The 144,179-nt window shown below is 42.7% G+C and overlaps 1 protein-coding gene and 2 long non-coding RNA genes across 15 annotated transcripts; 1 reads left to right on the forward strand and 2 right to left on the reverse strand.

Moving 5' to 3' along the window:
- Positions 1-1,561: 1,561 nt before the first annotated feature.
- Positions 1,562-3,758, reverse strand: ID2 (inhibitor of DNA binding 2). The gene is made up of 3 exons (XM_075086870.1): positions 3,282-3,758; positions 3,028-3,092; positions 1,562-2,358 (listed from the first exon to the last, which is right to left on the reverse strand). The coding sequence occupies exons 1-2, from the start codon at positions 3,627-3,629 to the stop codon at positions 3,036-3,038; spliced, it is 405 nt and encodes a 134-aa protein (XP_074942971.1). The 5' UTR covers positions 3,630-3,758; the 3' UTR covers positions 1,562-2,358; positions 3,028-3,035.
- On the forward strand, positions 3,030-97,878 carry LOC142054378 (uncharacterized). Of its 13 annotated transcripts, XR_012659506.1 has the most exons (14): positions 6,358-8,382; positions 8,998-9,139; positions 10,903-11,079; positions 24,696-25,373; positions 26,168-26,309; positions 28,471-29,609; positions 29,886-29,971; positions 30,999-31,241; positions 31,905-32,027; positions 32,671-32,780; positions 34,747-34,868; positions 35,744-35,811; positions 92,901-93,044; positions 97,805-97,878. It is a non-coding gene; the product is annotated as an uncharacterized LOC142054378 (long non-coding RNA). The 13 variants fall into 13 exon arrangements; XR_012659509.1 differs by lacking the exon at positions 92,901-93,044 and having other exon boundaries at positions 97,805-97,872; XR_012659503.1 differs by lacking the exons at positions 92,901-93,044; positions 97,805-97,878 and having other exon boundaries at positions 28,471-29,445; positions 29,542-29,609; positions 35,744-39,282.
- On the reverse strand, positions 54,414-58,700 carry LOC142055723 (uncharacterized). Its single transcript, XR_012660007.1, has 3 exons — positions 58,599-58,700; positions 57,806-57,908; positions 54,414-56,521 (listed from the first exon to the last, which is right to left on the reverse strand). It is a non-coding gene; the product is annotated as an uncharacterized LOC142055723 (long non-coding RNA).
- Positions 97,879-144,179: the final 46,301 nt, after the last annotated feature.

Below are 144,179 nucleotides of genomic sequence, written 5' to 3' on the forward strand. Positions count from 1 at the left end.
TTGTTACTGCTTTGGAAGGACGAAGATCCCAAATGCTGTGATTAAATCCCCGAACCTGCTGCTGTTGAGAGTTAAGTAAAATACGCACGAAAAGGAATATTTTAGGCACTGAGGCGTGCTGATTTGCAGCGATGGAATATTTTACTACTGGGCTGTCAGGGTTAAACGTTCACCGCACGAAGTTGGAACAAACCGGGCGCTCTGGGTGCTGAGACAGTAGCGCGGTTTGGCCACAGGAGGCACAGCCAGCATGTGCTGCCTGGAGAGATTTCCTTAATCTCTGCTGGGGTGCGGGGGCACGGTGAGAAGCGCAGATCAGCTCTGTCCTGTGTGTCCGCCCCCTCCCCGTGCCAGCTTTTGCTAACCCTCCTTGTCTTCTGATTGCATTGATCCTCTGAGAGGGTGCGCTTCTGCTCAGGCAGGGCAGCTTCTGTATTAAAGAGATCAGGGCTGGCTTTCTCCCAGCCTACGTGAATGGATTTGGTGTCAAGGGCAAGGCAAGGCAGCTGCTGCTGCCCCAGCACACCACCCACTCCACCTGTGTGCTGGTGAAAGTCTTACTGGCCCCAGGTGAGGCTCCTGCCTTTCACTCCCGGAGGCCCCGGATCGGAGGAGCCCTAAACGTGCTCCCTCAGGCCCAAAGTGTGGTGCCTGCCAGAGCTGGCCTTACCTGGAGCATCAGTGAAGTTTCCTTCGCTCCTAGGGCAAGTGGTTCTCTTCAGTTCATATGCAGGACTCAGAACCGAGCTTCCCATTTCAGGCAAGTTTATAAGGGAGCTTAAATTAGAATGTCATCTGATAAAGCACAGTTCCTGCATCCACTGTCTTATGACAGCTGAACAGAGCTAATGAGGAGTGATAGTTCTAATGGATTCACAGGGTACCGTAAGTGTCCCTTGAGTAAGGAAGGGATATTGCATAGATTCTGAGGGCAAAAGAGAAAAAAGAAATAAACTGTTACTGGCTTTCAGGAATATAGACTCCTATTTCAAACTTAATTTAATTCTTATGGAGAAAGAGTCCCTTTAGGAGCAGCCAAAGTTTAATCAGTAACACAACAGCGATTTAGCTCAATTCTCAGTATCTTAGTCATACAGAGAAGCTGCTGCAACTGATTAGAAACCCCATTTCATTGAAATATTGCATGGAAGCATGAAGATTCCAGTGTGGAAAGGCAACAGGCACTTCATCATTCTAGATACCCTGTTAACGCATCACCAACTCTCACATTCAAAGCCTTTTGCAGAGAAATTTAATAGTTGGGGGACTAATAACCACCCACAACCCTTAATTCTGAGTGATTATTCTAAACACAAATTAACACAGATCAGGGCCGTTACTACTGAGAACTGAATCATCCATAGGGGTGGGAGGGAGAAGAAAAGAGAGAGGCAATACTCCATGGGAACATCTCAGGATTAACTGCTTTTGTATGTTTCCAAACACTTCATCAATAGCATCCCCCCCTTCTGTAATAAATTCCTTCTCCAGTTCCTTTCACACTGTTTACAGGCAGATTACTTAGAGGTTTACAATATACACTTAAATAAGATTTTCCAAGTTACAAGAATTATTCACTTCAGGTAATTTTATTCTTTATGTTCTCTACATATTTGAATTTTTACTTGGTAAAGTCATAACAGAATGCATAAGTATTAAAAAAAAACAAGAACACAACACAAATCAAAGGCAGTGAACAGTTGGTCCCCAAAGAATAAAGCAAGCAATCAGTTCAATAAACACACTTGATTTATTTTGTATAAAAAGGGTTAAGTTTACAACTAAACTTTTATAAAAAGTTTAGCATGATTAAGTATATCATTACACTTTTTGCAGAAATGTAAATTTCTGCCACTATACAAGAAAACTCTAATTAAAGAGTTCACAAGGTTTCACTCATATATATATTTATATATAAATATATACACAGCATTCAGTCCTAGGTTTGTGTCAAAAAGGTAATTTCTGACCACAGACTTTCCTAAAAAACTGAACACTGGATCCTTCTGGTACTCACGCTCCACCTTTGGAAAAAAAGGCAAAGTCTGCTTTAAAATGGGCAACTCCTTGTGAGATTTTTGTTTCGCTCCCCACGTTGGGAATAGTATATAAAGGAAGCCTTCCAACTAGGGAAAGGGTATTTAAGAGTCTCTTCATAAATAACTAAGTTCAGTCCAAGTTGAAGAATGGGGTGGGGATAAAGATCATTCTTGATTTTTCTTCTTTATTAATTTTAAAAGGTCCTTTTTAGTTAGATGTGGATTTTCCCCTCCAGATACAGCTGAAAAATAAATTCAGCACCTCAAAAAAAATCCTGTAGACATTTTCTTGTGCAAAAAAACCTCATCAGTGGAACACCTGCAAGAGATTGAAAAGAGACATATTTAGGAGAATGCTAACAGGGCAGAGATCCGGACAGACTGGCGCCAGAGAGGAAGCCACAGTTTGAACATTTAACCAAACACTCAGAGATTGGGCAAACCCTGGCGTCCAGATGCAACACATACACGCTCACACACTCGCTCTCAAGAGCGCAAATTGAACATTAAAATAACATACACTCAAGGGAAAGGGTAGAAGGAGGACTCTGAGTCCAATCTCGGTTTAGATCTCCGTAACTGCAATGCTCAGAGGCGCCAGCCTGCCTCTTACAGCAATTATTTGATTAAAAGCAGTCACTTAACCGATAGCACAGACAATCCCACATCACAGAATTAAGGAATTGTGCCAAGATTCCCAACTTAATCAGTCACTTTGGCCCAGGAAGTTAAGACTCCCAAGAAGAGATAACGAGAGAATTTGCATTAAGCAGCAAGTACTATCAGACTAGCCTGTGCTGCTTAATGAACCTTAGCAACGAAATACACTTTGGACTGTAGAACTGTTGCCGGTCTAGTTCCCTACTGATCACAAGGGCATCTCCTAACCAACTTTTCGGACGGATGTTCAGAAGCGACCACCACGCCTCCCGCTCCCCACGGGAGGCACTTTTACCTGAAGTTTGCGAACAAGGAGCACCGCACTCACCGTTCGATTCAGCCACAAAGTGCTTTGCTGTCGCTCGACATGAGCTCTGAGGGGAACTCGGACGCCTGCGAGGAGAAAACAGCACAGAGGTGAGGGCGAGGCGCCCGGGACGGGGCGGGGGGGCCGCTGCCCAGGGCCACGCGGGGCTCCACGCGGGGCTTCACGCGTGGGACGCCCGCCCCCAGCACGAAGGACACCCCTAACGCCGCCCTAACCCCCCCTCCACCCGGGTCAGCGGCGAGCTCGGGGATTACCTGTAGCGAGAGGATGCTGATGTCTGTGTTTAGGGTGGTCAGAGGAGTTCTGGAGGAGGGGTTCTGGCCGGGTCTCTGGTGGTGCAGGCTGACGATGCTGGGGTGCGAGTCCAAGGCGATCTGCAGGTCCAGGATGTAGTCGATAACGTGCTGCAGGATTTCCATCTTGCTGACTTTCTTGTTCTGCGGGATGCTGGGCACCAGCTCCTTCAGCTTGGAGTAGCAGTCGTTCATGTTGTATAGCAGGCTCATGGGGTCATCCACGGGGGTTTTGCTCCGGGAGATGCCCAGGTTGTGCTCCGAGAGACCGCTTTTCCTGACGGACCGCACCGGGCTGAAGGCTTTCATGCTGGGAGGCGGGCGGGGAGAGCCGGTTCCAGCGGATGGACGGAACGACGGACGGACGGCGGGGGAGGCCGGGAGCGCTAGCACTGCCCTCCCGCTCTGGGCGCTGCCGGAGCTCGGTCTGAGGCGCGAGGCTGCGCCGTCTCCTCTTATACCGCCGCCGCTGAGCCCAGCCCGCGCTCGCCACCATTGGCCGCCGCCGGCACGTCCATCACCCCGGGGCGCCCTCTCACTGGTGGGGTGGGCAGCGCGGGCCTTCCGCCCGGAGAGCCAATCCCGGGAGGGGGCGTGGCCGCGCCTCACAGCTGAGGGGAGTAAATACCGGCCGTCCCGCTGGCGCCCGTCCCGCCGCTGAGGCGAGGGACCTGCGGTCCTCGGGGGTGGGTAGTGACTGGAGCGCCATTGTTGCCCTCCTTCCTTCCCTCTCCGGCGGTGGGCATCGTCCCCTGCCGCCGTTCCCCTTCTCTGTAAGGGCCCGGAGCGCCGCGTGAGGTGGGGGTGAGCGCGTGACAGCTGTGAGGGCTGGCGGCAGCGGGCGGAGTGGGGCAGCCGGTAACGCCGGAGCCGAGAGGGCTGACGGCGGGGTGGCCCCCACCCCCCCCAAAGTCACCGTGAAATTCGGGGTGTCGAGCGGGTTTTGAAAGCGACCCTCTGAAAATACGGCAGCGTAAATCAGGGGTTGGGTGGGCAGTGGGGGTCTGCCGGCTGCAGATGGAAGCAGGAGATAGAAGCGTCAGGAATAAAGATGACTAAACCTGTAAAACTAAGGGCAGCGCTCTGTCCTGGGGAGAACAGGGCGCCGAGAGCCCTGACGGAGCCCGGCGTTCGCTCGCTGCTCCGGGAGGACAGGGCTGTTTTAGATGATGCTATTAATTGGAAATCATTAAGCAAACGTGCATACTGGAAGTACATTTACATGTATTACCCTTGAAACGCTGCTCGTCTGCACCCCATCAGTGCTTGTGACACGGCACCGTCATTAATTATGCGTAGATTGTTTCTGGTGACAAATGCAAATACTACACGCTGTACTTTTTGCAGCTTTTCGTTGCAGCCAATGAAACATCTTCCAGAAACATTCCAGAGGAAAAAAGCTGGGGAGGTTTTTGTTTTGTTTTGTTTTGTTTAGCGGGAGTAATGACTCTAGATTTTTTTTTTTTTTTTGAAGTTGAGCTCCATTGTATTTTTGTAGATTTTGCTTATAATAACGGCCGTGTAACGTACCGGCGTAGCTTTCACCCCTCCTTTCTCGCACTACCTGAGGAAAGTTAAACTTACAAAAGCGTAGACTTGTGTATATACATATATAAATGATAACGTAGGGAATTCTACACAAAACGCGGCAATTCCGTTAACAAGCACCCAGATGCTTAAAGCGAGTTGTCGCTCTCTGCAAGCACACCCGTAGTAACGGCATACGGCCATAAAATCAGTCATAACTATTAAAAGCCGGCAAAGACTGGCCGTCTCTGCGCTGGTGTGGCAGAGCCCCGCTGAAGGGGTCGGGGCTGGGGGGACCCTCGGGCGCGGGCGTTATGCCCGGGGTGGCCGGGCCGGCGGTGGGGCTGGTCTGCGGCCGGACACTGGCATGCCTGTCACCGCCGGCTGTTCGCCCGGGGCCGTTCTCCGGGGTGGGTGGGCTGTAGGCGGTGCTGGGGCTGACAGGAACAGCGAGTCACTCGCTTTGAAAGGCGGAGGGTGAAAGTGAATCTCGGCGTTCCGTCGGATCGGAAGGCAGAGGCATTGTTCAAGTGCAGTTAGAGTAAATAATAATAAAAAACACCCCGTCGATTAACGACCCGATTAGAATCGCCGCTCAGTCCTTCACATCACTAAAACCTCGATTTCAAGCTTATCCGGCGCTCGATGTGCGGCCACAAGCTTTAGCTCTTCGCTGTGCTTCTGTCTCACGAATGCACCGGGGGAAGGAATTTTGACCCTATTTTTGGTACAACAGTAGCCGCCGTGAAGAGCGCTGTTCGTGCTCTTCCCGTCGCTATTTGTCGCTCCTGGGCGGTAACACCGAGCCGCGGCAGCTCCGCCGGCCGTGGCGGGCCCCCTGCGCAGCCGACCCCGCCTCGCCGCCCCACGGGCTCCGCACGCTCTTGGGGAGCGCGTTGAAACTGGTTCTTTCCTCTGTCCCCTCAGAGGGCCGCCACGGGCCCCTCCTGCGCGGGGAGCGCGCCGTTCCCGACCTTGCGTTCCCTCAGTTCTGCTCTTCGGCCGCCCGGCCCCGCGAGCACCCCAGCCGCTGCCCAGCGCGTCCCACGGGGGCGTCCCCGCAGCTCCCTTAGCCGGCGGGCTACGGGGGGGACACCCCCTGAAATGGCGGCGGCCGCTTCCCGGCCCCTCGCCCCCCTCCTTCCCGTGCGGCGGTGGGTGCCCCGGGGTCCCCCCCCCGGTGCCCCCCCCCGTCCCGGTCCCCGCCCCGCGCGCGGGGCCGGCCCGGACCGCGCGGCGCCAGCCCCGTGACATCAGCCCCCCGCGCCGCCCCCCCGCCCGCGCCGCCCGGGCCCGGCGGCGCCGCTAAGGCGGCTGCCATGGCGACCGGGGCTGCGCCCGCCGCCGCCACGGCGGAGGGAGGGCGCGCGGGAGGGCGGCGGCCCGGCCTCGCTTCCCCCTCCCGGGCGCACCTGCAGCGGGGGCCGCCGCCGGACGCCCCGCCATGCCGCGGGGGGTGGGGTGGGTCAGAAAGGGGAGAGAAAAGAGAGAAACGGGCAAAACCGGGCGGGGCGGGGCGGGGGGGGAGGGAGGTGTCGGCGCAGCTCACCCCCCGCGGGGCCAAGGCACGCTGCTGTGCGGGTGGCAGGAGGGGGGCGTCTCTACCCTGCCGCCCCCCCCCCCCAAAAAATATTTTCCGTGGAGAAGCGGACGCTTTTTCGCACGGCTGCCCGTCCCTCCGAGCCCAGCCCCGGGGCTCCCGGTGCCCCCGGTGCCTGTGACCGGGCGAAGTGGCTGCGCACCCCCCGGCCCCCGCCCCGTCCCATGCCTCTAATGAAATTTATTTATCTAAAACATCTAGTAATAACCTAAATGGTTTTAATTGCCGCGTATTTAAGCCATCAAACCACACTTTTTAAAAAAAAAATCTGTTAAAATTGGCCCGTTTCCAAGTCATTGACACCATCCAACCTATCCAAGCGGGGTGTTCAAATCTGTTTTGGTACTGGAGTTTTCAATGTACCAGGTGAAATATCTCGCTAAACCCGGCTGCTTTTAACTACCCGGTGTCTTTTGTTTGCCTCACGTTTCCCATTCATTCAAAGACAGAACTTTTAAAAGTTTGGGGTTTGGCTTTTTTTTTTTTTTTTCTTTTGAGCGGGAGGGAGAGGGTAATGCATGCAAAATATTTAGTTACAACTTCTGCGAAAGGCACCGATCTGTAACGGCATTTTCTACTTTCACAAAGGATTTTCCTGTTACTTTTGTTCCGGTCACAAAATTAAAAAAAAAAAAAAAAGGCGAAAGAAAAAAAAAACTTGGGGGAGAGATAAGGTCTGGAAAACAATCTGGAATTGCCAGGCTGTTGGTGGGAGCTCTGCGGGGCTGGCGTCAGGAAGTCTGCGCCGCCTTCTATTACTGTTGATCCAGCTTTGTGCAGCTGCACTCAGTACAATTAGCTTGTAGAAACAATCCTGCTGTAGGCAGCCTCTTCCCTTCAAAGTGCTTTTCTATACTGATCCCCTCACATCATGATGCTGGAAATCAAGTCACAAGCCGACCACTGTTTGGCCAACATCATCTGTGGGAATTCATTAACCTCCATCCCAGAGATGCAACAAGAGATTGTTTGTCCAGAACTAAACTTACAGCTTAATATGATGTAGCCCATACAGGAAAAAACCTGTGTCCCCATTTCTTTTTCTTTTTTTCTTTTTTTTTTTTTTTTTTGTCCATAACAAGAAACACATTGTGCAGCTTTTTCTCTCTTTTTTTTTTTTTTTTTTCTTCAGGGGGTGGGGAATGTAGCTGAAACCAGGCATGAGCCGGCTCCTGCTAAAACTTTGCCATCAAACTGTTTTTTGGTTCATCGGGCTGCAGTTTCCATAGAAGCAACTTATCCCCGCGATCATCTTGTTGGGTGCACTTTGCAAGCTCATTTCCCGTCTGAGTTTGCTCTGCTGCTCTCAGATGCTGCAGCTGACACATTTCCTCCCCGTGCACTTTGCACCCACCTCATCCTTGCCCAGATGCTCAGGGCTGATTGTGCCTAAAAGGGGGTTTCATCGCACTCTGCAGCTGCCTTGGGGGAAGGGATTTTGTTTTTTCTTAATTTTATTTCTACTTTCCCCTGCTTCAGTGCTCAGCTCCGTGCCACGCAAGCAGCAGGCCCTCCTTGTTCTTGTTCCCCCACTCCCCAGCGCTTCGGTGCCGGCTCGCTGGGACGCGGCTGTGGCCGCAAGCCCTTCTGCCACGCGCCCGTCGCGTGCTGTTGCGTGTGACCGCTGCCGGTGGCTCGGCTGGCCCTGGCCCGGTCCCGGTGGAGCGGAGCTGCCGGTGGGACGCCGCTGCTGTGTACCACCGGCTGGGAAGCGGGGCCCTGGTGCGCCCCATCTGTGCGGGCAGCGCCGGAGCAGCGGCAGGGTGACAGCGCTCTGCTCCTGCTCCCGGGGCTATTTGTGAACAACCGTGCTGCTGGAAGCGTGAGTCCTGCTTCCCGGCACCCCCGTGCCGCCCGTGGCAGGGCTCTTCACGCCCTGCCAGCAGCACCTCTCAGGGCAGCAGGGCTGGCGTCACCGCTTCCCCTCACTTCCAGGTACCTCAGTCGGCCGGGAGGATGCGCGGGCGCTTGCTTCCACCCGCCCCGCTCTGAACACCTCTGTGTTCTTCTTCAAGGAACATATGGATGCACCTTCTCCGAGTCCTGTTTCCAAACTCCATTCTTTTCTGGGCCGGATTTCCAAATGCCACGGATCTGCCAACTCTAAGATGTCGTTTCCTTCCCCCCCACCCCGCCATGCTTTTGAATAATGTTGCTTTTGTACAGTGTCATTCTCTTCATCCCCCCTTCTGAACATCCCTCATCTGCTGCTGTTGTATTCCCAAGCTGCATGCTATTTAGGACTTGGGAAGTACTGTGGTGAAACACGCATATTTTCTCCTTTTTCCTAGACATCTGCTTTTTGGCCAAAAGCATTGGACTACAAGATGGACCAGCCTTTGCTCTGATTCAGTTTTGACACGCGTATTGTTTTGTGATCACACTCCCAAACTCTGCTCTTCTGCAGGAATGCCTTTCACTCAAGCTGTATTTTCTAGCACCACCCTGCAAAGACGGGTGTTTCTACACAAGTTGTGTGGTTTTGCTGGGACATTTAAATCAAGTCCCAATTCAGACACTTCAGTTCTAATGTTTGCTTCTGTTTTGTAGGGTTTCTCATTTCTGTAAGTAGGACCAGTGCCCTGAAGGCATTTCTGCGTAAGCTGCCACCTGCAAAGGGCTATTGCTTACCTGATGCTACTTGAAGAAAACTGCCATGAAATCTTTCTGAAAGCAGCGTCTCTCTGGCATAGTAAGTGCTACTGGTGCGAGGTGTATTAAATCCATGTATTAACTCTTACCTCTTTACTCAAAAGCAAATACGTTTCTTTTTCAAAATCTTCAACTATTTTACTAATGTAACATCTTTGTTTTAATTAGGTTACATAGCATGTCTTCTAGAAGTGCTTTTCGTGAACCAGTTAGGTGGCTCCCCAACTTCTGTGGTTGTGCTAAAATCTGGGATCAAACAAGTTCCCTTCTTGGCGCATGGCTTACATAGCAGATGGTTTTCATCTACCGTAGCTTTCCTAGTGATACCTTTAAATTAGTATATGTCTAAAATGTTGCAAATTTTGCACTCCCCAACAATTCCCTGGAAAACCCATTTAGAACAGCAAAGGGAGAGGGGCCAGGCAGGAGGTTAGAGACAGTACCTCGCATGCACTAAGAAATAAAAAAAAATGGGCTTATTCTTTCTTTTGTAAATTATCTGGCTGGCTGGTCCAGCTGCCCTCGGCCTCTCTCTTTGGCCTAACTGGTTTTGAGGTACAGGCCTCTGGGAATAAGATCACAAACTGCTTGGCTTAATTTCATTGGAAAAAAGGAGGGATTTGGAAATTGGATTGGTGGGAGAAGAATTTGAAAACCTGTTCCAGGTATGGCTTTAAACACTCCACCCCCCTTCAAATTGTAAAATTATAATCAAGTGTAGATGTGTTTGTACAGTATGCTCTGTGTGTTTGTTCTTGCTCAGTAATAACGTGTCATGAACGTGGAGGAGAAACGGAGTCTGTACTGCGACTGTCATCTAATTGTTGGTGAATGTATAATCTCGCCTTCCTGCTCACTCCAGGCAGAATACCTCAGTTACATGATGGAAAGCCTTGTAGTATTAAGCAGGCCGTACTAATTTAGTGCTTTCCCAAAGCTGTTGTGACTGATTATGTTAGGACAGGACCCACAGCATTCTCAGTCCTTTTTAACTAATGTGTAGAGCAACATTTTCTGTGGTTGGGAGAGCCTAATTTGACTCAGGGTTTGGATACTGGAAGTGCAGCTTAGCAAAATGTGTGTGCCACATCCCAAATGCAAGTGCACCCTCAAGAGTCCTGCTGAACTATGTGAGTTCCAGTGAGGTTTCCTAGGCTGTTAAAACTTTGCTTCTTTATAGGCACAGAATGAGCGTTATCTAGGTTAAGCTGACTTTCTTAGTGACAGTCGCCTGCATAAATCCACCTGGGAATCACAAAATAGGTATGTGTCTAAATCTCTTGAGAGGCCTGGTCCAGGAGGTGTGCTCAGATCATGCTTAAATGCACATTGACAGCACGGAGCTTAGCACAAAGCACAGCAGCTGTAGCTGCCGGAAAGTTCAGGGGGAGAGAAAGAAAAGAACTGCTGCTTTTTTATAAGCAATTTTTCTCAGGAGAGCACTTGCCCTGGAAGGGAGACACTCACATTCAGTGTTCTCCTCATCAGAACTCCCTCCTGCTCACAAAGCACCCTTAACGACCAAAGATAAAGCTAAGGTGGAGGACACACACCCATCCTGTTCAAGCTTGCCAGGGTAAAGAAACAGATGCAAATTTAAAAGGGCCAGAGGGGTTATAAGCAAGAGGGAGCCTCACACCATAGCTCAGGGGTAGAGGCATCTCCTGGATGGCAAGAAGCCTGAACGCTGGGCTGGGCTGGGCCGGGCTGGGCTGGGCATGGCATACTCACCCATTCTTGAGGGTGAGGTTCATCTCACCTTATCTTAGCTATTCAGAGGTTTGGTGTTTTGTTTCTCTGCAGTCAATGGGAAAAGAGAACAAGAGACACCTGCAGAGCGTGATTCATTCAGTGCCTGTTCAACACCTCTCTCTGGATGGGACAAATCTTCTCGCAGGGGGCCGTTACTCCCCATCAATTCTGGGCAGAAGCTAGACAACCAGTTTCGACCAGAAGCCTGACTTATAGATGCCAAGTGAGGTGAATTCCGCTGTAGATGACTAATTTTTCTCATTCATAATACCTGATTTTAGCCTTTAAAAATTGGGCATGTAATCAAAGTTCATCATTTGAGTTCTGTCTCTGTACCATGGTTATTCCTTCTGTTGGAAGGCTGGAGATGGATAGCGGGGGTCAATTGTCCTCAGATGATGTGTGTCTTTCCCTGAGCCTGTAGAGCCTAAAGGTTGTGTGGGCCCCTAGTCTGTACTCGTGAATCCTGGCACTGGATGTCTGAAAGTTAAGTGTGGAACTATTAAATGTCATTGTGCAAACTTATTTTGTGGATGGTCTAAGTGACTAGAGGAACTACATACTATTTTTAAGAGGAGAGCCAGCTGCATAAAAATACGCATAAAAATGTCTGAAGGTACAAAGAGCCTACAACTGGGATTTTCAGAAAGCTGAAAGGCTCTTTATTTAAATCAGTGACAGTTAAGTAGTTGGGAAAATATCACTAAGTGTATATTGCATTTTATGCACTTGCGTACTCTGAAAAATCTGTCTATAAATTCTAAAACTGGAGGTTGGACGCCTTTAAAAATGTTACCTTTAATCCTAGCCCTGAAGAGGTAAGCGTGTAATTTTCAGTTTTGAAAAGCTATAGTTTTTCGTTCCTGATAATGTGGAGTAATGCTGAAGTGTACTACAGGATAAATCCGAAATATGTACCTCATTGTTTCATCAGAGATCAGCAAAAGGTCACCCAGCCTTCTTATCAGATTTCAGGAGTGCAAGTGGTTTTTTGTGCTAGTCTAAGTTTGGTGCACATTCATTCTTTGCAAATGGATGATTGCAGGAAAAGACGAGCTATGTGTTTTTATAATTTCTGTCAAAGGTCATCAAAGGGTTATGTCCAGTCATTTTGCAAAACTTAGATTGTAGAGGCAGTAGTGGACAGTAAGTGTCCAGTTTGGGAAAATTACAGTCATGTATTCTCCTGATGGGTTTTTAGCTACAAATATAGTTGGAGATGATTCCACCACATTGTTCATGTCAATTGCTCCATAAGGCAGAATGCCTTCAACTGTAACAAAACACACGCTTGAGAAACCCTTCTACTTTTATCAAAATACCGAAACTGTATGTGCACCCACGATGTTTGAATTTGGCAACATAAAAGTAATTGGGAATGGACTCAAAATTAAATTACTTAAGGTCTCAAGCTATTGTTTCCAGCAGATACAAGAGGTCTGAAAACATCAAAAGGATGCACAAACTTCTTAGAAAATTCTGGGCCAGAAAGAAACAGCTGGTTTATACCTAGCTGAAGATCTCAGTTGTTCTCTGTTGAACAGTTGGAATTTGGACTTCTTGCAGTTTCATAATTTGCTGCTTTCTCACTTGGCTTTGGTTTCACTTCAGTAGCAATAGTGTTGTGTTCCTTATTTTCTTTCACAGCTCTACAGGTTTCTTTGATCTGGAGATGGGATTCACCTCACTTGACTTAAGGCAGGTGCCTGGTTGATGCCTAGATATAAGCCCATCTTTCAAGACTCCGTTTACATACAATTGAGAAAATTGTTGCTTCTGTGCTGGCTTATTTCTTCCTAATAGTCTAAAAGACTCTGACTCTACCCTGATACTGATGACTCCCTCTACCCTGATACTCCCTTGACTTCTGAGTCCAGCTGTCTTTAGCCTAGCCAGCATATGGTTTAACGAGACACCCTGGTCTTGATGTGGATGGTCTACGCCAGGGTTGGCTCTCAGACTTTCTTGACAATTCTCCAAATTCTTTTTTGTGTGACTTGAGACATTTTAATTAAAACAGTTGACAGCAGCGAGAAAATGTGCAGTGACTAATATACTTTCACCAAGAAGTTGTTCTGCCTGTGGTCTTGTGGAGTACTGGGGATTTACAGGCCACAGTGTGTAACCTCTAGGCTAGATGCTTGTAGTTGTAAGGTTTGTGCATTCCTGTGCCATAGTTCAGCCTGTTTTTAGCTGTGATCATCTTCGATTGCAGGATTGTTCATTTGCGGCATAGGTGCGACTTACATAGTGAGGGTGGTTGCTTTCCGTGGGAGCCCTGCCTCAGTTATTGCAGAAGGTATGCAAAGGGTTGTGAAAGAGGCAAGATGCTCCCATAAAACAGCTGAGTTCTGCTGTGGAGGACTTAATTCAATCCATGCCTCTGCCGCAAAGTGTTTTCTGTGAGATGATGGACAAGTCATTTAAAGCAGACTTTTGTCAGGAGACTGTCTACCAAACAGGAAGTTAATGGGAGCTGTTCTTAAATAACTGAAGTGTAATGAAAATACCAAGCACTCTGAAGTAACAGGTCCCCTCAATCACAAGCTCGGCAGCCAAACTAGAGTTATTAACCAGTACGTTTTCTGGTCAGCAGCTTCACAAATGACCATTGGTTTAAAGTCAACAGCTTTTTTTTTTTTTTCTCATTTAAAAGGGAATATCCCTTCTGAGGGTAGGACAGAGTATATTCTAGTAAGTGTGGGAAATGATTCTGTGTGGCAGAGGTTCATTGTAATAAGGGACATTCCAGTCTCCTTTCCAGTAAGCTTTTCAGGGCCCATAGGATGCTTTTAGCTCCTGCTCTCCATCTGGGAACTCAGAAGGTGGTGCAGAGCCAGTAAGGTGACTGTCAGGGACCAGGTGATGCTGATGGAGAGGGGGAGAAGAAAGACAATGCTGGGTTGTATGGCTTGAGCATGATGGGGCTAGAGGACCAGGGACAGTACCAGTCACACCTGGGTGAGGACTTGGAGCTGGAACAAGGAAGTCTAAGGATTAAAGCAGAACAGAGGAGAGGGAGAATGCAAGTTTCAGATCTCTATTCATTGCTTTAGGTTTCTTTCATTTGAAATGACAAGCCAAAATAAGCAATACAGTCCAGAAAGTGAATGCTTCTGAAGACATTTCCTGTATTTCTGTCTCCTGTTGTAGACAAGACAACTTGTGAAGTAAACTGCGGTGATTTTAGCCCGAGCTAGATAAATTTTCTAGCTTATGGGAGCTATAGGTTCAAACTGATCCAATGAGGTCCTTTTAATGCTTATATAAGAGACATCCGAGAAATGGTGATTTGGGGCATTCACCTGGTGCAATGATTTTGATTTCTGAGTTGCAGCCTGAACTGGGAAGGATGGTATATGAAGCCTTGGGTTTTGACAGGCCTTTTAAACATCAGACCTCTTCTCTGAGAAAGTATTCAGGAGAATACTCTTGGTTTTCTTCTGAAGCATAATAGTAAGACTGCTGAAATCCTCAAAAGCTTCACAAAATGGGAAAATAATTCTTCCTGTATCTGTTCAGTATTGTTTGAGGTACAGGATTTTTTCCGTAGGATCCAGCATCACTTTAAAGGCATATCTGATGTTAAAATTCCGATGAATATTTGGTGGTATTTGACTAAATTTGAAGAAATTATTTAATACAGAGCAGCCATGTTCTGCTTCAATGGTTTTGTCTTTTTTTTTTTTTTATGTGAGCTTCTGCTTTATTTTCAATAGTGTTTGTATAGATTCTGTCAAGGAAAACCAAATGCCATGGGAAAGTTTTAGGTAATTTTTTGTTGTCTGGGTGTTTTTTGCTGTAATGCAGATGTTCCTTTTTTAAATCTGGCAAAGGCATTGCCATTTGGGGTGAAGATACTTTCTGCTCTGTGCTGAGAGCAGCGACACACCTTGCAGATTGTCTTAGGGAGCAATCTGCAGTATGCCAATTGCTCTCTTTTCTGCTATTTTGGTAGTGTTTTGTGGAGTTAAGCGCATGTGTATAAGCTGCAAATGTACATTCCTGTATAGAATAAGCAGGCTGTCTGTGTGGATCAGCTGTTACGGGGGTGGCTGTGGGTAAGACATGAAACCGGCCATGGAAACTCCTTTGATGGAGACTCAGTAGTCTTGATGCTTTATGCACATGGGGCCTGATGCAAAGCCAGTGAAACCCAGGAAGACTCTTCCTGTCAGCTTCACCGCTTTGGATCCAGCTTCAGGTGTGTTTGTGAATGTATGTGAGGGATATAGTTGGTATTTGGCTAGTATAGCAGTTGCCCGTGAGAGTGGAGAGGGAATTTGTTTCACTGCTGTGGGTTGGCAAGTGAATTTTATCTGAAGCTTTTCACTTGCACATAGCCAGCCTGCTCAGGTTCTAAATAGATTCTGCCCTCAGACTGTAAAGAACAAGATAATCACTTTATGTTATGTACTTGAGAGCTAAATTATTTTAAAAGTCTGAAATTAGCAGATGAGGAGGAATTTATTTGCCAAATACATTCAGAAGCAGCTTGGGAAGCCTGTCAGAGCCCAGCTTTAACTGCTTAACTAGTGGCTGTTCAACTTAATAGCTCTCAAGAATACTTGCAGTATGAGGGAGACCAACAAAATCTCAGGACTCACGAGATTTTCTTCCAGTCAAAAAATGCTATCAATTCACAAACCAGATAGTTGAAGAGGAAAACTTGCACCTACAGCGACTAACCTCACATTACATCCTCTGTGCTCCAGGCAAAAAAGAACCTTGCTCTTTTTTTGGGGTCTGTTTATCCATTCTTCCCAGCTCTATTAACTTAGCGCATTGCTGAACATGACCTTTGGTCTGCTAGCAATGCTGCCTTTACCATGCGTTAGTCGTTTTCCCACCCAGATATCTTCATGCTTTCCTTCATCCTATCCTCCATGCATGGAACAAAGGTCTAGAAAATTCTCTCCAGGTGTTCTCCTTCAAATCACTCCTTAGATGCGCTTCGACCCTGATGCCTATGGGGCATTGATGGTAATAGCTAGGCAGAGCGGAAGTTAAATTGTTTTCTAGGCAGCCTACGTGAAAACATCCTCACATGATTTCTGCTGTGGTTTTACTATCAACCCCTTTCCTCCTGGGGAAGACAAGGCCATAATGCTGTTCTAGTAATCGCCAGCTGTCATTGGAAGCTGACGTAGATAAAAGCAGATCTCAGCTCCACTGGTTGTTACCTTCTCTCTCCTTCAGTCACAACTCTACCAGTTTGCTTTTCAGCCACCATGCTTCTTTCATTCTTCATGACTCTCGCACATCTGTGAATTTAGCTCTCTTGCCTCCTTGAGGGATCAATGCAGAGTCCACCCTTTCAGAATATGTTAACACATCTTGGCTCCAAGCATCAAAGGTCTGTTTTTGGCAGGGGGTGGCTTTCTTGCACATGGAGCCACAGATCTTAACCCTTTAGTGTGGCAGAAGGCTTTCTTCCCAGTTGCTGTTCCTTCCCTAACTGTGTGTGGAAGGGGCAGCATCCTGGCTAATCAGAGCTTCAGACGGGCAATTCTTCAAATTGTTTTAGGGTTTTTAATTAAACTGTAGGCTCCAGCTTCATGTGGCAGAGAGCCAGTATCGGTCATCTGACAATAGCCTTCACCATCTACCAACAATAAGGGAATTCCTCAGCGTATGCTCCAGAGGCTTCTGAAATGCTGTGAACGGGTGAAATTGCTGTTTGCAAAGCACCCTGCAACATTCAGCCTTGCAGGTCTGCTGATTTTTAAATTATATAAACAAAACCCTATAAGCCCCACATAGCACAAAGATACTGACTTCTGTTTATACTGTCCGGATCACAGATGCTGAGCATGAATGCATGAACAGTCCTTTTGTATGCTGTTTGACACTTTCTGCGGCTGTCTGTGCTGTTTTTTAATGTACAGAATCCCTGATTCTCCACTGCCTTGCACCCTGTCTATTCATTCTCACCCCTGCGAAGTGAGGGTAAAACACTATCAAAACAAAATGGTACCATTTTGCATGTTTTCCACTCAGTTTGTACAGGTGTAAATGACTACAGAAAGAACAGGGCAGAGCAGAACCTGACCCGCAGTCTGTCTCTCAGTGCGTCAGGGGTCTTGAAGTGGGGGGATGACAGAACAAACACAAGCTGTTACCTTGCCATTTTTGCTAATGTTTTAAAATCAGGCAGCTTGCGAGAATGACAGATGCAAAAGTTAGGCAGTACTTAGTTCCTGTAGCCTTCACGTGATGTGTTCTCCTAGAGCAATAAAAGTGTTACCCGTGGCATGGATAGGTGCTTGTGATAGCTGGTATGGGAGCAGAGTTGTCAGAGAGTCATCTTCCCGAGTTGTTTAGCTGTTGCATTTAGAACTGGAGAAAGAAAAATCCTTTGTTCTTTCTGCTGCCTTTTTTTTTTTTTTACATTACCTTAGCTTTTCTAAACCACCGTGATGGAGAGTGAGCTCTTCAAGCTGTGTTAAGCCTGCTGCTTTGTCTCCTGGGTCCTGGACATGAACAGCGCTCAATATTTTAATTTTTTAAAAAAATTTTGTCATTACAGCAACAAAAGACTGTGCTCGTCCTAACCATTTTCAGTCGTCCTCTAATTCTGCCTGACACAGCTCTACAAGTAAGGATTCTTCCAATAAGCAGCAGCTCTTTCCCCTTCCCATCTTTCTCTTTGCACAATGCCCAGCTCTCTGACACCTTCCTTACTTTCCTGAACAGCACAGTAGACCAAGTGCCTGTTTTTGCCAGGACACAGAATTTAAGTTTATTTATGACTCGTTGATAAGATGTGGCTGTTACCCCTTTGCTGGATGTCCTTCACAAATACATAACCTGTCTACCCTGGGTGTCAGACTGCCCCAGCTTTCTCTTTGCTCATATGTTTTTTTTACTTCCAGAAATCTTGTCCAGTTACTCCTTCAGCTGCCGCCATTACTTGCTCTGAATGCTAGGTTCTGGCTGCCTATATGCTTATTTGTCACCTTGGTGGTTCCTGCAGGCAGGAGGCAAAGCTTCAAGAGAAGGGCCTTGTCTCTGCAGTGTCTTCTGCAGTCAGTGAGTTAGCACTGCTTTGTGCCCTACTTCTGATAACCTTCAAGATGTTTCATAGTGCTGTTTTTAAGCAGTTTCTTTAGAAGGGAGGATAAGAAAGTCAGCAGCTATTGAAAAGTGATAGAGATATAATGCACTTTACCATTAATGCAAGAAAAAAAAGTTGGATCACACCAAAAATATCTACTTTCCCTTAAAAAAAATTCAGAGCTCTATATAGATAAATACTGGCAAAATCTGAATCGAAGACATTTTGCATAGGCTGTTGTAGTAGGTAGGAATAATGGGCAGAAGTTAAAGTCTCTTTTGAAATCAGAACAGTAAATATTTTTGCTTATCTTCAATTGAAATCTCAACCTTACCATTACATTAACATATCCACTCATTTTTAGAAACTATGTGAATTTTCATGACTCATTTGAGTGCTCTGTAACTATTCGTATGCAAATGTGACTCATTGAACATTCTCACAGTCGCACACTTTACCCTCCCATTGGAGTTCATGCACAAACAGGAGCGGTGGTTTTCCTTCTCCTTACAAACCTTACCTTTCCTAAACAAAATCTTGAGCCTTTTTAACATTTATAACATTTGAAGAAATACCTGTGCCCATAATTTCAGAGTTGCTTTAAAATGGAAGGGCTCAAAAACAGAAATAAAAAAGCACTTTGTCTCCAAAAGCATTTTTGTTAAACTCTGTGTTCTCACATCTAAATTTGAGAGGTTTGAAAAGGACTACATATTTTCTTCTAACTTTCAGAAAAAAAGTAAGTCTGGCCTGAGAACAAGCATGAGAAAGTTCAGCTGAAAGGTAATGTGTCCATCAGTCCATGCAGAGACTTAGAATGAAATTGCTATCTCAACCATAGCTAGAACAAACACAGCTGATAAATAAATGTATATTGGCTAGAATAAATACAAAGTGTAATGCCAGATGTGGACAGTGCAGAATGCAGAGAGGCAGTAAACTGAGTAAACGTCAAATGAAAGACTAGCCTTAATTGTGAGGAGTCAATTCCAGTGAGAAACAGAACTGGGGATCTCTCTTGACCCAAAGCAGCTGAGGTACCTGGCTAGCTAGAAAAGAAGCTGCCTGGTCTGTCAGTGCTTTCCCATTTGAGGCTCATCAGCAACAACCTGCTGCATATAACATAGAGTTCAAAGGCTGCCTTTACTTCTGAATATCTCTGGCAGGGTTGTAGGCTTTACAGCCCAGCAAATGTGGTTTGCAGCTTATGTCTGCAAGACCTTCTGCAGCAGCATCCCCTGCAATGCAACCACACCGGGTGTCTCTTTGTCAGTGGTAGGACATATGTTTTTGTATTTCAGGCTCTCAGGAAGTCCAAATGACTATAATGGAGTCTTCCAGGTTTACTTGTTCAGAAGCAATGTTTTTGGAGTTCAGATGAGACACTTCACATAAATGTGTTGACTCCTTGTGTTTGTGTGCTTCTCAAAGTGTGTAGGCTTTCCAGATTCTTTTAAAAAGGTATTTCCAGTCTGTTTTCTACTAAGTAACCCTTGAAAATATGAAACAATTATAAAGGCTAATTGTGCAATGGACATTCATCCCCCCTCAAACCACCCAAACTATGGTGACTCCTGCTGTCTCTCAGAGGTCTACTGTGTCCCATGAAACTTAGAGAGATGCACCCTAAGATCTTCTTACATATTTTTGTGCAGGTTTATTGTAAGTAAGCATGGAATTCACCCCGCAGATTAAGACACCAACATTCAGAGGCTTGATTTAGTTCCTGATGTGTAGGAATCCAGCACTACTTGAAGTGCTGAAGTCTCCCATCTGGACTCCAGCTGCCGCTCCATATTGGTAAAGTCCCATACATGGTATGCCATCCTTGCCAGCCCTCGTGGATATCTTGGATGCCCTCTTGCACCTCAGATGACAACAATTGTCATGTCAGTGGACATCTAATGAGTACATGCAGAGGAGTCTCCAGGGAGTGTCTAATCAACTGCTCAAATGTACATGTCTACTTTTGAGTCAGTTGAATGGCTCTGTAGTCGTTGACAACTAACTTCCAAATTGACACCTACAGATAGACAGTAAAATTGTTTCTTATTCCAGAAGCTAATTTCCACCCTACATGTCATTTGTTTGCTATATGATGCCTTTCTGGAATGGCCTGTGCACCCAGCACACAGAGAAGGTGCTGAACTGAACCGAAGATCTGTTACATTGGTCTGCAGATGGGCCAGTGCATACCCAACTGTGCACCCACTCCTGTGCCATGTGACACCCTGCTGTTTCTCAAACGTTTTGCTTATTTGGAATTTTTTGTCTAGTTATCTTCTTCTGGTATTGCTGCCGTTAGTAAGCAGCCCTGGCACAGGTACCTGGGCTCTGCTATGCTTGCGGTTAACGTGGCTAAATCAGCTACATGCGAGTGAACTCAAGTATCTTCTTGTTGACACACCTCTGACTGTTAGCTGGGTGATCAGCTGGAGACCAACTAAGGTTTCTAAGGTGACATGAAATTAAGTAAGTTGCAAAGGATGTAAACAATCTATAGAGAAGAGAAAGTAGGGGCTCAGTACCTGATCCAGCTGCGAGTTCCAGACTGATGCATAACCTGCCAACCTGAGAATTACGGCAGGATCAGATCTTATGAAGGAAGCACCCTCTCTTCTCTTAACAGCATCATTAGTAGCGCAGCTATATAGACCTCCTACATTAATAGTGCAACAGATTGTTCCTGATGCACTTAACAAGCAGTTCAATGTAACAGCCAGAAGCTAAAGTATTTGCCAGTTTGTGAACTTCAAAGCAAACTTTACTTCTTTCTAAAGAGTCTTACAAACAGCTAAGCATATTTTCTCCCACCTCATCTTTAAAGAAATTACAAAAGAATATATACAGCAGGCCTGAAATTCCTGCCAGTCCTTCATCTCAATTTTCTTGGCATATTGGTAAGGAATCTGGATGCTGAAATTTTCTGTTAATGAGTACCTTATTTTATGGATGTGTTCTTTTTCTGTGCACTAATGCTTATCTGAACTGTTTGTGCTCTTATGGAGGGCCAAAAAAGACACTGAAGTAACCAGTGAAATATGTTACTACTTTGGGTTTTTTTTAGTTTGGAAAGTGTAGGTGGTCATTAATTGAGCTAAATTTCTGTATTGATTTATGTATCAGTTGATTATAATTCTACAAGTTACCTCCAATCTTCATTTCAAGGGCTGGACAAGCGCAGGAAAAGTAGGTCTCCTGTGGCTTGTGATGGATTAAATATAGAGGCAGCAAATGTTAGGGAGCTGTTGGTCAATGCAAACAAAAGCTGCAGGTAGTAATTTGATTGGAAACGATGTGGATGAAGTGTACCTAAACACAAGTGTCACGTGGAAAGCAAGAATGTGAAGTAGTGGCAAGGACAGCAATTCCAGAATGGAACAGATGAAGGGAAGCTGAAAACACTTGTCTAGAAATGAAAAAAAACAACCAAACCCCACCAGTGGTAGGCAGGAAAGATTAAAAGAAGTGAGATAAAAAATAGAAATGCTGTTGATTTCCAAGAATCACTAAGTGACTGTTGTTGAAAGGTGGACTAAAAGCAAGGGAGGTGAAAAGTCGAAGGACTCTTTGAGGGGAGAGTAAAAGAATGTGTCCGCCCTTTGAAAGACAAAGGCAGATTTCTGCTGGTTTCATTAGAGCAGAATTGAACCCTCTGTGAGATGTGGAGGAAAAAAAATTTCAATGTTTTTATCTTGTTGCGGTCCAGAATTTACCCATGTGATTTATATGATGTTTTACATTCTGTAAATTGAGTGTTTATACTTAGGAAATTTTTCAAGACTGAAGACTCCGCAGTGTCTTTCCTCATTCCTTCGCTGGTAACAGCAGCATAGTCTCCTCCATACTTTGTGCTTTTGGGCCTCAAACTGCAGCTACTTCTAGCTGGGAAAATGTTCTAGCCTCTGTGTCTGTTAGTTCATGTCCTCTTCTGTGGGGCTAGCAAAACTGTTCTTCATAATGGTGATTCTTTTCCAACTCATTAGTAAAACTGGAATTAACTGATTAACTTGCTGGACCAAATCCCTGAGTAGATGTGAAGTAGATGCCGTTTCACCCAGGGTGGGATGCACTGAGCAAGGCTGTAAAGGATTCTGCCTTCCTGTACAAACTCCTGTGAGTCTGATTCCAACCAAAGTGATGTTTTCATTTGTTTTCATTCATTACAACTCTAGTAAGTGTAATAGAGGAGCAAAGTGTCTCTAACTCGTGGGAGAAGGGGAAGGGAATTTTTTTCCTTTCTTGTGTAGTGTCACTAAATCAAACAGCCCATAGCCCGAGTACCGAAGCTGCAGTGAAAGCACTGTTACAGGAATGCAAGACAGAGCTGGAATAGAGGTTTCCACCTGCAAGTATAGGTCTGGTTGGCTGAGAAGACAGTTACCTTTTAGTTCCTCACCCTCTCACGATTAGAGCAGTGCTACATTCGAGCACGGCTGAGCAAAGAATAAACACTGTGCTGAGGAGGTGCCAGCATCCCATTTCAAACCAGCGGTCTTTTCCCTCGATCAGCATTACCTTTGGCATACATGTCCAAGGGTTTATAGCTAGGTGGCAGACAGGGAGATGCTACATCATAGTCTTAGGTGTAGTGACTTTGTAAATAACTGTGTGAGCTGTTCACGGAGGTAAATGTTTGTATACTGGGTTAAAAGACTTTCAAGCATGATTGCATTGTTCTTCATAGTAGCCTGTAGGAAGAAGCAAGCAGGGGAGATGCATAATACCTAGATAATAGATAAGCAATCCCTTTGCAAATATTGGGGAAGCAATTGCAACACAATGCCATACATCCATGCCCCAGGCTGCATTTAAACAGCTATCCTGCCTGAGTTGGGAATAAGAGTTCTAAAGTGCACTGAATAGTTAAAAAGCTTTTTCCAAGAAAGGATGAGATCAGTTGTCAGTAGGTGTCCCAGACACAGAGAATGCCCAACTTCTTTATCATCTGCCCTCAGAGACTTGAGCAAGTGCATATTCCTCACCAGCACTGAGGATTTGTCTCCCCTCCCCCTGCTCTTCGAGGGGTGAGTCGACATCTCAGCTCTTTGCTATGCAGGAGAGCTTGATTTTATCCAACTTGGAAACTCTACTGCCTGGAGAGGAGGAGACATTCTGCGCTGCAGAGACAGCATGTGTGATTTCTTGAGGATGCTAATCACATTTCCTCTTCATAACTGCCTGGTGCCAGAGGGCATGCAGAAAACCTTGGTAGAAACCATCCATTTGATGTGCGAGCCTGCCACAGCAGCCTGCCTCAGCAGCACTTACTAACCAGGACTTGAAACTTGCCAGGGCTTTGCTCTCAGTTCCACATTTTTGCTGCAGCAGTTGTTGCGTCAAGGCCCAGTATCACTTCACAGGATGGGGTCCTGTCTGAATTCAGAGGGACCAGAGAGGCCCGTAGGTAGTGTGGTATTTGTCTTTGCTCTGTATGTCCTGCTTGAACAGTTAACTTTATGTTAGGTGGTAGAAACTCCAGTTAACTTGAAAACTAAAGTGCGGACCAATGGAGTGGGCTGACGCTGACTCATGGATAGGTAAAACAAAGTCATTGCGGGAAGGGTATTCTTTTGCATAATCTACAATAGAAGTTCCATAGTTTTTTTCTTCATAATGCTTCTTTGCAGATGTTATTTCTTCTTGCAATTCTATTTCTGTACAAACAAAAAGATTTTTTTTCCCCAAATTGCCATCAGTATATTAAGGATGTTGTACATGCACATCAGGTGCTCCTTTATTCTTCATGGGACTGTTGTCATGCATCCCAGGACAGGTTTGAATGCACCCAGGGTAATATTTTGGAATAACTGTGCTGGTGGAGCTGTCACTGTGCCTTACAGCTGTCTAGCCCTCCAGAAATAAAAGTATAGAGGGAATATCCTCAGACTTGGACCTTCGTATCCTTAAATATGGCAGACTTAAAGATGTCAGGATTAAAGACGTGTTTGTTTGGCTAGTCTGACTAATAATGGGTACTTCTGAGTTAATTCACCCATAAGAAGCACATGTGTCCGACCAGTATTTTTTGTTGCTCCTTTTCCAATTGAGTAACAAATACGTCTCGAGAATCATGATGGTACACCTTTCTGCACTAAGCACAGACAAGAACACTTTTTCCCAGGAACTGATCCAGCACAGTATACAGTATAACTGTCACCTAGTTGAGGTATCAGTGACTATATGTGGCTCCATATCTCCCAGGCAGTTGTCTCATACCCAGTTGGAGCACCCCCATAAGACAACCATAAACTGTTGCTCACTAGTACAAGTGTGTCTTCTGTTACTGGAGCCACTATGAAATATTTCTGTTGGATGAGAATAAGAAAGCTCACAGTTTCTGCTTCAAAGCTGTTCCTGATTCTCTATGACATGGTCTTATGCTCCATCTACTTTTAGACAGCTTTACTTTGAATAGCAGGTCCATGTTTGATGCCAGTTTTGGAACAGCAGCCCTGTAGTCATTGTTGAAGTAGAAGGAACACAGCTCTAGGATCTGAGTGATGGCTGAGTGACATTCACAGGAACAATTGGGAATGGCACTGTCTCTGTCAGACCAATGTCCAGCTGCCCAGGTGTTCCATCTCCAAAAGCAGAAACAGGAGATGTTATTTAGGAAGGCCATAATAGCCTGGCCACTTTCTGCAGTCCATTCCCCTTGATTTCCCTAGCAACCAGAAGAGTTTTGTTAGGAATGTTGGTGTGTAGCCCTGCTTAGCCCTTTCAGTATCTGCTTATGGACTCTTGGTCCATCAAGTTATCTCACTTTTTTTTTGTGATCCTACAGGTGCAGTCTCCCTCCACAGCCTTCTGCATCAGCAAGTTCCAGATGTTCACTACGTGCTGTGTAAAGAAGTACTTTTATCTCTTTTAAATCAACCTCCTACTGGTTTCATCAAGTGACCCCTAGTTCTAGCATTGCAAAAGTTATTGAAGAGTTCTGCTTTCAGCTTTTCTACCACCTTTGTGATTCTATAAACCTTACTTATATTCCCTCTCAGCTACCTTCTCTCCAAATCCGAGCCCTAGTCTTTTTCAGTCGCTCATTCCTTCTTAAGGCAACTGCTCTACTCGTTGGATTGTTTTCGCTGCCATTCTCTGGACATGCAATAACTGTGCTACGTCCATCCTGAGATGCAGGGTCCAGGACTCTGAAGAGTACTCAAGATTTGAGAGGGATACCACAGACAGTTTCTCTAAGAAGACTCTTTAGTCACTTGCCCCATAAATCCACTGTGACTCTGATCCTGAGCCATACTGCTTCCCTCCAAGTTACAGAGTTGGATGGATGCTGTTCTAGGGTGCAAGAGGGGGATTGTGTGTGCCATATCTTTCTGCTTTCCAGTCCAAAATGCTGGAGTCTACCAGGGCACAGTGTTGACTCATACGAAATAAAGTGTTGGGATACATGCAGGCCAGAAGTGGGATACATATTGACAAACCATCTCAAAAACCTACACTTACTGTAAGTAACTATCTATTCTCTTCTCTTTAGTCAGTATATAGCTAACCTTGGACATACGCATCTATAATGATACCTGGTTTTAGAGATCATATTTGTTCAAGTATGTTGTTGTTATGAGAAAGACATAGTTTTCCAATAAAGTCATATCAAGGCAGTACCTACATATTCATTGCAGATAGTGTATTACAGAAAGAAACTTTCTCATATTTATTCATTAACAAATATCCAACCATTGCCATTAAAGCAAAGTTCAGATCCATACATCTGATGAACTGAAGAGAAACTGTTACAACATAGTTGCCATTAACACAGTTTCTCTTCAGCAATCTCTTGTACTGATGGATTTACCATTCTGTGGTTAAACAATTTTTCATCCTGGAATATTTCTAAAACCACTTTCTGATAGAAATCAGAAAAATTGAAGTTCATCTTGTACATCACTACTTTGGACAGCTCTATTTGGAGAGAAATAAATATAGCAGATATAAATTAAATGGGGATGAAACAATCTGAGCTGGAAAGAGAAGACTGCGAGTTTATTTTATTTCCTTGGTTGTGTAGGAATCTTGTTAACCAGTATGTAATGCATAGTCATGTAATAAAACATGCTAGACATTAAAAGGCAAAAACCCAGTTCACAGATGTTGTAACGTTATGAGATAATTTTAGGGAGTGAATGGGGTGAAAAGGCTGGATTTGTTAGAGAGGAAAATACCTATGGAGGCCTTTTCTGTGAGCAATACCATGACTTCATTACCATGTCAATTCTGGGAAAAGGCTCTGATTTAACACAGCAGTTGGCTGGATCCATATGGAGCTGATGAACCTCTGAATGAATAGTGAATGGAAAAACTGCTGGAATCTGCCTTCAGCTTTGTTCCCAGGATGACCAATGTAAAAGGCCTAAGAGCAATACTGCACAGATGGTGTAAAGAGGTAAGAAATCTGCAGGGTTTAGTTTACTTTCTCCTCCTACACTGTTTGGCATTTTATTTTTTTAATCATATTTCGGTTTCTCCAACTCTATCTGCTTAAATGTCTTTATTTACAAAAAAACGTGAAATAAAGAAAAGCTTTCGGGAAATAAAATTAATTCAAAAAACATATGTAGCAGTAAACATTTACATAAAATTACAATCAAAAATGTTGAATTTTGTACGGTATAGAAGTAATTGAAAGCATAATTATGAAATCTGGAAAAAAAACCTAGTTAAAAGTTTAACAAAGAACTTTGGAATTACTTCTTCAATTCTCTCTATGTTGTGGGAATATGCAGATGTTCACATTTACACAGTCATGTATGTCCACTAGGGTTACATGCTTTTATAGTCTGAAGCATCATCACAAGTGCCAATACAGTAAATCAAAAGACTCTCTGGCATTATCTAGTTTCCTTTCTGGCTTTAAAAGTTAGAACAGATGTCACAAGAGAGGACAAAATGGATTTTACCCACCGAGAGGAGCTTTTCTTGCCATCATTAATAGGAGGCTCCTTGAAATGCTAATGTACACAGTTTGTGTTGCCGGGTTTGCATAGAGATGGTGGGAAACAGCTCTGATCCCAACAAAACCTTTTGTTATTAATCAAGAAAATCTGCTCTTCTGAAACAGCAAAGCACTGAAATGGTGTGGCTACTTGCAATGCAGAGATCTCTATAGCAATCTCCAATGAACAAAAATGTAATAAAAACTGTTCAGCAGTTCTACGAGATACAGCACATGTAGCAATTTATTTGCAGTGATTTTGCATACACCTTCTACTTTCCTTTGTCATTTCAGCATGGATATTTACAGTGGAAAGATTACACTGGTTCTGAATTTTTCTGAATCTCCACTCTTTAAAATCTTGTTTCATTTCATAGCAAACCTAAAGAGCAAACCTGGGTCAGAAAGAACTTTGAAAAGCAAGCTTTTCTTCTTGAAAAAAATCTATTGCAGAGCATGACTTTCTGTTTGATTTAATGTTAAGACTATGTAAGATATATTTGCTTCGTTAGAATATAGGATTATGAGATCTTAGGAGCTCTTTGTCAGTACAAACATACTCTGCAATGTTAGGACTAGTATGCTCCTCCTGATGTAAATGGGACTTAATAATTTTTAGTAGTCTTTAAGAGAGGAGGTTCAGACACTGATGTTGCTTGGTGACATATGACCTCTTATTTTTAAGAAATACCAAGGCAATTAAATCACAAAGTACTAACTGCTGTCAGACATTCATTGCCTTGTATAGGATGCCTCAGCAGAAGCCTTCTTTCCCAAAAGTATTTGGAGTATGAATTAAAGCCAAAAATTCAAGGAAAGCCTGAATTAAAATGTAAATTCTTTGCCTGGTATTACTCATCACTGCAATCTCTGGCCAGTCTCTGATCAGAGTTACATTAAATTTCCTATCAACTTATTGTACACCAGTTCCACAACACATTAATGTGGCCTTTCACAGATTCATTGTGCTGAGACTTCAATATACTGGCACAAGAGAATGAATTAGGGATGAAGCATTAGCTCAGAGTTTAAGCCTCTTTTAATTTCCTTGCCTCTGTGGATCTAAAGCAGATACTTAACATTTTACATTGCCATAGATTATTGCACTTTAATTTTTATTGTGTTTTTTTTTTAATGATGGTAATAAGCAGATAGTAAAAATAAATAAAAATAACTTGTTATAATTCATGCAAGATGCTTGAGATTGCCATCGTATAGTTACAGGGTAATACAGTATATATAGTAAATTTAAAAAAGGGAATGTTTATTTGTTCATAGCTTTGTCTGATACAAATCTGGTAAAGCCAACAGGGAAGAAAGCAATGGGATAAGAGGGGATGGGGAGCTTATGTGAAAAAAATAAAGAGTGAAACATCACTGATTCCATCACTGAGGAGCTGTTTCAGTAGCAGGAAATACTGTAACAGGCAAGCAGGGAAAAACAAAGCTCTAAGAATAACTTTGAAGTCAGAAGGGCCTTTGGCATTGTAAGAGGTCTACAGGTGAAATGACCAAGGCTATCTGTAGATACTTCCTACAAAAGGATTATCTCTTCTCTAAGTTTCAATGTGTAGATTTTTTCCCAGTCTGCATTTTCCTTTCAGCTTGACAGTTAAACTCCTGATTTCATGAAAGCTGCATTTCAAAGGAGTCCGAAACCTGTACCCCTGTACCAAAGGGTCTCCACCACTTCTGCTGCTAAATACACGATCTTGCTGTTCCTGTGAGTGTGGCCAAATTAACTCCTATGATGTTGCACTGAAAATCCCAGTTTGGAAGGAGGAGGTACTGTTCCTCCAAAATAAGAAGCAATGACAACAAAAAATCCTACCGAGTGTGCTTGGTGGGGCCTGCTAAGGCTTTTGTCAGGGACTAATGACTTTGACCTCACTGTCCGATCCCTCAGCGTAGAGGTAAGGATGAAGACTCTTCTTGGAAAAAATCTTAAGAGGGCTGAACCGTCCTGCGTCAACAAGCTACCCTACAAACCCCATGTCTCGATAGCACTGACAAAGTAAAGCCATTGAGAACAAACATATTTAAGGCATATTGTCCTGTGTAAGACTTTTTGTCTACCTGTAAACTCTCAGTGATTTAAAAACAGGCATTTTTTTTCAGAAGTACGATACTTAAAATTGCTTCAAAACTTTGCAGGAGCTGAAATGTATACATTTCAACCAGGCTGGAAATCTACACTTTAGCTTGTATAACTAAATTACAGGCTAAATTACTGATACATCAGTAGTTTGAAATACATCCATGAAGGGATTTTCAGATAAACTGTTTTTTAGACCAGTGTAAATTCTTTGTACAGACACTAGACCTGAGGATTTTCACCAAGGATTAAATGTTAACTGACTACTTCCCTGTACAGTCCTTGCCAAATTTTGCTCTCACTTCCTCTGGTCCTGAGTAACTTCACTGCATTTGAAGTGGTTATTCTAAATTTGTCCCACTGTAACAGACCAAAATTTAGCTTGGAGGAGCGTTGTCTTCTGTTGGTGTATTTATAGATTTTTGGCTGAGAATCTGGAATAGGTGAGCAGTCCAATTCAGGTGTGAACCCTTTCTCTACACTGCCTTGCAGGTAAATCTGCTTGTCTCAGTTTTTATATACCTTAAAAATGGGTGTGAACTGATATCAAATCAGATCTCTTCACTTCTTCCTTTGGTAACATTTTAGGGCAGCTCAAATCGGCAAGGTGCAAGAAATCGAGTCCCGTTTCCACCCAGGAATCGCTGTTCCTGGCAGTAAGTGTTTATAAGATCAAATTCCTTTTTGTGGAGTAAAAATAGTACTTTTAAAAGTCAGGCTATATAGGTAAATTATTTAGGGATAGATCGTCTGTGGGGTTTCTAGAACGAAGTGAGTATGATATGAGGGCCTTCAAGCTTTAGAGAACCATATATGGGCAAGTGGCAAAAAAGGTCAATCTTTTTGTATATTTAAATCAGCTTCCAAATTACTTTGAGTCTTGTATAATTTCTGCTTTCTCTGTGTCTTTTTCTTTAAAATTCCATACTCAGGTAGCACCTGGCAAGCTGCATTGAATCCAACACTGAAGATAGCCTTATAAACCCTGCGGACATTAAACTACTGGAAAACAGATTGGGTTGGTAAAAATAAGTGTGCCTGTTCTCACAGAACCTGAGAAAATCACACCTTCACTTTGTTAAAAAAAATCTGTTTGTGCCACTCCAGTAATCACTTCATAACTGGTGGGAGAGCAGAACATATGTCTCAGAAGTGGTAGAATATAAAAGCCTCTACCTCTAATCCTATTTTCTTTAAGAGGAAAAAAAAACCAACAAAAACCCCCAACCTTTTCACTATGTCATCTGTAAAATCGGTGCCAAGGGTTTTCTGCTTAAAAATCACAAATGAAATGTAAATTGCTCATGGAAGCAAAATGAAACGGAGTGGTTTTTTGGTTGGTTTTTTTTTTTTTTTTTTTTTAATGAGGTGTGTAATGTAGTAGGATCATGTACTAGAATGCTTGCTTGAAGCAGGAACAGAGGATATAAAGAGGAGCCCAGTCCTGGCCTCCTCACACAGGCAAACTCTTCATGTGTAGATGACTTTTACAAAAAGCCCTAGCATTACTGCAATGATTTGCTGAATGACACCTAGTCTAAAAAGGGGGAACCCTCTGAAACTTGGGGACTAAGGCTCATCGCCGGCACTTGCAGTTTACAGGACATGCCCACCTATTGCAAAGGTTCTTCTCTGTTCAGTTCTGGCAAGGTACCCTGGTTAGAGCCATTGCTCCTGCATCTGCCTTCTTTTGGAAGTAGTTTTAAAACATTACCATGGAAGGATAAATACAAACTGTATTTTAGCAAAGCTGGTTTTACTCCACTACTTGAATGTAGAAGGCTGCAGCAGCTGTCATTATATCAAAACTGCTATTCCAGAAACATTTTGGTACCTTACCTACCGATTGGTAGCTATGCCATCCTGCTCTCTTCTTAGAAGGGCAAGGTAGCATCAGGAATTTGTGATCTGGGAGGGATGATTTATTTTGCTTATTTAGATATTAATTTCCATTATTCCTTTGTAATTTTGGATTCAATGCCTTGTTATCACCTTGTTGGTTGCCATTAATTCAGTCTGACTTCTGCCCCTTTCCTCTGTTTTAGGAATAAATGTTGTGTATTCCAAATAGATTTGTATGGGAACTTGACTGCATCAGGGCAGCAAGAGTAAGGTTATAAATTCCGTGGCAATTTCGGTGAAATTCCTTGGTTAATCCTTTTGCAGTTTATTAGCAAGCAGAGTCCTGAAGAAGTAAAGCAGTGTCAACAAGGGTGTTGTGAATGGCTTTTGTAGCCCTGCTACAGCTAATGAATCCTACCTGCCTGCTGTTCCCGAAGCATTTCCTGGTTAGTTGTTTATGAGGGCTGAAATCACCTCTTTTCAAATTTACTTTTCAGACTCTGCACCAGTGTGGTAAGTATTGGTTAACAGGGTATTTATAGAGGGGTCATTTAAATAGGGAATGGATGAGACCTGAACATTGATCTGCTAGGGAGGGGAGGGAAAAAGAAAAAGGCTTCTTTTCTTTCACGGGGTTGAGTGGTTAAATGGTCAGTAGCTTGAATGTGTGGCAAGGCTGATGCTTGAAATAAATCCTGAAGAAGAAATCTTAGTGCAATGCTACAAGCTTAAAGAGGAGATGATGGCAATTTAAAATGTAATCAACAGGACAAATGTATCCCACTTTAACACTGTTGAAACCAGCGTGGTGACAGGTTGTGCCTGGGAGACTTTGGTCCAGCAGTGTCCAAATTAAATATGAAAATACAAACTAACTGCTGACATTAGACACAGGGGTCTCAGGAAGGTTGTTTTTGTCAGGATTCAGTTGCTCTTTCATCTCCCCTACAAACGCCTTCCATCTCCTCCCTTCTCCCATCTTGCTAATCTGTGAGGTCAGATGATTGGAGATCCTGCCAAGCCTGTGCTAAGCTCCAGGGCTGTTCAGTGATGGGTGGGTTCCCTGAATGCCGCCTTTCGTTCCTCATCCTTCTGCTGGTTTCATGTAGGTTAACGCCGGGCTGTACACCTCCTCCAAAAGGCAGCACCTCCAGCGGTATCTTGTCCTTGGCACTGTGAGGCTTCAGGTGTGACTCAGATGGATAGATGCCACTGCAGGAGTGACTTGCTCTGTAAGCCACACCACCCACTTTTTACCTGGGATTCTCTCCAGCTCCAGACCTTGCTCCTCTGGTACAGGCCAACAAGCAGTCCAAGGATTCAAAAAGTGCTAACCTATAAAACCATGGTCTGCTAAATAAATCTCTTTCAATTGATACAGGGCACATAGCTCTTTGATAACTTATATTGCACAGTGGGTGTTAATGGATGTATATTATGTGGAGATGAAAGCATGCACATTACTGTGTGTATTCATCATTGCTAGGGAGTTAGTTATTCAGGTAAATGAGATTTTGCTAAGCAGTACTCAGCTATACTTAGCCCTTATTAATAAAAGTAATACTTGGTGGGGTAAAATTGCTTAGAATCAAGCCAAAATAGCAACAAAAAGAGTAGGTAGAATAGATGTTGTCACAAGGATTATAGTATCTACATTCTGATGATGATTATATATTCTAGATGCCAAATCAGATTGTATTATAAAATTCTAAATTAAGAAAATATTATACCTAGTTCTAGGTACCATTATTTTAAAGCAGATCTGGATGAAAAATACTGGCTTTTTTTTTTTTGCTTTAGAATACTTATTGTACAGCCTTGTGCTCTGACCTTTTCTGCGTTTTTTCACTTCACTTTGCCTTTGTTCTTACTCAGAACACAACAAATATGTCACTGATTTCTGTACACCTTGCATACGAAGAGGACTGATTCTATATTTGTCAGAGCAGCGTACAGCCCTTCTTCCACCTCTCCCTCCTTTTCAGGTAAATTCTATTTAGCAGTTCATTTCTGTTTAACCTCAATGGTTTATAGTACCCTGGAAATCCTCACTAAATGCTAGCGAATAACTTAAAAAAAAAAAGTAAAGCAGAGCTGTTTGTCTTGCTGTGTCTTTAAATTTGACCTTTATTGTTTAAGTTGCATTGGAAAAAAAGAAAGTGTCAAGTTGTTGAAAGATGAGTGCACTCCATTATGCTGTGCTTAATGCACTGAGAAAATCCCATTGAGGCTGTAACACCAGCCAGTGTTCACAACGCTACATTTTAAATGCATATTGGAAAAACAATGATAACAAAATGAATTTCCTGCATTTAACATCGATATAGTTAAGAAAGCATAATTACACCAAATGCCAGGATTTCTTTTCAACAGCAACCTAGTTGGCCAGTGGTTGCGATGAATCACGTTGTGGCTTGAGAATGGAAATTTGCTCAGGCTGTGCCCTGGTGCTCCCAGGTCCCTCCAGGCACACGGGTCCAAGCGTGGATGTGGGTGGAAGAGGGGCTTTGGAGGAGCGCGGGTACTTACTCTGTCTCACCTCTTTTGCGTTTCCTCTGACTCATGCTGTTGTTCTGAGGTGGATTTCCTCTCTGCTCCCCACCTAGTACGTATTCGGAAGTTCAAACGTATATATGCTCATTTTTCTTTGCTTCAGGCTTCTTGGCGAAGGGAGAGATTATTTAAAGCCCAGAACTGCAGTTGCATACTGGGCTTGCAGTCAAAGCAGGCGAGGCCTGCAACAGTGGCGGTGGTACTGGAAAAAGAGGTTATTTTGCTATGGTAAAGGGAAAAACAGAAACAAGAGGATCTTAAATAACGAAATAAATCTTAGTGTGCATGAAAACCTGGCACTTTTCTAAAAGACATACTGACTCAATTGGAAACCAAGTTACTGTAGTCTAGAGCTGTTTGAATGACATTTGTGAATAGTTTTTTTCCATTAATTGTTGAATAAATGACTCAGAAACACATTTGCCCCTCTTTGACCAGCTTTATGTATGGTTGAATGCTCTTCTCCAAATAAATTATTCATAATTTATGAGCAGTCAGTGAATAATTTATTCAAAATATTTTTTCATTATTCAGTCCTCCATCCCATGGACTGTGGGTGAAACTCTGACTACATTAAAGTTAGTGAAAACATTCTGAATGACTTGACCAATGCCAGGACTTGACCCAATTAAGTCTTTTGAGAGCTAAGCGTTCTTTTGCTTACGGAACTTCTGTTTAAATATTAGTGGTAAACTTGCCTGTGAATTTGTTGATGTGCAGAACAAAATGAGCAGGAATTACTTCAACTTTTATTACTATAATTCATTTAAGTTATAATTTGAATCTGGATATGTGAATGCAGAGTTAAATTGCTTTTTTTATATTTCTACAACATGATATTTCTGGCCATCTGAAGTCCCAGTTAATGAGGAGTAAAATCCTACAACAATTGTTGAAGAGGGCTCAGGTCCTGGTTAGTTTCCAGTTTTGAGTATTATTAAAACTATTCAGGAGTACACTGGTTTTTGCATTTTGTTTTTCCTAAATTGCAGCAATCTTTGAAAGTGTACAGAGTTTGGGGTGTGTTTAACTGTTCTCTTCATTGACCAGATAAAAATGGTTTGGATGTTTCCAAAATTCTGGCAAAAATATATGTTTTTTTTAAGAATTTATTTGCATTTTACAACCAGTTCTGGTAATTATAATACACCAGCCTTAATTCTCCCTGGAAATATGACGTGAGTCTTCACTTCCTGTCTTAAATTTGTATTGTGTAACTCCATGCAATTAAGGCATGGCTGGCATTATGCCATTGTTCGTGGGTGAAATGATCCTATGTAAATACTTCATTTTGTACTGTTAATTGGCAAATGGTATAGAGTGCTTTGGGATCCATCTGGAGAAAAGTTACTGCATATGTGTGTGGTCATTATTACTGCGTTATCTCTTTCCTTTAAGATACACAACTGCTTTATTATTTGCTGAGCTCCAGGAGAGTACTTGGTACTATACAGATATACAAGGAGAAAATGCTACTGCCCCATTGAGCCTACAATAGGCTTGGATGAACGAGACAATAGGTATTGAGCTGTGTGAAATGCACAGGTTGAATATTCGTCTTTCTTATTAACAGAAATTTAAAAATCTCTCTATAGCATTGTGATTAAGATGCTTTGGGGGGGAAATGCACTGCAAGTGAATGACAAATGAGGAGAAAAATAACTTGGTGAATAACAAAAGAAAGAGTAAAACCTAAAAGAGGGGAGCAGAAAGATGAGAATGGGAGGAGGCTTCACGTGGGGCGTTTTAGAGATAGCTTGTAAGGAGGGAGGAGATGTTAGGTAACTTGCACTGTTTGACAGATATGATAGAGGGAGGGAAGGGAGTTGTAAAGGAAGATAAGTGGGTACAGAACAAAGCAGAGCAGTGATTTTAGCATTGTGATTTGTACTGGGAAATGCCCAGAGATTAGTGGGTTGCCTAACTGGGAAAATGATGACTACGGTGTCTGGGGATAGAGAAAAGATGGAGAGGTGAAGACGAGTTGGTGAAGAATAAAGCTGCATAAGGTGTAGTTTCAAGAGTCTGTGTAATACAGGAGATTAGATATCAGTTTTGAGAAGAGAGAACTGTTTGAGGTAAAGGAAATTCAGATGTTGATGTTGTGATATTGTAGGAACAGGTAATTTGAAATTTCACTGAAGGGGGAAGAACAACTGAGATAAAAGTCTGGGTTTGGATGTGGCTAACTGAAAATGTGGCAGCCATTTCAGGAGCTGCCAATTCATTAATTAACCAATTTATTTGTTGGCTTTAAACTCAGTCAGACCTTTCTGAGAATCTGGAACATCCAGCCAGGCCTTTTCCTCAGAAGTAAAGTAGGAAAAATCTCCTACTGAAATTCTTTTGTTTAAAATTCTTGATGGAAAATATGTTTTTCCTCTGTTGCTTGAAGGTGTTGCTAAAATTGAAGCCCTAGATCAACAAGACATCAAGGATCCTGCATCTTTGCAAGCACATGTGGTAAGAAGGCATCTTAAAAATAAGACACCAGACCAGAGCTCAACAGAACTGAGAACCATTCCTGCTCTTCCTTAGGTGTCTCGTGGGGTTTTGGACGAGTCACCATTTCTGTGTCTCATTTCTTCATACTCAATAGGAATAATAGTTTATTTCTGATTTCATTCATGTTTTGATGTGTTCAGGATATGAGCCCAGGGAGATTTTTGTCTTGGATTTGGCTTACTTCATCAAGAGATTTGCATCTCCAGACTTGATTTATATCTGAAGCAATTGGAGTGATGCTTTTGAGGTATCTTTCCATCCTTATTGGCAAGTCAGGGATCAAAGGGTGACTGTATTCCAGCTGGATACCTCACAGAGATGCCTACTTTGTCTAGGGTCAGATCAGATCTTAATGTGTCTGTGCAATGCAAAACATAAATGGGAATACAGTCTTGGAGTGTTTAAGTTGCACAACCCTAATTTAACTTCTCTTCATTGCCTGCATATGGAGTCAGGTCTGAAAGCTTTGAATTATGGGCGATCTGAAGGGGATGATATTCTCTTGAACTTGGACACTACACTGGTCGTGATATCTCGGTTAGCCATATACAGGTTGAATATGAACCCACAAAAATCATACTGATACAGTATGGTAATCTGAAGATTCAAAATCAAAAAGACAATCTATTGAAATTGTTATCAGATGTTGTGTCTGAAATACCTCCACTTTTCTCTAGTGAGAAAAAGGGTTGGCTGTGGCAGTTGCATGGTATCAGCTGTCAAACAACCTTTTAGCAGAAACCGCTGTATAAAGCCTTTTTCTGATTGAGTGCCCACACATGAGACTTTTTGTAAATACAGAAAACAACATTAATCTTAGCAGTAAACTGTATCTTGTGTAAGTGGACTGTGTGGATTGATGTGGAAGGCTTGAACAAATGAGAAGAACTGTTTAAAGTATGCAGTTAAATTCACTTAATATTACCTTGATTAATGACAGGATTTTTTCATTTATCAGATCATTTTGCACTAATTCAGTACAACTGTGTCTGCCTAATAACAATAAATAGTAAACGATTTCCTTCTTAAATATCAATTGAAAATCAGTGATTTCCTGTTTCCAGCTGCACTTAGTGACAATCATTGCACATGGCGCCGCACAACACAAGTGATTTGTCTATAACCACTTTATATATATATATATATATATAAAAGTCTGGTTTCACCAGGCTGGACTCTGAGACATTACTTATGTTGAATTGTACATGTCTAGTCTGAGGGCAACAGTCTCAGTCCAAATGAAGGTGCCATTTTACTAGAGTGAGCATCTCTGGACCAGGCCCATGACTTACTGAATCAGTGATTAGAACAAGCCTGAAAGGCTTTTTTACTCCTTAGTAGATGAATTAAGTGTATGAAACTCAAATCCACTTTAATGATTTCATTATGTGCTTGAGGAATATCAAGCCTTTTACTGGAAAAGCTGACTTTGTCAAAAACGTGGCAAAGAGATGCTGGTGAAGGGAAGGTTAGGAAGTGTTTTTCATGACTGCTTTTTCTTGTGATGCTGTGTTATTTTGTTTCCAGTCCATTTCTTTTTGTGAAAGATGAACCAAAATGGCTGACAATCAGAAGCACAACATGTATGCATGAGGTGGCATTCTGGGCTGGAAAACCATGTTGCAGTGCTGCACAGTACATTGCCCCTCTTTCCATATGTCTTTGCTTATAAGTGAGGATGAGTAGGTGTTGAAGTAGGAGGCACTACCTGAATTATTTGAGGGAGAAATAAATTGCTTGGGTAGGCAATTGCCCATCATCCTATTGGCAGGTAGACAAGTACCCTACTTTTGAAATGCTCAGGTGGCTGCCTCTTGAGAAGTGTATTTCTTTTGTCTGGCTTTGTTTTAATTTTCAGAACTCCCTCCCCTAGATGATTACAATCCTTCGAGGAGTTCTCTTTGTTAGTCTCAAGCAAGACAGATGCTTTGGCTTGAGCTGGTAATAATGCTGTTTGGGGACTGACAAGCTGGGTGAATTTGCAGTGTGGTTGTATACATCCCTTCAGTCACCAGTGCTGTGTGTTTAACTTCGCAATATGTTCCATCTGTGGTAGCTAACGTGGGTATGGAATTTATGACTGCAAAGACTATAACATACCACAATACAGGAGTGCCTCTTGAGCTGAAATGATGTTTTTAATCGGTAGATTAAACGTTGTAGTTGATTGACAGATGGCTTTTTCTATTTTCTGGAATGCATGTACTCTAACTTAATTGTACCAAGGATATCACATCTTGTATAACACCTTTCCTGCTAACGGGTATTAGAGAATTTTAAAATCGATGTGCAAGGAACACCATGGAAATGCAACCACCTTGGGTAAAATGCAGAGAATTTAGGTAGAGAGAATGTAATTACCCATGCTGGAATTTGGCCAGCACACTGAGATTAAAACCCCTAATCTTACAAAGAGTACCATGGGATCTCTAATGACCACAAATGGTCAGATCACAATTTTATGTCTCTGCCTATAATGCTGTACTACAACAAGGGTATTTTCAATTGTATAGTGCATTCATTATAATTATGCAGCTAATTTTATTCTCATTGTAATTTCCAATAATAAAGTTACAAAAGTACCACTAAAATGTACAAAAAACCCCGGTTTGACATGATATTATGTTAAATACATTTTTGGGGCATATTCTGCTCTCATTTATACTGGTATCTTTCTTTGAAGCTAATGGAATTCCTCCAGATTTGAGCTGGAATAACTGACAACAGAAGCTGTCTTTCCAAGAGAACATTTTTATGCACATACATTGTATTGTATGTTTGAAAAGTTAAATATTTATATTCTGTCCAAATATAGGAGAGTCTTTCTTTTTTTATTTTAAAACCATAAAATTGTTAACAGACCCATGAAAAAATAATATTATGGCTCTATGTCTGTTGGTTAACCTTCACCACAAAAATTGATCTGTGGGAATTTCTCACAGTGTAACATACTGTATCCAATTCCATAGTTATTACTGTAAACCTATTAGTGCCACCTGGGTTTGCATATCCGCAATGCTGTCCAAGTGAAGACAGATTAGCTCTATCACATGTTATGCCAGAGGGACAGCCTCACGAGGAGTCTGCCCTCAGGGAGAAGAAAAAGGGCTCAGACCTTTAATGAGAATACAGGGCTTTATAATAGCATTCGGTGGCCTAGAGATTTTCTGTCAAGTCATTTCAAATTAAACTGGCAGCCTGGCAATGTTCAGCACATATGAGTTTTTGTGCGGCGTATATTGTTAACGTTAAACCAATTCTCATGTAAGATCAACAGAACATACAGAGGCAATGTTTGCATCGGACCCTCTTTTTAAAGACTGGGCTTTTGTAAGCGACTGAAAAATGCTTTTTCCAGAGCAAAATTTAACGTTGGGCTGAATTATTCATGTGTAAATTCAGAAAATTTATTTGTGAAATTATTTGTAAATACTTACACTTTTCTGTGTAGTGTAATAATGAAATTAGTACCAGTCTAGGAGTGAACTGAATGACTTTGTTACCCATTAGCGTGACTCCACGCCCACTCCCTCAGGCTGGCTCCCACTGAAAGGGTGCAGAATTTGCCCCTGGAACTCCATTTATTTCTGATACTTCCAGGACTTTCCTTTTTTAAAATGTAACATCTATGTGATATTTTAGTCCTTCTAGTGTCTGAAAATTTAAAAAGCAGATGATACTTGAAGATAAACTGGTATCATCATGCAGGAAGCTTTTTCCTTAAGATTTTCCCACATTTTTCATTCAGGGCTCAGCCTGAAAAACACACATTAGTATCCTCTTTCTGTGAGTATTGATGGATTATTTTGGGGGATACTGGGGCCCACATCTCCTCAAAAGTAGGTAAGTACCATGTTCGATGGAATTCAAGAAGAGCTGGGTGGCTGGATAGCTATCAGGATCCCAGTTTGCATTTTCAATTATGCAAATTCCTAGGGATACCTGCAGGATTTTGAATGTTCATAAGCCCTGTTACATTTAATGATAAAGGAAGTAGTTTTGCAGTTTCTAAGTGTAGAGCATTAGCTGTAGCCCGCACAAGATAATATTAGGTGGAAGTTTGCTTTCTAGCTGAGCAACAGGTTTTGTAGAGACGAAAGTCCAATACACTGAAATGAGTGAAGAAAGGGGCTATTCCTGTGTTTTGGAGCTACAGGTTATCTTAGTCCATTCTTGTACTGATATTAAATGAATAAGATTAGTCATATAATAAAAGCAGTTTTTGTTTTTATTACGGAGCATGTGTTTTCTGCATTTTTCCTGGAAGTCTACTAAGATCTTCCATCCCACGTTCGGCATGTGCACTTGAGTAAATGAGGCACGAGTGATCACTTTTGTTAGAGTTATCTAAGTAAAACTGAAGCACCACAGTCATGAAACAAACTTGTATTTCCTTTTTCATTTAATATAATCCTTGTTTTGGGATACAGTCCAATACTGTGGTTTCTTAATATCCCCTACCTCTGTATTCTGTTTTGTAATTGAAGGAAAAGTGATGACAGAAAATATTCCTAATGTGATCACATTCTTATATGTAACTCTGTAAAAAGAAAAACCCAAATCTTGCTTCTCCAGATTAGAGGAGTAGGTCCACTCTATTTGGTAAGAGATTTACACTGCCAGAGGAAGCATGACTTGATCCTGTGTGGTGTAAGTTTATTTTTTTCCTCTGTTAAATGCGTAGTCTTACTTCAGTGCACATACTTTGGTCAGAATTTAGCTCAATTTACTTAATTTTCAACACTGGACCAAATTAATCTGTGCTGCAATTCCATTGACCTCTTTGGAGTTATGAAATAAATGGATTTGACCTAATATAGTTTTCACTGGATGCTATCTTGCTTTTCAGAGAGGTTAGCACAATAACCATTTTCTATTTTCTGCACTCAAGCATGAGCATCCTTTCCTTTTTTTTTCTTTTAACTCCTGCTAGAAAAAGGAGAGAAGACAAAGTGCTGCTGTAAATAGTGCTAAATAACTAAAGGGTATCCACAATTGCCTAGAACATTAGTTTATGTTGAAATCAATAGTAAAATTCCTAGTGACATTGAGATGGCAGGAATTTTGCTGCTGTTGCGTCTGTTTATTTTCAGAGTCAACTGTCCTTCTGTAAAAGTGGGGTTCAGCTCACATAAAGGTGATACCCTGAAGGGTTCTGTTTCTTTCCATTGACAGTAGAGGAAACTGAGGTGATTAACTCCAAAATAGCTGCAGTTGGAGAAAACCAGCCCAGTTAAATAAGTATCTTGCCACTATCTCTTTGAAGTTCAAAAGCTAGGAGTCAAATTCTTCCATGTGCCTTCAACAAGCTGCATCTGATATGGGAAGGTGGGTAAAGCCACGCATCTCTCTGAGGCTGCATGAACTGGCTTAAGCTGAATATTTTGGCCTGAGCTCATCTATCACCATTTCATATGGTGAATCTTGGTAACTGAACAAAAGGATGCATGAGCCTTTCTCTGTGCAGTTCTTGATCTTGATTCTGTGTCTTGATCTTGAAATGATGAAGTATGCCTTAAGGTTTACTAAGTATAAGCAATACTGGGGTTACATAAAATGCTCATCTGCAAGGAGTTTTTTGTTTGTGTGTAAGTATTTGCGGCTTTGGGGTTTTAAGAAGCAAATTCACACTGGCAGCACCAATAAAGTTAAATCTGTGTTTACTGAGAAATAATTGGCCGAGGAAGACACTATATTGAATAGGATTCTGAGAATCTAATTTGAAATTTATTTTTATATGCCAGACTCAAATATATATTTACTAGGTCATACAAGTTATAGTCAATTGATTTGATCTGTAATTATTAAGATTTGAGATACTGGGCCGAATGCTGTACTTTCCTAAAACCTGTGTATGTAAAGTGTTATTTCCAGTTTACACAAGCATCAGTGTCCGTGTGTTATGAAGAACCTGAAAATGAAGGGCCTAATAGTGATATGCCTTGCAGCCGATGCAATACAGATTGTGTGTCCCCGTTAGTGAGCAGTGCAGACCTACAGCGACGCATCTGCAGAAGGGAACTGTCGGTGATCTGAACCTGGTGCCCACGCTGTGCACATTTCAGGAGGGTACTTCAGGCTGATGCTAGTCTAGTCCTGTGGACTGAATGTCAGTAATCCAAGTGAGTAAATTAGGGCTCTTGGGAACAACATCCTTCTGGTTTAGCTCTGAGACTACCCTGCAATGTGAGCTCAAGTGCAGTAAATGGGGATGATTGGGAGGTTCGACTCCAAAGGCTGCTTGTGATCCCAGCTAAAGCAGTAATATAGATGCATTCACATAGAGTGATTTGTGCACTAGAGTTGCTCACTTCATTAAGTGACTGCTTTTAAATCTTAATTTGCTTTTCTTGAGACTTTGTTTTTCATTCTTCTGCCATCCCCAACCTGTTCAGGAAGAGCCAATGCAGGCGTGTGGTTCTGAGACCATTGACCAAAGGTTTCTACCTCTCTGGCCTTGTTGTAGAAGTATATCAGCATGAGCAGATTAGCAGTGATGATACGTATTCTGAATGTCCTTGCTGAGTAGGCTTTGACTAGCCAGTCAGCATAGTAGTGTATTTTAAATATTTTTTTTTTGCCATGTGAGGTGTATTGGTATGCCTTGGTTCACTGAACACATACCTGAACAAGTCACCCTTGAATATCACAAATACACATACACTGTGTGGATTGCAGTGAGGCTTGTGGTACTCGTATAGTTGCAAACCAGGAAGGACCACAAGGTGGAAAATAAATTTGAAACTGTATCTCGCTGAGGAGTGGTACTGCAGCTAAAAAAAATCTAGTATAGAAACTGGATCCAAACACATTGCTGATTATTCCTCTGTAATTCTCCTTTAAAACTTCTGATGGTCTTTAAACTGTTATACTAATGTTTCAGAAGAAATGTAATTTTACAGAGTGACTTGTCTGGGAATAGAATGAGATGGAACATCTGTCCTTCTGAACTGTTGGAATTGCTTGGCTGAAGCGAATGCAAGATGAAAAAAATGGAGATAAAAAGGCAGTTGAAAAAAAAATAGGACTTGTTAATCTTTTCTCTAAAACATACTAAACTTTTCAAGTTAAATTTACTCATACTATTTCCTGCCATTTTATACTACTACATCTTCCCACATAACAACTGAGTTAAAAAGGGAAAAAAGTAAAACTGCTTTCATTACAGAGATAACAGCATATGCTAGGACAATTGAAAGTCTGATGCATCTTCTGATCACAAAATACAGTTTTATTTTTTAAAATGATGTGAAAGAAAACATTTAATTATCTAGACTCTTGTATCGTATTGTCAACATCTCAGCTAATTATTATAATAATCCTTATTTTGTTCTAAGCTGGCTTTCTAGAAAACATACAGGAATAAACAGCCATCAAGTCTTCCATGCCAGACAGCACTTTAAGACTAGTAAAAGGTAACATTGTCTTTTTAAAATGTTTTCAGCAGCCAGTAATCTATTTTCATGGTGTTCTGTAAACCCTATTATCAGGGCTGCAGATTCCTACACATGACCAGTCTTCAGTAGTGAGCAAAAATGGCATCTAAATCCCAAGTGACAGTCTTAAGTACTTGGCAGCAGAAGGGCTCTTCTGAGGAAGATTAAGTTAATGGAAGCATTTGGGTAACATCTGTATGACTCTTCGTCCTGGTATGGCCAGCTCACACTGCCGCAACACGTGATGGAGGATTTCTTTGATTATCACTTAAGAACAAAACTGGCTGAAGTTCCTTTCCAGGCATTCGTCAGACTGTAATGTATGTGTGAGAGCATATAGGCAGCGTAAACAGGCGCAGTTACAAAGGGTGGTTCGCGTGGACTTTGAAGAGGACTTAATAAAAATCAGATTACTCATTAAATGAAAAGTAAAAGAAATTGGGGGAAGATTTGTTGTTGTAGCTGCTGTTTATTTGTCTTATTTACAGCAAGACAGACTGTCTTTTCCAGTTGAGTGCTGCCGCAGGCACACAGAGCCTTGTTAATACAGGCGATTAATGCACTTGCCCTTCACCTCAGCTGACCTGGTTTTAAACCTGTTATTTTGTTACAAGTTAGAGGAGTTTATTGGCCTTTCTTTAGCCCCTAGCTGGTGCCTTTCCACCTCGTAAAACCACTTCACAATTTGGCATAAGTGCTGTTTTCTGGTGTGAAAAGACCCAGGGTTGCAGCAGCAGGGAAGAGGCAGGTTGCAGCTGAGGGACGTCTGCACAGGCAGTGGGAAACGTCATCTGGGGGCTGACTGTGTTGGACTGGTCTCGCCTGATTTTGCAGGCTCCCATTTGAAATCAGGGAGATCCTTGCTCATTCGTGTAATACAATGTTGGTTTCCGTGCCTAGGTTGAACAGAAATTACTTGGTTTCATTTTCTGTGGGGCTAATATTAAAAGAAGAAGGATGAGGGGAACATGAAGCAACTATAACAGTATTGAGTAGCACAATTTATATTTGTGTTGAGATTTGCTGACAGTAAGGACCTGGCAGAGTGGAATAGAAGTCTTAAGTTCTTTGAAAATATTTTTATTCTCTACTGGTTATTCCCACACTTTCAAGCCTCCTTTCGTGCAAAATCCAACACTGCCGTCATCAAGAGGTGTTTTTCATCAACAGCTACAGGGGGAACCTACAGACCAATGCAAGCTCCGTGGAAGTGCCTCCTCCTCTTTAATTCAAGATCTGGCTAACTGGAAAATCATCTTTACTAACTCTTCCAAGATTTGGAATAAAAGGTAACAAATTACTGCAAGTCTGAAGTGAGATCCATCCTGAGAAAAGAGAAGCAGCTCAGAATTCTTTTTTTCCCCCATCGAAAAGGAGTGTTTTAGAGGAAATTGGCATTTTCCAGAAGAAAGCCGTAGAAACTGAATTTGAAATTTGTGTGTATGAACAGAACACTCAGCATTTTGGGCAGTTATATAGAATAATAAAATTTGAAGAACATAAACCAGCCTGAAATGAAAAAAGAGAAAACACTTCCAGAGTTTCACAGGAAAGAAACAAAAATCAGGGCAAAAAACTTGCTGTAGCCAAATTCTGCTATCAAATTGTCATTCTGATCTGAGTCTTAAAGAAGTGTAATTCAGATCTATCTGCTGAAATTACTGTCTTTTTCCTTAGCTTCAAATTCTAATATTTAAGAGAAGTTGACTAGTTGTTAATAATTTCCAGAACTTTATTTCCAGAAAGTATTAATTTTCTCCAAGGTATGTATTCTTAGAATTTCCCCAGATTTTGTTTAACTAAAGGAGGAGTAGTTTTTTCACTGCAATTGCTTTTTCTTTAATCTCTTTCAAAGGAAAGGCATTGGCAGGCAAAGATTAGTTTTGCCTGCAGATTTCATCTTTGAGTGATGTTTTGTGTTTTAGGATGTGGTAGACATCCACTGTAGAACAGCACACTGGTTTCAGATGTTCTTTCCTTTTTGTTGCTGGTTACCAACATCTTCATCTTTTTTTTTTTTTCATTCATTTTTCTTTTTATAATGCTGTTGCCCCAGCAGAGCCATTTGGAAAGAGATAGTGAGAATCTGCTCCAGGGCAATGTCAGCCAGCTTAAAGTAAAGAGCTTTCATTGGGTTAAATTAACCTGCTAGCCTTTGTAATAGGAATGAAGAGGAGCTCTGCAGTTGGGGCACCTACCTCTTTCAGAGGGATGGTAGAAACCAGCTGAAGCAGGGACCTTCTAACACCAGTTTCTTCAATGAGCAGTTGACGACTGCTTGTAAAGGTTTTCAGTGTTTATACCTAGAAGTTGCTCCAACTAATGACACTGTTTAATGTGTCATCAAATTGCAGTGCTTCTCTGGGTGGCACGGCTCTGTGTACATCACAGGGCCATGGGTTTTCCCATTAAATGTGCAGTGAATTAAGGAGTTTACATTTCTTGAGAATGAACAGATGAGTAGATGAGTCTTCCTATGAACCAGTTTAGTGAAAAAAACCCACCCAGACTGTATTAATAGCAGATTTTATTTTGTAAACTTGACTAAATTTTTGATCCTACTGACCTACCCACTTTAGCAATTGGACAGAATGACAAGAAAACTCTGTTGTTAAACCAAAGCCTATTCACCACATTCACAGCAGTGTCAGCAGGGAAGCAAGTGTCTATCTGGGAAAGCTAGGTGAGGAGGGAGGTGTGAGAATCAGTGGGGCTTTTTGTAAAGCCAGACCCTCTCTGTCACAGCCACAGTCTCAGCCCCAGCTCATAATCTGCACTTCTGAGGGGTGAAGTTTAAAATCTCAACTGAGTTTCTAGGCTCCTAGTTTGGTCAATGAAATGTAATAATTTATAAACCCCAACACCAGTGTCTGGCAATACCGGCCAGTTTCTGGCCTGAACACCTTGCAGATGAGCTTAAATGGTTGTTATATAAAAATATAACATGAACTAAAGGATGTTAATTTAAAAAATTACACAAACCTGGTTCATCTGTCAAAAGCTAATTTAAAACTGTTGTGTTTCAGTTTTTGATGCAGTACTTTCCTTGGATGAAATCCTCAGATGCTGTGGACAGTTGTGCTGAAGTCAAGCAAGTGATGGTAGTTTGCAACAGCTGAAGCTTTGGGTGCCTGGGGGTGCCTATGTATGTTGTATGTGGCCTGGATACTTATTGTAGGGCTGGATTGCATGCAGAGGGTCTGATGGTGGTGTGTCAAAAGGAGAAAGAAAATGCTCTTTCCATGGAGTGCTGTCAAAATCCCACTTTTGTACTTTGAATCATCGGAGCTCTAGCTTTTAGGCTTGCAATTGTTTAAAGATGTCATAAATATTTCTGATATTCTATTAAATGCAGTCTGCTTTGATTACCAAACCTTGTTTGAGTATTGTGCTCAGGGGGGTAATGATAATATTGATTTACCTACATATAGTGTGTAGTATATTAGTGCTATCAGACATTTTGTTTTAGTAGAAACTTTACAATACAAATCTAATCTGATAGTTTTGTATGATCTCTGGCTCTGGATGTTGGAAATAAGTTGCAGCTTGTGTTGTAATGGTTTTGTTTAACACAGCACATGGCTTTTCAAGAACATTTGAGGGCTAACCTTTGCTCAGGGTTTTGTTCTTGCCCACAAATGGGCATTTAGTGATGATTCACAAGCAACTGTTTGAAATGTTTCAGAAACCTGTTGCCCTAACTTTGATATTCTTGTTTGAACGTCACCCTGTGATGTTCGTGTTTGAAGTTCACAGTGAGCTGTGTCGTACTGTCTGAAGGGTTTTGGAAACCTGCTGCTGGACAGGATTCAGAGTGGCTCAGGAGCAGAAAAAGTCTTCTTTTACCTGCTGCCTGTTGAGAAGTGACCCTGCTGTAACTCTTTTCTTGCTGCTACTCCTAATATATCTGCAAGGGAGAGGAAACCTTTGCTACAAGCCCTTCAACAGAGAGCAGATCAACGGGGGACTCGGTTACATGGTGTGGTCTGGAGCCCAGTTTAACTTCACTTCATCTTTCCAGCAGTCCCAGAACTCTTAAAAAATGTGGGTGGAGATCCATTACACATGCTTACTATGGTTACTCGCCATGAAAAACAGTATGAACGGCCAACACAGACTCCAGGTGGTGGATCAGCATTAATCATAATAGATGCAGGGGCAGAAGATTGGCAAGATACCATGAGAAATGGTTGTACATCCATCTCCTTGAACTCCATTTCCTCCCACAGGGGACAGGGGTATGGAGGTAAGTGACAGTGCCTCCATCTTCTGTTTCCAGCTATCATAAACCATGATCTGCTGTATGCTGATGTCCTTTTGTCTGCAGGAAAAGGGTGCACAACATAACTCTCTGGTAGAGTAGACTTAGAAATTTTGGTTTTTGAAAGCTTTCACAAAAAAGTAATAAAGATAGAAGCCTGTCCTGCAAATTCAGTTGGGTTTAATAGGAACAGCTGCTAGAGGGATTGCATGTTTGTCAGCACACTTGCCTAAAAGGCTGTCTAGGTGATGAACCAAAAAGATCCATCTTTCCTCCTCTTTCCTCTCTTCCTTGCTCATCTGTTGCATGTATTTCTGCTAATCTGAACCAGAAAGGGAAACGGTGTGGATGTGGAAGAGAAGCAGGAGTGTTCAACATGTTCACAGCATGCTCACCACAGGCCTGTTGTGCGAGATACCAGTGGTGAACCAACTAACAAGAGAAGTAGTTTGGGCTTGTGGTTGGCCTTGTGGCCGAGCTCTTTAGCTGGTGGAGCAGCTGCAGAGGCAGCCGGGGCCAAGCTGGCTGTGAGGAGATGGGGAAGTAGATGGGCTCTGCCCAGTGCCCATCCCTCCCCCTTCCCTCAACACGGAGTTGTGCAGGGAGCTCTTTTGCTCAGAGGATGTTAGGACACAAGTGGTGCCTCCACTGAACCACAGAGAGGAACAGCTACCAGAGTTGCTGAAATAGGGACTGTTAGATGCTGTGAAAGCTTGCTGCACTTCTGGAGGATTTTCTGTGCCCCATCCTCTTTCGCTGGAGCTCTGTCTCTCTCCTGTCTGCATTTCCCACTCCCTGCAGTCCTTTCACTTCATTTTTGCTCCTTGTCTGCTCTGTTTTGTGTTCAGCTCTCCTGGCCTATTTCTCCTCGCATCTTTCCTTATCAGTCCTTTGTTTCTTTTGGTTCCACACAACCCACTTTATCTAAACCCTGTTAAGAAAAAACACAAATGGACCTCCTCTGAAGTTGTTTCTATCACACAATCTGTTGGTTGTGTTACTGCCTTTCCGCCAGCCTTTCCTCCATCGTTCTTTGTTTTGGCTGTGAGAGCTCCAGGCAGGGCCTGGCTGCAGCTCTGTGTGTACAGAGCCTAACAAGACCGAAGGCACTCCATTCTCAGTATTCCTTAGGCACTGATGTTGTAAGCAGAATTAATAGTAATTTGAGTGGATGCAATTGCTGGTGTGGCTACAGACCTACAATGCAACTGTGGGAGAGTAAGTCTCCTGGTGTCTCTGATCACTATCCATGGAATACTACTTTCCTTCTAGCCTTTAAATAAGAATACATGGTTAAAACTAAATTGGATTTTAAAATCTCTTTCACCATGAATAGTCTTCAGTGTGATTAGCAAGACAAGTTAGGTATGCAGTTGTTTTTAAATGGTAGATTTTAGGCTTACCTGTCTGCTTCTCAGATGTTACATGATTCTGCAGTGTGATATACTGATTTGCAGCTCATGCATCCATCCACATGTGTACACAAATGCATTCACATTTCAGTTCTATTGCTGCTCCTCCGTTGGAGGATTCAACTGGAAAACTGCAAGAAATAGGCATTGCAAGAGTAGGGAAAAGGCTGTTGCAAGTTTTCTGTCCTCCTGCCAACTTGTATCTTTTGCACCTGCACAGGTGGGGAAAGTATAGCGGTGGAGACACATGTATATACCCATGTTTGCATGACTAGCACATTTGTAAACTAGAAACAAGGCAATGGTCAGAGCTTATTGCTATTGCATGAGCCCACTCAACAGTGTTACAGATGTGGAAAATTGCAATGAGAGTAGTGCAGTGCATGCTGTAATTGTACTTACATAGCTCAAGGAAATATAGTATATCTTACTAATTATGGATCACAAATATATTTTGAGATCGTCTGGTTAAAGGCAGTATTGAAATATAAAGCATTGCAACAGAACTGTGTCAATTTGCATGGTTGACTGGGAGACCCTTTGTGGCTGAATTAATTTTGCAATTTAGTAAGTTAACATACACAACATAGCAAAACTCATGCATCACAAACTGCAATTGTTCAGTGTATTTCGACAACAGTATCTCTATTTTAGTTATTTACAATGCTTAATGACTTCCTAGTAGTTGTTCAATAACATTGCCTTTATAAAAATCGGTGAAATCTTCATACAGGCTGGAAGGGGTCAAGCATAAGGGGATGCTGGGCACAGACCAAGGTAGGACTCTTTCCTGTCTTCCCTGCACATGGGCTGCTTGCCACTGCTGTCTAACTCAGCCTATTCTCAGAAGTGCCTGAAAAGCCCCTGAAACCGGCACTGTGACTTGATTAGGGACTAGTTAAGAGAGAAATTTTTGTATGTATTGCACGGTGTGCAGACAAGTACAATTTGTACTATGCTATTATTGACAATTGCTTGATAGTGGCCAAATAATTGATGAAAATATGTTTTCTCTGTAAAGCACAGTTTACAATTTTTGAAATAAAGTAATGGTAAAGTAACGGTAAAGATCTTTGGTATCTGATAGGAGGTAAATTTGCTCAAATGAGGCAGATAAGGTTTCAGATGACACAGCTTTCAAATATCAAATTGTTTGTCATACAGGTGTTAGTATTGGAAACACTTGCTATGATGTACAAAAAACACCTTACAACCTAGCAACCCAGTAAACAAGAAAGTCTCCTAAACGTTGTGATATGACTCTGTCTCATGTAGTTCCCCTGTCTTGGCTTGATGGATCTGAGATTCTCACTCTCAAGATTATCAGGAAACCATCTGGGTTTCCTTTGAGCTCAGCACATGGGATTATATCCTTTTTTATGCCCAGCAGTGCAGCATCTTCCCAGTCCCGCTCACCAACACTGCTGGCAGTCCTGCATTGTGTATCTCTTGCTATTCTAGGCAACCCAGGCATATATGCTTTGCACATGTGCAAAACCCAATAGTTTTTGCTCTTTCCAGCATGCTGGTGGCTGAGACTATATTCTCGTTGCTTGACACTTCACTGGCATTTGACACTGAGGACGTCACCGTACGGCGTGCATCTCCTAGTATGGACCAGGTAGCGTGAGCTGTTTAACATGTCCTTGCTCATGCTGGCCGGATGTCTCTTTTTTGGAAGGGAATTCCCACCCCCTTATGCTTTGACCAAGGGCCTGTGCTGATATGTTTCTCCTCCTTCCACCCACGGGGAAGTCGGCGCTTCCCTCACCATCAGGCTCAGCCTGATGGTTGTCTCGCGGCCCTCACCTTGTCCTGAAGTTTGGTTATCTTGACTAAAACCTCAGCTTGCCCACATCCAACGTAAGTGTAAAATAGAAAATAGAACATGCCTACGCTAATAATTTCAAAATGCAGGCTCATCTAGGTCCTAAACCAAGTTAAGTCCAGTACTAATTAAGTTGTTGGGAAACTGTACATAACTGACACAATCCATCTGTGTCGCTGTCTCTGTGCTTGTCTGTGTCTACCTGTTCCTCCACCGAGGGACCATCCAACAGGCTGTGTCAGATGGTCTGAGGCCACTGAGCCTCCCCTGTAAAGACAAAAAGACTTGAGAGAGATCTGTAAGGCTAGGAACAACTCAAACAGAAGGTATTTGAATGCAAGGGTGCTTGCGCCTGCCACATGTGAGAGACCTCAGCCTCTTCTGGGGGCACTGCAGACCAGTTGGGATTTGCAGAGTAACCCCGAAATCCAGCATAGATGTTAATGCTTCATGTAACTCTGCTTTTCCATCCCAGAGGAACCTGCTGGCACACTCTTCTTTCTTGTTACTACCACTGTTTATGTTTTGGGGTGTATGAAGGGGAACAGACGGTATCTTGTTTTACAGTAGCATGAGGAAAATCTATTTAAGTGCCTGAGGAAGGAACTGCTCACTGCAGGTGTTCACGAGAGATGTGTTCCTCTTCACCCCTGTGCTCCTGGAGGGGAATTCAGCAAAAACGACCCGCATGTGGAGCACGGTCCTCGACTTCCCCAAAGCTATATAAACACAGCAGTAACGCCGGCAGGCCCTGGCGCGCCGAGGGTGTGCCCCCCTTGTGAAAAATAAAAGAGGTTTAGATGACACGCTCCATTTATATATGTTAACCTGTGAAATTTTTACCCTTTTTTTCATACATAGATTGTGCTGGATGTTCTTGGTTCACATGTAAGGATGCTTTCCATTCCTGACTTGTTTACTGAAGCTTTCAAGACGATCAGCAGCAAATAATAATAGGTGAATAATGAATGAATAACAGATAGTAGTCCAGCATGCTTATCACTAATAGTCTGCTGGCATCTTGCATACTTTAATTTGCCTACTTAAGCTCTGACCTGGTAAAACCCTTGAACACATTTAGAGGTTTATGAATAATCTCACTAAAATATTTTTGGTTGCTTTCTTAAAATTAAACATGTCAGTAGTTCCCTGTGAAGATGATTTGTTTACTCCCATTCTTACAGGCACTGTATCAGGCATCGCTCTTTCACATACTCGCAGAAACGCTTTATCTCTGGTGAAATATGTCACCTCCTTTCTTGAGCTGAATGCTTCATTCCTCTCACTTGTGGAATCTAATACCACAGTGAATTAAATGTATTGATGAATCAGGACTGAAATCTACAGTGAATATGATTGCTTAAAAATAATTCCAGCAGACGCAGTTTAGAGATGTCATTTTCTGTGGGCACGTATGCTCTATGTATGGGTATATAAAACAGCGTGTGGGAATGCGATGCTATTTAACTCATAAATGGAGAGCAGAATTTTATTGGTCACAGTAAATATTTGTTCAAGGAAAAGGAGCGGAGGTGAGAACAATCCATATGAAAAGAAAGCATGTTAGTACCCAGAACACTGAAAATATTGTTCAAGGACAGTTTATCCTTGTGGAAAATATGACCCCCTGTAAAGCTGCTGAGTCTGTTTGCAGATCGTTTCAAAATAGAGTCCTTGCATTTGCCATTTTAGTTTGTTTTGGCTGTTGGTGTCCAAACTACATTCCTAGCAAATTGCATGAAGTGCTTATTCCATTATCTCTATTGTTATGTTTCTCAATAGAATGTGGTTATCTTGAGCTAGCGTCATGCTTTAGTACATTAGCACTAAAATGCACTGATGGCCTTGCAAAGAGTGTAGGGTGGCTGACGTTGAGCTGGTACCTTGTACCTTATACCTCATCTCTGGAGATTCCTAAACCAGAGGTTGCTTTCAGCTTAGAATGAAGAAAGAATATTTGCATTTCTTCATAATCTGGTCTACTCTTGTGAAACCATGACCTGTGCCAGTTAATATACATTCTGCTCAAACTCTGTCCGGGTGCTGGGATTTGCTTGACTGGTCCTAACTGGTTTTTGGATGAGAGGTGTTTTAATCTGCTCTGAATTTATATTTTGCATGGCTTCAGTTTCACATAATGAGCCAGCTTTATCTGTCATGTGCACAGTTCTGCTTTCTTCACGTCCCAGTTCATAATTTTGTTACATGCCTTTTGTCCATAGAAAATAAAGGAATCGGGGAACTGAAATTGAATTAGACCCAAAACGTGCTTGAGTTTCCTGTTTTTCATGTATTAAAATACTTTTTCTATTGAGACCGAACATGCAGCAGTTTCCTAACCACAACCACTGCGAGAACACCCTGAGTTTTGTCGCACAGCACAGAGAAAGGGGCAGCCCTGGAAGCAGGCTGGGGATGTGCAGCGCAGAGCAGCCCGGGGAAGACACTGTCCCGCCACACTGGCAGCTGCCCTGCCACTGGTGGGCAAACGAGTTGTTTTTGTTCCTGGATACTGGCAATGACTAGGTTTGTGGTTCACCTCTTGTCCAAGTCAGATGTCATCTCTCTCTTTCATCCTTCTCCCTGCTTTTTTTCCCCTGCCTAATCTTTTCTCTCATCTTGTCTTTTTTCTATCCTACCCCACTCCTCCTTTCACTCTGATCTTGTTTTTTCTCCTTCTTTAGTCAAACAGACCTGAAATATAAAGCCTGACCTTTCCTAAAGAAGGGGAGACCTCCTTTTTCTTTTCAAATTATGCATCTGCCTAGATGTGTTCACCACATAATTGCTGTAGTCACTACTGGGAACACAGATAGCCCCTTTAATACAACCACTAAAAGCCTTTTGATTTAAAATGATGTCTTCAGTTTTATGGCCTTTCTGTGCTTCTGGTAGTATCTTTCTGCAAAGAGTAAGTGGAGAGACAAAAGAAAGCAGCGCAAGACCTACCTCCAGCAGTATTTCCACAGCCCTATTACTAGGGAGGGCTGCTCACACTGAGGTCACTGCTAGGAGAGCTCATTGCCAAGTGCAAAATATGTTCAAAAGTTACTTTGTTATAAGATTAAAAGCTCTATCAGGAAAACCAGCAACATTCCCCGGCTTGTGGAAATCAGTTCTGCTGCATTCCAACCCGGGATGTCCTTCTGCCACTTTTTTCTTTCTGTGGAAACACTCATAAATTTGACCATGGTACTCAGAGATGAGCTAGACCTGTTTGAATACGGTCCCTTTGAATCCGCCCTCTCTGCCTCCTTTGTCACAAGAAGAGGTACTCTCTCTCCAAGCCTTACATCCCTTAGTAAACTAAGGGATATTTTAGATATCTTGCTGTTTGTTTTGGATTAAGTGGCGCTGTTTAGGGAGCAATGTTCTCTTCAGTGTGAATGGGAGGAGTGGAACTTGTAGTTCCAGTCTCAAGAAAAAAGATATTTTCACAAAAGGTAAAGAAGCATTTTTATGCATATGTAGGAGAGGGAGGCCTGCTACAAGATCTGTATTTTGGATACCTCACAGTTTAAGGGAGCTGCAATTTGGGCCTTGATTAACAAAGCCTATTCCTAATGCTAATAGGAGAAAAAAAACCCAAAACCACAACAAACAAACATTATCTTCAACTGCAATTATTTTATTTGTATTGACAAATTATTTAATATACAGTAATTGGATCCTTAATTTAGACACTAATTTGATCTATCCAACAATGAAATAAAGGCTGTTGACTATTTATCCATTAACTCATATAGGAGACAAGCACAGTGTTATTGAAGTGATTTGCGTACTTTCTGAAGTCAAATATTAATACACACATGTCTTTCCCAAGTTTTAGCCCATCATTAAAGCTCTGTGAACTTCTTGCACTAACATTTTGGTCCAAGCTTTACTGCACAGTATGATAAAACTTCATTACACAATTAGGCAAAACATCATTGCTCTGTTGAATAATCATTCTCTGAAGGCACTGAATGCAAGCTTTAATTAATCTCTCATCTATGTCCAGACTAAGTACCTTGAATAAGCCCTAATAATATTGCCATCTCCCAGCTTTCTTAGGGACGTAGTTCTGAGTCTGTTTGCTTGTTTGCAATTATGTCTAAAATTAACTATTTTAGTTATAAAGTTAACAAAGCAAGGAGGAGTGTAAACTTCTATTGGCACACAGAGGTGGGCCTTGCACTGGCTATTTTGATGCTCTCTCCCTCTTTGTTATTTTTGCACCATGTCTTCCTTACTAACTTTTGATATGGGCTATTGCTTTCCTCCTTAAAAACCTCAGGATCACAGTTCAGTTTGAAGGCTGCACGTGTTGATTGGACCTGTTGTTACTGGAGCCTTTTCTACCAGCACTGTTTTTCCCCTGCTGTCAAATCTCCCCCCATCTATTCATTCCTCCTGCTTAAGGCCTGTTTGACACTGTTGTAATGACCCCCCTTGGGAGACGTACAATTGGATTTGTAAGTTCCCGCATAGCTCTTGCTTTTTAATGTTTGCTCCTGAGTCAGCACTGTATGCATGGCTGACTAGACTAGAATGAAAATTTGAATAATTTCTGTTCTCTTCCCTGGATTGTATTGCTGTTTGGTTGCAGGGCAGAAAAGCACCTCTAAAATGGTTTGGGAATCTCATACTCTCACGTGGAATGATATTGTAATACTCTGGATGCCTAATTTTTCCATATATCTTGGTATCACCCGGCCATTTTTGTTAGACGGTACCTGAGTTTCACCAGAGTTTTATAGTTAAATACAACAGATGATGGATTTTTTTATCATATAGCAGCACCCCTGACAGACAGTACAGGCTCTCTTCCAAGTTGCACTTGGTCATAAAGTATGTGGCAGCATGAGGCTAAACTTGTATGCTGGTAGAACAATGACCTCATAGCTAGACGCTGGGGTAAAATTAGCTTTGGTCAAAATTACATTTTGGAGCAGGGATGAATGCTTGTCCCATGTGTCCTAAGAAAGGGAAGGTTATTTCGGGGAATCTCTGGATTCCACAAATGCTTCTGGACTTCAGAATCAACTGATTGCTTTCCCATAAACAGACTGTGGGGGTTAATGTTTCCTCTGCTTCAGCCAGCCACAATGGGTTTGGCTTTACCATCTGAACTACACGCAGGCTTGTATCCTTACATCATGTGTTGATGATTCTTGTTCTGCCGTATACTTTGGCAGGGAGTGATGCAATCTATCAGAAACTCTAAGCAATTTTCTTTTGGGCTGCATACCCTTAGTAATCCAGGTAGCAATTACCCAATCTGAATATTTGGCAAGGAGTTCGTAATCCCTGTGGAGAAAGCATATGCAAACCTGGCTCTGACCTGATTAACTTTCTTAGTTCCCTGGCTTTACCAAATAGTACTGAACACCTAAGGGGAACTAGCATGTTCCCAGGTACCTCTGTCCGGAACAACATCAGTAAAAACTAATCATCCCTTCTGGATTTAGTGTTCCCTTTCATCCGGGGCTGGCTACATCCCAGGTGGGTGCAGCTTCTGGCAACATGCCCTACAACGTAGGTGTTATTCTCAGAACAAAAGTAGAGGGCTGCCAGATGTCCAGTGTCACCTGCCCTGAGGAAATTTTCCTTCCAAATCTCCAAGTGGATTGTTTCACCAGGTGACTGTGCTTGTTGTTGCGGTCTGCTGATGTGACCATGTGACAAAATGCACTGCTTGCTTCCGTGTTCAAGGGAAGTGGAATTTAACTTGCTCAGTTGTATTTTGCAGCTGCAAAGAAGGAAAAAAATAGAAGTAAGAGTACAGCGCAGGATGGGCCAGCATGTGTCTTATTTCCTGCGTTCTGGCAGCACTCGTGAGGGGGAGGGACACGGCACCCTGGCAGAGACTATGGGCCAAATCCTCAAGAGTTCAAGAACTGCACTCAGGAGTGGAAAGAGAGCTAAGACTATTTTAATCGCTAGGTGACAAAGGGGCTTGAATACAGAAGGCTGTTCAGTTCATAACAAATCACGTTCATTTCGTGGTGTTCCCTTTTCCTGCTTTTCAGAGGTGGCTGTAGATGGCCTTAGTGTATTTCTAATTGTTTTTCAGCTTTTTTGGACAAGATTATTCCATGTTTCCTTGCATGCTGGCAGACTTAAGTGAGATAGAAACATTACTTGAGGGCTAACTTCCTGCAACATCACCTTCTTATTCAGGGCCCAAACTTTTCTCACAAGAATACATCCGATGTCACCATTATGAAACAGTCCAGGATGGTTGAGTATGTCCCTTTCCTCAGCCAACCACATCTGTCTGATGTGTTCAGTAGCAGGACCGGTTGCTCTTGACTCACGAAAAGGAATAGCTTATGTTTTTTAGAGCTGGGTTGTCAAGGGTGGCCCTTAATGAGATTTGAACTCATTCTCTTAGTGGGGTGGTTTAACTGCTCATCTCTAGCCAATAAATCTAGTAGTCAAGGGCACAGCAGAGAGATACAAGGAAGTTCTTTTAATCTTCACGCAACTTCATGGGTGAGGTCAAGTTCTTACCCTATGATTCACCAACAGATTTTGTTGGGATGAGGAGGTGAACATCAGTTCCCTCATGCTGCTTTGTCAGTTCCCACATATCAGCATTTTTCCCCATCACGGCATGAGGGAAATGGATGTGACTCATACTTCACAGGTTTCAGGTAAAGCAGAAATCAGAACATGAGAGATGTTGAAGGTTATGACAGTGCTAAAAGTAATGAGTCGCTTTTCTCCTTAGGGAATCTGCTTAACTCCCTCAGATTTTTCCAGAAAAGAGCAAAAAAGGACAAAAAAAGGAGAAGGGCAGTGAGGAAAGGAAAAGGAGCTCCCATTTTTTGTGGTGTTACTACACAGAGCTGAGCTGCCAGGTTAGTAAGATCTACAGGGAGACTGGGGTTAGTGCTGGTGGTTGACTGGGTGCCACTGCATTCCTTGCAGCAGGACTCTGGCCAGTGACATTACACCATCAACTCTGAGGGATCACCAATAGCACAGATTGCCAACAGGAGAGGAAAACAACAGACAGAGTTCTTGATACCTAGGAAGGATGAGCTTTAGTGACAGTCTAGCTGTTCTGTCCACTGCTATGACCATTCCCGGAAAATGAAAGTGTCAGCACACCTGTCCACAATCTTTTCAGCCTGTAACAGAGTTGTTGCTGTCAAATGTAATAGAATGTAAATATTTGTGGGGTTTTATGTTTTTGTGGGTTTTTTTAAACTACAGAGTTCCTTGCTTCCTTCTCTTCAGCAACAAGCTGTGGGTCATTAGTATCAATAACAGAGATCTCTCTCATGCCACACCTAAACTAAATTGTCAATAGGAGGTGTCGTAGAAGATTCACACATCATTCCAGCAACTGTAATATCTGTTGGGAAATGCAAAAACACCAGGTGCATAGCTGCTGGTTAGAGTTTCCATTTACTTTACCTGGGGCTTTTCTGTAACATGCAGCAATGTACGTCACATGCAAAAAAAAAAGTAGGTGGAAGGTTCTTTCCAAACCACATTGACCGAAAGAATGTACATGTCAGGTAAGCTGTATGCTGACGTGCTCATGCGTTCTGCAGTGGAAAGGGTTACCTTGTCAAGGAAATCTTCCTGGTGCAGGTGTGCATCCTAGCAGATTCATTCAGAGAGTGAGAGATGAGAATGAGCCCTCCCTCATCTGACATGTACAAACAGCATTTTATCCATTTGTCTCCTAGGACATTTGCTAGCTGTCTCGTTAATCTTTTACTCGAAGTCAGACATATGTATTGATGGAAAAACAAACCGTAGACCACAGACCCCCTGCCTCGCATTCCTCACCTCCTCAGAATAACACTCACCACAGAACCACGCAGACAGCACTGATATTACAATGGGTTTGTAGCTGCATTTCCTCCTTGCACTTGTAAAGCACCTCTTCCACTGCTGTACTCATAAGCTGTTCTTCGTACTTATTATTTGTACTACTGAGTAACTACCTACCCCCTCCAGTCCATGACATGCCCTTCCTCGTTAGCATTTTGCATATATACAATGTCTCCTGTATCTCTGAAGTTAAGGTGGCTGAGAAACTGGGACTGGAATTGCTTCCTTTTAATACCAAGTCACAGAGTGCTCTGTGCACCTCTCACTGACCTTCTGGAGGCTTTACGAGCACCATTGATTTTAGTTGCTTCTAACAGAACAATATCAAGGGCAACAAAAATACAGGGCCTGATCCTCAGCTGGGTGAATTGTTTTTAACTTTATTAAGAGGGAATAAGAAACCTGTGAGCCAAAGCCAGTAGCAGAGTATAGAAAGGGAAGTAATTTCAAGAACAGAAATATCTGTAAAGGTTAATCACCCGTTATCTTGCCTCTGACTTCATCATCATCTGGTCCCAACAGACTTTGAGAGCTAAACAGGGCCAGGTTAGCTCAGTACTTCAGTAAAAGAGCCTGGAGGTTGTTGTCTTGGAGGTGTTAAACAGTGATCTTCTATCTTACCCAAGCAAGCAGATTCTTTTGCCTCTTGCATCACTGCACTATCTGAGCCTTTCTTGCATGTCTGCCTTCAAGCCTGCCGGGTTGATTGGTTGTGAATATTGCCTGAGGTTTTCCAATGCTAATTTTATTTTTAATAGTATTTATTTTCTCCAACAAAGCTCTGCATGCTCACATGCTGCATCTCATTTTAAGTGAGGTCAGAATTTCTTTAAATAGTAATTATTTGAAAGGGAAGAATACCCTCCAAGTCCTCTAAGAATATTGTTTATAAATATTTTTGCTTTGCATCTCTGTAAATGAAAATTGCCAAAGCAGAACAAGGATTTATTTTCAGTTCTCTTTAATCTCAAAGTTATGCTTTGTACTGTGTGACATGGGATTGACCCTCATGGGACTGAATTCAGCCTGAATTATCTCAAATTCACATTTGTACATTGTTCAGGGTGTTTGGTCAGGAAGTTTTAGGCTGTCTGTTTCAAATAATTCATACTTCTAGTGCTCAGACTCAGTAGAATCCCCAGGGACTCTAGTAGGCTTTGTAAGCACTTCTTCAGGTGAGAATGTATTCTTCAGTATGAATTTAGGTTTGATACAGTTATAGAGCCTCTCCTCTCCCTCTCCCTCTCGTTACATTTCTTCCTAAATCAATTTTTAGTTTCCAGGTTCCCTTCACAAAAAATGCCTCAAAAAACTTTGTGCAGTGCCTAGCACAAGGGGGGGTGGGATCATATCTTGTTCTGCAATACAAATCACTACTTAAGAGTTAAATGAGAAATAAGTTGGATGGACTACTGACTCTTCTCCAAGAGGCAGTCAAAGGTTTGTAATAGCTAGTTCAGTTGACATCCCAGGAAAGAGGAGCTCTCTGTTCTGGAGGCTAGTGTTGATGATAATGGTGTGACCTTTGCTGTGTTGCCTTGCCAGATCCTTCAACACTGGGATAAAAGCAAATGCTTCTAGCAGGGTCCTGTAATTCAATTGTCAGTCCAGCGCAGTCCTTATTTTTGCTTGGAGGTCAGTTGCAAAGCCACAGCCTGCTGTGGTGGTAGCAATACTAGGGAACTAGTAGGAGATAGCCTTTGTGTAGTACATTTGGCAGACAAACAGTTAAATGATGAAGTTGCTATTATTACGGATTTTAGTCCATAATAATCTGGGCCAGATTTGAGTTTGTAATCCCATCCTGAAAAGTGCATCAGTCCATCTCTAACCCTGGGTTCACTGAAGACATTGAAGTTCAACATGTAGATTAAATTGAAAATTGTGTTCAATATTGGGTTTTGTACAGACTGATTTGTTGGCTGGAAAGCAGTAAAGCTAAAGAGGAGGCTGAAAGTGAAAGTGCTGTGGCAACTCACTGTAAACTTCTAAATCCCTGGCAGATAGACTACAACCAATTGCTGTTACTTCTCTTACACTTAGATTGATGGTAAATTCTTCAGGGAGCGGCATCATTCCGTTCTGAATTGTGTCCTTGCTTGGTCTGTGGCCACGCCTTCTGGGCTCAAAGATGATACAGATGGATCCTCTCTACCCCTGCAAGTGACCTGAGAAGGCCAGATATGGCTGCTGGTCCTTGGGTGAGCCATCCTCTCTGCCAACCTCCTTACTGAGGTACTGGAATGAGAACAAGGAGAAATGCCAGTGCGTAGGCCAGCCTGTCCCGCCTGGCTGGGCTTCATTGTTTGTCTCTTAATTTAATCCTGTAATTCATTCAGGGAACAGTAATGTTAAACTGAGCATCCTAGATAATTTCTTGCCCTCTTACTAGGCCTCCGCAGCCTCGCCTGGGTCAGCATCCTTCAGATATCCACAGCCTACCACAATCTCCTGCCTCCCCCTTCCGTTCCCCCAGCAACTTGCTGTCCTTTAGCCAGGTTATGCATATTTTTTCAATCCTGGTTGTTCATGCTCTCTGAGCACAAGGCTTAGCAGAGAGCTACGCTGCCAGTGCTGCGAGACACCCCAAAGGGAGTTTGGCTGTGGCCCTGCCTGTTTTCACACCTCTTTGCAGATGGAGGCTGCGGACCCCGCTCCCCTCCCCGGCGCCCCTGCAGGCCCTCTGCCCGCCTTTGGCCTCCGCTGTCAGAATGACTTTGGCAACTGCCACTGCTGGATTGCATCACCATGCATGTCTCCCAGGTGGCTGCAGCTTTAAAAGTTGCCTATCAGCCTGTCTATCTGGTATTACGTTTCTATCTTACCCATCTATCTGGGGTATCGACTTCTGGGCTGCTTTTGCAGTTTTAATCACATTTTTAATTGCAGTTTGGGCACAGCAGTGCTGGGATGTGGGTGCTACGTCAGCAAACATAAATCCTGTAGTTGTTCAGGCTTGGACCCTGTTTTTATGGCGTTGCAGGAAATGGAGGTTTGGCGCACCGGAGAACCGTGGGGATAGGTGATGCGGAAAAGAAGGTGAGCACAGCATCCCCTCACGTGCCTCAGAAGCCGCTCAAGGGAAAGGAGCAGCATAGCTAACTGGCACCATCGAGGAGACGGCCAGCTTCCCCTCCTGTGATTTATATGGGGTTTATGGTGGGGTGTGGCCAAGTAGGGTCAGTGAGGAGCAAGCACATACGGTTACGTGGGATTAGCGAGGAGCAGACAGACAGCAGCGCAGGACCAGGCAGGGGAGCCCGCACGTGGGATGGCTCAGCCACAGAGGCAGCTGGCACTGGAGCGCTGATAAGGAGAAGAAACAGATGGCCACGCAAGCCCTTACGCATGCCTTCCTGGTAGGCCTGCTGGAGGCTGGTCCACATCCCTTATTCCCCAAACAAAAATAAATCTTTTCCCTTCTCTTGTTTGAAGAATTCATGTGGCTCATTAAAGTTTACTGCCATGAACATGCTCTTGCAGTCTTTGCCCGAGTACATCTCCTCTGCTTGTGGATGACACAGGATCAGTCCCATTTGGGCCTCTACCCTGCTGTTGTGACATGGTTACAGAGCCCTTCCCTCGCTGCTGCAAATGTGCAATATGAAAATGGGAAAAAGGACAGGAAGATATAGAAATACATATTACATAAGATCCCCAAAAAACAATTCCAGAATTGGCCTTGAGACCAAGGGGAGCATGTAGCCACTTGTAGGTGTGCAGAAGTTAACACGACAGACTGCTGAGCGAAATTCGTTTAAGAGGTGTTCTGTATCACCGAGGTAAGAGCGGCGCGATGTGATGTGGCAGTTGCTGTGGAAACCTTTTGGCTATATGGCGGAGAACAGAATGCAGTGCAGAAGGTAAGCAGATCCTAGGTAGTGCCTAGGTGTAGGAAGCAAAGCTCCAGCATTCAGCATCCCCTCTCTGCTGCAGTTCATTGCTTGCAGGCTCGTGTTATGCAGCTCTGTCTATTCTCTGTTACTACACAGCCACCATGGGGATGAGGTTTGGAAAAAGCACAGAATGTTTCTAGTAGTGCAGATGTTTTCAATGAATTCACCCTTCAGGACTGAAAGCAAAGGAGGCCTGGAAGGGGAAGAGTGTTTGTAGTGAAAAATATTCGGTTCATCCATATGTAGACCCAATGTGAGCCTGGGAGACACTGATGCCCCCTGTGAAGCGACAAGTGCCCTCAGTCTTCACGGAAGTTCTGCTGAAGGCAACGGGTATGTCTGCATGGCAGCGGGAGCAATGACTGCTTTTTGGCTCGGTAAATCAGCCTTTGTGGCTGTGCTCCGGCTTCTACAGTACACATGCTCAGTATCTCTTTAGAGGCTTGTCTGATGAAAAGGGAAAACATTCAGCATCCTGCCAGATCAGGGCCTGGATTCTGAAATATTTTTGTAGGTTAAAATGAGAATGCATATGCATGGGCTTGTTTTCAGGCGAGCTGAGCACTTGTAGCTTGCAGAGCTGGGTGCAAGTGTTAGATGTTCTGAGTCTCCAGAAATCAATCTCAGAACTCTTTTTTTTCCCCTGATACTATCCTTATCAGCCTTGCCTCCCTCTCATCTGCTGTTTTATTGTATGTTATCTATGGAACTGTACTATTTAAACCATTTATGATACCGTTTGTTTGGGAAACAGTATAAAATCTGCTCTATCCATCCAATTTAGGGGTTCACACTGCTGAGTAGCAGTGTGAACCCCTGAGTGACTTCCAAGTAAAATCAATCAATGACAGTGAAATCAAGTGGCAAGGCTGTGGACGTCACTCAAAATAAGGCTGTCTTTCCTCCACCATGGCTCTAACTCAGCCAGCAACTTGGAATCTGGCTCATTTAACTCACTGTGAAGCCTTTGGGTGCAAATTTGCCCTCTAAAATCTTCCAGAAGTCTCATGACCCAGTCCCCGCACCTTTCACATCTTAGGGAACTGGTAGAGACGAAAAATTTGTGTGAGGCCCCTTGGCACTGTAGTATCTCAAATGCTAACCTAATTCTAGGGAGTACCATCAACTGTAATCTTATATGAATAGGCTTTGCAGTGTTACAATATTTCTGCAAATGTTTAAAAAGGTGCCAATGTATATGCAAAAAGGCAGGTATAGTTATAGCTCTATCTGTACTTTTGATGCCCTCCCTCCTTATCCCCACATCTGTTTCCAAGAATGTCATACCTGGAAAGAATCATTTCAAATTAATTCAATTTGTTTCAAAGCAGCCTAAGCTTCATCCCTCACAAGGGCCACTCAATCATATTACTGTTCCTGTGAAACTCCTAATGGGACACAAAACAAGTAAAAGTAGATTCAGGTGATCTCACATATTAAACATACTAATTAAATCTGGCAGCAAAATGACTTTGTGAATTTCCTTTAATCCTGTTTTTAAATTAGGCCATATGTATTTTGGATCCAGATTTCACTGGTGCTCTATTTTCTGTGAGCTTCCTTTTAACCATGTCCTGTGGCCAATTCACATCCAATTGTTTGAAAATCAGTCTTAGGTGATAACTCCGGATGATTACATATGAAGTGTCTAATTCTGCTTTCAAATCTACCTGTTCCTTTGAAAAACTTTGTGAATATTTCATATGGGAGGCTCAAAGCTGTACCAACCTGACTGTCTCTACTAAAAACCCAAATGTGATGGATCTCTGTGTTTTATGAGAAACTCCCTAAAGGAAAACTAGATTTAGGAAAGTTGGAATGCTTGCTTTAAATCAGTAGTACTTTTCACATTTCCACTTTATAACCTTACCTATGGGGAAATATGAGCTTATTTATATAGTTTTGCGGTGACATGCTGACTAACAAGACTAACAAAGGCCATACTGACTAACAAGGGCTTCTTCTTGAAGTCCTCTTCTGTACAGTCTTGGTATTTAACCCACCTGTAGAAAGTTGGGCTTGCAGTTCAAGGAGGTCCTTGTTGTTAGTGAAAATGTTAGCAGTCAGTGTCTACTTGAATAAATAATCAGCCCTGATGGGTCCACTCCACTGTTGTGCACATTTTAACTTCACAAAGCCAAAGGTCCAGGTGGCATCCAGGATATATGGTGGTACCCAAACAGATTCATTTTTAGGAGATGGGAGCAAATTCTGTGTTACTTCTGGGACGTAGGATGCTGGTGACACTTTGATCACTCATGCTTCCTGTGGTATGCTATGGTTTTTATCTGTTTTAGTAAGTTTTGGTTTTTTCTCAGGTTGTTAGGAGTGTTTTGTGGTCTGTGCTTTTTTTTTTGTGTGTGTATATGTGTGCACGCGCGCGCGTCATGTGTCATGTACCAGTGACACAATATATGCAATAAATAATACAATCTGTAGCAGCACTGCTTTCGCATAATAGTTATGGCAGCAAAATTCTTTCTTGGAGCAGCTTTCCAGAGCATCTGAGCCAACCATTTAGCTGGAGTAACCTGTTACAGCTCTATCAAGCTACGTAGGACTCCATCACTTCACTGCAGCAGCAGATTTGGCCACCTTTCTTCCATCAGGAATTAGTGGATGGGAAATTTACCTAGATGTACACGCAGACACACAGCAGTGCACACCCAGGGTCCATACCAGCATGTGCTCATCAGAGCTCCTGTTTTGCAGGCATGACAATCTGGTCTGTTAGAGAGAGTTTGTGTCAGCACAGTTCTCTAGATCTCCATGCACTTAGTGACTCCTGCACTGGGCAGTAACATCTGAGAGCAAGGAAAAGCTGCCAGATACATGTGTTTGTGGGTACGCATATGTGCATATGTGAGAAAATAAGTGGTACTGTTGAATAAACATCCTATCTGCAGAGGTGTGAGGTAGTGGCGTTATTTAGGAGTGTGCCGAAATGATCGATGCTAAAAATGTTGTACTGCTGAACTCCACACAGTACACATTAAAGAAAAGCCAAGGCAGGACATATTAAATTTTATTGAGAGTGGGTTTTGCAACTCTTTAAGAGGCCATGTGCCATGCTTCCTTTTTTAGGATCCAACGACCAAAATTAAAACCAGTAAATCTTTCTAAAAATAACCTGAGAAAAACTTTCCGCTATGTGAAAATGAAGCATGTTAATGTCCTCGTGTGCCTCAATTTTCAAAAAACCCAGCACCTTATTGGGAAGCACAGTCTATTCCCTTTGCATGATACCAGACTTCGTGTATCACCTCTTCAACTTGTTGCCGATGGTGTGAGACTGGGTGTGACCAGTTCTGGCGTTCAGGGCAGTAACATTGGTAGGGATGGGGGGATGCTCTCCGCTAATGGAGATGGAAGACCCTGACTGCGACGGGCTGCCTGAAGAAGTGAACAGGATTTGGATCACTAGATCTGGGGAAGATGGAGTTGTGGGAAGGTGAAGGATTTAAAAGTCAATCAGATACAAATTTATTACATGGGTTTTAATGAGGAATGTGTGCTTTGTGGGCATGGCTGTACACATACTCACTGTTTGCATTCAGTGAGCAAAGACATGTGAAAGGTGTTTGCATAACACGAATGGGAAGTAAGGTAGGGTTGTTCTTTCTCAGAGTCATGCTTTTTCTGTGTATATATATATAGAATTTACATTTATTGCAGAATATTATGTACTTAGACTGTGGCATATGTTAGGCTTGGTATTTCACTATTGTATGTTGAATTCCTGGGGGGAGATGAGAGAGGCAGTAAAAATAAGTAGGGTCCTGGGGAAGTGATCATTGCCCGTTAAAGGGGCATGTAGTTTGCATAAGCAACAAGGAAGGAGATTATCTTAGAGATTTTGGAGAATTTCCTCTCTGCATACTTGGAGGCAGAAACAGAAGTGCTATTCAGATCTTTTAAGACCATACCTTTGTGCTTTCCTCTGCATCTAGAAAGTGCCCTGCCCAATTTGTGCAACTGCAGTTTGAGCAGAAGAGTAGTGACAATTCCTGCGCAACTGTGTCTGTTCGGTGGGCTCTAGCAGGTGGTGAATGTGGAGGGAAGCTCCTTTGCTGAAGCTGGCTAGAACCAGAATGTGGAAACATGGGTGGAAAGGGCAGCCCTGTATGAACTCAGATAGTTTTCCCATCTCTTAAAATCTCCGAGTCTAGATTTTTGGAGACCGTCTCCTGATAAAACTCTGGTATATGTACTGCAAGTGCAAGTGGGAAGCTTAATGGTTTCTGGAAAGGTAATGAGTGAAAGCTGCAGTGAACACTAGAACAGCCTTTCCTTCCCTCAGCCCACTTGGCCCAAATGAGCACTTTCTCTGCAACCATTGGCAGTAATAAATAACCTTAATTTAAAACGTCTCTTGTTACAGCCTTTATTGTATTGGCAGTCAGTGCATAACAAGCCAGTGATATACCAATAGTTTTGTACTGATAAAAACCCAGTCAAGCCAACCACAGAAAATAGTTTTTTTAAAATGTGTTCTGAAATGCTTTCTTTCAGTGCTAAAAACAGTTTACAGGAGATGTTGAAAACAAAGCGCGAGATGTAGATACCATGTGTTTGCTTTTTAAGACTGGGGTAATGCCTAGGAAAATCTTTGCTTTCAAAATGTGCTTTAAACGGAGGGCCAAACTCACTGCTGCGTGGTCGTGCAAGATTCTGGCAGAGCAAATGGGGCTGAACCTGTTTGCAACAGCAGTTGGTGCGATCTCAAGCTAACCTCGATGCATGTGTCTGGCATCAGTGGGACATTTGCCATGAACTGTGCTAGGAGATAGAGCCAGGCCCCCCACAGGGCCCAGGGCTTCTCAGGGATCTCTTTTTGTTCATCTGAGCCACTTCTGCCCATTACAAAAACTGTGGCCAATTAGCTGTAAAAGCAGATGTGCCTCTGATATTTCTCTTCCTCTAAAGGTTACAGCCCAGATTGCTCTTCATGCTTGCATCGCAAAAAGGCAGGAGGCAGGGGAGAGGAGAAGGAGCAAGGAACGTTTGCTAGTGTGTTTGCACATCTACTGAGACACAAACAGGGAACCTGAGGAGGAATCAGGCTTTTTTTTCCCCAGTAGCAGCCCTTGCAGCAGGGAGGATAGGGGGAAGGCTGGGGGAATGGCAGGGTGTTCTTTTCTTCCCCACTTCTCTGTTCCCATCAGCCCACGGAAGCCAGGCACACAAACAGCAATGAAGTTCCTTGGTTTTCACCTCAGCCCACTCGCTCGGGTGCTGGGAGTTTTGGGAGTTAACCTAAGCCTTGAGAAGCAAGTCATCCCGCCTCTCTTCAAGCAGAAGATGTCAGACGGCAGGGTCCCAGGATGTGCACCGGGAAGGGGTCTTGGTGTGCTGGCTGCAGAGGGAGCTGGGGAAGATGAGCACCTCCGAGGTGAGGTTAGTCGTTGCCGGTTACACCAGGTCGACCTTGGGTAGGCTGGGGCAAGGAAGAGGGCAGCCCTGCAGTGGTCCCTGCGCTGCTGGGCCTCCCTCACAGCCATCGAGTCCCTCTGCTCGGGCTGCTGCACAGTGTGAAACCTCACCGTAGGGCCTGCGCTTGGGGGATTTTTCTGGCGCTCCTCGGTGGTGCTCCCCGCTGACCCCCTGAGCAGTTCGGCTGGCTCCTCGGTAGAGCCAGCCTCTCGGCGCCTTGGAGCCGACTGTCAATTCCTTCCATGTCACCACCTCTTTTACTCTGTGTGTGGCATCAGAGCAGCCATCAGGATGTAACTATAGACTCAGACTATTTAGGGCCGTCGTCGCTGCTGGCCAACACGTACAGCAGGTTGACTCACAAAGGAGAAGGGACTCTTTCTTTAAATGTAGTTTTTCAGGCTTGAGCTTTTGCACTGCAGTGGACAGGGAGTGCTGCTTAAGTAGAAAAGCTGATTTAAGGGAAAGTTTCCTTGTTTTATTTTATGATGGGGGAAAAGGAGATAGTTCTCTTGCATGAAATACAATAGGAAGGCCAGAATCCCCCAGGCAGGGCTGGTGGGATGGGGCAGCGGTGTGAGCTGGTGTGAGTGATGAGAGTCGGGCCTCAGGCACTTCCATGCTGCGAGGGCTGGTGAAGCTTTGGATCCCCTCCTGACTGCAGATATTCACAGCAGCATTCCTTGTGTGACAAGCCTTTTTCACATTTCCCCATTCAGCTGATTGTGGGTGCTGCGCTATTTTAAACCCACATGGAAGTATGTTTTTAGGACCATCTGCTACCGGCCCTAACCCAGATGATACAGTTAGAGCCTGCCCACAGCATCCTCCCCTCCTTCAGACAGTTCCAGGAACAAGCGGTGAGTCAGTCCCACATCTGAACTCATATTTAGCTAACCCTGATATCCTGCCTATCGGAGAGAAATGCACAACGGCCTTCCCAGGTGCAAAGGCCCGTCACTTCCATTAGTTAGAGGATGCTTGGAATTAAAAAAAAAAAAACCAAACCAACACCAAAGCAAACATCACATTAGTTAGTGCATTGACTCCTCTCACTCTGCAGAGTGAGGAGGGAAAAGCTGTTCATTACTGCCAGCAGCTCACCCCTCTTGCTGAAGGGCAGTTTCTGCACTTGGCTGACCAGTGGCCTCGTAAGCCTCCCCTTGCCGTTAGCTGTGGCAGCGCTGCCGAGGCAGCAGCTCTCCCTTGTACCAAAACGTCTTTGCACAGCTGGAGCGTGGTTAATTTTTTCTTCGGGCACTGGGGGTGAGTGTAGGCGTCTCCTGGAGTGCTCCAAAGGCCAGTGTCACTTGTCAGAGTCCCTGCCTTCTCTCACTGGGCAAATGTTAAACACACATCTGTGGATCTGGATGAGGGTCTTTTCCTCCACCTTAGGAGCTTCCTGAGCCTGAAATAAGGTTTCAGCCAAGGGATTGTCTGAAATACCCTCCCAGAGATCTGCGTGACTAAGAACTAGTGTTTATAAGCCATTAATTGGTGTATTTTAAAATCCACTCTTTGATCCCTGTATGATCCAGCAGTCGCTTTCTGGCCGTTTGGCAAAAGCGGCAAAATGTGCCCTGCTCTGTCATCACATTTCTCCTGGATCCGCTCAGCACATTTGCCACCCAGCAGGTTAATGACCCATAATTACCTTGTTCATATAATGAGGAAAGCTCAATATCTCCACAGCGGATATGCCAGCATCCAGCCCAGGCACAGCCTTCCAATGTTAAATGATACCTGAGGCCCTGTCCTGCTCCCACTGAAGTGACGGTAAATCCCTCACCGCCTCCGCACAGCCACCAACTTCCCAGTTCTGCAGCACAGAGGAAAAAGCCCTCCCTGATGCTACTGGCAGCATTACCTGCAAAATGAGTGTGAAACCTGAACGTTGTTTTATTTAGGCTACACGGTAAGTATTTGTGTGCTTCCATGTATGCACAGATCAGGCCTGGCTCCCGGGAGCTTTTGCTGGTACCCTGTTTTGATCAATGCTGATTTAAATAAGCATCATGGACCTAATTATTTAGTGCTGCTCACATGACACTGAATTTGCTACGGTACCCTTGAGACAGGCAGGCTTTATCCTGCTCAACAGAAACATCCGCAGCTGTACCACACACTGCTTCAGGCTCCTTGGAGTTACTTCATCGTCGCCTGACAGCTGTGTCCCCTGACCATTATCTGGTGGCCACATACTTCAATAGCAGACTGTATGTACTGTATGCACTAGACTACAGTGTGACCTGACAGCTTGGCTTCCTCTCCCAGAGTATATCTTCTGCTACTCTTTAGCATCCTACAGTTTATCTGTGGTCAGCTTTCTTACCCATTTCCTGCCAGCTGCTACTGGTCTTTTAGTCAGCTCTGCCAGGCATACAGGCAATGGTGAGCTTTCTGAGCCTTTCGCTATGTTATTTCTTGGATGTAGGCTTTGCAGAGGCTGCTCTGCAGTTTTATATACAGGATTTCTTCATAGGTAGTGTCATGGCAATTAAAGAATATCTCTCTAAGAAATACGCCTCCTGTTTATGACACGGTATTAATTTTATTTCAGTTCTTGCAGTGTTATGGCTGAGGCTGGACGAGCACAAAATTGTTTCTAACAACAATTGAAACTCATCTCCTCAGCACACAGAGCCCAGCATTTGGTATCCTTATTCCCTCCTTTGCTGAGTTGTCTCACAGAGAAGTTAAAGCACTTGAGGGCACAAGTCCCCTCTCTGGATCCAGAATTTGGTATTTTACAGGATGATAATTCCTCTGCCTAAGCCTTCTGGAAAATGGCATGTTCCCCAAGCTGTGACCAAGCTGACAGCACTGAAGCATGGTTCATGTGCCTAGCTCCGTTTGGAGGTGTCCCCGTTGCCACAGCAGGGTGCAGCAACTGGGGAGGGTCAGTATTAATGGACTTGACCCTTGCTCCTGTTGCTCCTGCTAGGTCAGGTTTTAGGCTGTTGGGGCTATTTTGGGAAGCACCTGCTCTGGGACAACCAAGTCTTTGGAGCTCAGGGCTACTAAGTGAGGGTTTTGTCTCCACCCTGACTTCCCCTGGGTGGGAGCTCGCTTTCCAGGAGCACCCCAGTCAGCCCCAAATGAGATAAGTGTTCAGTGGGGCAGAAATTAGCTCCCCAGCCTCTGGGGCTCTGGCCTATCAAAAAAAAAAAAAAGGCTTTGAAACAGTGGAAGGAAAAGAGGAAAAGAGCTCAAAGCCTTGCCCAAAGAATTTCCTTTTTTCTTGTAAGACCATGACCATGTTCTGTTCAACCATGCAGGCTAACTGCACGCCTGGAAGCAGGAGTGCTTAGGCCGAAGGCTGAAGCAGACCACATGGAAGATCAAGGGGAAGAAGAAATTGGGCTCATACAGTGGAGTTCACAGCTGGCCTTCTGGGAGACCCAACATTCATGGCACAGTCTCTCAAATGAGAAGCAAAGCAGAGGTGTCTTCCTGCCATCCAAATGTAGGAGAGATTGCTTCCATCCTTTCCCATTAAGCATTCATTCTGAAACCTAATCATGACAGCTGGGTGTGAGGGTTGTGTTCTTGTTCTGAAACACCTTCTGGAGGAGCGTATCAATATCAGCAATACATTGAGGATGCCTCGAGAGGTTTGTCTCACTATCCTAGAGCGAGCATGTGTGAATACTCCGTGTTCAATATTCAGCATTGTTGCCTGCTTCTCTCCCAGTCGCTTTAGTAGACATACCTAGGAAAAATCCAGTCCAGCTGAGCACCACAGAATGCTAAAATGGAAATTACCTGTTAGATCTTTCTGTGCCTGCTGTGGGGCTCCTGCCGTGTGTTTAGGGAGTTACAGATTTTAAGGCACTGATGCATGTGACTTATTAAAACTCAGGTTCCAGTGAACCCACTTGACCCAATGATGCAGATCTGCCAGTATAACTATTCATCTCTCCATTATTTACTACTCTGGCAATTTTTAAAATTAGATCTAACTTTCAATAGTGACATTTAAAAAATTTTCTCCAGATAGTTCCTAAGGATAGTGAGCAGCACTAGGCTACGAAGAGGTTTCTGTGGGATCCCATTAGACATCTTCTGAAGATGGGGATGATTCAGTTAGGATTGCCTTTTCGAGCACTATTGGCTCACCAGCTTTTAATCCATTTAATGTGAGGTACATTCATTCTGAATAGTGTGAATTATTTTAATCAGAATACCATATGGGACTGTGTTAAATGCCTCACAGATGTTGAAACCCATGATGTAGACAGAGATACCTTTATCAGCTAAACTTGTAATTTCACTAAAAAGGCAACACAAAGCTCATTTGACAAGACTTTTCCACATGCTGATTACTATTAATTACGCTGCCATCTTTGAAGCCTTTTTCAACTCTGACCCACATGAGCCTGTCTGAATGGGATGAAGCTGCAATGTAAATGAGACATGGGGGAAGAGGGCACTCGCTGAGCTGTGTCATCTCCAGGCCAGGAGCTGCACTGGGTAGTACTAGTCATGAAAGGATGAGGGGAAAAAGACTGTTACCTTGTTAACCCTTCCCATCAATCCATTTGATTCCTTGATCGGTGTTAGGCTAAACAGCCTGTGATTGCCCAGGCTGCCTGTTTTGTCCTCTGTAAATAGCGATGCCTCATAAGCTTTTTGCAAGTCTTCTGGAAGTTCTCCAGTGGTCCAGGATGTGTGAAAAATCAACATGAACCTTTTAGAGAACCCTTTGGTGCATTTCTCTAATATGCTGAGGTGCAACTTACCAAGTGCTGCCGATTGAAAAATGTTCAGTTTTGATAGCTGCTGTTTAACTTTCCCCTAAGTAACTGATGGAATAGAAAGTGTTTCCTTATCACTGTGAGATAAGAATACATCATCCTGCTACTTTCCAAATACAAACCTGAAATATTTATTAAATACTTCTGCTTTTATGAATCATGACTGACAATTTTGAGATTCCTATCTGGCTGTGGAGCTATCCCATTGTTAGGATTTTGTTTGTTCCTGATACATTTAAACAGTTCCTCTTTATTGTTCTTACTGGCTGCAGATTTGTGTGTTGGTGCCTTTAATTTCCTATGGTAATTTCCTCACTGCTGATATGTGTACACACACTGTCAAATCCAGATGCAAGTCCAAAATCCAAACCACCGAAGTTTTAATGAATCTGGACCCCTGTTTTTGTCTTGACCCAATACAAACAAGCAGCTGTAAAGTTTAGATTGAGGTTTAATTTCTGAATTTCATATCCCTTTCCCCTGAATCCAGAAGAGCTGGCATGTTAGAAAGCCACCTCTTATTCAGTGAATCTCAGACTTTCAGCATCAAGATTAGGAAAAAAAAAAATTGTTTCATTCCTGTGAACCAGGAATGAACTGGTTTGTACTAAGACAAAAATATCTGGGTTATTTTTTGGGTGGTGAGTATGGACTTGGGTACAGAGGTAACTGGTAGATGGGGCTGTTTGTCCTCTGCTCCCATGCAGGGCACAAACTTGTTGCAGAACTGGCTACTAGAGGATTTCTGGCAGCGGGGAGCAGCTATTGAGTACGGAGGCCAAGCTCTTGCGCCTTGGTCTGGGTGCTGCTGCAGTATGGGCAGATGGGAGATAACGGGACAGCGGGAAGTAATGAATGAATTGTATCAGGGCTGAGGCCATACACGTTACCTCCCTGTCCTGCTGAGCAGTCACTTGCAGCAGTGCTCAGACCTGGGTGTGTGGATAGAGGGTAAGCCTAAGTGCTGCCCTGCTTTCAGTTTGGAGGTGGGCAGCAGTGGCATCTGGAGACATTGGGTGGGATGAGTGGGACTTTCCCATTGCTTCCCTCCCAGCTGCTGTGGGGGGTGTCAGACATTTTTCACCCTTCTTGCTGCTGTCTCTGAACCAGCGTGCTGCCGTGTGCTGCAGTTGTGCATGCGATGTTGTGCCCCAGTGACATAGAAAAGCCCTTCTAGGTAACAGCAGGTGAGTTGTTATTTTTGATTGCAACTGGGTGACCATTTATTGACTCTTTGGCTGGTAAAGTTATTTAGAAAGTTATGCAGCTGGAAGAACGCTGCAAGCCTGGCTTACAACTCTCCTCTCTTTCACAGTAATAGACTTTGATTTGCCGTAGTTCATTTCCCTCTGAAGTCTGCTTTTTGTAGATAACATAAAGCACTTGGCATAGTGGTTGATAACTGAATGTATGAAGCATGACATTTTCCTAGATACAGTATGCCATATGAACACTTGTTTTTTGTATCAGAACCCATAAACAAGAGTTCACTGAGGGCAAATAGCTTGCTCAGGTCCTGTGGAGATGCAGGGAGAGAGAGTCGATGCTGAGGGGAGCGTGATGTGGTCACAGCTGCTTGAGGAGGGCATGTGGCAAGAGAAGGCAAAGCCCAAGGCAAATGATTCCTGTGAGCCCGTTGGTAGCAGGTGAGGTGATTCATGATGTGGACAGAAAAAAAGTCTTTTGGAAACTTAATTTCCTCCTTACTTGTTTTTCTGTCCAGTGATTAAAATACTGACATATTTTTCTGTCTCTGGAGCACAGCAATCACCCTCTCCTCCCACCTCCCCCAGACCAGAGAAGCCTCAGAAATTGGCATTAAGGACAGGGACACCCCTGCTGGGTTTGGTCCTGGACAGCCATGTGGGGGTAGATGATGGTACCTATGCCGAGCCCTCCGGCAAGGCAGTTAACCTCTTGGTTTTTCCCTCACCACCCACAAAGAGAAGCTAAAAATAGTAGCTGGTCTTACAGAGTTCTGGGAAACTTAATTCCTTAGTATGAATAAAGCACTGAGCTTGGTGGCTGGAAAGCACTCTGTGCTGTAAGATGGAGCATTAGGTATACCAGTGAATATGGAGAATTGTGTAGTATATTTTAAAAGTAATGAAGCTTCACGCCTTCAGCTTTGCTATTAAAGCTTTGCCGAGAGCTGGATTCACACTGCTGTGCTGCTGAGAGTCATTAAGGGTGTGCGTGAACCGAGGGAAAATGACTGCCCTTCTCCTTAACAACCCTGAAGGTTTTACACGAGCAGCCTGGCTCCAGCCAACACAGGACTCACCCAGAAAGGTAAAAGAGAGAGAAACTGGTCGTGTCCATGAAGGGCAGCTAGAAGGATATGGGAAATACATAGCTCTGGTAAGACAAGTTGAAGATCCTTGGGGTTGAATTTTCAAGCCTCCTTTCCTAAACTGTGAATGCAAGCTGCAGACAGGCAAGTATAGGCCAGAGACAACTCAAAGAAATGCTGACTTGCTCATGAAAATGCAGATTTTACAGTTGTGTGTGTAAGAACATTCGCATAGCAAGTAAGAAGCTGTGAACTGCTTCCCTTGATGCAGACTGAGCTTAGCCATCTTTGGTTCAGGCTCGATTTTAAGGGAAAGTAAGCTAATTATTGATTCTGGAAAAGAATCAGGCGTCTGTTTGCATCGAGTTTTTGCATTCTGTTTCAGCCGTACATTTATGAGATATCCAGAGGCGCAGGAACTGAAACTGAAGAAAATATTTGTGGGATTCCACAGAGACGGAAGCTGCCACTGGTTTGCACGTGTGAATTTTGCCACTGCATTTTGGTGGCTTAGAATGAAAGTCTGGTGCTTGCTCATAATAAAAGTTGAACCTAAAACTGGCCGTACTCAAATTCCCAATGCCCAACAAACTGGAGTATGGGGGCTTAAGGCGGAAGAGAGGGGCAACACCAGGTAAAGATGCTGTTATATTTATTTTAGTGCTTAGAGTTGATTAGAGTTGGGTGAAAATGATAAACTGAAAGGATTCTGAGTAAACCAATTTAAAATGTAATTATGAAGGGCTCAAGATAGTGGTGTGTGTGTAATTATGTTTCTTGCCTGTGTGCACTGTACTCAGTGATTTTGTTCTGCAGCTAGTGGAAGGGGAGGAAGGGGTGTGCAGGGGAATAGCTGCGTGGGGAGCAGCCACTGTTAATGAGCTGCTTGTGCTGGGGTTTATCCTGTGATCTGAAGGTGCGCTTTTAGCTGTGCCTCAGCTGGTGCTGAGCTGGGTATCAAACCTGATGTAGCCATAGCAATGAGTAGTTCTGTTTCAGTTGCTCAGAGCTGGGGGCAAACAGCTGGTCAGGCAGTCGCAGTGAGCTTTGTGCCGCTCTCCTGGGGTGCTCCCAGGCTGTGCCACAGCGAGCTTGTACAAAACCAGCTTAGGGCCACCCATGCAAGCTGTGGTGTGGTTTGGGATGAGACCACTGACATTCTGGCTAGCGGCATTTCAAGGTTGTCTGTATTGTCCTTGTGACCAGCAGCAGGGAGTAAGCCCTGCCCAGTCAGCAAGTTATCATGGGCCAGCTCATGTCCACACTGTTGGAAGCAAAAGTCACTCCAGGACAGGCTTGTGGCACCCACACCGCATGCTCTGAAGTGACCTGCATCCGTGGGGAGCAGGTGTACAAGTCGGGTGACTTGTCCCCATCAACTGTGCTTGGCTTTCCTGCTAGACACTGGCCCGGGGCTGGAGCCTGGGGTGAGCAGGCCAGTGCAGCATTGACACTGCGCACATCCAGGAGCCGTGCAGGGCAAGCCATGCGGCTTCTGCAGAGGCACCTTTTTGAGGCTGTTGCATCTGGGCTTCCCTCCAGCTGTTTTTCTTCTGTATTCTCATATTACCAAAGGCACAAAAGGTCAGGGAATATTCCTACCATCCTTCTTATGTTAAACAGGGAAGACAGTGAGGGACAGAAAGGAGAGAAGGAATTGGTGGAAGGTGGACTCTGACAGGGAAGTCATTAAGGGGGTGAAGTCAGGAGTGCAAAATGTGTTTTATCATCAGCGGTGAAGGGGCATGATACCAAATGAGCATGTCTGAGTTAGGTAGTGAGCTGAGCGCAGAGGCATATTTAGGACAGAAAGTGAAAGGACACGCTCTGGCTGACTCATGCACTCATCCATAGCGTGAGAGTTATCCCTTCTGTAAGAGACACAGCCATAGCTGGGCAGCTGCTGTACCGCATGTGACTCGCCTTCCTCTTACGTGGGAAGAGGGGGCAGGAAGGAGCCTCCTGGGGCAGCGTGCTCAACCTCTGCTCTCGCATCCTGTAATTCCTGATCAAGTGCCATCTTAAAAAATAAAAAAGCAGTGTTGTGCCCATGTTGTTTCATCATTTCCTTATGCTCTCTCTATGTCTGCTTTCTGTTACTGGCCTTTATTGGGTTGTTAGCTGCTTAGGGCAGTAGTGCTCTTGTCCTCGCATCATTTGCTGCAGTGGGCCAGTATCATGCAGACTATCACATCGGCACTTCAGACACATCCGCTGACATTTTTTGGACATGGGCTGGAAGATAGAGATGTTCCATTGGGACAGCCACGTTTTCACAGCAGGAAACCCATGTTTCTGTTTTGTCCTTTGATCAGTAGGTGCTGGTGTGTGTCTGAGGTTCCTGGTGATTTTTCAGCACAAACAACTAATCCTTTTCCTACTTAATCATTCAGTCAGCACCAACGTGCGCCTCTGAATAATGGCCTAAAGACCAGAAATTCTAGCCAAATCTTGCATTTTGCTAAAACCACAAACCAAACTTCAAAAAATTGGTGCAATAAGAAATAAAGCTTCCCAATAAAGAGAAAGGAATATTTCAGCTGCTGTCATCTTAACTCTTAATACCTTCTTGCAGGAAAGAATTAGTTTTGGAAGATGGCAAGGGAAATGAAAAGGGGTAGCAGTGCCTACAGCTGATAACACTGACCTGTTTTCCTGGCATTCCTCCAAATGGAAGGCCAGCTTTGCTTGAAATATAGGTGATTCATCACTTGAATTGCAAGCAGATAGTGTGGTGCAGAAGCACAGTCATAGACACATTATTTCAATAACCTGAGTTTTAGCTGTTCTACTTTAAAAACTAATGAAGCAAATAATGTTATGACACAGGTGTAGGCAGTGAAAATGTGTCAGAGAAAGGCAATTAACCTCTGTACTAATAAAGTCTGTCAAATCAGTAAAATATTTTTTATCTATTATAATAGCTAATAAGAAATATATAGGCCATGAGTATTCAATGCTGCAAGCCTTGTGGAATCATTTATACCTTTAAAAAGTAGATGTAAAACTTCATCAAGGAAAAGCAGGAGGTTTTAGTATCTTCTTTGCACAGCTGTAAATGACTAAAAGGTCACAGGGTGACTTGCTGGGGTGGGTTGTGGCTTTCTCAGGTCCCACTGGTATCATGTCCCTCTTACCGCAGCTAAAGTTGGGCTCTTATTTCCACATACAGTCATCCTTTAGTCACTTACCTGTTATATTATCAGTTCTCTGCTGGACATTCATGGGGCGTTCTGAGCTGAAACATGATTGATTAAAAACCAAAGCAAAATGGATTCTGTAATCCAGCTACCTGCCTGGAGAAATGGGATCATATGCGATGGTTGCCTGGAGCAGGAGAAGGTTCTCTGCAGTCCTTGTCCTCTCTCTCTCTCTGCCTCAGCATTTGTGATTTCTCTCACTGAGAGATAGCGTGAAGCTGATGTAGAGTGTGAACCAAAGCTAGGTCAGTTAAATACAGGCCTGACACTTTTTGCTAAGTCATGTAAAAGTTAATGTGGACAAAATCGACTGCTCCCATGGAAGAAACAGCAGTATTTCTGAAACCAAGTGAGCATCCTAATGCATTAATATTTTAAGTGTTGTTGTGCTATAACCACCACTTAGCTGTTTTGTGTTGTATTTAGAACAACTTAGTCTATTGGTGGACATCACTTCTGTAGTTGTCTCATTGTAACTCACCAGAGTTGCTAGATCCTAGAACACTGATGGTACAAATACACCTTAAAACATAGCCTGACCTTGCATGTATCTTTTAGGAGACACGGTAGTAAAACATCCTTTTATCTTGTTTGCAGACACTTCAGACCAATGCATTAAGGCAATACAAGGTTAAACCCCCTTATTACTCCAACAACAGTCACCTGCCATCTTTTGTCTTAAAGCAAAACCTTTATAGTGTTGTGTCTCATATTCACAATCCTACGCAGCCATACCTCGTGCTGGTACGTGTGTGATAAAAGCAAAATTTTATCAAAGGCTTTCATATCTTAACTGTGTCCTACCTCTACACCTACAGAAGTGTTACTATGAAAGGTGTTAAATAATATTTAAATATTAATAATTAACAACAAACACCTCATATAAGTTATCGTTATCGAAGAGCACATGCCCCTGATTATGGTCTCTGTCCTTGTGCTCCCCCACACCGTACCCTCTTACCCTTCTTGGCGCAGAGGACCTTGAGTGTGTCTCCTGCGCTTCCTACCATGGTCAGGACTTCTTGGATGGAAGGTATTGCACTGAAGAGCAGGTGTGGACCTGAATGATGGCCTTTCCCTTGAACAGACAGCGTGTAACCCCCTCCCTTTGTATATGTATGTCCTTCTTCTGATTTCAGTCGAGTCGATTTGTATGACTTTGACTAACCAAGTGATTGATCTGACCACCCATGTGGGTGTGTGTCACATCTTGCACAGTGCATGGGAGTGCTGGTGGCGTTAGCAGCCTTGTCTCAGTGACACCGTTTGTGGTGCAGCCATCCTTTGCCCAAGCCTTCATCAGGCTGGCTCTTGCTAGATTGTATTCAGAAGCTTAAACAGCCCTCAACTCAATTATTCACTACAAAATATGAAATCTGGCTGAACTTGATTAACAGAAATGGCAGAAACTATGTTATTTTAATCACAAGTGAGGTGTTGCCTTAGAATTTGTTCTAATTAAACATTAGGTCAGATTAACTACTCAGAAGGCCTTACTTTTTTACCAGGTTTTAAAGTAATGAACAGTTTGATAAATTTTGAGTTCTTTTAAACAGGCTATTTATTGCTTGGGAAAACAGCTTTCTGTGCTTTTTTAATTACACAGTGAAAATTATATGAAAAGTTAATTTTTTTTACTTCTTATCTTTATTTTAAGAAGCTTTGAAAGGATTAATTAACCATCCAAACTACCTGCTGAGGTAGGTAAATGTTACTATCTCTGCTTTTCTGATGGGGACTCTGAGGCACAAAGCCGTGTAAAGCCTGAATCCACCATGTCTCAATTTCAGAAAAAGACAAGGAAGATCAGCACCTGCCAGGGAGCAATTAATAGATTAACAGAATCAGGTGTGAGTGGCTTTCCCAAGGTCAAACTATAGTGTTGTGGATAGACAGTTGCAAACATTTGAGTTAATGAGTTACCGATGGTGAGCTGAACTGTGAAAACTCACTGGATACGTGCTCCTAGTCACAAGTGATGTACATGACAGTACAAACTGCCACGAAACTTCATGTTTGTGGTGCCTTAGGACAGCCTTGCCATGGCTCAGCTGATCTCTTAGGCCACCACAGGATCTTGATAACTGGTGGTCCTGTGTCGAAGTCCTGCCTCCTATGGTGTGATCTGTGTTTTGAGGGATTCAGAGACCTGGTCTGCAGATCCAGGCATGGGAAAGGAGCTCAAAGAGCCAGTTTGGCTCTGGTCGTTCTCGGTAGTATCTGTGGACTTCGATGATTTCCACACCTGAAACCTGAAACATTTTCTTATACTCTGGGAAGTTCTTCACTTAAAAGACATTTCCATCAAATCCAGTCTTCCTGGTTTTGTAGTATTTACTAAAGTTTAGTAATTTTTACTAAAGATGGCAGAATTTACTGTTTGTATTTAATGATAAGCCCATACAAGAACCATCACTCATCTGGGGGCTGAAAACAACCCTTCATCTTGCACTTTTTCTGCTTTCTGTTCATCTGTGTCCCAGTCCTTATCAACAGTGTCCCGTGGGAATTGTTATATTAAAAATGTAATGACAGAAATGTTGTTTTGTACAGGACTGTTCAGGAAAATGATGAATGCTGTGCAGATGTGCATATTAAAATCTCTCTATCTCTAGGAAATACACTGCTGTGTTTTGATAGGTTTTTCTCTAAAGCTGTAATTAGCCACAGTCAGCAGCATGCTTGAAAGGGTTAAAGGAAAACAGGCTTGAGGACATATTCAAAGCCATGTGTAGGTGCTGCACATTTGGCATGCAGTTGCATGCATGCTTGCAAAAAGCGTGATGGGATGTGTGTCAATCGCCTCTCTTTGCAGATGCACGTAAGTCTGTGTAAGCAAGATATTGGTTGCCACATAATTAGAGCGCAGGGCTGTGTCCCAATGCCCCAGTTTCTGTTTGTGACCCTGCAGTGGCCTGGCATGTGACAAAGGGCAAAGCATTCACCTTCTCCAGCTCAGTGCCATCACAAAGCAGGGTGACCACACTGTGTGAATCACCCTGTGCTGCAGTGTTAAAAGTGCTATCAAGATGCCAGAGTACAGAGCTCAGTGTTAGACGTGATGTTATCTTCCTTGCTGTTAAATTTGGGTATCTGCTATGTCCAGTTTGAGATCTCAGAGCTTATCTGCACAGTGTGTTGCATGAACACCTGATAGATTGTCTGAGGCTCCGTAACAAATATTTCCCTTTTTTGCTTCTGCTAACATTTCTCAGGCTCCTACACAGATCTGTGGAATAAATTTCAGTAAGATGTATGACCTACCAGACACCTAGGTACTTTGCTAAGATGCATTTCTTCAACTCTGCCTTCAGTACTAAAAGCACAGATAATAGCAGACATCAATAACCATATTCTTAAAAAGTTATATATAATGTATGAAAGTGTAAATGCATTATATAGCTATATTTGAAGAGTGAACAGCATATATTCATATTTATTTTCATGTATAAAGCTTTCTGCCTGGGAGGAGAAGAAAGAAAAAGAGAAAGATCAACATGTGACAGATGCACATCAGGGAAGTGGGTTGTCACACTGCAGGGAGGTGTTGAGATATCACAACGATGGGCATGCTACACAAACCTGAGCAGAACAAAATATGCTGTTTGGAAAATTGAGTAGACGTAGAAATTGTTAACTGACTTAGTGAGAAATGGTGCTGAGGTGAACTACAGTTTTTAAATAATATGCAATCTGGAGGAGTCTCTGTACAACAGGTGTTAGAGTTTCAAGTTGAACTTTTTACATTTGTCCCTAAAGGCAGGTCTGTTAAGTTTTTTCTCTGTGAAGGTATAGGCTTGAGGGGAATCACCTGTACCACAGTGGTATCCTTTGCTTTTAGAAATGGAACTGCAATCTGCTGCCCCTGCTGCTCCGAACTGACCTTTGAGTCTGCTCTTGCAATCCAGTATCTGTTTTCCGAGCCTAAGCTTTATGTCACAGGCTTTGCAGCAGTCTCCCCAGAGAGCTTCGAGGCAGTTCATCAAAGCAGGTGGAAGGAAGAGTATGTTGTAATAGATCTTTCATTCTTGCATATGAGCAACGAGGAGGAACAAAACATGCTGTCTGTGGACATAATTTTTCTTTAGAAACCAATCATACCAGGACTATAAATATAAGCAATGTATTACAGGTGCTACGTACAGCCTTAAATATTCTACTCTGGTGCCAAAGTGTGTGTATTGGTGTGATTTGGTTATGGATGGAGAGAAATACTGTCTTTTATTTTTGTGACAGCTCAAATACTGTGTTAAAGAAATTACTCCCAGGACATCTCAAATGTTTTTATTGTCTGAGCAGCTCAATCCAAACGATTCATTTGTGTTCAACTTCCTAGGTAAGTTAATAAGCTTTTTAGAATACTTCACAACTGCAGTTTAACAGGCGTCTCAGAATTTATGCTTCTGTTTTGCCTGCTCGGTATTAGTATTGCTCATTCACTAGTCAAGCACTTATTTCCTAAAGTGGCCCCTTTCCCTTCTCAGTACCTGTACTCCTTTCCCCTTCAAAGCTTCACTTTCCTCATAGCTCTTGCATGTCCTGAAGGATGTTTACCTCTACCTGGGATAAATTATTCCTTGCTGGGCCTATTCCAGCAGTGTTCAAGAACTTCCAGACACCTTTCGGAAATGAGTATGAAGTTGAAGCTAGCAGGTCTGCTGCCCAGGAGATTGAGTTGCTGTCATATTGCATCTGACTTGCATCAGATCAGAGTTTAGGATTTGGGTGATTTGTTCTTCAGATTAATGTCAATCTGTTTTAAATTAAAACACCCTGGGGCAAATCCTTTGCTATGATAAATGAACTGTCTGGCTGCAGTCAACCAACATTACAACAGACATGAATTTGGCCTCCTGGTTCATTGCCTCATCCCCTACAACATCACTTTCCTTATGTGATTCAGACATCAAGCTTTTGATCCTATAAGTTGTTGACTGTCTTCCACTGAAAGCAGTGAGAAGGGAGGGTGCTTTGGTGTTCAACACCTTGTTGGTTTGGGCACAAGAAATAGACCACATATCTGCTCTACCTAAAATATAATTACGGTGTATCTATGAGTGGGAAATCTGCTTTGCACCTGTTTTATCACAGGAACAAAAGGCACAGGAAGTATTTGGAAAATGAGGAACACACCTGTGTGTGAGTATATAACAAAGCATCTTTACATATAATCATTTGCTATAAGTCATTTCAGAGTTGACAAGCTGTTTTTCAACTTCATGTCACCACTGCCTGATGCATCTAATTAGTCCTGTTCTCCAGCTGACAAATATCAGCTGCTCTTTCTAAAACATGGTTTCTCCCTTAAGTACATCCCTCTGGCAAAGTTAAATATTAATTATCCTTTTTTATTTTATGATTATTCATGGGTGCTAATGTCACTACACAATGAATGGGTAAGTCAATACCACAAGATATTAAAAGTGTTGTTTCTGAACCTCTGCAGCAGCTGAAATGTACGGTGCTGTGCTAGAAATGAATGTGGCAGTTGTGACTGGCCTGTGCCGACAGTCATGTGTCAGTGGTGAGAATCAGAGACCTGTGGTTTGGTGGATGGGGTCACTTAGCCTGGATGTGGGAAATGTACCTTCTCCTCCCAGCTCAGAGGCTGGCCTCCTTCATAATTGCACAAATCATATCACCTTTTACTCTGCATATTGAAATTGTGAGGCACAGAACAGCACAGATACTGAAGTGCCCAGTTGCTTCTGCAGGTCTGAGTTGTGTGGACTTGTACTTTCGCTTAGTATTTGGGTGGTGCTAGTCTGCTGGAGCTTTTTGGGGTCCTGCTGACCTCCCTTCCACCCTTTGTGCCAATGATTGTGGGAGCGGGTGGTGGGTTCTATTCTTAACTCTGTCATGCTTTGTCCTACAGCTTCAGTAATTCCCTCTTCCCTCATCTGCTGCCACCCCTCAGACAGAAGAGTGCACTCCTTCACTGAGCAGATGTGCGTCCTCCTCATTGCCACATCAGTAGGTAGCTATATGACCAAGCTGAGCGGTGCAGTTGACATGCCAGAAGGACGGCATCTCATCCAGAGAGACCTAGACAAGCTGGAGAGGTGGGCCTGTGAGAATCTCATGAGTTTCAACAAGGCCAAGAGCAAGGTCCTGCACCTGGGTCGGGGCAAGCCCCAATATCAGTATGGGCTGGGGGATGAAGGGATTGAGAGCAGCCCTGCAGAGAAGGACTTGGGGTACTGGTGAGCAAGAAGCTGGACATGAGCCAACAATGTGTGCTTGCAGCCCATAAAGCCAACCGTATCCTGGGCTGCATCAAAAGAAGTGTGGCCAGCATCGAGGAAGGTAATTTTGCCCCTCTGCTCTGCTCTGGTTAGACCCCACCTGGAGTCCTGCATCCAGCTCTGGAACCCTCAGTACAAGAAGGACATGGGCCTGTTGGAGCAGGTCCAGAGGAGGGCCGCAAAAATGATCTGAGGGCTGGAGCAGCTCTCCTTTGAGGACAGGCTGAGAGAGCTGGGGTTGCTCATCCTGGAGAAGAGAAGGCTGCGGGGAGACCTTATTGTGGCCTTCCTTCGAGTACTTAAAGGGGGACCTCACAAAAGACGGGGGCAATCTCTTTAGCAAGGCCTGTTTTGACAGGACAAGGGGGAATGGTTTTAAACTGAAGGAGGGTAGATTTAGACTGGATATAAGGAAAAATTTTTTTACAGTGAGGGTGGTGAAACAGTGGAGCAGGTTGCCCAGAGAGGTGGTAGATGGCCCGTCCCTAGAAATATTCAAGGTGAGGTTGGACAGGGCTCTGAGCAACCGGATCTAGTTGAAGATGTCCCTGCTCACTGCAGGGGGCTTGGACTAGATGACCTCTAAGGGTCCTTTCCAACCTAAACCATTCTATGATTCTATGATTCTGTTTCACACGGATCCCCTTTCTGCTTGACTGCTTTCTCTCCAGCTGACCACAGCCAGAGTCTGTAAGCTTTTCTTTCAAAGCCAGCTGTCTTTGTATGCTGGCCCTCAGGAAGATCCATATCCGCACCTTGTGAAACAGGCTCAAAACTAGGCACTGATCAGGGAGATACGTTGTAAGCATGTTTCCTGAAACCAGTTCCACCAGCTGTACCCACCTACCCTATGACATCCTTAGCTGTTCCCACAAAAATGAAGTTGCCCATCTTGTCCACTTTGCTGCCACACTGATGTGAAGGCTGATGTGCAGTCATTTTCCTTCCTCCTGGAGGAGACTTTAGTTGTTCTGTCCAGCTGGATTTGCAGATGGACTCATTTTCTGGCCCCATGCTGGGGCTGATGTAGCTGTGCAAGCCTTTGTCCTTTGTGCCTTTCAAGGCATTGTGGGCAACTTTGAAGTAGTTCCCTTCCTCAGGTCGCACTTCAGAGTATGCAGGCTCACTTTTATCTCTGTCTCTTTTGCTCACTGCAGCTCGATCCATCCAGCTCTCCATGTGGATCGGAAAGATGCTGAAATATAGGAGGACCTCCAGTAGCTGTTCCCTGCCTTATCCAGTTTCTCACCTTGTCATTGACCTGACTTTCTGACCTAGCTTCTTTGTGAATGTTTTCTAGCATGACTAGCACTTTCTTACCCACATCACACAACCTAGCATGTCTGTAGCCTGGTGTGCTAGACCTGTCTTGCCTCCCTTTCTGTAGCCAGTGAAGTAGTTGGAGTTCAGTTGATTCACAGAGACAGACGATAGGACTGAAACAGCAACTGACACCTGTTAGAACTTGGATTAATATTTTTGCAATATGTAGATGAAAATTAAACTAAGTCCTAGAGCAGTATGTTTTAGAAGCCTGGAGTGTTTGTGGATATATTCACTGTAAAGATAAAAAATTAATAACCTGTGTTTGCATTGCGAGTACCCTGCTTAGGAAACAGGGTGCACATAACTATGCCTGGGTACCTGCCACATGTTTAGGTCATGGTTTTATTACATGAAAATTTGCAGGTCTCTCCTGTGTTTTTAAGTGTCTAAAAAAGTGACACCTGATGGAGGTTTTGAAAAATGCTGGGTTTTTTGCAGGTTAGATCCAACTCCTGACCAAAAGAAACTGAGGTTGGTAGAATCAATGTGAACATGAAAGTTCCCAAACGGGAAGTCATGGAGAATATCCAATCATTATAATTATTTCCAAGTAATTTAGCATATCTCTAATTATAATATGAGGTCATCTTGATGCAAAATAATGTCTAATTAGGCACAATCCCTTTTCAGCTTTTCAGTGACTTGTAATAGATTCCAGAGAAAAACCTTTTGGCTCCTCTTATTGGGAGCTTTTAATTCTTAATTTATGATTTTTTTTGTAATTAATTTTTTGAGCAAACAGGGCAAATAAATCTATTTGAATTAATTAGCATTTCTTCCTTGATTTCCTACTCTCCCTCCCTGTTACTCCTTTTTTTCTTTCCCTTATTTGAATATTACTCTAATTTATTCATGTTTGTTTGCAACCAGTGCATAATGATTTCAAGCCATAGGCAGGCAAGAGACTGCAGCACAGGAAGAGTTGCAGCTCTGGGAAGGAAGGAAGGTCTGCAGAAAGGTTATGTTGGTCACCTTCCTTTAGTTACAAATGCCTTCTTGCATTAGGACTAGTAAAGGCAGCAACAGAGTTAAGCAGGATTGTGGGGCTGAGGTGGGACAGGATAGCAGAGCAGTGGAAGGAACCTCTGCAACCACAGAGAGGGAAAATGATAAGCACCCAAGCAGGAAAACTGACTGTTCTGCATTTCCTAAAAATATTATAAGCTGTATATTGTTTCACCTTGATACTTTATAAGAAAGTCCCTATGAGATCAGATTTGCAAAGAACACCTGGTCAGTGTTCACAGAAACATACCTCATCTTTATTAGTCAGTGTTTGTACAGCCACTTGCTTTTTCCAGTGTTTATACATACCTATTCTTTTACCCTCGCAGATGTACTGTATGCCCTGTAGCAGGCAGTTTTCTGCTCTAGTTTGTGCTTGCACTTTCTCCCCTTGGAGCTGTGAATCCCTCTAGTTGTGAGAGACAACGCTGTCCAGTGGCTTGAACTGTAGCCTGGGCACCAGGAACTCCTGATGTTTTCTTGTCCTCGATTGTTCTGTATTTTCTGTCTCTCTGAAGCACTGGAAAATTTTGTCAGGACAGCGATGGCACAGTGTCATGGAAAAGTGACAAGAAAACTGTGTTTTCCACGTGGTCTATGTGAGACACTTTGGTTTTGTTTGGAAGTGCTCAAAAACAAGGGGCCCTAAGTTAGCAGGTGATTTTGTCTTCTTGTTTTCCTCATCCGTAAAAGATACATAACAATGCTTATATACCTAACTCCTTTGGATGTTGTGAAGATTAATTCATGTTTGTAATGCACTTTGAAAATAGAAATTGCTAAGTAGCATTAACTCGGTCAGAAATTGTTTTTCTGTTAAACAGGATCTTTATCTTTCCTATAACTTGCCTCTGCTGATCTCAGCTTGTACTTAATGTATTTGGAATTAAATCCAATAGGAGAAGCTTAGATTCAGGGACAGAACGACCGTGAGAGAGGAGGAGGGTTTTGTAAGATAGTAGATTGCTGCTTGGAGATGCAATCTACAATCTCAGTTTGAGGGCCAGATCAAGGTGAAATAGTGCTCTGGCCTAATAGATGCATTAATCTAATTTTCTGGTCAATTAAAAATCAGTCCAGACAATGCATGAAGACTGGGGAGATTAAATAGAATCTACAGAAATATCTCAGGGAATAAAAGAATACAAAGAAACTGAGTTTGCTATGTTGGAGCAGTAAGGCAGCCCTAGTAAGAGGCAGTGCCTGTTCTGGGAACTTCTCTGTGCTGAATGAATTGTGTTATTCAAGATTACTTCTACGCTAGTAAATAAAATAGGCCAAGGAACTGTTCGCTGGCCCCAAGGCCAGCTGGAGTGTCATAGCTTCTGACCATAAATTCTGTTCCTTTCCTACCCCAACAGGGTGGCCTGTCCAGGCTGTGCATTGGGAATGGTCCCTGGCTATTGCTGAAAACCATCCAGACATTGAGAGAGAGCTGGTTGCCATGGGACGTCGATACCAAGGACTGCACTGACAGTCGAGCAGTGGGGTGATGGTGTGCCAGTCCTTGGGCCCATGCCCTGGCCCTCTTTGGTTGCCTAGTGCAGATAGCCCATATGTCTCTGACTCTCGGCTGCATCCTACTGTTCCTTCAACCCTTCCTTTGAATTCTTGGCTTGAATTATTGTTGTATTTGTCTCAGAACAGCATTGCCAGAATCTGAACTGCCTTCTGGAGTGGGCCAGATCACCCAGCCCATCGCTGGCTGCTTAGTGAGCGGAGGGAGACATGCAGTCCTTTGGCACGGTGGGAAGCGCAGGGCTGTATGTTTGGCTGGATGGTGCGTGAAGAGTAAAAGGGTCAGTGCCCTGCCTCAACACACTAGTCCATGTATGGGCCACGATACTGCTGCATTCACAGGGCAATTCTTTGAGCTGTCATTTCCCAGTCATTGCCAAGCTCTTAGGCTGTAATAACTTTGAAGCAAGGAAGTGGGTCTCAGCTGATAAAATGCATTCTGTATGCAGAAGGCAAGGGAAGTTTGGTAATGGATAGTGGAACAGAAAGTGATTATGAAACCTAAATAACTTATTCTAGAAGAACTAATTTCTTCTAATTTGCAAAGCTAGAGTGTGTCATGTAGATTATCTGTAGGTTTCTGTGTGTAGTTACACATACAAGTGTATTTATTTGACAAAACACTGGGAAAACGGCATGGTGATCTGAAATTAAAGGCTGACTCAGATCACTGGAGTTTAATTTGTCAGCAAGTGAAATTAGTAGCAATGAATAGAAGACAAAATGACTTTATCACATTTTCTGCACAGATCTTGTTTTGCAGAAGAAAGAATGTACAGTGCATAAAACCAACTAAAAATATTATAATAAATGTAAAATGATAGTAACTTTTAGCATATGGCAGAATGAAATGGAAAAAAAACCCCCAAACCCCAAACCCCATTGCTTTCTACAAAAGTGCAGATTATGTCATTATGTTTAAGCTCTCCCAGTTCCCATGAAGTATGGGAGGAGGCCTGAGTGTTCAACCTTTTTGTTCTCTTAGCAAGAAAAGCTTTTCAGTACTGCAGATTATTAGGTCACCTGCATAAATGAGACACGCACTTAACTGATCTCCTGAACTGGGCTGCCTTTTGTCACAGAAGCCAAAGGCAAGTTTTGCATTATCCCAAACCAACCTTCAAATAACAATACTTGTTGTGTGGCAACTTTTGTTTTTAATTAGAAGAAAGGTGTTCTCCTTGATGAAAGAAGAAGGAACTTTTCAGTCTTGCAAGAATCTCAGAGAGGAGGAATCACAAGATAAGGACATAACACTTAAAAGGCTTTGACAAGTTCTCTTTCAAGCTTTCGGGGACTTCCAAATAGTTGTGAAATTCATAGACTCTTTCTCTTCTGCCTGTAACAACAAAATTGTTCTGTGATCCATATTGATAATAGCAACTGAAAGACAGATGATCAGAAGACTAGCAGAAATCTAGCAATTTTTAATTGTTTGTAATCTTTAATTGAGATAGAATAAATTTAAGGGGACAAATAAGAGCCTGAGAAATCTGTTAAATGCAAAATGAGCTGGAATGAGTATGATGTCTCCTACTGGGATAACTAAAATGCGAAAGCCCATCTAGAAGCTAGGAACAAGGGTTGGGCTGTGGAAAAATAGAAACCAGCATTCCTTGGCCAGGGAAGCAGATGTAATCATGAAATGATTGTAGACTCAAGAAGCATTATTTCTCTGTGAGTATATGCCCTCTAATTCACCTGAAAGATTCTTATCTGTTTTCCCTCCTAAAGTGTGCATATATATGTAGATTGCTCACAGAGATTATTTTGCTTCCTTTCATGCTTCAAAACCTATATTTTGCTATTGTAAGAAGGCTTTTCACTTGTGGTTGCAAGTTGCTGTGGAGACTGTCCCAAGTAGACCTGCTTGCTGTATCCCAGCTGGAGCTCAGGCATGGAGATGGGTGACACAGACCCAATCTGTGGATAGTCACTGGCAGAGCTTTGTGATGGTGGGCATTTAGTTTACCTCTTTGGGGATCTTATGTGACCCTCCTGCAGCATTGGCTGAAGTCTTTCTGCTGCATTATATATGGGAAGAAGAAGGGGAAAGTGGCATGAACTTGTGAACTATGCAGTGCCGTAGGTCCAAGGCTTCACAACCCCTCTCCCTGCCTGGCCCCACCTCTAGCATGAGAAGTGTCTGCAGTTCCTTCATACCTGAAATTTTCATGGCCTGGCTTGTACTCTGCTTTGGACATCAGAAAACCAGCCTGAAACCCAGACTGTGCTCCTTGAAAGGTGATCTTTTGAATCTATCCCATAGTGCTGGCTCTACTACCCCTCTGAGGCCAAAGGTTGAGAAGGAAGGAAGGTGCCAGGAATCTGGCTGGCTTTCACTCTCTTTAAAATAGCAGGCTAAGTGCTCCTTTATCAGATCCTGCAAGATGTTAAAGCTGGTGGTCCAGTGAGAACACAGGAACTATCTGGTGATTACAGAACCAAAGTTAAGGCACACAGTGTGAAATTCTGAGGGGCTCTTTGGGCCTGATGATGTGAGTAGGTAGCAAGCTAGGGGCCTTCCAGAGACGCACCCTGCTTTCCTGGCAGGGTGAGCAGATGAGTAAGGAAAGGATCTAGAGACAGAAAAGGCACATAGGTCCCTTTCACTCTGGTTTGCCTTTTTTCCTTTTGGACATACCTCAAGGAGACAGGGTCTGTTTCTCCTCAAGAACGTGTACACTGACGATGGACCTTGCTAGGATGAGCAAAGACAGGAATGGTTTCTTCTGTCCAAAGACTAAGAGCGATCTTGTTGGTTTAAGAACAACCTTATTAAATAAAGTGATGGAAAAACAGGGCTTTGATGCAAATGGCTTAGACCCTCATCCTATTGTAGCCACTTCCCTGTGACAGTGTGGTACTGTCATAGGGAATGTACACATACTGATACAGTCTGAGCTTCACATGGTTGCCAAACCTTTCCCTCTATTTTTTTATGTTTTTAAAGCCATTTCAAGTGGGCATGTGAAGATTCCAAAAATATGAATACAAATGACATTAAAAGATGTTTCTGGTGCTCCTATTTAGACTCTTCTTGGCAGAGGGCTGGGGAGTTCAGCTGCAGCTGTCCAGGCTTGCCAAAGCCAGCTGAGCAGCAGGTTCCCCCTCCTCCTCCCTCCACCACCAAGAAGGGAAAAAAAGCCTGTTGAGCCTTAGATAAACTTCAAAAATATTAACAGAAAAGTGGAGAACAGTCTAGAAGCCAGATGTGGTGGGGAGAGGGAGGAAAAGATCTGGGCAGTCATGAAACGGTAGAGGGGAAGGAATTTATCAAGGGATGGTAGGAAGGGCTGCAGAGGGGATTAAAAACAGGCAAGTGAACATTACTGGAGGCTGATGATATTACAAGGGAAATAGCTGCTTGCTGCTGGCTGTGTAGGAGGCTTGTCAGACTTGGGGAAGTAAAAGCATAGTGCTTACATCAACAGGATTTTTTTTTAATGGCATCTGGTCCTGTGTTGCATTTGGGCATATTTAGTGACCGACCTACATGTGACACATTTACTGTAGGCAGTGTTGGTTGTTGCACCTGGCAGGGACAGGAAAGCTTGCAGAGGGGAGCTCTGGAGCACGGGGGTCCAGTACTGTCCAAGCCCTGAACAGGTCCAAGCTGGATACATCAGCATCAGCACCAGAGGTGTCCCACTGGTGATTTAAGCCACGTGAGTTTCAATATTCCAGCTTAGACTTTGGCTCATGGGAGCCACTGTACTGAAAATAAAATGCGTGTTTGATTATGAGTGAAAAAGAGTGCCTGAGCGATCTTCAGCAGTTTGAAAAAAAGGATTTGGTTTGGCTTTTTGTTGCACAGAAAAGCGGGGCGGAGGGAGGGAGGGAGAATCCCTGTCCTCTCCAGTTCCGCAGTAGCAACCCAGGTGCAACCTGGAATTGCTGTGCCCACACAAATGCCACAGTCTGAGCCTGGTCTTGGCCACATTCAGTGTTGGCCAACTGCTGAGATTTTCCCTGAGTAAAGAGACCTGTGTGGCCATGAGGCATTTCATGAGTGACGGAAGAGACTGAAGTTGTGCCTTGCTGGCTCAGACAGATGAGTATAACTGGGCTGGGATTTAACTGGCATCTAGCAAAGCCCCGTCTGGGATGAAGCCCAGCGATGGCTCCTTGGTTCTCTGCTGCATCCCCAGTGTGGGCTGGATCAGCTCTAGCACACCATGGTAGATGGCTAGCTGCCAAAGACGAGTAGCCAGAATGAGGTGGCGAGGCAAGCAGCGCCCTTCTTACAGCCCACCCTAAACCACAGGAGGCTACACTGACTGCACAATGCATGGGGGTCAGCACCATCTCTGGAGAACTCCCAGAAGGGAGTGGGTGAGCCCTAGTCCCTCAGTACCACAAAGGCTAAGCAGGTGCTACATCCAGTCTCTACTGCTCATTAATGCCTTTTGCCCCTTATCCAAAGCAATGGATTTTTCAGGCTGCAAGGAGCAGCCAGTTTTGTAGAGCTTTTACTGTAATGTTTCATCAGGCTGTGACCCATATTTGGGATTGCTCAGGTCCTTTCTCCCCCACTACTATTCTTTGGTGCTTGAGTGTTGTTTTCTTGGTAGTGATGCTCTGCTCTTTTCTTTGGATTCCAGCTGCCATTTGCTTGATGTGGACAGAGCGCAGAAAGTTCTCCAAGTCCGTTTCAGAATGTCAGATGTCCTTAAAGGTTTGAAAGGGCTTATTAGTCAGTGACTTTGCAAGAGCATTTCAGACATGCTGCAGAATTAATCGGTCAGGTAAACAATGAGCGGAATTTTTTATTGTTGTGGGTCACAGACCCCCTTCTATTTCACTGGGCCTGGAATTTTATTACATGAAGAGTGATTGGACTGGATAAACCAGCAGTCTTTCCTGTGGACCTAGCACACACGATAATCACACAGTAATGTAGGCAACAGAGAGGACAGGAGCAATTGAATCCAATACCTGAGTTACTGGAACATGCCTGCCTATTCATGTGAGCTGGGAGAGAAAGATTGTTTTTCCTTTCTGAAGAGGGAAAATTGGAGAGAAGCTGTGCCAGAACCTTTCCAGGTTTAGAGAAGTGGAGGAAACACCTGCTACGCCATCAGCATTCTTGTTAACAGTGACTGCATGAGTGACAGAATCTGTCCCTTCCGGAGATGATTCAGACTCAGAAGACTCTTGGTAGTGATGACACGAATGCCTGGTAGCTCCTGAAAGCAGAACTAATGAGCAGTGCCACTCACTTAGCGTATGGTTTGACAACAGATGCACATGTTGGTAATTAAGTATTTGGCTGCATTACATTATTTTATTTTTGGATTTCTCAAACACACACCCATCGCAATCTCTAGACACATTTGCATGATTTAAAAGTGTTAAACTAGTATCATAACAAGGGTGGAAAAATCAGCACAGGGAAACTAAAACCCACTCTTCTGAAGGTCTCAGTAGCACATAGGCCTTCCTGTGCATCCGAAATCTAGGAAACATAAGCTCTGTAGGGAAAAATATACATAGGGAATAATCCTAGGGACTCCTCCCATGTTGAGCGGAGCTATGTCTGTGGTTTCAGACCAACCTAGTACACAAGGCTTGGACCAGAGTTTTCTTCTACTGTATGAACACATCCATCACTGCTTGTAACCCAGCATGGGCTTGGAATGGCTTTGAACTTCATGAAATTCATAAATACATGAATGCAATTATACCTCGCAGCTCTAGAGAGAAGATTCAAATACTTCATCTTAGTATTAGATCTTCTGGAATGTTTTATTTTGTCCTTGCATGCCAGCAGTTAATATATGTCAACATGTTAATACTGACCTCAGCTACAAGCTGCAAAATATGTACATAATGGTGCTTGCGGGAGCATCTTGCTCCCAAATTTTATACCTTTTCTAACTCAGTCCAGATACCTATTAAAACTCTCCCTTGGAGCCCATGCAGCTTTGCTCTATATGTCAGGTATACTGGAGGAACAGTTGCCCTAGAAATGATGCAATTGCTTCACAGCCCACTCTACCCAGGTTTCTGTGGTGGGTTGTTAAGGAGGAATTAGGGTGCATTATAAGGGCATGATAGAGAAACATATGATGACTGGGGAGGTGACTTGGTCCAGGAGTAGTGCATGACGTTATGGTTTTCCCTGGACATTATATGACAGGATAATAGTTTCCTTTTGCATGGAAGTTAGGAGCTGGGCCAACTGTGTCGAACTTGAGTTTATTTTGAGATTCTGAAAGCAGAACTAATGAGAAGACCTGCTCTCTATCCTGATGTTAGTAATGGTACACAGCAGAGGTCCAAGCTCTCCTGAAATATCCTTGTAAAACCGCCTGTGAAGTTGCTAAATATTTTGAATGTCTGGAGTCTTGTCTAGAAATTCTCAACCTTGTTTTACTATTCAAAGAAATTCCAAGAATTTGTCACTACTGCCTTCCAAAAGTATAATTGTTCACAGACTGTGCCATCTTTCCATGAAAAGATAAAGTTAAATCTCCTCGTTTGGCTCTCTGTATTTGTAAGCATGGTTCTAGAGCTAAAATTGCAAGATGCTGGTGCAAAGATGCTATTTTACTGACTGAGAGGTGTCTCTGTGTATCTTTCTGTGTTCCTTTTCACTGGATGGAAAGTCTGCCTGCGTACACCAGAAAATGACTACAGCTTAGACTCAAGTAGAGGTTAGCTATGCTTAATGAAAAAAGAATTTAAGTCAGCACTGACAGTAAGAAGAACATTTAGAGTTTTGAAGGACAAAGAAAGAAATGAGAATACTAAGAAGGATGTGACCAGGCAGCTCCACCTACAAACTGTAACCCTCCAGGGCAATCTCAGGTTTCTGCTATGTACTAGCATACAAAACAGATTACATCCTAACCTAGGCTGCAAGCATGAGAGTATTGGAAATCTGTTGCAGGTGTTTGATGGTAAACAGTGTTTATAGCTGCCAGGATGAAAACATTTATGTGTGTGAGTGAGTGCAAGTGGAGGGCAGGCCTCAAACTTTCACCCCGTTACCTTCACATTTCGGTTTTGCTTTGCTCAGTACTAGATGCCCTGTGTTTTCAGCTTGCTAGTGAATTTAAAAAAGCACTGACAATTTTACTTTAGTATGTCCTGTGTTAAAATTTGAAATGCTAGAATCACCTGAGAAGTAGTGGGCTAATTTGTCACCGGAAAAAAAATATACAATGAAGACTGAATGGAAGAGGATGAGTTCTGACAGGCATGCCTTTACTTTTTCAAGCATGTATTTTTTGCTTGGGTGGGTGGTGCATTAGTTATATATACAACTCATGCTTTTAGCTACAGCAAAATGTGAGAAGACATAATAATAGCTCTTCACGTTAAGGGTTCCTCTTTTTTCTTTTTTTCTTTTTTTTTTTCTTTTTCAGTTCAGTTAGTTTGAGACTATAGATTATTCTCTTTCTGAGAACTGGGGGAAGTATTTTTAATACCTCTCAGTGTGAGTGGTGACTGGGCTGCCCTTAGCCTAAGATGAAAATAGCAGGAAATTTACTAGGGAGTTCAGCCAGAAGGTTGGACTTCTAGTGCAAGGCTCCTGATTCCTGCCTTGCAGTGGTTACCAGTCAGTCAGGAAGATAAAGAAAACAAACGTATCCATCCAAAATACAAGGCAAATTCACCTTTGATGACTTAGTTTGTGTGAAGGACTAAATATGCTCTAGTAGTATCTTTTTTCATAGAAAAAAAAGTGGTATTAGTATAGGCAAAAGGGCAACACGTTTACTAAATTTTTGCTCTACGCACAGTGGTTGACAATTGCCCACAATTAAACTGTAGCACAAGCATGACTAATGAACCCATTGGTCTCCTCCATCAGGGCTGTGTGCAGGCTGGGGTGGACAGGGAGGGGACAAGAGGTGTTTACCACAGCCCCAACACACCCATTGCCAGTGTGTTTTGTGGGTGGGGTGGATATTGAGGAAGGGAATGTTAATGAACTTGTTCAAGTGATCTTGTGCAGCAAACCACTAAGGAAACATCCTGCCTCCTTGGGGTAAAATGTTCCCCCTAGCTTTCCCTTTTGGAAAATGCAGTTCTTGATTCCCACTTGTGCCAGTTAGGAGTAAAAAATACAAGAACATAAAATGGCTGGTCCAGTTGTGTCTTTTGATAATGGTCAACCAGATGCCTAGGGAAGAGTATACAGGGGAAATGCAGGAATATTTCCATATAAATTTCCTTCCTTCCTAAGCCACAGAAGTCTGGGTCTAGTACCCCAGTGGATGCCTGTTTTGTGAATTTGTGTAACTGTATCTTGAGACCATGTACTATTCACAATATCATTTGGCAAGGAGCTCCTCCATTTAGCTACCACTTCTGTTGAGAATTACCTCTCCTTGTTTTGGCTCTGTCTCCTGATTTCTGTTTTGTGTCCCTCATTCTCAGTAAGCGTTTCTTATTCACCTTTTCTATGTCACTTTTTGCAGGAATTATACCCCTTAATTTTCTATTCCAGAAAATGAAACATCTGAACACCCATCATGTGTGCCCCTTTGCATGCTAAATGGAGGCTGCGATATGGGGCTGCAGAGGGTCTTTCCAGCAGAGATTTCTTCAGCATAGGCTTAAAGTGCCTCCTTCCTTGACTGCAGAGCAGTCATATAGGCACTTGTCTTCCTCAGCTCCAAGGGGAATGGGCGGTTGTGTTGGTTTAGGTGTCTGACCTCAGGGAACAGTGAAGAAATCATCCTCATTTGCTTAAAGCATGCGAAAGAGGTGTAGGGAAGAGGGAGCACAGGTTGGGAACCATGCATCCTGCTCACTTCAGAAGACTCAATAGGTCTGTAAAATCAATCTATTAATAAAAATATACCTTTTCTAAATTCTGGGAAGGTACAAGTACTTTAAAAACCTAGAACAGTTTAACTCCAACACAACCTAACATAAAAAATCTTGAATTTGAGTGAGGTAGAACTGATTAGTGTTCAGGACTGGGGTCTGCAAAGCTTCATTCATGCATGGAATCCCACCTTCTCTGAGCTGCCCCTGAAGCCCCATGGGGGACAGGCAGGCTGAGGAGCAAAGGGCACAAGCAGGCATTTCCACAGTGCACAGGCTGAGAGCATTTGAAAATCAGAATGCCCAACTTTCCTTTTTTTTTCCCCCTTTAAATTGGACAGATGCTTTAAAAAAGCAGACATTTCTTCTTTAAGTTGTAGCTGTTAATTCATTTATAAATTACATTTGCTTCATGAATGACTACGCTAATGTACTTAAGACTATTTAAACCCTTTCACTGATTAGCCTAACCATTCATTTTAACTACATTGTACAAATAAGATGCTATCTTAAAAATGTCTCTAACAAAACTCCATAATCACAAATATGCTACTTTATTGAGTGCAACTACTGGTTTTACTGAATTCAGCCACTTACTTACACTTTAATTTTTAACATTCTGTTTTACTTTGTGTTCATGTATACTCTATGGTGGGACTAGGTTGGTGGAATGCATTTAATGGCAAAAATAACCAGTTATATTTATATTTCATCCTGTCTTCAGGCAAAAGGGTTTGTGGGGTCACACTCAGCTCATGCATGCAGAGGAGCAAGCCGGCTGTAACTCCTCTGAGGCAGGTAAGATGCACTGGCTCTCTGCTGTGAATTAGCACAACATGGCCCTGGCCCTGGTTTCTGCTCTGAGGTCTGCCAGGTGCTACGGGGCTGCAGGCAAATCACTTGGCCCAGCGGGTCTGGTTTTCCCCATCTGTATGGGGTAATGATGCTTAGCTATCTTTGACGTTTACTGATGAGAAGTGCTATCTGAGTCATAGTTGTTGTTATTAAAGGTATCTGGAGCGATGATTTCTTTGGGCAGCTTCATGCTGAAGGTGGCTGAAGCCATTCTGGGCAGGTTCCCCTGGGGCTGCTGTAGAGTTGGTGTCACTATCTAGTGTCATTTCTTGATGAAATGATCCAAGGAGTATAAAGAGAAATGAGGATCTGTGCTCCCTCTGTACTGCTCTGAAAACAGCAAGGGTGTTTTGCGTGATATAAAAAACTTGTTGCCAGCTTGCAGAAGGTCGTCTGCCAGCAGAGTCCCAGGATGTGACCCTGACCTGGAGGGACAGAGCTCCTGCCTTTCGATGTGGAGAAAGAGCAAACCCATTCTGCCACCTCTGAGGCAAAACGATAGTGCTCTTTGACATTTTTGTTGGTACATCTTTTAAAAATCCGTCTTAAGACAAAACTAAAATAAGAAGGTTTTTGGTGGTGTGTTGCTACATGATGCCGTCATGCTGTGAAGTCAGGAGGGCCGTTCTTTTGGGAGGGTCTGCAGGGCACAGCTGCCTGGTCCTCATCTGTCCTGCCAGCATTCCAGCCACATCGGGTATGGGGCAAAGGCCATGGGTCCCCCAACCCTTGAGAGCTCGGAGGAAGCTGAGGTGGTACTGGTGGTAATGAGGACAAGCACTTCTAAGCCCTCCCTCCCTGGCCATTTCTTGGGCTGGTTCTTCCTCTGTGCACTGAGCACTCTCAGCAGCAAACATTAGAAACAGTTAACTGAGCTCTAGGCTTTGTGTGAAATAACTGTGAAGGTCAGAGTAAAACACAACATACTTATCTCAACTCATCTGAAAATTACCCTCATCAACAGCATTGTTTATGCATGACAGATAGCCTGAGCACCAATTACAGTTGTCATTTCCAGAGGTGCCACCCGGGGTAGGTGTGCAGGGTTGAGGTACAGAGGGAGTGAAGGGGCTCTGCAACTGGGGCTTGTGGCAGCAGCTCCCCAAGGAGCTGAGCGAGGGCTACCTGCCCCCTGCCCTGTGCTGTTAGGATCATGTACGAGCCCACCTTGGCATCCTCTATCCTCCTTCTCTCTGCCAAAATCTCAGAATTATGTAACTCTTTTTTTTTGAGATCTGGTGCTGATGGTGCTGTGTGGATCAAAAACACCAAGGCCCCAAGATGGCCACTCTCTGAGGCACAGCCACTCAGGCAGGATACAGAGAGAAGGTTGGCTTGTATTATGGTCCTTGTTTCCCTTTGCTATCAGAGTCGCATTCACAGAGTCAAACAGGGGTCACCCTCCCTCCCATCCTCTTCTTCAGGGGAAAGCTGTGTACTGGGGAGATTGGCAGAAGATGCAAAAGAGAAGGAAATGTGAAAAGATATCAGCTGGCCTGATCATGGAGGGTGGTATATGAGAAATAAAATAATACACACAAAAAAAGAGGCAGAAATGAACCAAGGAGAGAAGTGAGGATCTTGAAGGGATGATAGACAATGATGTTTTGTTATTTACATCTTGTTCTGTGCCTGACAGACAGTAATTCGTCTCTTTGTACCCTGTGCCCTGCTTGGGTACACATGCAGGAAATGGATCTAATCTTGTCCTAAAAATTTACAACTTGCATTGACTATTTTAAGAACTCTGATGAGCAAAAGAGAGTAAATTCATCCCAGGACCCATCAGTGGCATAAAACCATAAGCTCTGCATAGTAGCATCAGATAGTACAAGTGGGAAAAAAAAAAAAGTGTCCAAGATAGACATTTGTATATCTAATACTATAAAACTACCGTCAGAAATGTGCTGTGGAAGGAACACATGGAAGAAGCTATGCTACTTCGCTAAAATGTGATATTTAGAGACTAGTTTGCCCAAAGGGGCAACTGCTTATACACATGCGGCCCTGTCAAGCAGAACCCCTGCACCCGCCCGTTGGGAATAGTGACACCTGTGCACGCGGGTGCTGACTTTTGCATACACAGAAGCTGCTTTTAGGGTGCATGAGTGCAAGCACTCCTCCCTGAACATCTGCAGGTGCGGCTGCATGCAAAGAGACAAAGGGAAGTTGAAAGGAGGCAACAGCATGTGCCCTTCATGGTAAAAAGTCATGAGTCACACTTCAACATACTGTAAGATTCCATGTTTTCAGGCTTTTCTCTGCAGCTGGGAAGGCCAGAGTTTCAAGGACAGCAGGTAGTAACCTCCAGGAAAGAGGACTGTGAGCCCAGCGAAGCATAGGGGCTGACAACTCTGAAACTTTACCTCTAAATGTCTCAAAACAGCTGAAACTGAACTGCCCACAGCATAGGTTCAGTCTCATGCTCTGTGTCACGGTTGAAATGTAGACCAGGAGACCCTCTTGCTATCCTTGTAGGAATGGAGAGTGAAGCAAAAAGAGCTGCATGGCTTGTGCCGATGCAACTACCACAAGAACGGCAGCACCAACGCAAGGATGTTGCACATCAGCACAGCTTCCTTTGTATGCATGCTTGCAAAGCGCAGCCTAAAAATGTGTGTGGGTTGGTTCTGCTTTGAGATAATGCATGTCAAGGTCAAGCTAGATGTGTAAGGGTTAAATACCCATCTCACAGCAAAATAGGTGACAGTTGCATTTTAGCGTTTATGCTATGTCACTACTTAGTGTCGTGAAAGAATGGTTTTTTTCTTGAGTAGAGAGATGTGTAGAAAGTATGTTGGATTTTAGGATGGATTATGGAGCAAACTGAAACCAATGAAGCCATGAGCATGAAACCATGCTGCTTTTTCTTCCATGCCACTAATTAGGGGATTTAAAAGTCTTACCTACTTTATAAAAAAATAATACAAAGGTTTATACTTCTATGGATTTCTCTGAAAAATTTTCATGGTCGAGACTCACACTATATTGCAGGAAAACTTACTACTGAAAAGCAAATAGAGACATCTAAAAAAGAAAGATGAGTAAGAAGAGGATCTAGTGTATGATTTAATTGGAATCAATGGGAATTTTGCCATTTGCCTTTGGTAGCAGCAGAATCAAAGCTGAAACACCGGCTGTGGTTTATTTTAGATTGCCGCCTCTCTGAGTTTAGATTTCAGATATCTCCACAGGGTTCCTTTTCTTTTAACTGTCTACAATTTATGGCAGCCATATATATTCTAGATATTTTCCTCTACCAGAGGATCAGCTGAGCCTGTAAGGTCTGTAGGGGAGACAAGCCCTTTCCCTTTTTTTCTGAGAGGGAGGTCTGCAAGGTGTGAGGCTGAAGGGGGTGGATATTGCACAGCAGGAGGAAGTGCCTTGGGACCAGGCCTCCAAACCTGCATGAATACAAAGGTGAGAGGTACAAGCAAGTTGTGCTACTTAGCACTTCTCAGGTAGAGGTATGGAGAGCAGAAGCCAGCTAAATGGGCTGAAGATGGAGCAGCCTGCAGTGTGAAAGTCTCAGCAGGTTGTTGGCTGAGGACTGAGCTCTAGGGATAAGGAACCAGTGGGGAAGATGGGGTGGAAGAGCCTGATGTTGCCAAATCAATCTTTAATCTCTTGGAAAGTGCTGCATTGTTGTGAAACAGAGCACAGAGGGAAATATCCTCATGTAGGGAAGAAGATAAAAATAAGGCCTGAAGTCAAAGAGGCTTGCAGAAGGCAACAGTGAAATGGTATCCATCTTGGATAGCTGTAACAGTTTGTGTAACATTACACTTATATTTGAGTAGCAGTACTCTTCTTGCTGTTAAATGCATATGATTATCTTTGGGTGATGAATGAAAAATAGTAGTCATTTAGTCTTTGAGAACAAACAAAGTGGTTCCTGAGAAGTCAGCATCTTCTGCAGCCCCTACCTACTCTTTAGTACTGGTTAATGGGATGAGAGGCAGAGATCTCTGCAGGAGGTTTAGACAATCAGACAGGGAGAAACTAGTGGTGAGCACTTGAGGCACCAAGTGACCTGAAAAGTAGATAACTTTGCTGCTGGAGGGAGAAGTTTCAGAAAACAAAATCCAAGAAAAAAATTGTGAATGATGGGTAGCAGGAAATGTCTAAGGGGCCAGGGCACAAAAGTGGCATCCTTGTGGAGGCATATATGGAAACTATGAACACGTGCTAAGCTTTGTAACAGCCTAGTCAGGAATCACTAAAAAAATCACTAAAAAAAGAGGTGAAGTGCATCTTAGAGAAAAAGTTGTGGTTTGCAAAAGTTCAGAGTTTCCTGGAGCGCTCCTGCTGTGGGTCTGACGGGTTTGCTGAGGCAGAGCATTATGGCTGCATTTTCTCCCTATCTTTTTTTATGTGGTCAGAGGAGAGAAATACCAGACATGAAATAGGCACTCAGCTCTGCTCCAGTCCTCTCAATGGCTAGGATCAAGCCTTCATATTTCAAAAGAATAATGAAAATCCTCACACTCTTTCTCTTATGCACTGTCTCCCACTGATGTTACTGAAGGTGCCCAGAGCAGATGCTATCTGACATTGGACACTATCTGACATTAGAATAATCTCCCCAGGGAAGTGGTTGACTCGGCCAAGTTGGACACCTTCAAGAGTCGTCTGGACAGGGTGCTGGGCCATCTTGTTTAGACTGTGCTCTTCTAGAAAGGTTGGACTAGATGATCCCTGAGGTCCCTTCCAACCTGTGATTCTGTGATTCTGTGATTATCATAGAAAGCAACTGATAGGCAATTCTCTCTGCTAGAGCAACCAGAGCTGAAGAGGTAATGTAACCTCCTATAAGCAAGGACAAACGATGGCTGAGATGTTTCTATCCCAATAAATTGTACAACACATCCTCTGCTATCCTTGGGTCTGATCCTGCATTTCTTTAATATTCTAATGTGCAGATAATGCTGAGAAGAGTTTTGGGCACGTGGGAAATGCAGCTAAGGTGCAACATGTAAAAGGTGTTAGCAAATTATTGCATGGAGCACAAAGGCCTCCTAGACTTGTGGCTACAAGGGTTCCAGTGGCAGTAACCCAATGAGGGTTTGTTCAGTTGCTCTCAGTAGGATGTTTTTGCTTTTCTAAAAGAAACAGTAGAATTTATGGAGCTGAATGTTAATGAGACCATTCAAAACTAAAATAAAAGTAGCCTATCTCTGTCAATTAATTTGAATAATATCATACTGAAGTTAAAAAAAACCCTCAAACAAAACCCCAACTAAACCAAAGCAAAACACATTGTATCAATTTTTATTTTGTTAACATTATTTGAGTGTTATGTGCTTTCTGCATCTCTCTGAGCCACAAATAAATAGACGGGATCCATCCCCCTGTTATGTGTACTAAATTCTCCTTCCTCATTTCAATGTGACTGCATTGTGTTGAAAATGCTTTGGGCAAATGCATGTGTTCAGATGCTCTTTACTGAAACCTCTAAAGAACAATTAGCAGTATAGGGGACCACACTGTTTACATTATCTGTTGCTCAGCTTAAAAATTCAGTTTCTCTTTAACAGGTTTTCTCTGCATGTTTTTGTGAAGCACTTTTGGAAGAAAGTCACATGGTGGGGGACTGGGTTCAGGAGCAAGGGAGACCTCCACAGACTTAAATTTATCTATTCACTGTGAACCCAGAGCCTGAAAATCGATTATGGCAAATGTATCAGCCCAGAGGTAAACACAAAGGAGTTTATTAATGTGAATGGCATGATTGGCATGAAATAGAAATAGTACTTAGCATTTATAAAGTAGTATTATTCTGATTCATTTAAACAATTTTAATATAATAGTTCAAACAGACAACATCCTTTGTAAAGGTATGAAGCTGAGGCTTATTGAGGCTTAATGACACACACGGGGTCACACCACAAGTCTGAGAGATGAACAGCTGAATTAGAAGACCTGACTTCCATTACAATGCTCTACATTAGATGACAATCCACAACAGAAAGAATGAATGGAAATAAAAAAGACAGATGGAGAATGAAAGGAAACGTGCATAAATGTTTGAAATAAATATATGCAGTGGGCAAGAACAAAACTGGTAATTGAAACCTTTGCTCACTTTTAAAGGAATTAAATGTATTTGCTTGCAGTACATTTGGAATAACAGGCTACTGAAAGGAATGATGGGGCCTGCGAGAGAAAGTAAAAGCATTTACTGAGGATAAGGGGACAGATGGCAGAAATTTCCCAAGGGAGAAAATAGAATTACTAGGGAAGATCAGGATCAGACCTGCACAGGTGATCACAAAATTGAAATGCCTGAAAACTCAATCTCACAAGGTCAATATAACCCATGCCTAGGTAACCGGCTTCTCTGAATTCTGAGGCAAATGGGACAAAATGAGGAAAGTGGGAGGTACTGGAGGACTGGTGAGAGTGTAACAACCTAGAGAGAATAAAAGTACATCAGAGTATTGTCAGCTGGGTGGTTTCTATTTTATGTGCGTTTGTGTACCACAGTCATCACTGAACACCTTCAGTAACACCAGCCATGTGGTCTTAGCTCGCTCAGCCTCTCTGCCTGGGAGAACAAGTGTGTCTTGGAGGGCCTTGTTTCAGGAACATTTTTAAATTATTATTAGTGTGTGTATTGTTGAATACTTGTTGCAACAGGATAGGCTGAGAAATGTGTCTTTTGCCTGAACGGAAAGGTTGTAGGTTAGGGAGGAGGCTGCCTTTCACAGTATCAGTTGCTCCTGGACAAGGTCTGGTTGGACTGGAAATTGCTGGAGATTTAGCAAACTAAGGGCAGGAGTTCCTCCCTTGTATTAGTAAAATTACGACAGGGTGCAGCACCTTGTTGAAAATTCCTGTTGCGGTCGGTGACCATCCAAATAAAGTGTCCCACCAGTAGTGTTCTCCATCCTTCTTCACTCTTTTTAAGACATGGTTTATCTCCTCTGCATCATGATGGACAGTAATTAGAGTTTCTTTTCCGTTGTTCTGAATTCTTTCTAGCAACTGGTTCAGATCATCATTTTGCAAGTTTTTTCACCAATGTGAGATTCACTCCAATGGGGGTAGGTAGCAAGTCTTGATAGGACATGTAGTTAGATTGTGGCAATTGGTAGGGTGTGATGGGAGCTGAATAATTAAAGTGACATCCCATTATGTTAGTAAGGTTACAAACACAAATATTAGAGTGATTATAAGTATCTACAGTGATGCTGTCTACGACTATAGAATCACAAAGGGTTCTAATACAAGCACATCCTTTCCCAATATATACAAGTACAGTTTCAGGGGCTTCATCGGGGTGTATTTCAAAATGGCAGATGTTTTGTTCAGTGTCAAGACAAATGTCTTGGGCTTTGATGGTGTTGCTCTCACAAATGAATCCTTGCTGCTCCTGCACAACACATGCAGCAACATCAAGGGTTTCCCATTTGTCTGCTCTTCATTGGGCCCATGCTCGATGTTCTAATGGGTAGAGTATGGCCCCATTGTGATTTAATCCCAGCGTAATGATTAGATACATGGTATATACCAAAGCATTGTGTATTGTCAACACAAAAACTGTGGTTTTGCCATCAGTAGCATTATAGGTGAAATTAACTGGATACCACCAGCACTGGAATTTTTTCTCAAATTTAGTTGCATTATCCCAAATTATTTTTCGAATTTCAGTGGGCAGGGTGCCTCCCTCACCTTCTTGTACACCTGCAGAAATTACAGACTGTATCTACAGCTGAGCTTGGGTACAACTAAGAGCTAGAGAAGCATTATTTTGGGCAGCACCAAGTGCATCTGTAATCAACTGGTGGTCTTTTTCATTTACTTTTCCCCACTGAGGCAATATATCCGATAAAAGCCATTGGTTGTTTCCCAGCGCTGAAAGAGAAGATTATAAAGGATGTTCTAATTTGTTTAGATCACTAGTCATGGTAACTAGTTTGTTTGTAAGCACCTCAGTATCAATGCTGTTTAAGATTCCCAATCTGGTTCCTAAGGCACCAGTCACATTTCCCTTTGATCGTTTTTGAGAGGTGAGGGTCTGCCTGTGCAACCATGCCAACTATCCTGTATAGGATGTATCCAGGAATGGTGAACAGGTAGGTTTAATTGCAGAGATCTTGACCTGCCGTGTCAATTCCACTTGTTTGAGGGACCAGGATGGATTGAAGAGTACTCACTGTTGCCTTATGCTTTTAATTACGTAGGGAGCAATGTTACTGATGTGAGGAGACAATTCCATAGGAGGTCAGGTGTGTGGATATTGTCAGTTTTGAATTGAAAACCTAAGCTAGATAAGAAAGCACATATGCTTCAACCCATGACCACCCTGTCACACATGGATTCCACATGTTATGCTCAGTAATCAAAGTCAAATAACAATTCTACACCACGTTTGCCCCAGAGGCAGATTTCAGAGGGTTTGCCATGTATAGAGTCATTGCTTGTTCAACATCCTATCTGTATTTCTTCTCCTGGTGTGGCCTGCAGGGACAAAATTTGGTGAATATCATGTTTGTCATGGGATATTTTGATTCCATGGATTTGCAATGTCTCCCATCTCCATTCATCTTTCAGGTGTGCCTCATTCTCATGCATGACCAGAATAGTGAGATTGAGGCCTGCCTGATTTTTCAGTGATCCAACACTTTCAACTATAATTTAGAAGTACACGTTCCCAAAGATTGTGTGTCTGGACCAGAAGGAATGTACTAATTTCAATTAGAAGGAAACCAGTCATGGTGGAGTCTTTCCCGGACAGGTTATGCCATGACAAAGGGTGATTCCTGTAAATATAAAAAGAAAGGAAGCATGCTCAGTTGAGTATACAACCGACAAGGTTATTATTATCTTGTTTTCCAGGGTAAAATCCCATCGGATATTCTCTCGGCTCAGTATGAACCTTTGGGGTGATGGTATTAGCAGATACACAAGAGGCTTTCATTTTGGGCAGCCATCTCCAAGGCTGGGCAGCTCCCTGTATCAGTGTCACAATCTCAGCAATGTTTAGAACTGTGGCAGTTAAAGGTGCAATATTAGCATTTAACTGTTGGTGATCCAACGTGAAATGCCGTTGCCCAGTTGGTTTCTTTACTGGCCACACTGGTGAATTATAAGGTGAATGAGTCCTTTTGATGATGATGTTTCTTTCCTCTAATTCTGTTACCACCCCGTCAGTCCCCGTAATTGCTGCTGCTGGTAACGGGTATTGCCAGACATTGGTGGTACGAGAGGGCACAGATGTTTCTAACAGACCCAATTTCACTATGCCTGATTCCTTCTCATTTCTTGCGAAATACCACACAGTTCTATCTGGGAGTTTCCACATCCACCCACACAGTATATAAAATCCTAGAATGTTAGTGAGCACTGCACCAGCTAATATCTCTGCTTTGGTTTGTCTTTGTTCTCCTGGCAGCCAGAGTAAAGCTTTCAGGGTAGCATATTCCTTTTCCACACCATCAATTCCAGTGAATTTAACCCTGTGTTGGCCAGGGTGTATGTGATCTTGGGTGTTAGCTGCAAATAGTTTGAGACTATCAGGAAGACTGTGAATAAGAGGGGTTAATTGTGCCTCGTCGACGGGAGCTAGCATCAGGGATTTCCTGAATTTGTCTCTTTCGTACGTTGCCTGTATGCAGGCTGCTTTCTGTACTGACACAACCAGATCAAAGAAGCCAGTAGTTTTAATCTCCAGTGGTTCTCTCTCCTGAGGATCCATACCACCTGCCCAACATGCAACCCGTGCAGTTAAGGAATAGCTATGATTTCCTGGTGTGGAGGTTAAGAATACTCCTAGCCTCCAAAAGCCTCCCATTTCTTCCTCATCTAACATAATTTGGTCTGCAGCTGTCAGAGAAACTGGCCATCTATACTCAGCTTCAGATTTGTCCACCTGCCTTGAATATTTCTCCCGGATGTTTGCCAATTCTGCAGGAGAGCAGGGAACTGTGTGCACAGTAGTGAAGATCTCATTATCATCAACAGTGGTCTCAGTTTTAATCAAGGGTCGTAAAGGAACTAGTTCTGGTTTGGGATCGGGGGTTTCTGCAATCTCATCATTGCTATCAAGCCAAATATTCCCATCCCAGGTTTCTCAGGGTCTGCACAGGACGTTAGTCTGCAAATCTGCTCAACTGGGGTGGAAGGTTGCACTTTATTTATCAGCCAATTCAACCTTTTCAAACTGTTAAGATGATTATTTTCACTCACAAGTATATCAATTCTGGCTCCTAGTTTTTTGCCTGTCTCCCTCTCAAAGGCCAATGATGACTTTAATACTTCATTTTCTGATTTTAGGGCTGTATATTGCGCATTTGAAATCTGTTGGGGAGCAGGGGATTCCTTTGCTTCTTGCTGAGCGCAAGACAAACAGGCTCGTAACACCATACAAATTACACCTTTACTGTTTGCTCCCAGCCTTTGTGCAGCCTGACACTGCTCAATGCGTTCTACCACTTTCTCTTCATCCTTCCAAAATTTTTGAGCCCACTTCTTCCCATCCTGGGAAGGGGAACATTTGTGTTTTTGCAGCAATTTATCCATGGTAATCCTGCTGACTATGCCAATTTTCTGTTGCATTAATGGTAGGAGTCTGAGGGTTGGCCAGGGAGAGACCCTACTGTTGAGGTACGAGGTTCAGACAGGACCCCCTTGCTTTCTAAACTCCTTCTCTGAGAGGAGTCTAGGTGCAGTTAAGTCCAGTCTTAGTCTCAGACTTGGTCAATGGTTTATTTTCTAAGGGTTGTAGAAGTAACCACTCATCAGAGTATTTGTTGTTAGTACCTAATTTGGCAGATGCCCAGGCTGGTCGCGTTCAATGAGAACAATCGTGGCTAGATTAAAGAATAGTGCAATTTATTAAAGCAAGAGATACACAGGTTCTTTGGATTACCAGTGATAAGATTGCTGGTTGCAAGACACACATAAATACCAAAGATATGAGTACACTGCTAGGCTACAAGTATGCTAAACAAATACGAACCGACTCTAATGTGAAGCAAAGCAACTCTAATACATTAGAGATTTAAAGCGACTCTATAGAGGCTTCCAATCTTACCCAAAGGCATCCCAGTGGAGGGGAAGAGAGGCTCAGCTCATCGACTGGTCCGGAAGTCAGAGTGGTACGCAATGGTATTCCCTAACACCCTCTTTCTCTTCGCATATTTTATACTATTTTTTATCTTTCAGGTAGAGCTTGAGTGATTCTAGTCATACATACCGTTATTGTGATTGGTGTCAAATTTCCTCGCTTTGCTTTTAAAAGCGTAGACTAAAAGAAAGTCGAAGCGCATGCCCAGTGAGGGGTGGTTGCACCTTAGAGGCGGGTAGCTTTTGGGATGGAGGTGTGTTTTGGTATTATAATGATATTATAATGAACAAAGTTCACCAGAAGGACAGCTTTTGGTCAGAAGTGTGATGGACTGTTGGCCCAGGGTAGCAAATATGCAGCGTACCAGCTCCATGGTACCTCGAGTTCCCATTTACCACAGAGCCTGGCCGTGATGCCTCCACAGTGCTCCACCCTCCGGACAACTCCTCTTAGGGTCAGTACACCAAGTTCTCCTGGCATTGCCGGCATCTAAGGTTACTAGGGAACTTCCGTGGAATGGATTCCTCACATATCAGCTGCACTTCACCCTGACAGCTTCTTCAATGCTGTACCTTTTCTAAAACCATAAGTTTAATTTCTAAGTCACCTCCAGCGATTATTCCACACTTGCCGTAGCTGTTGACCTTATCTCCAGGTGATTTGTGCCTGCTTTCTCGCCACTTTGGGGATAAAGACCCTTTCAGACATGACCATCGGACTCCAGCTGTAGGGAGGAATGGAGTTCTGTTCCAGTCCCAGTCTAACAACCAGGTTTTGTGAGATGTCTTGTTCTTAATGCTCTGGGAGCTAGTTGCCTAAGCATCTTTAAAATCTGTGTTGACTTTAGTCCAAGTTTTTCCATCTAGCCATTGCACAAGTGTATGCAATGTCCCTGTGCTTTTTCATACTATAGTATGAAAAGAGACAATAGCCATGGGGAGAGTGCTGGAAAAGCTGAAGAGGAATATAGTGAGACAGCTTAAATACTGTGATCTGATTATTCATAGTCAGCGTAATTGTGTGAGAAATACTATGTCTACCAAAGAGAACCTGTTTGGTTTTGATTTCTCTGAGGAAATGCCAAGGATTCCAGTGGATTGACATTGTGATTGAAATTTAACTTACAGACCTTATGGAACAACTGGATATTATCAATGTAACACAGGGTGATCAAGCTTATACAGTGCTGAGGTTCCTAGTTTTAGGGAGCCTCTTCTAGACCAGTGTCCAGAGTGTTATGATCAGAACTGATCCTTCCTCTCTCTTCATAGTGGATGTTACAGAGTCTTGCCAAGGGAGGCGTGAGCTCTAGGAGATGCTCAGAAAGTGCTTCATTTCCCATGTTGTTGGTAATGACTGTTCCTCTTATGTCAAATCCTTTTGTCTTGTCACAACTGAACCAATGACGGGCTTGACAACCATCTTCCTGGATCTTGGTTGTACTGCTCTGGATGAAATAATATCTGAAGTAAGAACTATTTTTGGACAACTAAGAAAAAGCCAGAGAATATTTTGAGCTGGAACTAACAACTACTATCACTGACCACTGAACTGTGTCAGACACACATATGAACTCCTGGATTTCATATAGCCTTACTTCTATCTCTCAGAATTTGTAATTTTCTTTAACAGTAAACATTTTTCATGACATTAAGAAACCACTTGGAATGTCTGTTGTCCCTTACTCTTATGTTATTACTAAGCCTAACTTATAAATATTGAGGATGTAATATAGAGTGTGTAACCCTCATCTAAAAGGTGCAAGTACTGATGCAAAAAGTCACTTGCCCTGCAAGTATGCCTGGGGTTGCCTGCAATTAATATCGCTTTGAGGGAAAGAATAGATGGAGGTCATGTGTAGCTGATGTTGATTGAAGCTATGTTTGTGCTCAGTACAGTAAAGATATTGTTCAGTACTTATTTTCCTTGTGAAAATACTGCTATCATAATAGTATCAGCATATCTATGTGTGCCAATCGTCTCTCATGCAAGCGCCAGATGGGGGAAGTTCATTGTGCCCCGTCACATATGTAAGTTGTGCCTCTTGTTTTTGTTGCAAATCATCCTCCTATATTTTGCATGAGTGTCAGCTGTCTCTGTGATCACACTGCTGACACTTCTAACTTGTTCTGTCTGCATTTCATTAAGATAACTCACCATGCAGTGCTTCTGGATAAAGCTTTGCCCTAAGGCACTCCCATGCTCAAGGTTAGGTGGCGACATTAAGCCCAGTTGTGAGCTGTGTGTGATACATCAGGTTCACAGGCCCAGGAATAACTCTTTGCAAGTTTTGCCAGGCTCTAGAGAAGCTCAGCTCCTTCCTGCCTGTGTTGCTCATATTGCTTAGTGGTTTAGTGCCGCTGTTCGCACAGGCCTTCCCCGTCCCCTTCCCACCAGTGCTGGGGAGGAGAGTTTGTGCTCACACAGTGTTAAAGTCCAGATGAGAGGTGTAGCTCGCTTGTGTAGGATGCAGGTGGTGGGAGTGGGAGTGTGCAATCGCTTGCAGTCGCGCTGGGTGACAGCTAACCAACACGGCTTCCTCCTCCCACGCTCAGGGCACAGCTGAGAAGTGCTGTGAGCACAGTGCCGCTAGGATCACTTTTCTGTTCTCGTTTGCTGTCAAGATGTGCAGCGGGCTCTCGGTTGGAGCAGGTGGGATGAGGTCACATCCTCTGTACCATGTCAGAATGGGAGTGACAAACATCTGCCATCTCAGTGCATGAGGAGTCAGCTTCCAGATAGGTTTGGTGGCACTGGTGGTTCTTGGTGTGTTATCATCTGAGGAGCAAGTTCCCTTTGTTCAGACTTGTTTATTACACTGAATACTGACCAAAGTTACATGTTGGTCTATACCAGCAGCAAATATGTCCCTGGGGTTTTCATCCTTCTGATGTTTAAACCATACTCATATGAATGATCAGTGTGAAGTGGGCTATGAAGATGAAAATTAATTCTATCTCAGTTCAATGTTAGGTACTCTGTATACATTAAATCAGCTGTATATAAAATGGTCAACCCTTTTCTCATCCCGTGGCAGGACTTTAGTTTCTCCTTGATTAGATATGGTGTCTGGCTTAATGCGTGCCAAGGCTGCTTGAGTAGATCTGGTTATTGTATTTACCTGTGCAGTAATTGAGATTGATACCAGCTGAAATCTCAGCAAGAGCTAAATGAAATTTAATTCTATTGCAGTTGAAGGTGCTGCTTTGTATGGTGCCCAGCACAGTGGTCCATTGCTGAGATGATTCAGTGCACTGGTAATAAAAATAAGAAGTAACAAAGCTACAGTTGATAAAAGTTTAGTAAAGTTGTATTATTTGAATTGGGGTTTACAAGAACAGATTCTCACCACATTTCTTGCCTACCTTTTCAAGAAGATCGTAAAGATCTTTTTTTCCTCTTAAATCTATGTTCCTTTTATACCTGTGAGACTGTGTACATTTTGTATTATGAATGTCAAGTATGCTCCTCTTTCTGAGCTGCAGACTTCTACTATGGATAGAGTACCAGTAGGGAAAATAAATAGGAACTAAATTTACACTTTTCTTCTTTTTTTTTTTTTTTTTTGGGGGGTGGGGGTGGGGCAGGGGAAGCAATTTACATGTTATGCTTCTGGATCCTAAAGCAAAAGGAAATGTGCTTGACGCTAAAATTGGCTTTGTGGCTCCAGTTTTCTCAGCTCTGCACCACCTGCCTCTAATCAAACTGTCCAATTACAGGAAACAATTGTTTTCTTGCTTTCTGTTAAGTGCAGAAATTAATCCACTAAAGGACTTTTTACCAAATGTTGCTCTTAACAAAAGCACTTTCACAGTTTGTTTGAAAAAAATGTGCTGATGTTTATGTCCAGGATGCATGTTAGAATTCAAACATATGGTCACCAAGATCCACACAAGGTCATTCACGAAATAGTAATATTTAACTTAACTGATTGAAGGGTTTGGAAATCTCTATTGTATTGGGAGCAACTCAATGGACATTAGCAGAGTTTCACTATTGTTGTGGTAAGCTGAGAATCAGGCCCTGACCTATAATTATCACGTACATGAAGAACACTGATAATACAGAAGGGAAATTGGTCTCCCTAGATGTGCTTCCTTAATGTGAGACAATGACTTCAGGCTGTTTCTGAGCTGCAAATCTCTGAGGTGACGCCTTTCTGGAGTAGAATAAAGCAGAATAAAAAGCAGAGTAAGAGGATCCAGCTTTGGTTAACAATGCTTTCCTTGCAAAACTAGGTCTCAAACCAAATTATAGCCTTAACACACTCATTCAGTCATACAGAAATACATGAGATCACAAGGAGAAAGTGAATATACAGCTTGTTCTCTATAATTTTAAAAATGATCTGTATGTGTCTTCACCTAACAACTGCTTTTTATCTGCAAATTATTAGATTGATAAGGAAAATATTAACACTATCTAATTTAGAAACTTATCAACTATACTAAAGGTATTTGATTGCCTCACAAACTTTGTATGAAATAGACTGAGAGTGTAATGATCCTAGTTAAGAGACCTATATAAAAAGAGATTTAAAACACTGTAAAATTTCCTTGAGAAGCATAAGACAGTTATTGGAAACTACTGAGCAGAGGAAACATGAGGAGCTACTATTCACTGTCTCATAACATGAGAAGGTGGGGGGTATTCTATGAAATTGACAGTCGATAAATACAAAACAGATAAATGAATAACTTGTAGGCATTAACTAGTAAGCCATCAACATGTGGAATTAATTTCCATAGGAAATCTATATTAAACTGCAGCACAATTGGAAGCATTGCTACAGCCATGTTGCGAGGGGTGATGTACTAAAAACTACTTTTTGTTTTCAAAATGCGTTTAATATGTGACTGCATACTCACATACAACTTGCAGCTATGCTAACTGGATCAATAGACTGCGATTTCCTCTGTTTGTTGAATCAATGAGGAGGTGTTTGTTATACACTAGAAAAAACTTTGGAAATTGAATAGGATGCGCTATATGAGAATTTCTTTTTGTCCTCAAAACTGTACTTGTCTATGCCTTTTTTTCTCCCACATTTTTCAACTTTTCTGCCTTTTAAATCAAGATCAAGAAGGGAACAATGCTGGAGATTTCTATGTTGGCTGGCTTGTACTGTTTAGCAACTTTTTGTTTGTGTGCTGGAGCTGGGGTTGGGGAATATATCACTTGATTCCTGTTATTTCCAAGATTGCTTTAGTCACACTTGAACAGTTAATCTTCCTGTATTTATATGGATAGTGCAGCGGTATATAAGATAAGAGTAAAAATTCAGTAACTATAGAACAAATCTCCATTGCTTTTAAAAGAGAATAAAAGAGAAGAGTAACCTAACACAAAGCAAATGTTGCTTGCAGTGCAGTAAAACCCAGACAAAATCTGAAATGCTCCATAAAAAAGGAGCCAGCATGTTTACCAGTTGTTAGTCCTATGGCATGGGTGACTGTTTCATTTTATTGTGTAACCTGTTATTTATTACAGTGCCCATCAATGTAGTAACATCCATTCTTCATATGATGGGCACAAATACATTTTATATGTGTTGGACAAAGAGCGTCAACAAATACAGCCTGACTTCTCTGGAGCTCTTAGCTCCAGAGACCTGAGAAGCCAATCTAATACCCTGAATGACAAGCGCTCAGGTCTAGTGGAAAGTAGGTATGAAGAGATGCAATTCTCAGCACTCTTAACATTGCAGTTTGTGCCTGCGTCTATTTCTAGAAGGACATACCAGGTTTGGTCCTAAACCTTGGATAACGCAGAGAAGAAAAGTTGGAGAGTAAAGGAGGTTCAGAGCAGTGGAAAGTGTGGCCTAAAGGTTCTTCATTTGGGTGAAAAGGAACATAGGTATGTACGTTCTGTATGTTTCATATATATAGATAGGTCTGTATGGAGTTTTTAGAGTTACAAGAAGCTGGAGTGGCAGATATGAATGTACTGGGGTAAGAGTAAGATTAGTGTGTTGGAGTGCAAGGATGAGGGATATGGGTGTAGAAGATGTCCTGGCATAGACACTGGAAATGCTGGGGATTGGCAGAAAAAAAGTATCATACAGGGATAATTCTGTCATTATAACACCTTGCCTCTTGTTATAAACTGACCCTGTTTTCCCTACTGAAACAGGGAACGGTTGTCTTCTGATTTCCAAGTTTCCTTTCATATATTCCACTTGAACGGTCATCCACTGTTGGTGTCTTGCCTTCCAGTTTGAAATGTGGTCATCCCATCAGGAGGGTGTGTGCACGCACATCTGCATGCACGGAGGGTTACTGCCAGCCCAGCCCTGCCTCCAGTGAATCTGATGATCTTTGTGTGGTTGAGTACATGGTCAGGATCAGGGAATGAAAAAGAAATTGTATGCTTAAAGAAAGAAAGAAGGATAAGAGCAGAATTTCAAAGCATCGGGGATTCTGCAGGTCCCATAGTGACACTCCCCACCTGGAAACACATGCTGCAAAACCTGCGTGCCTGATGGTGGTGCAGCCTTCCCCTGCTGCATGGTGGACTGTGGGCAGTAGGCAATGTGAGAGCTGAGACAGAGAGCTGTGAAAGCCTCATCCTGCTGTGAGGAGTCCCGAAGGGCAAAGGAAGTCTCTGCACATCAGAAAAAGCTTTTTCTAGAATTTCTGCTATTTCCAGTTGTTCCAGGTCCTGGTGCATAAACCTGGTGCTACACTGGAAGGATCTAAATTACGAAGGTGAACCTATGCGGGAGGAATATACTCATTATTATAGTTTCACATCCTTCATCTCATTCTGGTGTTATCCCTGGGCAATGAGATTTTTGCATGGAAGAAAGAAGCACACATTAATGGTCGAGACACCATCTTTGTTTCCTGCCCTTCACGCCCCATCTCACTGCATTTTTCCCACATTTGTCACTAACCAGAATTGTGTTTTTGTTTGTGGCTTGCAACTCATTTAGCCCTATAGGAATAAGAGCCTTGAGTTTAAATGTGTATGTCTAACTTTCCCTTTTGGAAAAAAAACGGTGAAAAAACCCCTTTTAACATATATGTGTCACATATATGTCACATTTCTTAGTTATGTAAGAATGGCCAGTATCCTGCAAGAACTGACCCAGGGTCCAGCAAGTCCAACAGCCAGCAGGTACCCCCTGACCCAGGGTCCAGCAAGTCCAACAGCCAGCAGGTGCCCCCAGATGGCTTCAGATAAAGATGCAAGAAACATGTCCTTTGATGCGGTGCAGAACATGGGCTAAAGTATCGCTGTGCTAGCAGAGATTGGCCATGTGATTTTAATCAGGTAATTGCCACGCTACCACTGCCAATGACACAGCCTTGGAAGGGGCTGTCATAGAAACCAGTGACCCTCCTTTTGAACTAAAAGCAAGAACTATTGGTGAGCCATGCCTGTGGCAACTCCCTGTGGGTCAGAATAGTATTTGGTTTTGTATTTAACTGTATTGGTCAAAACAGTAATGATCAAATTTAGCCTTTTTATTCTGGTCACAGTGCAAGTAGTTTCTAGAAAGACATAGCCTGCAAGATTACGATACTGGTCACGTGGCTTTTTGAGTGGGTAGCTGAAACATTTTAAGTAACCAAAAATAATAGTAGGGAACATACGATAGCTTTTTGTTATGACTTTTATTTCATAGGACAGTCTTTAGCTAGTTATTCATGCTGAAATTCATTACTTTCAGGACTCACAAATATATTTTATGACTATCTAACAGCTTGTCTGCATATTGGAACACAACCTCACAAATAGCAGCACAGAAGCATTCTCAAAATTAATTTAATTAGTATTCTACCAGCTCTGGAGCTTAACTACTGTGAATAGGTGTTGCACAGGCAGTATAGTTTAATGGTTCCTGGGGTATTTTAACTCAGTACTCCACAACCTAGTTTTTCAGCCTCTATGCCTGTGGAAAGAGGGTCACAAAATCTTTCAGTCTGCCCAGCTGTAAAATGGTACGCATATATTTAGGTAGCTTAAGTAAAATTGGTAGCATGCATTGAAATATTTGGATGAAAGCTGCTTTACAGGGTAAGCACAAAGCATTATTATTAGAAACATTATTACATTATCAGCAGTGTGGCTTACAATGAAAAACCATGAACTTCTGGCTTTAGGAGTGTGTGTGGGTTTGTTTTAACATAAGTATTCAAGAAATCTAAAATAGACAAAATAAGGACATAGATGTAAAACAAATAACAGTGATGTTAACTTTATTAAAAAGCTTCTTTGTGGTATCAGGCAGGAAGTGAAACTGCTTTCAAACTGCAAATATTTCTCAATCATTTCATGCACCAGCAATCTTTGTAATAGGTTTTCTGTTGGTTTTTGCAAAATGTTCAGATGAGCAGATAAAAGTTCAGACACAAGGGGAAAGGCAGTCATTTTTCTTGGATTTCACTAGCCATATATTTCATTCCATAATGCAAAGTGACCTTACAGTCCATCTCCAAGAACAGATGTGCGCACTGAAACTTTGAGCCTTAACTATTTTTATAGGGTCATTCCTTTTTACAAACCAGCAGCGCTATATGCTAGCAGCCAGCTAACCGGCTTTGGGTGTTGACTCATGCTTGGTGACAGAGTTCAGTCAGAGATAGCTGAAGTAGAAACGGCTCCCGGCTATCTTCCCTACCCTCTGCTGGGGATGCTGCCTTGCCACAGAGCTGGCTGAACATGCTTGCACCCTGGCCAGGGGAGCTTATTGCCTGCTGCACTCGTGTGAGCTCCTGCTGATTTCAGGCTGTAAACCCTGCTGACTCAAGAGGGGATACTTGTTCTGCTAAACTGTCCCTGGGATGGTAGCTCCAACAGGGGAACAGAGGCGACAGCTGGCAATGGTAAATGCTTCATCCATCCCAGTTAAATCTGCCAGTGAATGTGAATCAACACTTTTAGGTTTTGTGCTACTTGGAACTACTTTTCTGGCTCTAAGTATCATGTTATGTTGATCCCAGCAGGTCAAGTACAAAACTATTGAGCACTTAGAGATACTAAATCCCCTTACTCGGTCAATTAATGGGGCTTGAGAGCACTTGGCAATGGGACTGCTCAAAAAAACTTCCATTAAAACTGTGGTTTGACAGAAAAATAGAGCTTTTTTTCATTAAAAACAGAAAGCTAGAAAACTGAAACTTCAGCTAGCCTATTCACTGCTGCACCTGGGTCAGACTCAGAAAGCACAAGGACTAAGTGTTAATTAGATATCTCTTGACTCAGTGATTCTTGCTAAAAATGCTGCATGTGGGGCATCTAGAAGAGCAGCAGGTGTTGTGGTAGATTTTACTTGTCTAATCTTGTAGTTTCTAGACACCACCATCCCAGTCTCTGCATTTATTCAACCAGCAAAGGTTTATTCTTGCTATACAAAAATGGAAATAAAAAGATTAAAAAAGCACATGCAATTCAAAATTTCCAAGGTAATTCCATTTCAAAGTGTTCGAAAGTGACCTAGTTTGAACATTTATTGGGTTACATTTCAGTCAAATGTTTGTCTAAATTTTGACAAATTGAACTGTTGGTAAATGGAGAGAAAATTAAGGTTTTTAAAACCATTGCAGACATTTTCTGAGGCTGAAAACACCTTAATTTTTGTAAGAAAATATATCTTAACAATGTTTACCAGGTCTAGATGCTGGCCTGGGATTTGGGAATTGGATTCAGTTCTCTGTTCATTGTATGATTTTCCACATGTCACATAGTTTGCTGGTGCCTCACCTCAGCATCTGTAGGACAGGGGTGTTGTGTTTACCTTGCAGAGGTGTTGCAGCAATAGGTACGTTGAAGAGTGTGATGTTCTCTGCTGTGGCTGTATAGGACAGTGAACAGTCTGGAAGCTGTACATTTCTTGTTCACTGGATTACTTTTCTTGACATTTTGCTTTGCCAAACAGGGAAAATCACAAAGTTCTCCAAAATCACAGCAATTTGCTGTTCCTGCTTTGTTTGCATGTTTGCAAAGATCCTTATTAGAAGGATCTTTGCAGGGATTTCATACACTTTGTGTTGGACTTTAATGACCTCAGGACCGTATGGACTAATGTATTTATTGTTGTGTCCTGAATGTCCTCTGATTTCAGAGGCTGATCTCAAGACTGATGAGAGCTCGTCAAAGTCTACATTTCATTAGATACAATGCGCTTGTTTGATATCCACGAATTTCACAAGCATGATGCTGACAGGAAGGAAAGTGTTTCGTACCTAAAAAGGATTGCTCCATCTGCTCCACTTGCACCTCAAAACTTTAGATAGCTAACGATGGTAGGGTAAACCTACTGTTACCATACTGTGTTACAGGTGGGCAAACAGAACCCTTGGTATCACAGGCAATATCGTTCCTAGGACAAGACAACTAAAAGGAGGGTATGGAGCTTCTCCAAGCTTTGCAGGGAGTTGGTGGCTGCAGGCTGTGCTCTGGATATTCCAGGAACCTTGATTTGTATCTGTTTGCACAGCATTTGTGATTGCTATAGAAATGTTTATAAACAAGTGTCAGATAACAGAAGAAGTACTTGATGAGCTCTCTAGTCACACAGACTGCAGATCGAGTGGCATGCATGGATGATACTGAGAAGCTGAATGATTTCTAACACAATTTAGAAGAAATGGAAGGGGATGGTGTACCTGAATGAGCTCATCTGCTCCAAATGGTTCAGTTCTTAAATCTGTGTTTGGTTGAGCAGGTTGGAAGTTTTAAGATCATAGGATCATTCAGGTTAGAAGGGACCTTAGAAGGTCTCTTATCAAACCTTATACTCAAAGTGGGGTCAGCTACGAGATCAGACAGGTTGCTCAGGGCTTTGTCCAGTCAGGTATTGAAAACCCTCAAGAATGGAGACTGCACAACCTCTTTGGGCAACCTGTTCCCATGCTTGATTTCTACTGCTTTCATTGCAAAATAATCTTTTTCCTCAGATCCGGTCTGAACCCCTCTTCTTACAACGGATGCTGTTGTCTCTCATGCTCCCACGATGTACCACTGTGAAAAACCTGCCTCCATCTCCTTGATAACCTCCTCATAAGCACTGGCACGGGCTCTTGTTAGTATCCCCAAAACCATCTCTTCTCCAGGCTGAAAAAGCCCACCTCCCTCAGCCTCTTTTCACTGGGCAAGTGGTCCAGCCCTGGTGGCCTTCTGCTGAACTCACCCTTGTTTGTTGATACACTTCTCTGTCATACAGATTTACAGGATTTCCTAATTCCTTCAAAATAAAAAATTTCCATAGGAAATTTCAGTTTTCCCTGTAGAAAACTGTTTACAGTTCAAATGTGATCCATGCAGTCAGCCGATGGGCTGCAGGGCTTCTGGCCTCGCTGGCTCTGCAGCGTTGCAGCCGTGGTTGGGGCAGATCGTCAGCTGGCATTGCCAAGGGTCTCGCTCAGTTCCAGGACTGCTGAAACATTACTCTGGAGTTTCCAAAATGAGGTACTCTGTAATTTCAGGGAGGAGAATTTCCAAAACTGCAAAATTTTTTTCTCCGAATTGACTTCTCCATCAGTTCCCCTTTTTCCTCCCCCTGGCAAAGTAATTTTCTTCAGAATTGACTTTGTGTAAGGCACAAGCTGAACCTACAAATCCTTTCATTTTAATTTACCTAGAGGATTGTGAGAAATGGGTAGGAGACTCTGTCATTAGTAAGGTGTTTGTTTAACAGAACAAAACTATTTCCCTCTTTATTGTAGACTTCAGATTCTGAACAATTATTAACTTGTAGCCTTCCGTCTTCCTTCCTTCCTTTTCTCTTTATAGTTGGATCTAAGGTTTTGCATTTCTCTCTTATCTGCTGCTTTCAACATGTTAGTAGTGAATTTTTGTGGGATTGCAGAGGCAGAAAGCAGAGGATGTTCCAGAGGGGATGTTAAAGTAACAGTAATATAATTAATTATTGCTTTTTATTAATAATTGTCCATTATAGATATAATCCTAATTTTTCCCTTGCAGGCAAACTCAGAGTGTCCTAGGTGAGCTTGAGAAGGGGCTGTGTTGCTAGTCCTGCATCATTTAAATTGGCCTCCTTTCCCTTCTCTCACCTTCCCTGCTCTATCACCAGGCCAACAGCTACGTGGACTTGGGAGTGACTCTGAGGTAGGTGATGTCATCAGAATAGCCATACATTTCTGGCTTGTATGGCTTTGTGTTAAGAAAATGAGGTGAAAGGGCCAGTAAATTTCATTCATCCACAGAAGGTGCCTCACACTGTGAGGCTGAGCTGGTTGATTTCTGTGCCATGGGATGCTGTAAATGTGAATGCCGTGCTGGATTGAAAAGGGCCTAGAAAACGTTATGAACAGTTGTAACATTTGAAGTAATAAGACAGGCTTAATAAAATCTCGTATTTCAGGACAGTGGCTAGTCTCTGTAGGGATCAGAAAGGATTTTCCCTTATCCCTATACAGCATTTCCTAATTGGCCAGGTATAGTATGGGGTTATTGTCTTTCTCTAAATCTGAGGTAGCGGTTAAATACCTCTGCTAGGAGTGGGATGCTGGACATGAGTGGTTGGCCTGACATGGCATGGTAGATTGGGTCTTCCTTTACCTTGTCAGTTGCTTTTCTGTGTGATTTTTATTGTGATTCTTGCAATACTTGATGTTTTTCTAGCTCCCAGATGAAGGTAATGGCATTGAGAATCTTGGCTGCCACCAGGATACTAATTTTTTAGCCTTCCTATCAGTACAGTAAGGTTTGGAAACGTGACCAAAACCTCTGAAATAGAAGAAAACCCAAGCCATATTTTACTGCATTGTATATTGCATTGGTTGCCAATACTGTCTTTGCATGTCCCAACTCAGAGAAACTACGTAATCCGTAACCTCATCTTGTCATCAAAACAAATGAATCAAGTGAGATAATACTCCTGACCTTTGAAGTGCTCTAAGACATAGGTAAGAAGGTGGCTTTTATGCCTCCATATTCTTCATGGCTGCACTAGTTGTGACTGCAAAACTATGTCTACCCAAACATTCAGTATTCATGTACCTGGAAGCCTGGAAAGCTTTAGTCTTTTGGGATGGTTGAGAGGAGACTCTAAGCCCAAAGCTAGACGTTTTTGTATGCCTGCTTAACTCCTACTTAGTATATGACCCAGCTTCCTGGACACTTACGCTGCTCCACAGATCTCCCACATTCTTGAGGTCCTAACGTGGTCATGAAGAGGGGACGGGCATCTGAAACGGTGGCTTAGTCAATACAGGGCAGATGTGAGCTGTTGGGTCTTGGCCAGGAAGTGCCTGCAAATGTATTCTGTTATCCTGGTGGGAAATGCCGGGGGCACCAGCTGAGAGCTTATCTACCACTGAGTATAAAACAGACACGCCACATGGTTCTGACTGCTGTGTACAGACACAAACTTTTAGAGCTTTGTACTGGGGGGCAGCCACCAGTTATATCCATCAGCCAGCTGTTCGTGGTTCTGCAGAATGGGAAAGGTCATTTTACTGGGGCAGGAGAGTGTGGAAGAGGGTCAGAAACTTGACCAGCCTGTTGTGTCTTGCCTGGTTGCATGAGGCACATTAAAAGCAATCCAATTCCTGTGCTGTTTTTCTACAGAAAGGTCAAGATTGCTTTGATTAAAAGAACTTTTGTTAGAAGATCTCTCTCTAAAATCCTTTGTAAAGGACCATTAACAAATCATTAAGATTGATACTAATTGTCACTGATCATTGTTCACAGTGAACTAGGAGCAAAAATCTGTATTGAAGGGCGAGTCCTTACCCTGAAGAACTTACAGTTACTGCCTAATGTATATATTGGGTGATGCAGGAACTATGATTAGTTTAGTGTAGCAGCTTCTGACAGTGTTTTAATACTATAGACTTTATGCAAAAATATAGCTTTCTTATCAATAATTAATCTTGTGAAAGTTTCAATATGTATTTATCAAGTATGTTGTGATACTGGCACATGAGCACAATAATGAGTTGTGTATGCCTGAAAGGGTTTTCACCTGCATGTTGACTTCTAATACTTTTTTAAATGCTGAACAATAAGATTTATTCTAAATTAGAATAAGAGGATAGGTTATTCCTCCAGAGTGATGATGTTAAAAAAATTAATTTGTGGTGTATTAATTTCCTCTTAACTGTTTGCAAGACAATGACATGGTGGAACATTTAGTTTGTGTGAGGAAAGCAAAACTACTTGCTTAGTATCTGCAGGTCTTTGTGAAGTAAATTTGCAGAATATGAAAAATTTTGTTGCAGAATTTGCAAAGGTTGTCTGGTGCACATATGCATCTGTGTATTAGTCAAATTATTTGCTTTTAAGTGAAAGTGAGTGAAGAAAAAAGTACTAAAGATACCCAGTGCCAGTGCAAAATGGTTTCAGTTTCTTGAACAGGGCACCTAGATGTGAATCATCATATTTTCACTGTCAGAAAAACCTGAGTGGTTTTTCCTCAGGGTAACAAAGGTACATGTCAACTGTCTGAATACGAAAGCTCATTGACAGCAACACACGTTAGTTTTACCATGAGGTAAACTCCCTCAGGTCAACCCCAGGCAGGGGTGCAACACTCATCTTGGAAAGTCACCTCATGGTAAAACTTGTAGTGCCTCATCCTCACTATTTTTTAACCTCAAGGTAGCTGATGCGCGTTAGCTACCCTGAGGTAAAAATGCCGCCTCTTTATCAGCAAGCACCAGACCTGAGATGCGTACGTGCAGGCCAACACCAACAACGTGCTCCCTGGCCCTCCCCAGGTGTAAAAGTCAGCCTGTACCTTTGCCCACCTGTTCTGTTTCTACCTCTCCAGCACTCTGCATGACAGAGAGTAAGTCCAGTGTCCCTCCTGAATTCATTTCAACCTACTTCTTTCACCAGACCTGGCTTGTAAAAAGGTCTCAGCTTGTCAGAGGGGCCTTTTTAACTAGTTTCAGAAAGATGTAATATTATTGGAAATCACCACATGGTGTCTATTCTGCAGCCCTGAACGTGCTGTAGGCACTGATAGCTCCTTGAATCATGCTTTTGCCATTGCAGGCTCTCTCCAGGCTCCTCTCCCATCTACTGCTTCTTCAGGCATTGTTGCTGGCTGCAGTCTTGCCCTCTTATGCTTGGAGTATCCCAGTTTCCATCTCTACCAGGAAATAGGGGCTTTCTTATCTCTCATCTCCCTCTCATTTGCTGGAGGTCCCTTATTTTGTTCTGTGCTAGGAGCTGGGAATACGCTTTTCCTTCCCACCAGTCTTAATCTCACAGACAGAGCAAAAAGAAGCAAATTATTCAGTTGCCCACATTTTAGCTGTAATGGGGTGAGAACCAGATGGTTAATAACAACTGTTATTTTTCTTCTCAGTATATAAGCCATTGCAGGGGGAAATAAAGGTATTGGTTTGGCTGGGGAGGAGCGAGGGATTGCACGCATCCTGCACTTTTCTCTTTGGGTGAACGGGTTGTCATCAAAATCATATGGTCTGTGCTTTGATTTGTAGAACTTCTCCTGAACATTGGGCTTGCCTGGAGATGACATTCAAAAGTTCCCATATTACAGGCAGACAGATGAATGCCCTCAAGCTGAAAATAAGACCTTGCTTGACTCAGAAAATTAATGTAATTTTTCTGGTGGTGTTATTGAAGGTAGTGTTATACTCCTGTGTATCTGAACATGACAGCCGTTACAGCATGGGTAAATGCTTACAATCAGCTGCGATTGTGTTTATTTTAGAAGTTAAGTGAATCACCATAAACCTGCTTGCTGAATGATTTTATTGGGGAAAACTGTTGTCTTATAGCTATGTAAACTTACAGACAACCAGAAAATGGTACCAAGGCATCACAACACCTTTGATATATTCTGTGCTCTAGGTATGGAGAAGGTCTCAATTCAGCAGGTTTTATCTGAAAGTGCTGTTTGCTTGTCAACTACTGTTTTTTACTTCTGTCCTAATTTTCCATCCTCTGGTGGGAAATTGTGTTTTCCCATCTCCTCTTCCCCCACAACTCAAAATGCCTAGTATTCCAGTGTAGCTCTGCCACTGCTCTACATTCCCATTATTGAGTTATTCTTCAATATTGATCATTGTCTTCTCCTATCACAAAGCTTTAGCAGCAAAGGACCAGAGTATTCTTATCACATGTTTGACGCCCTAGATGTGACTCTAAGCTCTGCTAAACCTGCCCAAGATCAAACTCTTGATTTGTTTGTGAGTTCAGACTTCTTATCCCAGGTCCTGTGAGAGATCTCTTCATGTGGGTGGCCTGTGTGTTAAAAGGTTGGGCCTTGCATTTTTCTAGCCAAGTCACGTGTGGGCCTCTGGAATCTCAGAAATTTTCCACTCGATAGAAGAAAGGGACTTCAGAAGTACTTCTATAAGTACTTAGAAATATAGGCTGAGAAAATGTTTCAGTGTGCCGATTCCCTACTCTCATGCCCACTTTTAGAAAACTGTGGCATGTTTCTTTGAAACTGCAGTTTGGCATACTAGTGAGTGTAGGCTGGTTTTGACCAGGGCTTATTTATCTGTCAGCAGAAATGGCACAAGGGCTTGGAAAGCTGCAAGATGCAACTTTAAACTTGCATCAGTTACATTGGTATGCTGTGTCTTTGGTGAATTTTGTATTGGCCCTTATGTCACAATTAGAGCTTCCTGAGCTTCAGGATGTTGTGAAAGGAACTCTACTCCTTAGTAATCAGTATGTAAAAGGTTCAGCAGATGTACTGACTAAATAACTTTTGGATTCCTGGGTTTAAGATGCAAGTCACTGTTTTTGACATAAGTACAGGCTGATATTATTAGAGAATGGCCTCAGCAGAGGCAAAACACCATTTACTACAGGTGAGAGAAATTACCTGTTTCCTTTGCCTTTAAGGAGAACATTTTCAGTTTTTTCACAAATAGATATGAGTTGAAAGTTCTTGAATACAAGCTACTTACGTGAAGGCTTCTGTAAGCAATATGGTAGGTCATTAAAGGTCCACGGAGGAGGCAGTAAGTGGTGACAAGTATCTGCAGGTGAAAGCCAAGTAGATAAATATAAGGTACTTTGGCACCTGTTTTCTTATCTAACCTTTTAAGATTGTCATTAACAGTTTCCTGTTTATCCTTCGGTTGAAATCTCTGCTCACCTTGAAGAAGCCGATTGTTCAGTGGGAAGACTCATTAGAAAGTACATCTTGCTCGATCTCAGCAATTGGGCAGTCAGCCCTCAGGTTTTATTTCCAGTTCTGGGCTGAACGGCTGCTTTACATAACAAAATGTTACTGAAACCTGATATCTTTGGCCATCAGAAGTTACTTGCTTTAAAGCTAAAGGTGTGTGGTTTTAATTTTGTAAAATTTTTTTCTTCTCTTTTTTTTGGGGGGCCCATTTTAATATTAAAACAAAGAAGTATCTCAGGGGGTTTATGGTTAGTTCACGCTATACAAAATTACACACAGTAGGAAATCTGGGGACTTCTCTCTCTTGCTTCATTGACTCTAGTAGCTTGCCCAGCAGTCCTACAGTGACATGTTGTAAGGGTCATGGGTGTTAGCAAGCAGAATTCCTTCTGACTCCAGCATTTATTTTTTTTTTTGCTATTGGCCCAGTGCAGGCAACAAAAGTGATGTGTCTGAACTTGCTTCCTTGTCTGTTCTGTTGGTTACCCACTTTCTTCTCCCCCAGTTCAGGGAAAGTGGGGAAGAAAGGTTTGCCTGTGCCCAGCAGCACTGCAGGTGTCTGTCCCTCTGAAAGAGTCCCAGCGGTGTGGGCGTGCTGGAAAGAAAAATCCCCAGTGACTTCACCCAGCTTGGCTTGTGGTGGTTACTCACAATGAGGTCATATTTTTTTCTTTTTTTTTTTTTTTAGCTCTGCATGTTTAATGCTACATCTGGGTTTTTGCATATGAGTGAAACTGCAGCTCTGGGACTGATTCAGGGAGTTTTCTCTGCAGAGTAGTTTTGGTGAGTAAACACAGATAAGAGGAAGCTGGGTTAATCCAATAACTACTCCCTCAAGGGCAGGTGCAGCTATGTATGTGGCTCAAGGTACAGAACAGAGGAAATGCCTTGTTGACACAGGTGATCAGAGCAAAGTGGCCAAAATTGATATAATGATATTAGTTTGCAATGCAAAGCCCTGCTTTCTTAAGGCTGCTATTTTCAGCCCTCCATAACACATCTCTGTTCTTTCACCTCTGTTTAGTCAGGCATCTTGTTGTGGGTGAGTTCCAAGTTCCTCTTCGTGATCTCTCAGTAGTTGCATTGCTGCAGTGCAGCTTGGACTGTGCTGTGTTAACCTATGAGAATTATTAAAATAAACTCTGAGTCATACTTGAGCTGTACGTGGGATAAGATGGTTATCAAGGTTTATTTTTTCTTATAATTGGGTCTCTTAAACGTTGCCTCATTAGATATGTTCTGTGACTGTTGGAAAGGTCCTCAGGGGGCTAGCGGTTGTTTGTTTTCAAGGGAAGTTCACGTGATAAATAGCATACAGAATCTTGCCACTCTGTGAGGGATTTCTTATTAATGACAATTAACCAGGCATTTTTCTTAAATTCTTGGTTCTTGTTCTGAATTCTCTCTAGCCTTTGCACTGCTATTATAGCTCTGGTATTCTATAGCAAGTAAGAACATAACATTACAACTGTCTATTCACACGTGGGAGATGGGGGAACTGCATTAAGAGCCCATCAGATAGGAGGGTAAGAGGCTGCTTAGGTTTGTATGGAGCCACTTCCAAGTTTGGCAAGGTGGGCCGGAGTGCCTTGGCCTGGACTGAACTCTTACTCCTGTCAGCACTGCTGGGTTTGAAAAGGCTCTAAGCAACTCCTTTCCCTCGTGTCCTTGAACGTTTAGCACCCAGGGCTTTGGGCATGGCCCATCTTTGTCTCTGCAGTATTCCCCACTTCTCTCCATGCTTAAGGTGCTGCCTGCGAAGTAAGCACCATATGCTTTCCCCTGCTCTGCAGTAGTGTGAGCTTTCTGTGTTGCCTGTCCCCTGCCCTCCTGTGCTCAAATGGCTGTCCGCTGGCTCACCTCCATTTCTTAGTGCCTTTATCTGATAAGACCGGTGCTGTTTAGATACGTTTTTGGGAGGTGTCGGAAAATATCCTAGGAGACATAGTTCTTTCTTTAGTCACCTTTTCTTTTAACCTCAGTCAGTAAATCTTGCTCTTCAAATTCTACTTCTCCAGTGGTCACCACTGTTGTCACCTCCTCCTGTCTCTGCCCTCACTTCCCCTTCAAAAACAGGAATAACTGGCTTGCTGCTCCTGCTCAGAGCTTGTGGTCCACTGGGTGTGTGGGACACCACAAGTGAAGTAGGAACTGCTCTGAGAGGAGAAAAAAGGATGTTGCTGGTCCTCTGAGGCATACCTTTGTCTTTCTGCTTTCCACTGTCAAATTATCTCTAACTGCCACAAGTTTTAGTTGCAGTGGTTAGATAGAGCTAGCTGCATAATATGATCTCTCCAGTGATAGCTTTTATAGTCAAATGTTGCAAGGTTTTTCCATTTCTTTCTTCATCTTTGTGCTCTTTGTATTCTCTTTTTCTTTTTTAGTTTGTTTGCTAATACTGGGATATCCAGGAGGTATTTTTAGAAAGACTGGTGAATCCAGAATGCTCACAAATTTTAGTAGAAATGCCTTTTTTTTTTTTTTTTTTTCTGCAAAGCTGTGCCAAAGGTGCATACATTATTTAATATTTGTCAGTATTCTCCTCAATTCAAGGGTTTTGGCCATGTAGTCAGGGACAAGGAGGAAAACATGGTATAAGCGATCACTCTTGTATCAGGAGCAATGAATAGTGAGAAGAGACCATGAGGCTAGGATTTGTTTCTCTGCATGACTTGATGGATTGATCCATGATTAATCTCCAAACAGGAAGAAAAAGGGGATAATTAACAACAAACATGAAATTTGGAATGCATAATTTGACTAGTTGAAGACACAGATTAGCTGTATTTTTGGATTCAGAGACTATTTGGAAAGGTTAAAGCTAGGAGGAGTTCTGGAATAGGCTGCATCAGCAAACTGGTACATTATTTACTCTGGCAAGGTTTCCAGTGGTAGGGAAAGCTATTCCAGGAGGTGTTAGTCTGGGCATGGTCAGCACTGGCTCAGAGTTTGTATAAAATGCAGATTCAGGAGATTACTGGGCACAGAAGCAGACTTCAGGAGTTGTAAGGCACCTCAGAACGTCAGCCTGTTGGACTACTGGATTTGCTGAGACGTTCTGTTCTCCTCTCTGGAAAAGAGGAATTGGCCCATGATGTGGAATGACTAACAAAATGTCCCTGAGGACTGGCCAGTTAGGTAGGAAAATGTTATTTACCTTAAAAAACATAACACTTTTTACACATATTCAAGATGCTAATAATAAACCGTCAGTGGAGCTCTGCCGTCTGTTCGTAACTGTGGTCATCTCTTCTCCACAGCATGACTGTTAGCATTTGTCATTTCACCCAAACTACTCATGCACTAAAACTAACAATTTGGCCATTGCATCTCTCCTGGGAGGTTTGGACATGAATCATGGAAGAGGTTTTGGGTCTGTGCCACAAGTCATGGGAATTGTGGAAGGAAATTATTATATGCTAGATTTGTTTTATAGTAAACCACACACTGTCCTAGAATTAGGCCCCTACTTTACATTCTCAGGAGCCAAGTCAAGGAGCCCGAACTCAGAGGCAATTCCTCTTGCAGTAGGAAAATTTGGCTGTCCCAAACATAATTTAGGTTTTCACTTGGCTTCTTGTTTACAGTTTCTTTTCTTTCTCATGTGTTTTCAGATTCAGGCTTGCTCTTTCACATGAAAAATATGCCTTGATTCCTTGGGTGGCTCTTCAGTACTTTTCTTTTGGTACTTATTTCTCTTCTCTTTCATATAGCTAAAGATATTTGGTTGAGCATCCTTGCCTCACATTCTGGTCTGTAAATTTTCTTTTTTTCCTGCAGTCTTACAGGGGAGACAAGGGTTATGAACATCTTTCTGGAGATGGCAGGTATCTGGGATAGGCCCCATTTAAGGCTGGGTTTTGGTACACACTGCCCCAGCAGCCGAGGGCATTCAGTATGTCACATAAACCAGCCGAAGAGCCAGTGAACTCAGCTGCAGCAGAACATCTGTTTGCTATGTGATTTTCCACCAGTGAGTTACTCAGAGTGGACAAAGTAGACTGATAAACCCTGTGCGTTTATTTCCGAACTGTAGTAATTTCACTAGTATGCCTTAAAAAGCAAACAACACCTCCCCTGCAACCACCTCCCCCTCCCACCCAGGTATAAACCCCAAACTCTGCAGAAGGGAGAGCAAACCTTCCAGGGAGATATTGGGTTCATTCTGCCAGAAGTGTGTTGTCTGCAGTATCTCAGGTAAGGTCTTCTGCAGGAAACTAAAATAGTTTGTGGGAAGAACTCTTATACCAGCATTGTAGAATCAACATGACATTTTATTGTTTTGTAGAACTTGCTTTGGTGTATGAAAAATAGATAAAAGGGGTATACAATTAAGCTGAAATTAGCTAAGGCTGGATAGATTCACCATAGGAAGTAATGATATCTGGGGCTTAACAAAAACCTACTTGTCATGCTCATCCAAATGGTATTTTGAGATATGTACTGAGCTTAAAAGAAATAATATTCCATTTGAAAAGAATAAAAGATACTATTTTGGATCTTATTGTTTTCTGAGGCTCAGCTGAATGGTGAAACCAAGCTTTTTCCATATAGATATATGAGACAGAATTCATACTCCACCAAATGAGACCTTTACACTTCCACCTGCATATTATGGCTCTAATAAACACGTTATCAGCTCATGAAAATGATGGCAAACAGGTGACTGGAGGATTTGATAAGTCAGCAGCAAAGATTAACAGATTTTTCTCAGGGAAAAGCTACGAGAGATTCCTTTATTTAAAACAATTGCAGCATGTGAATTTACTGCACTTAAATCATTACTGGCAATTAGTATGTGTCAGAAAGGTTGCAGCTGGCTCCGATTACAGGTAGGGCTTTTAGAAGCTGAACTTAATTGTATGTGTGATAGTGAGAGGCTGAGCAATGCATACCAGCATAATGGTACACCCAATGCAGAAAGGAGGGCAAGATGTTATGAGTCAGGACCTGATTATTTTAACTAGGCCTAGTCCCTGCCTCCTGTTGTAGAGGAAAATTGCTGGGAACACAGCAGTTCACCTTGCTGAGCTTCCTTGGGTGGTGGTGAGAGTTTAGAAATTATGCAATATATGCAGTACTTCTCCTTTGCCCCTCTGTAGTAGGTTTGCCCAATTTAAGGTCTTGCAAGTCATATCCAACATGAGCTGCATAATTCATCCACCTTGAGGCCAGCTCCCTGCTGCCTCAAAGTTAATGCAGCTGTAGGCAGGGAGTTGTTTGCAGGCTGCCTGTTTTTTTTTTTTTTTTACTGGGGCATTCCCTCTTGTGTAACTGTCATCTGTGAAAATCTCTTGCCTTTTAGGATGGCTGCATGTTGGACTCTGTGGTATAAGGACTTGTGGACTTAGAGCTGCGTGCTTGGGATGCTTCTCCTCTAGTTTTGTTATCAGAATCTCTCTCAGTTGCATGGTGGGGATATGGCCATGCACCTTCACCTGGTCATGGACCAAAGTGGCTTGTCATTGAAGTTCTCTTTGGTTGCATGAGTGTGTTTCTTGTCATGTGGCAAAAGAGTGATGTTTTGAACAGAAGACTAGGATGTATCTGATCATATATTAGGAGTGGGGAACTTCCTTTTCATAATTCCATAAGAAGCAATGTGGTCCACCTTGCCAGAGAAATGTATCTTCAGTGCTTTTGAAGTTATATCAGTGATTGGTATCTCCTAATAAGCTGTGTTGCTTTGCCTAACTCCTATGCCCTATTACAGGAGCCTTAAAAGACAGAGGATTAGTATTAATATTACCACTTAGGGATTCAATGCTGCAAATAAACATGATGTGTGTCCCTGTGTCAAGACGATGTCTTCAGGTGGAGCCTGAGCTTACTGGTGGCTTGGGGAAGGGCTTGTGTACATTTAGTGGAAGAAGGGGGAGGGTGGAAAACATGCTACCTTTTTGTATCTCCTTCCCTCTCATATCTCTACTGGAGGAGAGAGGCTAAACCTTTGTGATCCATGTACTGCTGAGTCTTAGCTTCCTTTTTCCAATAGAAAGTTGTATCCAGCCTACTGCATTTTGAAATCTTTTGTTGGACAATTTCAACTGTATGTTACTACTTCAGCAGAACTTATTAATGAGCTGTAGTATGACTGTATTTATGTCTTCTTGTTCATTAGCCAGCAAATAGCGCTTGTGTGGGCAGAAGGCAGCGTGCTCGTACTTGGGCTGATGCATGGAGCGCAAGCATCCTATTGATTCTTTGTATTGCTCATAAACCCATGTTTGATCAGCAGGACATCTACCATGAAACTCATTAAAGCTGCTATTTTGGGAAAGCAGGGTGATGTTTCACATACCATGTGCTAATGTGAAAAGGATGCCATGCTTGTAAAACTAAACTAAAACTTTGTTGGAGAAGCATTAAGCATTCCAGCAGTGCACACAGACTGACTTTCAAGTAATTCCTCCAAAGTCTTCCCTCTAACAACTTTTCTACTTACATCCAAGTTCGACAAATGTTGCTATAATGTTGGTAATCTGTTTTAAACCCCTAGCTCTTTCTCTGGTACTTTGAGATGGTAATAGTAATAAAGTAACAACTGGGACCTGCAAAAAGAGGGTCTGGGATTCCCAAATTCTTCCTGTCTTAATGCACTTTTCTTTGTATCAGCAACAACAGAGGTACTTGCTGCTGTGTGGTCAGCTAGGGTAGTTATTTGGAAATAGTTTATTGTGAGGCCTTTGCAAACAGAAACACTGCTGTCTCTTTCCATGTGATTTGTTCAAAAGCGGAACACCCGTTTTTGACACAAATATATGCTGCCTTTACAAGAAATTATCTGTCATAAGTCCAGTAGCTAATGATCTGTTCTGCCCCATTTATTACAGTTCACAGAGTGCCCACAGTGTTGTGGGGCCTGTGGCTGGAGTTCCAAGCACTACCACATTGCAAATTCCTAATTTTCATAAGGCAATGGCCCATCCAGCATCACCTCAGCTGGGCTGTGCACTGTCTGTTGCTGTCAGTTCCTGGCACAGAAGTGCCAACACAGGAGACAAACATCCAAAAGAAACTGAATAAATTAAAGCAGGGCACGGCCTGTTGTGTGTGTGAGAGGGATGTCATGTTTTGGGCACTTAAAGCCATGTGGCTCAGTAGAAGGGGTGGGAGTATTTGAGGGTGAGCTGTAGTAGTCATTATTGATGCTAAACCTAACATTTTATTCTGCTTAATTGTGCACAGTCAGCTGAACTTCAGCATTACTGGGATCAGACAGGAGCTGTAGAAAACGGGAAGGGTAAGGAGCAGTGCTCATTGGGCACACATCCCTTCTCACAGACCCTCTGGAGGCTACCAGAGGGTCAGTGCAGGGTTGTCTGGGATATTGTAGAGCCATGGGGCTGTCTTGCTGTCACCTCCCTGTGAGTGCCCTGCTGGGATTGTCTTAGGGCTGTGAACTGCCTTTGACCTCTTCGGTAGGTTCAATGTTGCCAGCACCATGTAGTTCCTGCAGCTCTCCACACACACCAGAGACAGCTCTTTTTATTTTTTAAAATGAAAGCAGAGATACGCATCTAGTAAAGTAATTGCTGGGATGATTTTGCCTTCTAAGAAACAAAACATTACTGTTCTTAATGCAAATTTAAACAAATGCAATGCTGCTCTTAATGGAAACTGCCCTGGGGTATGCAAGAAAGCTCATGTCATGAGAAAACCAGGCCGCTAATGGGTTGTCCCAGCTCTCTTTGGCCACATCTTCTCTTTGAGGACCCCAAGAACTGTACGGATGTCTTTTAATTACGCTTCCACAGCTGAATACTCTACTTACTTTGTGGGAGCAACCTTCATCTTAGGCAATTCACTGTGAAGAACAGAGGTTGAAAATACATTCCTCTCCTTTAGTGGTTTTATTCCATGGAAAAAGGTTCTGGGGGAGTAAAGTTCTGGGGAAGTAAATCCAACCTCACATATGGGTCATATTTTTCATGTGCAGGCCTCCAACAATTTGTTCTCTCACAGCTCACGTATTAGGAGAACTTAGGAGCAGTACAAGAGACTTGGAGACACAACATTACAGTACTAAATAAATAAACTACTTGCCAGTCTTTAGTGTTGAATCCTTCTTCAATGTTTTCTTTTGTCTTTAGTAATTATAATCATATCACTTACTGGCATTTCCTGTACAGATATGTTGGGGGATTTTGGTGAGACCTGGGGTCTGGGAAGAGGGCTTTTGTGGTCCTGTTATCTCCTCTGACTGTGTCCCAGGACATAGCATTTTGGCTTTCAGGGCTCCAGTACAGTATTCCATAAGACAGCTATAGCAGTAATTATAAACAGAGGTGTAGTGGCATATAAGAACTGCGGATATATAAAATTACCTATAAGTTCTTCAATGAAAAGAACTATCTAAATGTAAATTATTATTTCCTTCAGTTACAATCCTTTTATTGCTCTGGACAATGTATATCAACAATGAGAGCACTTTTCTTCCCTTCAGTAATCCTAGCTCTGTGAAGCTGCTCTCAGCTCCAGGGACTCAAAGCTCCTTACATGGGCCTTCTCCCTCCCCCACTCCCAACTGAGACCATCTAAAATGACTTTATTTCTAACAGTTTGTATTAAATTCATGCTTATAGCTTGTGTGTGAAAAGAAAAGGCTTTAAAATATTACTTAATTGAACTGCAATTCCTTTGAAAAATGAGAGCTCTGGTGACAAGGTCCGAGGAACTTGAGCTCTTGGAACACTACTGGCTAGTGCAAAACTTGGGATAAAAATGGGGAGTCAGCAATACTTGTGGTCACTTTATTTATTTTTTTTTTTATCCCCACTAAAGACAGCAGCAACTAAAACAATTATTACTTGCAAAGAAGCCTCCTTGTATTTCTGTTTGACCGTTAATAGCCTACCTTCTTCTCTTCCTCCATGGCTCAAGCAGTGATAGCTTGGAGTTCCCTAAAGGCCCAGGTGGCATTTTGAAAGCCATAGAACATGTCTTTCTTCCTTAAAAATCTGTGTAGTGAAAAAGCAGTTCCTTGTTTTCACAGGTTTGTTGTCCCCCTGTGTGGGAGGCAGTCCCTATTTTGTTTCCTCCATTTCCATTCTCATCCCCCATATTTCCTTTACAATGTCTTCTCTGTGTTTGGGCATCAATAGCTGGGCTTCACCCTCCTCAGGGCTCTGACTGGTGGGGATTTGCCTTAACAGCCAGTCCTTTCGTAGCAGCGCTTTTTCTAAGACCTCTTGCTCCCTTGGGAGAAGCTGTCAGCCCACACAGCTTGTTCTGAACAAGGGAATATTTGAAGGTTTTACTTAACTCACTTTCACATTTTTTCACAGATTAGTATTTTTTTAAACCCCGTTATGTTGTTTTAATTGAGTCTTGCCACCAAAACAAATGAACATTGTGTCACCACATCTCAGTTCCTTTCATACAGCCGTAGCTAAGAGAGTTTGGAGACTGTGCTACCTGCAGAAATGTTGAAGCCAATGCTATGTATAATCATGATGGATTACATTCAAGCTACTTCATACATAAATCTGGTCACACCAGAACAAGAACTGTGGAAAGTATATAACATTAATGTACACTCTTTGCATTCCTCATTTCACAAGCTCCAAGGCTGTCGGTGGGGTGGGAAACTTCAAGTAATGGGGAGTTAGATTTAAACATTTTGCTAGAAATCATTGCAGTTCTTCATCAAAAGGGGGTTGCCCTTTATAAAACAGTGCCTCTGTAATGTACAGTGGCTGCTAAGGAGCAATGAGTTCTATGTTTGTTGTCTTTTTATCAGTTGCAAAGAAGCTTTTCTCATTTTGTAAGTTTATTGAGAAAGGCAAGATTTAAAAAAAACCACCTTGCAAACTCTGTTTAAAAATTATAGTGCAGCTTTCTACTCCCTTTGAAACCAAAGACAAATTTCCTACTGATTTTTTCAGGAGCAGTATAAAGCCCTAAAAAGATAAGTAATGTTCTTTCTGCCTTGTGTGGAAATGTGTCATTGGGTTCCTCCCTGGATGGTACTGGCTATATCTTCACAAGCATATGCTGAGGACTGAATATGGCCCCACAGTTAACATTTTGTTTATTCAATTCGCCTAACATCTAACTCAAAATGAAGGGCTAACTGGCCCACAAAGTGGGGAAGAGGAATATAGAGCAGGCAGCCGTGGGAGGTGGAGTGTCTTCCTCCATGATGAGGGGTGGCCAGGCCAGGAGATCAGTACCTGGAGTGACACTTTTGAGCTACAGTGCTTCACATTGACACTTACATCCCTCAAAGCGCTAGTCTTTCAGAGCTGCTGAGCAGTGAGTGCCTCTAAAAATCCTTCTCTCTCTTTCAGAGGAGTAAGTGTGGATTCAACCATCTAACTTAAGTCCTGGATTTGAAACTTTTGCTGAGGAGCTTGGCTGTTCAGGAGGATGCCACGTTATGTCAGGTATTTTTCAGAGAAGAACAGTATGTTAACAGCCAGCTCAAAAGGAGGGAATTTCCTTTCCAGACAGAATGAGTAGGCAGGTCTGTTGCTGATCACCAAGTCTGTGGTTTATTTAACTGTTTTTTAGTGTGCTGAAGGCCCTAGCTGGTGATAGGGCTGCCAGGCTCCATTGCCAGCAGCATACTGGTGGCACTAGGGCTTATATCTGACTTCCTACAGCTGTAAATGCTGCCAACACTAAGATTTCACAATGCTTGGGACACAACCACTGGGATGAAGAAGAGCAGCTTCTAACTGAATTCAGGCAGTGAGACAGGCTGCCATTCTAGCATATTGATAAGCTTCAGCTTTTAATACTGTTATGTTCCTTGACACTCAGGTTTTGTTTCCAATCAAGAATAGGTATTTTCACTGCTGAAATATTCAGGGGCTGCTTTCTGGTGTGAGCTCTCTCTTGGTGATTCACTTCTCTAGGCTCCTAAGTAGTTGGTTTGCTCAAGGTGTTGTAGCTGTTGTTATCCTTGAAAGTAACACACAGGTCATGGCTGATATCGATAACAAAACAGACACTGTTTAAAAAAAAAATCCCAGTTCTGAGAGCCAATGTTGTTAATAATCCTTGATCTTCACTGGCTGCTTGCAAACTTGACAGTGTGCTTCAAGGGTAGACTACTGGTATTTGCAGTTTTAACTAACAGGCAGCTGTGCTGTGGGATGTGTGTCAGGATATCATTAGGATCAGAATTACTGAACTGTGTTATAATCTAACCCAGTATTACATCTGAGATTTCCCAGTCAACATGGGACTCCTTCAGATCAGGTAGCTGTTGAAGCTGATGTTGGCATTCACATAAAACAGGAAGATTTCAAATTGGGGTCAGAGTTGGTGACATGACCCTCTAATGATGATAGATATGTCAGGGATTTACTGACTTTTTGTACTTATTTTTTAAAGGTGGGCCTAGATATGAAGGCTATTTCTGAGTTTTTCTGATTCCTCACCATAATTGTACTCAACTTGATTCTACAAGGATAAATTGGCATGGGAGAACCCAGGCAGAAGAGAAACATGAGTAAGGCAAAGCAAATACAGATCATGTTACAAGATTGTATGGGCAGATTTAGTCCTACCTAAATGTGAGGGCTGCACCATCATAGCCTCTGCCACATCCCATCAAGTGAATGGTGCTGTATTCCCAATTGCTGGGGAGAAAAAAGTCCTCTTGTTGTGCACCTTAGTGAAGCTGTGCCTGTAGGACAGGTTGTATTTATTATGTGCATGTTCGAAAAGTGAAGTAAAGAAAGGGAAGGAGGTTATAAACACGAAGAAGTGTATATATTTGTTTTCAACACACCATGCTACATGTAGCACTGTCAGGCTAATTGGTAGTAGACTGCGCGATTCCAGGTTCCATTTAAATCCTGAAATTCCAAGACAGGAGAATTTCTTTTGAACTTGTTGAGTGTGAGAGACTGAATTTTGGGTGCATTTCAACCTGATTTCAGATCTGACTCTTGCATTAAAACACGTATGGTATGGTGGACATCTGATTTGTGATATGCCCCTGGGTACTTCATTCTGTGGCATAAGTGGATTATGTACCCAGCCAGCACACACAATGCTTCTTTGGCCAAAATCAGAACAGGTATGCAAGGATAGGAATGAAGCTGAAGTGTGGAATAGTTGAACACTGTCTCAGTATATTCCTATAGGCATGAGCAAATCCCTTGAAGCCTCTCCCTTTCTAATTTTAGTGATAGAGATGGTGCTTTCGCAGGAATTTATAATTGCTGTTGATTTCTTTACTTAGAACTTGCCTGACTTGTTTAAACAGCATTGCAGTTCTGGAGTTCTTTTGCAACATCTTTAGAGGGCATTAAAGCAATATAAGACAAACTAGGCCTGACCCCAGGGGAGTTGAGACATGGGTTCAGAAAGACTTATTCCCTCATTCTTTCTGCAGTCTAAGGAGAGCCATCATGTTTTGCACCCGCAGTACTAGTTGTCTAAGGCACAAGCTGCTCCCAAATATTCCTTGGAAGGATCTACAGGGGTTATGCACATCTCTTCTCTAAAAGGATGCCTTCGTGTTTCCTGTCACTGCCCTAATTGCTTCTCTGTGGGTCCTGGGATATAGGACAGGCTTGTGCTTCTTTTGGAAGTGGAACATCTATATACTTCCCTTGCAGCACGCTGGGTTAAAGATAACATGAAGTTAATTGCCTGTTGCTGTATTATACTCTGTAATATCCTTGTGGAAAAGCCAGTGTATTTCTGGAATAGAAGCATGTTGCAGAAGCGCAGTGCAAGTTTAATCCCCTGGTCTACCACAGACTCTCATCTTGCCCTTGAGCAAGCTAGTTGGTCTCTGTATAGCTCAGTTTCTTATGAGTACAACTGAAATGAAGACACTTCCCTATCATCTTTGGATGCGAGGGATTGTCTCTGTACATGAGGGTGAGAAGTGCATTAAAGATTGTAAAATACTTGTAGCCTGCAAAGGCTGAGCCATATAAACCATTAAGGTAGCTGTTAAAATACCCGAAAAAATAATCTGGCCAGAAGAGCCTGGGTTCTCCGTGAGGTATTGCAGCCATTGCTGAGCCTGCCTGTGCCAGCATGCTGTACTACTGTCACTGTTTACCAACATTTCCTTTCCTGAAAGAATTTGTTGAAGGATCTTTTGAGTCGTACCCCATCTCACACAATGCAGGTTGGCTAAAATGTCTGGGAATGCTCATCACAGACAGTAAGCTTTGAGATGTTGCTAATACCTTGTAAATGACCTGCTAGCCTGAGGATCCTGCTGGTGGTTGGCCGTTAGCTGGTCAGGGCTTCTGTACTGTCCTAGGTCAATGCACTTCATTGTAGTTCTCCACATACTGCATCTTGCATCAGATCTGTCCTGTTAAATCAGTGGAATGATTTAAATAAATTATTTTTATTAATTTATTATATGATAAATTTTAGAGCAAATTCCTTTGATGTGTGATATCCTAATCACACCCGCAGGGCATTAGCAGGCACAAGGCACATCTGAGTGTCTCTAATTCCCTAGTGGTGTGATTATATCTCATAATATTCACAACCCCCTGGAGCTTCTTTACTGGTATAAATAAATCAATTATTTAAGTCAAATACTTTGATCATTAGAAGCTGCCAGTGAGTGCTTGAATGCCTGAGCTGTGCAATTCACCAGGAATGATCTTGCCTCTCAAAATGCTGAGCAGCTGAGCTGAGTGCTACCAGCACTTCATTTCAATCTGCTTTATAAATTAGATTAGAAGTCAGTTTCCTATACTTCATCCTGGATAGCAAGGAAGGGAGAACTTTACAGGGGTGGAATTAGGAGATATTGCTGCCAACAGATCCTTTTATCATTTAACACTGCTGTCATAGGTTAAATATGAGCTACTGTTCATATTAACTAATAGCTATTATACAGAAAACTGACACAGGGATTCCAGCTAATGCACCATGAACCTGGTTCACACTCACTGCATCATATTAACTATTATTTGCACATATGGATGGAAAGGAGTTTTGAGTCATTTGGGATATATGGCAAATTAGCATTTTATATCATATTAATGAAGTTCTAATTGCTCCTTGCAACCTTTTTTTTGTGCAAATTGAACGGGTCCTATTTGCATTGTCATGTAACTGCTGTATTACCTTGCAGCACTTTCATTAGGATGAGGCAGCACAGGGTTCATCAAGGAAAAATATTAGTAATTGTGAGATAATTAGTTATGAAAGTAATATTGTGTAAAGTAGAGCAGAAATGCTGTAGTTGACTTTGGTTTTAGGTTGAAAATATTTTTTATTTTTAAGTTTTCTAAAATATCTTTCATTTTACTTACATTAAACTGACATCTTTACAAAGGCAGCTCCCCGCTCCAATATTTTCTTTTTGAGTTCCTGTTTGTCAGGGTGTTTTGTATCTTCTAATGAAAATGAAGCATAGCAAAAAACCTAAACAAGGGAGTAGAATATTGCTGGCCATTTATCTCTGAAATGAATCACAAGTCTGAAACATTTTGAAATTGTGAAATAGGAAAATATCTCTCAAGATACTGAACTTACAGGTGTCCGTGAGTCTGACCAAACAGCAGCAAAGTCTGTAAAACAATTTAAGAAATGTCAAAGAAGTTAAAGTCTTAATAATCATTTGTAGAATCTTGTTAACTATCACAGATAAAATTCTCCATAAGGGTAAAATATAATATGTGATATTTTGAGCCAGGACAGCTATTTTGCAGGAGAGGGAAGAGGTGGAAAAAATGAGGGGGGTGGGGGGAAAGAAAAGTAATTTCATGCTAACTCAGGGACGTTTCCATGATTGTGCAGGAAGCATGATTAATTTCTGAAGCCTCTGTGGGGAAGGCACCTAGACAAAATGACATAAATCTACATTAGAGGATCTAGATGCTTTTTCCAAGAAAAAAGTGAGCTGAACTTTAGGTAGCACAACCTTTTGCCAGTCAATTCATCCAGGGCCTGCACCTTTTCTTTTTCAGTGGAGTATTGGGTATGGAGAGATTGCAAGTTACAGCCAACGGTGATATGACAGTTTTATTCTCGTTGAATGGGCAACATGTTGTCTTTGATTGGGAAATAGGCTTGGACTTACGGAAAGGTATGTACAAAGGAATGCTTTCAGATATTTGTATTATTAAAGCAAAGGTTATTAATACAGATTGACGACTATTTTCATTCTTTCTTTTTTTGCTGTGTATGCCTATGCATTTGTGTAAACAAAACCCTATGTATTTATCAAAAAGGTAGTCTCAGGTTGAGAGAAAACTGAATGAAGAAACTGTGCATAATAGTCTGTCACAGAATATATTCTTAAGTGTCTGCAGGGGAGGGGCGTTAGGACTGGCACCTCAAGAAGATATCCTGAATGCTCTATCCAGCTGTACAAACAATTGCACAGAGCATTGTCCCAGGTAGGCATGAAGCAATGCAGCAAGTAAAGACCTTCTTGCTGACTTAGACTTAAGAGTGTTTCCAAACCAGCACAAGCAGCTCAGCATATTTTTCAGACCTGAAGTCTAGATAGGGGCTTTTGCAAATTGCTTTGTTTTGCCCTGTATGTGATCTTGGCTTACCTGGTGTAAAAAATGTGGATCATCTGGATTTCAGCTGTTTTCTGTCCACCCAGGGGCCAAACCAGAAATACTTGATTATGGCGCTACTTGCATCCGATTTGTTCTAAACCAAAGGAATTGTATAGGTGAGTTGGACAAAACTGGCTTTGTGACAACATCTGGTTTTTGACTTTGCAAAATGCTTTCCACACTGTCTGCATAAGCTTAGACTTGCTGAAGCCTCTGTGGGGAAAAATATTTTCTAATTTTTTTTTCTTTTCTTAAAAATACTTTGATGCTCTTGCTATGTCATTCTGGGAGACTTCAGTAGATGGCTGTGAGAACACAAATATTATTTTATTGGTAAAGTCTGAATACATTGACAAAGTCTTACCTGACAGCAGTGCACTGAAGCTTGTTATAGTCTGTGTCAGAGCTGAAGTTTTAATGGGGTTGTTAGTTATCACAATAAATGTGGATCCTGCAGGGAATTGTTTACTGTATGTAAGAAGATGAGGAGCTCCTGGGTGTGGACAGGAGAAAAAGGCGATGTGGCAACCTCAAGAATTTTATGGGTTTATGTTAAACAAACAGCTGTGGTAACATCAGGAGGTTATCAGGAGCCTGAGGAGATCCAAGAGCAAAGCTCTGGTAGAGAGATAGAGGAATCAGATGCACAAACATTCTTCCCTGCTGACAGGTAGGGCTGCACTGGTATATTCCTCTGCTAGTCCAAACGAGTTCAGGAAAGGGGCTGAGCAGAAAAGGGAACTTTTGGTAAATGAGGAAGGCTGCTTCTTGCTTCACAAGCTGCTTCCTGTGTTACATGCTCATGTCTTTTCCAGGCACTGCTGACAGAAGGCCTTGCTGAGCTTTGGAGGGTGACACTGGGGTATGCAGATTTTAAGCTCTAGTTAATAACGTAGCTTAAGCTCATGGCTACCAAAAGTCAGTAACATGTGGCACAGTGTTTGGTGGCCTGTGAGAAATTAGTTCAACTTCACTATGATTCCCTGCAGTTATTTCACCTGGATGAAAAGGCACCCCAGATTTCCTTGATTGGCACAGTTTTTTGCTGTGCCTACAGAAATAAAGGGCTTTGAATGAGCGTGAAGCAAAGCTAGCAAGTGTGTGCCTTGGGGAGGACTGGAAATCAGGCTTGGAGACACCTTTTTCTGATGGCATGGAGAAGATTTCGTTTCTGTTGCTGAGATATGTATCTCTTATTTGTCTTAAAAAAGAAAACAATATTAAAAGGAACACTTCCTTCTACAGGCTGATGAGTAAGAAGCTTTTCAGACACCTAAAATGAGTAATGTGAAAAATTAATAGTTTGGAGTCCAAAGCAAAGTTTGTGTGACCTCTGAAAGGGGGGGTGGGGAGCGAGACAGAGAAGAGAGTCTTTAAGAGAATGACAAGCATCTAAAAATATTGATTTCAATTTGCCATGGGAGGGAGCAGGAGAAACAAGCCATTGGAACAAGTTCCTGAAGCTTCCCACTAGCTGGCATGTTGAACAGCAGAGTGAAAACAAACATTTCTATAAGGTTTGCCTTCCCAGAAAAGATTAAGTCCTGTTCCTCTTGCCTTACACGCTGTTGCTGGCAGGATCTGGTCCTGTTTGAAACAGCAAAGAAGGCAGGACTTCTGGTGCATTGATCTGGTACTGGTGGTTTGGGGAAAAAGTGGAAAAAACTATGGAGGACATTTTACTCTGGGAGGGGGGTCCAGGCTGTGGGAGGGTCCAGCTTGTACACTTGTGAAGGGCTGTGCTCAGCCTCTGGGGCTGGACTGATAAGAGGGAATGGTCGTGCTCAATGCAGAAACCCAAGACAGCACCCTGCCTTTGTCAGAGCTCCTCTAGGGGTGCCTGCATCAGACAGCCCTCTCCCTTTCCCCAAATTCAGAGACCTCAGTGCAGATTTCACAAAGCATCATGAGCCTGCATGATTTGATTCTGTGGTTTGTGTGATTTCTGTCAGTCGCTGTTGCAGGAATATTGCTCCTCGGTTAGGCACCCCAGTATACCATGCCACAGATTGCCCACCTTTCCTTGACAAGGAAGGGTACAGTGTGTGCATGTGTCTCCAACTGGCCAGGCAAGAAGGAAGTTTTGATATTTGACTTGACTTCTTCCTCTTTAATACAGAGTCCAAGCAAAATCACAGACCCTGTAGCTTGGCATATTTGATAATAATGGAGTGACTGAAATAAGATGATAAACTGAAAATTTGGAAATGGAAATGGCTTAAAATCAATACATCCAAAGGTGACTGGGCTATTAACATGAGATGAACTTTCTTGTGACCTATATGTACGCAGAGATTGACACCTATACAGGATCAAAGGAGCTTATGAAAGGCTAGAGTACATGAGAGGAAATTGAAAATGTGTAGGTTGTCGATCTCAAGAGTGGCTTTTATTAGTTATTGTACATAATAACTATTGTGTCAGAAATGAAAGGGATTAACTCTCACCCAAGGTACTGCACCTGAGCAAATATTGTCTTGCCTGGGTGAAATTTGTGCCAACACAAAGAAGACCTGGTATGAGGCTATGTACTGCTTAAGTCTCACTTAAGTCTTCAAAATGAGGATTTAGC

This window comes from Phalacrocorax aristotelis, chromosome 3 (genome assembly GCF_949628215.1).
Source record: "Phalacrocorax aristotelis chromosome 3, bGulAri2.1, whole genome shotgun sequence".
NCBI lineage: Eukaryota > Metazoa > Chordata > Aves > Suliformes > Phalacrocoracidae > Phalacrocorax > Phalacrocorax aristotelis.

Coding starts and splice junctions, on each gene's coding strand:
- ID2 (XM_075086870.1), bottom strand. CDS start 3,629: ATGAAAGCCTTCAGCCCGGTGCGGTCCGTCAGGAAAAGCGGTCTCTCG. Junction 3,093..3,281: donor TCAGCATCCTCTCGCTACAG/GTAATCCCCGAG, acceptor TTCTCCTCGCAG/GCGTCCGAGTTCCCCTCAGA.